General features: G+C 46.2%; 51 non-coding genes and 1 pseudogene across 51 annotated transcripts; all 52 read right to left on the reverse strand.

The window, feature by feature from the left end:
• Window positions 1–376: 376 nt before the first annotated feature.
• LOC130302567 (U2 spliceosomal RNA) lies at window positions 377–567 on the reverse strand. The gene has a single exon (XR_008852765.1). It is a non-coding gene; the product is annotated as a U2 spliceosomal RNA (small nuclear RNA).
• A 2,081-nt stretch (window positions 568–2,648) lies between these two features.
• On the reverse strand, window positions 2,649–2,839 carry LOC130302523 (U2 spliceosomal RNA). The gene has a single exon (XR_008852720.1). It is a non-coding gene; the product is annotated as a U2 spliceosomal RNA (small nuclear RNA).
• A 2,086-nt stretch (window positions 2,840–4,925) lies between these two features.
• On the reverse strand, window positions 4,926–5,116 carry LOC130302520 (U2 spliceosomal RNA). The gene has a single exon (XR_008852718.1). It is a non-coding gene; the product is annotated as a U2 spliceosomal RNA (small nuclear RNA).
• A 2,081-nt stretch (window positions 5,117–7,197) lies between these two features.
• LOC130302524 (U2 spliceosomal RNA) lies at window positions 7,198–7,388 on the reverse strand. The gene has a single exon (XR_008852721.1). It is a non-coding gene; the product is annotated as a U2 spliceosomal RNA (small nuclear RNA).
• Window positions 7,389–9,467: 2,079 nt separating this feature from the next.
• Window positions 9,468–9,658, reverse strand: LOC130302525 (U2 spliceosomal RNA). The gene has a single exon (XR_008852722.1). It is a non-coding gene; the product is annotated as a U2 spliceosomal RNA (small nuclear RNA).
• A 2,090-nt stretch (window positions 9,659–11,748) lies between these two features.
• Window positions 11,749–11,939, reverse strand: LOC130302534 (U2 spliceosomal RNA). The gene has a single exon (XR_008852731.1). It is a non-coding gene; the product is annotated as a U2 spliceosomal RNA (small nuclear RNA).
• Window positions 11,940–14,012: 2,073 nt separating this feature from the next.
• Window positions 14,013–14,203, reverse strand: LOC130302526 (U2 spliceosomal RNA). Its single transcript, XR_008852723.1, has one exon. It is a non-coding gene; the product is annotated as a U2 spliceosomal RNA (small nuclear RNA).
• Window positions 14,204–16,290: 2,087 nt separating this feature from the next.
• Window positions 16,291–16,484, reverse strand: LOC130302572 (U2 spliceosomal RNA). Its single transcript, XR_008852770.1, has one exon. It is a non-coding gene; the product is annotated as a U2 spliceosomal RNA (small nuclear RNA).
• Window positions 16,485–17,178: 694 nt separating this feature from the next.
• Window positions 17,179–17,366, reverse strand: LOC130302522 (U2 spliceosomal RNA). Its single transcript, XR_008852719.1, has one exon. It is a non-coding gene; the product is annotated as a U2 spliceosomal RNA (small nuclear RNA).
• A 2,083-nt stretch (window positions 17,367–19,449) lies between these two features.
• On the reverse strand, window positions 19,450–19,640 carry LOC130302527 (U2 spliceosomal RNA). The gene has a single exon (XR_008852725.1). It is a non-coding gene; the product is annotated as a U2 spliceosomal RNA (small nuclear RNA).
• A 2,077-nt stretch (window positions 19,641–21,717) lies between these two features.
• LOC130302528 (U2 spliceosomal RNA) lies at window positions 21,718–21,908 on the reverse strand. The gene has a single exon (XR_008852726.1). It is a non-coding gene; the product is annotated as a U2 spliceosomal RNA (small nuclear RNA).
• A 2,085-nt stretch (window positions 21,909–23,993) lies between these two features.
• Window positions 23,994–24,184, reverse strand: LOC130302529 (U2 spliceosomal RNA). Its single transcript, XR_008852727.1, has one exon. It is a non-coding gene; the product is annotated as a U2 spliceosomal RNA (small nuclear RNA).
• Window positions 24,185–26,264: 2,080 nt separating this feature from the next.
• Window positions 26,265–26,455, reverse strand: LOC130302545 (U2 spliceosomal RNA). Its single transcript, XR_008852742.1, has one exon. It is a non-coding gene; the product is annotated as a U2 spliceosomal RNA (small nuclear RNA).
• Window positions 26,456–28,539: 2,084 nt separating this feature from the next.
• On the reverse strand, window positions 28,540–28,730 carry LOC130302530 (U2 spliceosomal RNA). The gene has a single exon (XR_008852728.1). It is a non-coding gene; the product is annotated as a U2 spliceosomal RNA (small nuclear RNA).
• Window positions 28,731–30,810: 2,080 nt separating this feature from the next.
• LOC130302531 (U2 spliceosomal RNA) lies at window positions 30,811–31,001 on the reverse strand. Its single transcript, XR_008852729.1, has one exon. It is a non-coding gene; the product is annotated as a U2 spliceosomal RNA (small nuclear RNA).
• A 2,086-nt stretch (window positions 31,002–33,087) lies between these two features.
• On the reverse strand, window positions 33,088–33,278 carry LOC130302533 (U2 spliceosomal RNA). The gene has a single exon (XR_008852730.1). It is a non-coding gene; the product is annotated as a U2 spliceosomal RNA (small nuclear RNA).
• Window positions 33,279–35,367: 2,089 nt separating this feature from the next.
• LOC130302535 (U2 spliceosomal RNA) lies at window positions 35,368–35,558 on the reverse strand. Its single transcript, XR_008852732.1, has one exon. It is a non-coding gene; the product is annotated as a U2 spliceosomal RNA (small nuclear RNA).
• A 2,075-nt stretch (window positions 35,559–37,633) lies between these two features.
• LOC130302556 (U2 spliceosomal RNA) lies at window positions 37,634–37,824 on the reverse strand. The gene has a single exon (XR_008852754.1). It is a non-coding gene; the product is annotated as a U2 spliceosomal RNA (small nuclear RNA).
• A 2,081-nt stretch (window positions 37,825–39,905) lies between these two features.
• On the reverse strand, window positions 39,906–40,096 carry LOC130302536 (U2 spliceosomal RNA). The gene has a single exon (XR_008852733.1). It is a non-coding gene; the product is annotated as a U2 spliceosomal RNA (small nuclear RNA).
• Window positions 40,097–42,181: 2,085 nt separating this feature from the next.
• On the reverse strand, window positions 42,182–42,372 carry LOC130302537 (U2 spliceosomal RNA). Its single transcript, XR_008852734.1, has one exon. It is a non-coding gene; the product is annotated as a U2 spliceosomal RNA (small nuclear RNA).
• Window positions 42,373–44,457: 2,085 nt separating this feature from the next.
• On the reverse strand, window positions 44,458–44,648 carry LOC130302538 (U2 spliceosomal RNA). Its single transcript, XR_008852735.1, has one exon. It is a non-coding gene; the product is annotated as a U2 spliceosomal RNA (small nuclear RNA).
• Window positions 44,649–46,745: 2,097 nt separating this feature from the next.
• LOC130302539 (U2 spliceosomal RNA) lies at window positions 46,746–46,936 on the reverse strand. Its single transcript, XR_008852736.1, has one exon. It is a non-coding gene; the product is annotated as a U2 spliceosomal RNA (small nuclear RNA).
• A 2,085-nt stretch (window positions 46,937–49,021) lies between these two features.
• On the reverse strand, window positions 49,022–49,212 carry LOC130302540 (U2 spliceosomal RNA). The gene has a single exon (XR_008852737.1). It is a non-coding gene; the product is annotated as a U2 spliceosomal RNA (small nuclear RNA).
• A 2,073-nt stretch (window positions 49,213–51,285) lies between these two features.
• Window positions 51,286–51,476, reverse strand: LOC130302541 (U2 spliceosomal RNA). The gene has a single exon (XR_008852738.1). It is a non-coding gene; the product is annotated as a U2 spliceosomal RNA (small nuclear RNA).
• Window positions 51,477–53,556: 2,080 nt separating this feature from the next.
• LOC130302542 (U2 spliceosomal RNA) lies at window positions 53,557–53,747 on the reverse strand. Its single transcript, XR_008852739.1, has one exon. It is a non-coding gene; the product is annotated as a U2 spliceosomal RNA (small nuclear RNA).
• Window positions 53,748–55,830: 2,083 nt separating this feature from the next.
• LOC130302543 (U2 spliceosomal RNA) lies at window positions 55,831–56,021 on the reverse strand. The gene has a single exon (XR_008852740.1). It is a non-coding gene; the product is annotated as a U2 spliceosomal RNA (small nuclear RNA).
• A 2,086-nt stretch (window positions 56,022–58,107) lies between these two features.
• Window positions 58,108–58,298, reverse strand: LOC130302544 (U2 spliceosomal RNA). The gene has a single exon (XR_008852741.1). It is a non-coding gene; the product is annotated as a U2 spliceosomal RNA (small nuclear RNA).
• Window positions 58,299–60,376: 2,078 nt separating this feature from the next.
• Window positions 60,377–60,567, reverse strand: LOC130302546 (U2 spliceosomal RNA). Its single transcript, XR_008852743.1, has one exon. It is a non-coding gene; the product is annotated as a U2 spliceosomal RNA (small nuclear RNA).
• Window positions 60,568–62,653: 2,086 nt separating this feature from the next.
• Window positions 62,654–62,844, reverse strand: LOC130302547 (U2 spliceosomal RNA). Its single transcript, XR_008852744.1, has one exon. It is a non-coding gene; the product is annotated as a U2 spliceosomal RNA (small nuclear RNA).
• A 2,087-nt stretch (window positions 62,845–64,931) lies between these two features.
• On the reverse strand, window positions 64,932–65,122 carry LOC130302548 (U2 spliceosomal RNA). The gene has a single exon (XR_008852745.1). It is a non-coding gene; the product is annotated as a U2 spliceosomal RNA (small nuclear RNA).
• A 2,085-nt stretch (window positions 65,123–67,207) lies between these two features.
• Window positions 67,208–67,398, reverse strand: LOC130302549 (U2 spliceosomal RNA). The gene has a single exon (XR_008852746.1). It is a non-coding gene; the product is annotated as a U2 spliceosomal RNA (small nuclear RNA).
• Window positions 67,399–69,486: 2,088 nt separating this feature from the next.
• Window positions 69,487–69,677, reverse strand: LOC130302550 (U2 spliceosomal RNA). Its single transcript, XR_008852747.1, has one exon. It is a non-coding gene; the product is annotated as a U2 spliceosomal RNA (small nuclear RNA).
• A 2,085-nt stretch (window positions 69,678–71,762) lies between these two features.
• Window positions 71,763–71,953, reverse strand: LOC130302551 (U2 spliceosomal RNA). The gene has a single exon (XR_008852748.1). It is a non-coding gene; the product is annotated as a U2 spliceosomal RNA (small nuclear RNA).
• A 2,090-nt stretch (window positions 71,954–74,043) lies between these two features.
• Window positions 74,044–74,234, reverse strand: LOC130302552 (U2 spliceosomal RNA). The gene has a single exon (XR_008852749.1). It is a non-coding gene; the product is annotated as a U2 spliceosomal RNA (small nuclear RNA).
• Window positions 74,235–76,321: 2,087 nt separating this feature from the next.
• On the reverse strand, window positions 76,322–76,512 carry LOC130302553 (U2 spliceosomal RNA). The gene has a single exon (XR_008852751.1). It is a non-coding gene; the product is annotated as a U2 spliceosomal RNA (small nuclear RNA).
• Window positions 76,513–78,597: 2,085 nt separating this feature from the next.
• On the reverse strand, window positions 78,598–78,788 carry LOC130302554 (U2 spliceosomal RNA). The gene has a single exon (XR_008852752.1). It is a non-coding gene; the product is annotated as a U2 spliceosomal RNA (small nuclear RNA).
• A 2,087-nt stretch (window positions 78,789–80,875) lies between these two features.
• Window positions 80,876–81,066, reverse strand: LOC130302555 (U2 spliceosomal RNA). Its single transcript, XR_008852753.1, has one exon. It is a non-coding gene; the product is annotated as a U2 spliceosomal RNA (small nuclear RNA).
• Window positions 81,067–83,150: 2,084 nt separating this feature from the next.
• LOC130302569 (U2 spliceosomal RNA) lies at window positions 83,151–83,337 on the reverse strand. Its single transcript, XR_008852767.1, has one exon. It is a non-coding gene; the product is annotated as a U2 spliceosomal RNA (small nuclear RNA).
• Window positions 83,338–85,416: 2,079 nt separating this feature from the next.
• LOC130302557 (U2 spliceosomal RNA) lies at window positions 85,417–85,607 on the reverse strand. The gene has a single exon (XR_008852755.1). It is a non-coding gene; the product is annotated as a U2 spliceosomal RNA (small nuclear RNA).
• Window positions 85,608–87,697: 2,090 nt separating this feature from the next.
• LOC130302558 (U2 spliceosomal RNA) lies at window positions 87,698–87,888 on the reverse strand. Its single transcript, XR_008852756.1, has one exon. It is a non-coding gene; the product is annotated as a U2 spliceosomal RNA (small nuclear RNA).
• A 2,081-nt stretch (window positions 87,889–89,969) lies between these two features.
• Window positions 89,970–90,160, reverse strand: LOC130302559 (U2 spliceosomal RNA). The gene has a single exon (XR_008852757.1). It is a non-coding gene; the product is annotated as a U2 spliceosomal RNA (small nuclear RNA).
• A 2,085-nt stretch (window positions 90,161–92,245) lies between these two features.
• Window positions 92,246–92,436, reverse strand: LOC130302568 (U2 spliceosomal RNA). The gene has a single exon (XR_008852766.1). It is a non-coding gene; the product is annotated as a U2 spliceosomal RNA (small nuclear RNA).
• Window positions 92,437–94,523: 2,087 nt separating this feature from the next.
• LOC130302560 (U2 spliceosomal RNA) lies at window positions 94,524–94,714 on the reverse strand. Its single transcript, XR_008852758.1, has one exon. It is a non-coding gene; the product is annotated as a U2 spliceosomal RNA (small nuclear RNA).
• A 2,085-nt stretch (window positions 94,715–96,799) lies between these two features.
• On the reverse strand, window positions 96,800–96,990 carry LOC130302561 (U2 spliceosomal RNA). Its single transcript, XR_008852759.1, has one exon. It is a non-coding gene; the product is annotated as a U2 spliceosomal RNA (small nuclear RNA).
• A 2,074-nt stretch (window positions 96,991–99,064) lies between these two features.
• LOC130302562 (U2 spliceosomal RNA) lies at window positions 99,065–99,255 on the reverse strand. The gene has a single exon (XR_008852760.1). It is a non-coding gene; the product is annotated as a U2 spliceosomal RNA (small nuclear RNA).
• Window positions 99,256–101,346: 2,091 nt separating this feature from the next.
• Window positions 101,347–101,537, reverse strand: LOC130302563 (U2 spliceosomal RNA). Its single transcript, XR_008852761.1, has one exon. It is a non-coding gene; the product is annotated as a U2 spliceosomal RNA (small nuclear RNA).
• Window positions 101,538–103,702: 2,165 nt separating this feature from the next.
• LOC130302564 (U2 spliceosomal RNA) lies at window positions 103,703–103,893 on the reverse strand. The gene has a single exon (XR_008852762.1). It is a non-coding gene; the product is annotated as a U2 spliceosomal RNA (small nuclear RNA).
• Window positions 103,894–105,986: 2,093 nt separating this feature from the next.
• Window positions 105,987–106,177, reverse strand: LOC130302565 (U2 spliceosomal RNA). The gene has a single exon (XR_008852763.1). It is a non-coding gene; the product is annotated as a U2 spliceosomal RNA (small nuclear RNA).
• Window positions 106,178–108,270: 2,093 nt separating this feature from the next.
• Window positions 108,271–108,462, reverse strand: LOC130302566 (U2 spliceosomal RNA). Its single transcript, XR_008852764.1, has one exon. It is a non-coding gene; the product is annotated as a U2 spliceosomal RNA (small nuclear RNA).
• A 2,112-nt stretch (window positions 108,463–110,574) lies between these two features.
• Window positions 110,575–110,766, reverse strand: LOC130302570 (U2 spliceosomal RNA). Its single transcript, XR_008852768.1, has one exon. It is a non-coding gene; the product is annotated as a U2 spliceosomal RNA (small nuclear RNA).
• Window positions 110,767–112,858: 2,092 nt separating this feature from the next.
• On the reverse strand, window positions 112,859–113,040 carry LOC130302571 (U2 spliceosomal RNA). Its single transcript, XR_008852769.1, has one exon. It is a non-coding gene; the product is annotated as a U2 spliceosomal RNA (small nuclear RNA).
• Window positions 113,041–113,730: 690 nt separating this feature from the next.
• Window positions 113,731–113,892, reverse strand: LOC130302521 (U2 spliceosomal RNA; annotated as a pseudogene).
• Between the last annotated feature and the right edge of the window lie 1,746 nt (window positions 113,893–115,638).

Raw genomic sequence — 115,638 nt, forward strand, 5'->3', positions numbered from 1 at the left:
GGTGTGGCGCGATATTGGGGAAGGGATGAGATTTTATATTTCTTCATAAGCATTAATCTTATTTTGTCAATTAGGAACATTCAGCACCCACCCGCTATCAAGGCAGCTGCCTATCATGTCATGCCCTACCTGCACAGGTGTGCTGGCTACTCAAATGATCCAATTAAGGAGGCCATTTAGTCAGCAGCAGCAGAAGTCCTGTGCCTGGACGCTCCAACAGCGGCCAGACACAAGCAGAAGCAGAAGCAGCAGCAGCACCACCTTTTGTTTTTTGGCTGCAGCAGCAGCAGCAGCAAGGCCCACAGGGCTGGCTAGCTGGCTAGCCAGCAAGCAGGTAGCAATGAAAGTAGGAATCTTTCTTTTTAACCCTGTAAGGGGGTGGTGCACTGTACCCGAAGATACTGCCATATCGGGTCAATGCATAGGGCGACGGAAGCAAGCTTCGAAATCGGCCCCCGTTCTCAAAAATCCATTTAATATATGGTCCCCAGATAGGGGACGTATCAGATATTAAACTGATAAGAACAGATACTACACTTGATCTTAGCCAAAAGGCCGAGAAGCGATAACCGTGAAAGGGGCGGGCCCAACAAGGTCCCCTTCATGGGCACTATCACTGCTTGCTGTCAGGGAGGCTGCCAGACAATTTTCCATGCACACTCTGGGCTGGGGGGCAGTCAACCACCAGTACACACAGCAGAACCTAAACCCATACCATTATTGCTAAGCAGCAAGACAGGGGCCCATTGCACTCCCACGGGGCCTTTTTAAATGCAATCCATAACCCGGATTTGCCAGGAACCCTTCTTACTCCTCCTACTTGCATGTGACACTGGGCTTAGGATCTGCATAGGAAACACACACACAAGCACACACCTACCTTTGTTGCCTGCAGATGCCTCCTTGGCTGTCCCCAAACGGTATCAAACCAACACCCACGGGAAGCTGTAAGCATAGAGGACATGCCTGCACCCCATTGGACTTACCTGTGTGGGTTAAACCCGGGTTATTTGACAACCTATGGCGGTGATGGTTCTGCTCAGGCAGAGCAGTGCTGATGCTCCTCATAAAGCTGTCGCTGCTGTGAAGGTTCTAGGTGACATCACAAATCCCTATGGTTACATACACAACAAAGCTGGGTTGTTGTTGTTTACACTCTGCAAGGCCTGTGGAAGTGAGTGACATCATAGCACTGTAGTTCTGAGGGTTCTAGATGGATGCAACAATCTCCTGTTGCTTCTATGAAGGCCATAATAGACGACATCACCAAACAGCTCCATAGTCACATACACAGCAAAGGAGAGATGTTGTTTACACCTAGTGATGTCAGTGGTATTGAGTGACATCACAGCACAGTGCTAAGGCTCCTGGGCCTGGACACAGCAGCGGCTGCAATATCTCAACGGAGAATACGTTTATATATATGTGTGTGTGTGCGCGTATATATATATATATATATATATATATATATATATATATATACTCCGCCGAAATCACTTTTAAACCCATTTCCACCTTTTTTTCCCTTCTCTTCCTCTTACTTTTTTTTCACGTTTTTTTACGTTTTTCTCCTTTTCGCCTCTTTTCTGGGCGTATTATTCTTCTTTTTCTTCTTTTTTTTCGTCTAATGCATACCCCATCAGTGCAGCAATGCTTATTCAATACCGCCAGCAGATGGAGACACTGGGGGATAATTTTCTAAGGATTTATACTGATTTTTCCTGTCTGAATTTGTCGCACAGAAAGTTGCAGGCCAAATATGTGTGACATTTCTGCGACTTTAGCTTCTAGAGCATTTTTACAACATTATACATAGGTGCTGAATACATAAAAAGCGACTGTTCAGCGACAGACAAGTCGCATCGGCTGAAAGTAGGCCAGAATGTCAGTCCATGTTGGAGCAGGTTTAGATACAGTCTAAAGCATAGATCTCAAAGTCTGTGCACAGAATTTAGCAAGGGCCTCGCACCTTCTGATGCATCAGGTAGGTGCACAATAGCATAGCCTAACCCTCTGTACTTTGGTCTATATTGATGCGGGACATAGACAGCCAGCTGATGACCAATCCATTAGTGCAATGGATGGCTGGAAGCATTTGTCTTTGCCTTTGCAATACCACAGAAGCAATGCATGGTCAATGTACAGCAATGACACACCTGTGTGAACAGCCAGGAGACCCCCCCCCCCCATGTTATGTTACATAGTTACATAGTTAGTACGGTCGAAAAAAGACATATGTCCATCAAGTTCAACCAGGGAATTAAGGGGTAGGGGTGTGGCGCGATATTGGGGAAGGGATGAGATTTTATATTTCTTCATAAGCATTAATCTTATTTTGTCAATTAGGAACATTCAGCACCCACCCGCTATCAAGGCAGCTGCCTATCATGTCATGCCCTACCTGCACAGGTGTGCTGGCTACTCAAATGATCCAATTAAGGAGGCCATTTAGTCAGCAGCAGCAGAAGTCCTGTGCCTGGACGCTCCAACAGCGGCCAGACACAAGCAGAAGCAGAAGCAGCAGCAGCACCACCTTTTGTTTTTTGGCTGCAGCAGCAGCAGCAGCAAGGCCCACAGGGCTGGCTAGCTGGCTAGCCAGCAAGCAGGTAGCAATGAAAGTAGGAATCTTTCTTTTTAACCCTGTAAGGGGGTGGTGCACTGTACCCGAAGATACTGCCATATCGGGTCAATGCATAGGGCGACGGAAGCAAGCTTCGAAATCGGCCCCCGTTCTCAAAAATCCATTTAATATATGGTCCCCAGATAGGGGACGTATCAGATATTAAACTGATAAGAACAGATACTACACTTGATCTTAGCCAAAAGGCCGAGAAGCGATAACCGTGAAAGGGGCGGGCCCAACAAGGTCCCCTTCATGGGCACTATCACTGCTTGCTGTCAGGGAGGCTGCCAGACAATTTTCCATGCACACTCTGGGCTGGGGGGCAGTCAACCACCAGTACACACAGCAGAACCTAAACCCATACCATTATTGCTAAGCAGCAAGACAGGGGCCCATTGCACTCCCACGGGGCCTTTTTAAATGCAATCCATAACCCGGATTTGCCAGGAACCCTTCTTACTCCTCCTACTTGCATGTGACACTGGGCTTAGGATCTGCATAGGAAACACACACACAAGCACACACCTACCTTTGTTGCCTGCAGATGCCTCCTTGGCTGTCCCCAAACGGTATCAAACCAACACCCACGGGAAGCTGTAAGCATAGAGGACATGCCTGCACCCCATTGGACTTACCTGTGTGGGTTAAACCCGGGTTATTTGACAACCTATGGCGGTGATGGTTCTGCTCAGGCAGAGCAGTGCTGATGCTCCTCATAAAGCTGTCGCTGCTGTGAAGGTTCTAGGTGACATCACAAATCCCTATGGTTACATACACAACAAAGCTGGGTTGTTGTTGTTTACACTCTGCAAGGCCTGTGGAAGTGAGTGACATCATAGCACTGTAGTTCTGAGGGTTCTAGATGGATGCAACAATCTCCTGTTGCTTCTATGAAGGCCATAATAGACGACATCACCAAACAGCTCCATAGTCACATACACAGCAAAGGAGAGATGTTGTTTACACCTAGTGATGTCAGTGGTATTGAGTGACATCACAGCACAGTGCTAAGGCTCCTGGGCCTGGACACAGCAGCGGCTGCAATATCTCAACGGAGAATACGTTTATATATATGTGTGTGTGTGCGCGTATATATATATATATATATATATATATATATATATATATATATATTTCTCCGCCGAAATCACTTTTAAACCCATTTCCACCTTTTTTTCCCTTCTCTTCCTCTTACTTTTTTTTCACGTTTTTTTACGTTTTTCTCCTTTTCGCCTCTTTTCTGGGCGTATTATTCTTCTTTTTCTTCTTTTTTTTCGTCTAATGCATACCCCATCAGTGCAGCAATGCTTATTCAATACCGCCAGCAGATGGAGACACTGGGGGATAATTTTCTAAGGATTTATACTGATTTTTCCTGTCTGAATTTGTCGCACAGAAAGTTGCAGGCCAAATATGTGTGACATTTCTGCGACTTTAGCTTCTAGAGCATTTTTACAACATTATACATAGGTGCTGAATACATAAAAAGCGACTGTTCAGCGACAGACAAGTCGCATCGGCTGAAAGTAGGCCAGAATGTCAGTCCATGTTGGAGCAGGTTTAGATACAGTCTAAAGCATAGATCTCAAAGTCTGTGCACAGAATTTAGCAAGGGCCTCGCACCTTCTGATGCATCAGGTAGGTGCACAATAGCATAGCCTAACCCTCTGTACTTTGGTCTATATTGATGCGGGACATAGACAGCCAGCTGATGACCAATCCATTAGTGCAATGGATGGCTGGAAGCATTTGTCTTTGCCTTTGCAATACCACAGAAGCAATGCATGGTCAATGTACAGCAATGACACACCTGTGTGAACAGCCAGGAGACCCCCCCCCCCCATGTTATGTTACATAGTTACATAGTTAGTACGGTCGAAAAAAGACATATGTCCATCAAGTTCAACCAGGGAATTAAGGGGTAGGGGTGTGGCGCGATATTGGGGAAGGGATGAGATTTTATATTTCTTCATAAGCATTAATCTTATTTTGTCAATTAGGAACATTCAGCACCCACCCGCTATCAAGGCAGCTGCCTATCATGTCATGCCCTACCTGCACAGGTGTGCTGGCTACTCAAATGATCCAATTAAGGAGGCCATTTAGTCAGCAGCAGCAGAAGTCCTGTGCCTGGACGCTCCAACAGCGGCCAGACACAAGCAGAAGCAGAAGCAGCAGCAGCAGCACCTTTTGTTTTTTGGCTGCAGCAGCAGCAGCAGCAAGGCCCACAGGGCTGGCTAGCTGGCTAGCCAGCAAGCAGGTAGCAATGAAAGTAGGAATCTTTCTTTTTAACCCTGTAAGGGGGTGGTGCACTGTACCCGAAGATACTGCCATATCGGGTCAATGCATAGGGCGACGGAAGCAAGCTTCGAAATCGGCCCCCGTTCTCAAAAATCCATTTAATATATGGTCCCCAGATAGGGGACATATCAGATATTAAACTGATAAGAACAGATACTACACTTGATCTTAGCCAAAAGGCCGAGAAGCGATAACCGTGAAAGGGGCGGGCCCAACAAGGTCCCCTTCATGGGCACTATCACTGCTTGCTGTCAGGGAGGCTGCCAGACAATTTTCCATGCACACTCTGGGCTGGGGGGCAGTCAACCACCAGTACACACAGCAGAACCTAAACCCATACCATTATTGCTAAGCAGCAAGACAGGGGCCCATTGCACTCCCACGGGGCCTTTTTAAATGCAATCCATAACCCGGATTTGCCAGGAACCCTTCTTACTCCTCCTACTTGCATGTGACACTGGGCTTAGGATCTGCATAGGAAACACACACACAAGCACACACCTACCTTTGTTGCCTGCAGATGCCTCCTTGGCTGTCCCCAAACGGTATCAAACCAACACCCACGGGAAGCTGTAAGCATAGAGGACATGCCTGCACCCCATTGGACTTACCTGTGTGGGTTAAACCCGGGTTATTTGACAACCTATGGCGGTGATGGTTCTGCTCAGGCAGAGCAGTGCTGATGCTCCTCATAAAGCTGTCGCTGCTGTGAAGGTTCTAGGTGACATCACAAATCCCTATGGTTACATACACAACAAAGCTGGGTTGTTGTTGTTTACACTCTGCAAGGCCTGTGGAAGTGAGTGACATCATAGCACTGTAGTTCTGAGGGTTCTAGATGGATGCAACAATCTCCTGTTGCTTCTATGAAGGCCATAATAGACGACATCACCAAACAGCTCCATAGTCACATACACAGCAAAGGAGAGATGTTGTTTACACCTAGTGATGTCAGTGGTATTGAGTGACATCACAGCACAGTGCTAAGGCTCCTGGGCCTGGACACAGCAGCGGCTGCAATATCTCAACGGAGAATACGTTTATATATATGTGTGTGTGTGCGCGTATATATATATATATATATATATATATATATATATATATATTTCTCCGCCGAAATCACTTTTAAACCCATTTCCACCTTTTTTTTCCTTCTCTTCCTCTTACTTTTTTTTCACGTTTTTTTACGTTTTTCTCCTTTTCGCCTCTTTTCTGGGCGTATTATTCTTCTTTTTCTTCTTTTTTTTCGTCTAATGCATACCCCATCAGTGCAGCAATGCTTATTCAATACCGCCAGCAGATGGAGACACTGGGGGATAATTTTCTAAGGATTTATACTGATTTTTCCTGTCTGAATTTGTCGCACAGAAAGTTGCAGGCCAAATATGTGTGACATTTCTGCGACTTTAGCTTCTAGAGCATTTTTACAACATTATACATAGGTGCTGAATACATAAAAAGCGACTGTTCAGCGACAGACAAGTCGCATCGGCTGAAAGTAGGCCAGAATGTCAGTCCATGTTGGAGCAGGTTTAGATACAGTCTAAAGCATAGATCTCAAAGTCTGTGCACAGAATTTAGCAAGGGCCTCGCACCTTCTGATGCATCAGGTAGGTGCACAATAGCATAGCCTAACCCTCTGTACTTTGGTCTATATTGATGCGGGACATAGACAGCCAGCTGATGACCAATCCATTAGTGCAATGGATGGCTGGAAGCATTTGTCTTTGCCTTTGCAATACCACAGAAGCAATGCATGGTCAATGTACAGCAATGACACACCTGTGTGAACAGCCAGGAGACCCCCCCCCCCATGTTATGTTACATAGTTACATAGTTAGTACGGTCGAAAAAAGACATATGTCCATCAAGTTCAACCAGGGAATTAAGGGGTAGGGGTGTGGCGCGATATTGGGGAAGGGATGAGATTTTATATTTCTTCATAAGCATTAATCTTATTTTGTCAATTAGGAACATTCAGCACCCACCCGCTATCAAGGCAGCTGCCTATCATGTCATGCCCTACCTGCACAGGTGTGCTGGCTACTCAAATGATCCAATTAAGGAGGCCATTTAGTCAGCAGCAGCAGAAGTCCTGTGCCTGGACGCTCCAACAGCGGCCAGACACAAGCAGAAGCAGAAGCAGCAGCAGCACCACCTTTTGTTTTTTGGCTGCAGCAGCAGCAGCAGCAAGGCCCACAGGGCTGGCTAGCTGGCTAGCCAGCAAGCAGGTAGCAATGAAAGTAGGAATCTTTCTTTTTAACCCTGTAAGGGGGTGGTGCACTGTACCCGAAGATACTGCCATATCGGGTCAATGCATAGGGCGACGGAAGCAAGCTTCGAAATCGGCCCCCGTTCTCAAAAATCCATTTAATATATGGTCCCCAGATAGGGGACGTATCAGATATTAAACTGATAAGAACAGATACTACACTTGATCTTAGCCAAAAGGCCGAGAAGCGATAACCGTGAAAGGGGCGGGCCCAACAAGGTCCCCTTCATGGGCACTATCACTGCTTGCTGTCAGGGAGGCTGCCAGACAATTTTCCATGCACACTCTGGGCTGGGGGGCAGTCAACCACCAGTACACACAGCAGAACCTAAACCCATACCATTATTGCTAAGCAGCAAGACAGGGGCCCATTGCACTCCCACGGGGCCTTTTTAAATGCAATCCATAACCCGGATTTGCCAGGAACCCTTCTTACTCCTCCTACTTGCATGTGACACTGGGCTTAGGATCTGCATAGGAAACACACACACAAGCACACACCTACCTTTGTTGCCTGCAGATGCCTCCTTGGCTGTCCCCAAACGGTATCAAACCAACACCCACGGGAAGCTGTAAGCATAGAGGACATGCCTGCACCCCATTGGACTTACCTGTGTGGGTTAAACCCGGGTTATTTGACAACCTATGGCGGTGATGGTTCTGCTCAGGCAGAGCAGTGCTGATGCTCCTCATAAAGCTGTCGCTGCTGTGAAGGTTCTAGGTGACATCACAAATCCCTATGGTTACATACACAACAAAGCTGGGTTGTTGTTGTTTACACTCTGCAAGGCCTGTGGAAGTGAGTGACATCATAGCACTGTAGTTCTGAGGGTTCTAGATGGATGCAACAATCTCCTGTTGCTTCTATGAAGGCCATAATAGACGACATCACCAAACAGCTCCATAGTCACATACACAGCAAAGGAGAGATGTTGTTTACACCTAGTGATGTCAGTGGTATTGAGTGACATCACAGCACAGTGCTAAGGCTCCTGGGCCTGGACACAGCAGCGGCTGCAATATCTCAACGGAGAATACGTTTATATATATGTGTGTGTGTGCGCGTATATATATATATATATATATATATATATATATATATATATTTCTCCGCCGAAATCACTTTTAAACCCATTTCCACCTTTTTTTCCCTTCTCTTCCTCTTACTTTTTTTTCACGTTTTTTACGTTTTTCTCCTTTTCGCCTCTTTTCTGGGCGTATTATTCTTCTTTTTCTTCTTTTTTTTCGTCTAATGCATACCCCATCAGTGCAGCAATGCTTATTCAATACCGCCAGCAGATGGAGACACTGGGGGATAATTTTCTAAGGATTTATACTGATTTTTCCTGTCTGAATTTGTCGCACAGAAAGTTGCAGGCCAAATATGTGTGACATTTCTGCGACTTTAGCTTCTAGAGCATTTTTACAACATTATACATAGGTGCTGAATACATAAAAAGCGACTGTTCAGCGACAGACAAGTCGCATCGGCTGAAAGTAGGCCAGAATGTCAGTCCATGTTGGAGCAGGTTTAGATACAGTCTAAAGCATAGATCTCAAAGTCTGTGCACAGAATTTAGCAAGGGCCTCGCACCTTCTGATGCATCAGGTAGGTGCACAATAGCATAGCCTAACCCTCTGTACTTTGGTCTATATTGATGCGGGACATAGACAGCCAGCTGATGACCAATCCATTAGTGCAATGGATGGCTGGAAGCATTTGTCTTTGCCTTTGCAATACCACAGAAGCAATGCATGGTCAATGTACAGCAATGACACACCTGTGTGAACAGCCAGGAGACCCCCCCCCCATGTTATGTTACATAGTTACATAGTTAGTACGGTCGAAAAAAGACATATGTCCATCAAGTTCAACCAGGGAATTAAGGGGTAGGGGTGTGGCGCGATATTGGGGAAGGGATGAGATTTTATATTTCTTCATAAGCATTAATCTTATTTTGTCAATTAGGAACATTCAGCACCCACCCGCTATCAAGGCAGCTGCCTATCATGTCATGCCCTACCTGCACAGGTGTGCTGGCTACTCAAATGATCCAATTAAGGAGGCCATTTAGTCAGCAGCAGCAGAAGTCCTGTGCCTGGACGCTCCAACAGCGGCCAGACACAAGCAGAAGCAGAAGCAGCAGCAGCACCACCTTTTGTTTTTTGGCTGCAGCAGCAGCAGCAGCAAGGCCCACAGGGCTGGCTAGCTGGCTAGCCAGCAAGCAGGTAGCAATGAAAGTAGGAATCTTTCTTTTTAACCCTGTAAGGGGGTGGTGCACTGTACCCGAAGATACTGCCATATCGGGTCAATGCATAGGGCGACGGAAGCAAGCTTCGAAATCGGCCCCCGTTCTCAAAAATCCATTTAATATATGGTCCCCAGATAGGGGACGTATCAGATATTAAACTGATAAGAACAGATACTACACTTGATCTTAGCCAAAAGGCCGAGAAGCGATAACCGTGAAAGGGGCGGGCCCAACAAGGTCCCCTTCATGGGCACTATCACTGCTTGCTGTCAGGGAGGCTGCCAGACAATTTTCCATGCACACTCTGGGCTGGGGGGCAGTCAACCACCAGTACACACAGCAGAACCTAAACCCATACCATTATTGCTAAGCAGCAAGACAGGGGCCCATTGCACTCCCACGGGGCCTTTTTAAATGCAATCCATAACCCGGATTTGCCAGGAACCCTTCTTACTCCTCCTACTTGCATGTAACACTGGGCTTAGGATCTGCATAGGAAACACACACACAAGCACACACCTACCTTTGTTGCCTGCAGATGCCTCCTTGGCTGTCCCCAAACGGTATCAAACCAACACCCACGGGAAGCTGTAAGCATAGAGGACATGCCTGCACCCCATTGGACTTACCTGTGTGGGTTAAACCCGGGTTATTTGACAACCTATGGCGGTGATGGTTCTGCTCAGGCAGAGCAGTGCTGATGCTCCTCATAAAGCTGTCGCTGCTGTGAAGGTTCTAGGTGACATCACAAATCCCTATGGTTACATACACAACAAAGCTGGGTTGTTGTTGTTTACACTCTGCAAGGCCTGTGGAAGTGAGTGACATCATAGCACTGTAGTTCTGAGGGTTCTAGATGGATGCAACAATCTCCTGTTGCTTCTATGAAGGCCATAATAGACGACATCACCAAACAGCTCCATAGTCACATACACAGCAAAGGAGAGATGTTGTTTACACCTAGTGATGTCAGTGGTATTGAGTGACATCACAGCACAGTGCTAAGGCTCCTGGGCCTGGACACAGCAGCGGCTGCAATATCTCAACGGAGAATACGTTTATATATATGTGTGTGTGTGCGCGTATATATATATATATATATATATATATATATATATATATATATATATATATTCTCCGCCGAAATCACTTTTAAACCCATTTCCACCTTTTTTTCCCTTCTCTTCCTCTTACTTTTTTTTCACGTTTTTTTAAGTTTTTCTCCTTTTCGCCTCTTTTCTGGGCGTATTATTCTTCTTTTTCTTCTTTTTTTTCGTCTAATGCATACCCCATCAGTGCAGCAATGCTTATTCAATACCGCCAGCAGATGGAGACACTGGGGGATAATTTTCTAAGGATTTATACTGATTTTTCCTGTCTGAATTTGTCGCACAGAAAGTTGCAGGCCAAATATGTGTGACATTTCTGCGACTTTAGCTTCTAGAGCATTTTTACAACATTATACATAGGTGCTGAATACATAAAAAGCGACTGTTCAGCGACAGACAAGTCGCATCGGCTGAAAGTAGGCCAGAATGTCAGTCCATGTTGGAGCAGGTTTAGATACAGTCTAAAGCATAGATCTCAAAGTCTGTGCACAGAATTTAGCAAGGGCCTCGCACCTTCTGATGCATCAGGTAGGTGCACAATAGCATAGCCTAACCCTCTGTACTTTGGTCTATATTGATGCGGGACATAGACAGCCAGCTGATGACCAATCCATTAGTGCAATGGATGGCTGGAAGCATTTGTCTTTGCCTTTGCAATACCACAGAAGCAATGCATGGTCAATGTACAGCAATGACACACCTGTGTGAACAGCCAGGAGACCCCCCCCCCCATGTTATGTTACATAGTTACATAGTTAGTACGGTCGAAAAAAGACATATGTCCATCAAGTTCAACCAGGGAATTAAGGGGTAGGGGTGTGGCGCGATATTGGGGAAGGGATGAGATTTTATATTTCTTCATAAGCATTAATCTTATTTTGTCAATTAGGAACATTCAGCACCCACCCGCTATCAAGGCAGCTGCCTATCATGTCATGCCCTACCTGCACAGGTGTGCTGGCTACTCAAATGATCCAATTAAGGAGGCCATTTAGTCAGCAGCAGCAGAAGTCCTGTGCCTGGACGCTCCAACAGCGGCCAGACACAAGCAGAAGCAGAAGCAGCAGCAGCAGCACCTTTTGTTTTTTGGCTGCAGCAGCAGCAGCAGCAAGGCCCACAGGGCTGGCTAGCTGGCTAGCCAGCAAGCAGGTAGCAATGAAAGTAGGAATCTTTCTTTTTAACCCTGTAAGGGGGTGGTGCACTGTACCCGAAGATACTGCCATATCGGGTCAATGCATAGGGCGACGGAAGCAAGCTTCGAAATCGGCCCCCGTTCTCAAAAATCCATTTAATATATGGTCCCCAGATAGGGGACATATCAGATATTAAACTGATAAGAACAGATACTACACTTGATCTTAGCCAAAAGGCCGAGAAGCGATAACCGTGAAAGGGGCGGGCCCAACAAGGTCCCCTTCATGGGCACTATCACTGCTTGCTGTCAGGGAGGCTGCCAGACAATTTTCCATGCACACTCTGGGCTGGGGGGCAGTCAACCACCAGTACACACAGCAGAACCTAAACCCATACCATTATTGCTAAGCAGCAAGACAGGGGCCCATTGCACTCCCACGGGGCCTTTTTAAATGCAATCCATAACCCGGATTTGCCAGGAACCCTTCTTACTCCTCCTACTTGCATGTGACACTGGGCTTAGGATCTGCATAGGAAACACACACACAAGCACACACCTACCTTTGTTGCCTGCAGATGCCTCCTTGGCTGTCCCCAAACGGTATCAAACCAACACCCACGGGAAGCTGTAAGCATAGAGGACATGCCTGCACCCCATTGGACTTACCTGTGTGGGTTAAACCCGGGTTATTTGACAACCTATGGCGGTGATGGTTCTGCTCAGGCAGAGCAGTGCTGATGCTCCTCATAAAGCTGTCGCTGCTGTGAAGGTTCTAGGTGACATCACAAATCCCTATGGTTACATACACAACAAAGCTGGGTTGTTGTTGTTTACACTCTGCAAGGCCTGTGGAAGTGAGTGACATCATAGCACTGTAGTTCTGAGGGTTCTAGATGGATGCAACAATCTCCTGTTGCTTCTATGAAGGCCATAATAGACGACATCACCAAACAGCTCCATAGTCACATACACAGCAAAGGAGAGATGTTGTTTACACCTAGTGATGTCAGTGGTATTGAGTGACATCACAGCACAGTGCTAAGGCTCCTGGGCCTGGACACAGCAGCGGCTGCAATATCTCAACGGAGAATACGTTTATATATATGTGTGTGTGTGCGCGTATATATATATATATATATATATATATATATATTTCTCCGCCGAAATCACTTTTAAACCCATTTCCACCTTTTTTTTCCTTCTCTTCCTCTTACTTTTTTTTCACGTTTTTTTACGTTTTTCTCCTTTTCGCCTCTTTTCTGGGCGTATTATTCTTCTTTTTCTTCTTTTTTTTCGTCTAATGCATACCCCATCAGTGCAGCAATGCTTATTCAATACCGCCAGCAGATGGAGACACTGGGGGATAATTTTCTAAGGATTTATACTGATTTTTCCTGTCTGAATTTGTCGCACAGAAAGTTGCAGGCCAAATATGTGTGACATTTCTGCGACTTTAGCTTCTAGAGCATTTTTACAACATTATACATAGGTGCTGAATACATAAAAAGCGACTGTTCAGCGACAGACAAGTCGCATCGGCTGAAAGTAGGCCAGAATGTCAGTCCATGTTGGAGCAGGTTTAGATACAGTCTAAAGCATAGATCTCAAAGTCTGTGCACAGAATTTAGCAAGGGCCTCGCACCTTCTGATGCATCAGGTAGGTGCACAATAGCATAGCCTAACCCTCTGTACTTTGGTCTATATTGATGCGGGACATAGACAGCCAGCTGATGACCAATCCATTAGTGCAATGGATGGCTGGAAGCATTTGTCTTTGCCTTTGCAATACCACAGAAGCAATGCATGGTCAATGTACAGCAATGACACACCTGTGTGAACAGCCAGGAGACCCCCCCCCCCATGTTATGTTACATAGTTACATAGTTAGTACGGTCGAAAAAAGACATATGTCCATCAAGTTCAACCAGGGAATTAAGGGGTAGGGGTGTGGCGCGATATTGGGGAAGGGATGAGATTTTATATTTCTTCATAAGCATTAATCTTATTTTGTCAATTAGGAACATTCAGCACCCACCCGCTATCAAGGCAGCTGCCTATCATGTCATGCCCTACCTGCACAGGTGTGCTGGCTACTCAAATGATCCAATTAAGGAGGCCATTTAGTCAGCAGCAGCAGAAGTCCTGTGCCTGGACGCTCCAACAGCGGCCAGACACAAGCAGAAGCAGAAGCAGCAGCAGCACCACCTTTTGTTTTTTGGCTGCAGCAGCAGCAGCAGCAAGGCCCACAGGGCTGGCTAGCTGGCTAGCCAGCAAGCAGGTAGCAATGAAAGTAGGAATCTTTCTTTTTAACCCTGTAAGGGGGTGGTGCACTGTACCCGAAGATACTGCCATATCGGGTCAATGCATAGGGCGACGGAAGCAAGCTTCGAAATCGGCCCCCGTTCTCAAAAATCCATTTAATATATGGTCCCCAGATAGGGGACGTATCAGATATTAAACTGATAAGAACAGATACTACACTTGATCTTAGCCAAAAGGCCGAGAAGCGATAACCGTGAAAGGGGCGGGCCCAACAAGGTCCCCTTCATGGGCACTATCACTGCTTGCTGTCAGGGAGGCTGCCAGACAATTTTCCATGCACACTCTGGGCTGGGGGGCAGTCAACCACCAGTACACACAGCAGAACCTAAACCCATACCATTATTGCTAAGCAGCAAGACAGGGGCCCATTGCACTCCCACGGGGCCTTTTTAAATGCAATCCATAACCCGGATTTGCCAGGAACCCTTCTTACTCCTCCTACTTGCATGTGACACTGGGCTTAGGATCTGCATAGGAAACACACACACAAGCACACACCTACCTTTGTTGCCTGCAGATGCCTCCTTGGCTGTCCCCAAACGGTATCAAACCAACACCCACGGGAAGCTGTAAGCATAGAGGACATGCCTTCACCCCATTGGACTTACCTGTGTGGGTTAAACCCGGGTTATTTGACAACCTATGGCGGTGATGGTTCTGCTCAGGCAGAGCAGTGCTGATGCTCCTCATAAAGCTGTCGCTGCTGTGAAAGTTCTAGGTGACATCACAAATCCCTATGGTTACATACACAACAAAGCTGGGTTGTTGTTGTTTACACTCTGCAAGGCCTGTGGAAGTGAGTGACATCATAGCACTGTAGTTCTGAGGGTTCTAGATGGATGCAACAATCTCCTGTTGCTTCTATGAAGGCCATAATAGACGACATCACCAAACAGCTCCATAGTCACATACACAGCAAAGGAGAGATGTTGTTTACACCTAGTGATGTCAGTGGTATTGAGTGACATCACAGCACAGTGCTAAGGCTCCTGGGCCTGGACACAGCAGCGGCTGCAATATCTCAACGGAGAATACGTTTATATATATGTGTGTGTGTGCGCGTATATATATATATATATATATATATATATATATATATATATATATTTCTCCGCCGAAATCACTTTTAAACCCATTTCCACCTTTTTTTCCCTTCTCTTCCTCTTACTTTTTTTTCACGTTTTTTTACGTTTTTCTCCTTTTCGCCTCTTTTCTGGGCGTATTATTCTTCTTTTTCTTCTTTTTTTTCGTCTAATGCATACCCCATCAGTGCAGCAATGCTTATTCAATACCGCCAGCAGATGGAGACACTGGGGGATAATTTTCTAAGGATTTATACTGATTTTTCCTGTCTGAATTTGTCGCACAGAAAGTTGCAGGCCAAATATGTGTGACATTTCTGCGACTTTAGCTTCTAGAGCATTTTTACAACATTATACATAGGTGCTGAATACATAAAAAGCGACTGTTCAGCGACAGACAAGTCGCATCGGCTGAAAGTAGGCCAGAATGTCAGTCCATGTTGGAGCAGGTTTAGATACAGTCTAAAGCATAGATCTCAAAGTCTGTGCACAGAATTTAGCAAGGGCCTCGCACCTTCTGATGCATCAGGTAGGTGCACAATAGCATAGCCTAACCCTCTGTACTTTGGTCTATATTGATGCGGGACATAGACAGCCAGCTGATGACCAATCCATTAGTGCAATGGATGGCTGGAAGCATTTGTCTTTGCCTTTGCAATACCACAGAAGCAATGCATGGTCAATGTACAGCAATGACACACCTGTGTGAACAGCCAGGAGACCCCCCCCCCCCCATGTTATGTTACATAGTTACATAGTTAGTACGGTCGAAAAAAGACATATGTCCATCAAGTTCAACCAGGGAATTAAGGGGTAGGGGTGTGGCGCGATATTGGGGAAGGGATGAGATTTTATATTTCTTCATAAGCATTAATCTTATTTTGTCAATTAGGAACATTCAGCACCCACCCGCTATCAAGGCAGCTGCCTATCATGTCATGCCCTACCTGCACAGGTGTGCTGGCTACTCAAATGATCCAATTAAGGAGGCCATTTAGTCAGCAGCAGCAGAAGTCCTGTGCCTGGACGCTCCAACAGCGGCCAGACACAAGCAGAAGCAGAAGCAGCAGCAGCACCACCTTTTGTTTTTTGGCTGCAGCAGCAGCAGCAGCAAGGCCCACAGGGCTGGCTAGCTGGCTAGCCAGCAAGCAGGTAGCAATGAAAGTAGGAATCTTTCTTTTTAACCCTGTAAGGGGGTGGTGCACTGTACCCGAAGATACTGCCATATCGGGTCAATGCATAGGGCGACGGAAGCAAGCTTCGAAATCGGCCCCCGTTCTCAAAAATCCATTTAATATATGGTCCCCAGATAGGGGACGTATCAGATATTAAACTGATAAGAACAGATTTTTTTTTTTTTTTTTTTTTTTTTTTTTTTTAAAGCCGAGGAACGTGCTTTCGATTCACCCAAAGTGCAAGAAAAAGTGCAAACGTGTTACACTAAAAAAAACGTGCACAAAGGATGCGGTCTATCGCAAGCCCTTCTCCGATAGGAGAGAGGCCCCCCAACAAACCTTACCCTTCGCCTCCGGACCAAAAGGTACCTGCGAGGTTCCAGGTTCGATGTCCCTTTTCGCCGAAGCTACTAGGGGACCACAAATGCTCCCGGCATCCCCCTTGGCGTTAGCCAAGGTATCTGCCCGCAGAGCCGATTACGGTAGGTACCCTGCCAAAGCAGGAGTACCCGGGGTGTTTGCAGGGAGGTGCGGAACCTAATGGCCACACACACCTCCCCTAGACCGCCAGGAGGGACACCCAGAAGGGCTACCGCATCCTGACCAATCCTGTGAACACACAACACGCAAAAAGTGACACAGTGAGACAAAAAAGAAATAAATAAGTGAATGTGTGCAGATATACTGCCCGGACATCCGGCCGGATCTATAAAAATTTCTCTGATCCTAGCCAGAAGGCCGGGAATCAAGAGGTGAGTGCCACAAGGTGAAGAGATTATGGTGCCCGTGCTTCAACTCAGTGAGCCTATCCTCCCAGTGAGTTTCGGCACCTCGGGGTCACCACTCCCCGAGGCACAAAAGTACCTCGGCTCTAGACCCTCTCAGCCTCATGGCGAGACCCGGAGGGAACAGGTCACATCGGGGCAGCCGTCGAGCTGATTCCTCAGAACCAGCCCCGGGAAGCCCTGGTACACCTGCATCCTCCATGCAGCACCCATCCCCACCAGCCCCATACCGGCATTACTGTCCACCGGCATGAAAAACTGATAAGAACAGATACTACACTTGATCTTAGCCAAAAGGCCGAGAAGCGATAACCGTGAAAGGGGCGGGCCCAACAAGGTCCCCTTCATGGGCACTATCACTGCTTGCTGTCAGGGAGGCTGCCAGACAATTTTCCATGCACACTCTGGGCTGGGGGGCAGTCAACCACCAGTACACACAGCAGAACCTAAACCCATACCATTATTGCTAAGCAGCAAGACAGGGGCCCATTGCACTCCCACGGGGCCTTTTTAAATGCAATCCATAACCCGGATTTGCCAGGAACCCTTCTTACTCCTCCTACTTGCATGTGACACTGGGCTTAGGATCTGCATAGGAAACACACACACAAGCACACACCTACCTTTGTTGCCTGCAGATGCCTCCTTGGCTGTCCCCAAACGGTATCAAACCAACACCCACGGGAAGCTGTAAGCATAGAGGACATGCCTGCACCCCATTGGACTTACCTGTGTGGGTTAAACCCGGGTTATTTGACAACCTATGGCGGTGATGGTTCTGCTCAGGCAGAGCAGTGCTGATGCTCCTCATAAAGCTGTCGCTGCTGTGAAGGTTCTAGGTGACATCACAAATCCCTATGGTTACATACACAACAAAGCTGGGTTGTTGTTGTTTACACTCTGCAAGGCCTGTGGAAGTGAGTGACATCATAGCACTGTAGTTCTGAGGGTTCTAGATGGATGCAACAATCTCCTGTTGCTTCTATGAAGGCCATAATAGACGACATCACCAAACAGCTCCATAGTCACATACACAGCAAAGGAGAGATGTTGTTTACACCTAGTGATGTCAGTGGTATTGAGTGACATCACAGCACAGTGCTAAGGCTCCTGGGCCTGGACACAGCAGCGGCTGCAATATCTCAACGGAGAATACGTTTATATATATGTGTGTGTGTGCGCGTATATATATATATATATATATATATATATATATATATATATATTTCTCCGCCGAAATCACTTTTAAACCCATTTCCACCTTTTTTTCCCTTCTCTTCCTCTTACTTTTTTTTCACGTTTTTTTACGTTTTTCTCCTTTTCGCCTCTTTTCTGGGCGTATTATTCTTCTTTTTCTTCTTTTTTTTCGTCTAATGCATACCCCATCAGTGCAGCAATGCTTATTCAATACCGCCAGCAGATGGAGACACTGGGGGATAATTTTCTAAGGATTTATACTGATTTTTCCTGTCTGAATTTGTCGCACAGAAAGTTGCAGGCCAAATATGTGTGACATTTCTGCGACTTTAGCTTCTAGAGCATTTTTACAACATTATACATAGGTGCTGAATACATAAAAAGCGACTGTTCAGCGACAGACAAGTCGCATCGGCTGAAAGTAGGCCAGAATGTCAGTCCATGTTGGAGCAGGTTTAGATACAGTCTAAAGCATAGATCTCAAAGTCTGTGCACAGAATTTAGCAAGGGCCTCGCACCTTCTGATGCATCAGGTAGGTGCACAATAGCATAGCCTAACCCTCTGTACTTTGGTCTATATTGATGCGGGACATAGACAGCCAGCTGATGACCAATCCATTAGTGCAATGGATGGCTGGAAGCATTTGTCTTTGCCTTTGCAATACCACAGAAGCAATGCATGGTCAATGTACAGCAATGACACACCTGTGTGAACAGCCAGGAGACCCCCCCCCCCATGTTATGTTACATAGTTACATAGTTAGTACGGTCGAAAAAAGACATATGTCCATCAAGTTCAACCAGGGAATTAAGGGGTAGGGGTGTGGCGCGATATTGGGGAAGGGATGAGATTTTATATTTCTTCATAAGCATTAATCTTATTTTGTCAATTAGGAACATTCAGCACCCACCCGCTATCAAGGCAGCTGCCTATCATGTCATGCCCTACCTGCACAGGTGTGCTGGCTACTCAAATGATCCAATTAAGGAGGCCATTTAGTCAGCAGCAGCAGAAGTCCTGTGCCTGGACGCTCCAACAGCGGCCAGACACAAGCAGAAGCAGAAGCAGCAGCAGCACCACCTTTTGTTTTTTGGCTGCAGCAGCAGCAGCAGCAAGGCCCACAGGGCTGGCTAGCTGGCTAGCCAGCAAGCAGGTAGCAATGAAAGTAGGAATCTTTCTTTTTAACCCTGTAAGGGGGTGGTGCACTGTACCCGAAGATACTGCCATATCGGGTCAATGCATAGGGCGACGGAAGCAAGCTTCGAAATCGGCCCCCGTTCTCAAAAATCCATTTAATATATGGTCCCCAGATAGGGGACGTATCAGATATTAAACTGATAAGAACAGATACTACACTTGATCTTAGCCAAAAGGCCGAGAAGCGATAACCGTGAAAGGGGCGGGCCCAACAAGGTCCCCTTCATGGGCACTATCACTGCTTGCTGTCAGGGAGGCTGCCAGACAATTTTCCATGCACACTCTGGGCTGGGGGGCAGTCAACCACCAGTACACACAGCAGAACCTAAACCCATACCATTATTGCTAAGCAGCAAGACAGGGGCCCATTGCACTCCCACGGGGCCTTTTTAAATGCAATCCATAACCCGGATTTGCCAGGAACCCTTCTTACTCCTCCTACTTGCATGTGACACTGGGCTTAGGATCTGCATAGGAAACACACACACAAGCACACACCTACCTTTGTTGCCTGCAGATGCCTCCTTGGCTGTCCCCAAACGGTATCAAACCAACACCCACGGGAAGCTGTAAGCATAGAGGACATGCCTGCACCCCATTGGACTTACCTGTGTGGGTTAAACCCGGGTTATTTGACAACCTATGGCGGTGATGGTTCTGCTCAGGCAGAGCAGTGCTGATGCTCCTCATAAAGCTGTCGCTGCTGTGAAGGTTCTAGGTGACATCACAAATCCCTATGGTTACATACACAACAAAGCTGGGTTGTTGTTGTTTACACTCTGCAAGGCCTGTGGAAGTGAGTGACATCATAGCACTGTAGTTCTGAGGGTTCTAGATGGATGCAACAATCTCCTGTTGCTTCTATGAAGGCCATAATAGACGACATCACCAAACAGCTCCATAGTCACATACACAGCAAAGGAGAGATGTTGTTTACACCTAGTGATGTCAGTGGTATTGAGTGACATCACAGCACAGTGCTAAGGCTCCTGGGCCTGGACACAGCAGCGGCTGCAATATCTCAACGGAGAATACGTTTATATATATGTGTGTGTGTGCGCGTATATATATATATATATATATATATATATATATATATTTCTCCGCCGAAATCACTTTTAAACCCATTTCCACCTTTTTTTCCCTTCTCTTCCTCTTACTTTTTTTTCACGTTTTTTTACGTTTTTCTCCTTTTCGCCTCTTTTCTGGGCGTATTATTCTTCTTTTTCTTCTTTTTTTTCGTCTAATGCATACCCCATCAGTGCAGCAATGCTTATTCAATACCGCCAGCAGATGGAGACACTGGGGGATAATTTTCTAAGGATTTATACTGATTTTTCCTGTCTGAATTTGTCGCACAGAAAGTTGCAGGCCAAATATGTGTGACATTTCTGCGACTTTAGCTTCTAGAGCATTTTTACAACATTATACATAGGTGCTGAATACATAAAAAGCGACTGTTCAGCGACAGACAAGTCGCATCGGCTGAAAGTAGGCCAGAATGTCAGTCCATGTTGGAGCAGGTTTAGATACAGTCTAAAGCATAGATCTCAAAGTCTGTGCACAGAATTTAGCAAGGGCCTCGCACCTTCTGATGCATCAGGTAGGTGCACAATAGCATAGCCTAACCCTCTGTACTTTGGTCTATATTGATGCGGGACATAGACAGCCAGCTGATGACCAATCCATTAGTGCAATGGATGGCTGGAAGCATTTGTCTTTGCCTTTGCAATACCACAGAAGCAATGCATGGTCAATGTACAGCAATGACACACCTGTGTGAACAGCCAGGAGACCCCCCCCCCCATGTTATGTTACATAGTTACATAGTTAGTACGGTCGAAAAAAGACATATGTCCATCAAGTTCAACCAGGGAATTAAGGGGTAGGGGTGTGGCGCGATATTGGGGAAGGGATGAGATTTTATATTTCTTCATAAGCATTAATCTTATTTTGTCAATTAGGAACATTCAGCACCCACCCGCTATCAAGGCAGCTGCCTATCATGTCATGCCCTACCTGCACAGGTGTGCTGGCTACTCAAATGATCCAATTAAGGAGGCCATTTAGTCAGCAGCAGCAGAAGTCCTGTGCCTGGACGCTCCAACAGCGGCCAGACACAAGCAGAAGCAGAAGCAGCAGCAGCACCACCTTTTGTTTTTTGGCTGCAGCAGCAGCAGCAGCAAGGCCCACAGGGCTGGCTAGCTGGCTAGCCAGCAAGCAGGTAGCAATGAAAGTAGGAATCTTTCTTTTTAACCCTGTAAGGGGGTGGTGCACTGTACCCGAAGATACTGCCATATCGGGTCAATGCATAGGGCGACGGAAGCAAGCTTCGAAATCGGCCCCCGTTCTCAAAAATCCATTTAATATATGGTCCCCAGATAGGGGACGTATCAGATATTAAACTGATAAGAACAGATACTACACTTGATCTTAGCCAAAAGGCCGAGAAGCGATAACCGTGAAAGGGGCGGGCCCAACAAGGTCCCCTTCATGGGCACTATCACTGCTTGCTGTCAGGGAGGCTGCCAGACAATTTTCCATGCACACTCTGGGCTGGGGGGCAGTCAACCACCAGTACACACAGCAGAACCTAAACCCATACCATTATTGCTAAGCAGCAAGACAGGGGCCCATTGCACTCCCACGGGGCCTTTTTAAATGCAATCCATAACCCGGATTTGCCAGGAACCCTTCTTACTCCTCCTACTTGCATGTGACACTGGGCTTAGGATCTGCATAGGAAACACACACACAAGCACACACCTACCTTTGTTGCCTGCAGATGCCTCCTTGGCTGTCCCCAAACGGTATCAAACCAACACCCACGGGAAGCTGTAAGCATAGAGGACATGCCTGCACCCCATTGGACTTACCTGTGTGGGTTAAACCCGGGTTATTTGACAACCTATGGCGGTGATGGTTCTGCTCAGGCAGAGCAGTGCTGATGCTCCTCATAAAGCTGTCGCTGCTGTGAAGGTTCTAGGTGACATCACAAATCCCTATGGTTACATACACAACAAAGCTGGGTTGTTGTTGTTTACACTCTGCAAGGCCTGTGGAAGTGAGTGACATCATAGCACTGTAGTTCTGAGGGTTCTAGATGGATGCAACAATCTCCTGTTGCTTCTATGAAGGCCATAATAGACGACATCACCAAACAGCTCCATAGTCACATACACAGCAAAGGAGAGATGTTGTTTACACCTAGTGATGTCAGTGGTATTGAGTGACATCACAGCACAGTGCTAAGGCTCCTGGGCCTGGACACAGCAGCGGCTGCAATATCTCAACGGAGAATACGTTTATATATATGTGTGTGTGTGCGCGTATATATATATATATATATATATATATATATATATATATATATATTTCTCCGCCGAAATCACTTTTAAACCCATTTCCACCTTTTTTTCCCTTCTCTTCCTCTTACTTTTTTTTCACGTTTTTTTACGTTTTTCTCCTTTTCGCCTCTTTTCTGGGCGTATTCTTCTTCTTTTTCTTCTTTTTTTTCGTCTAATGCATACCCCATCAGTGCAGCAATGCTTATTCAATACCGCCAGCAGATGGAGACACTGGGGGATAATTTTCTAAGGATTTATACTGATTTTTCCTGTCTGAATTTGTCGCACAGAAAGTTGCAGGCCAAATATGTGTGACATTTCTGCGACTTTAGCTTCTAGAGCATTTTTACAACATTATACATAGGTGCTGAATACATAAAAAGCGACTGTTCAGCGACAGACAAGTCGCATCGGCTGAAAGTAGGCCAGAATGTCAGTCCATGTTGGAGCAGGTTTAGATACAGTCTAAAGCATAGATCTCAAAGTCTGTGCACAGAATTTAGCAAGGGCCTCGCACCTTCTGATGCATCAGGTAGGTGCACAATAGCATAGCCTAACCCTCTGTACTTTGGTCTATATTGATGCGGGACATAGACAGCCAGCTGATGACCAATCCATTAGTGCAATGGATGGCTGGAAGCATTTGTCTTTGCCTTTGCAATACCACAGAAGCAATGCATGGTCAATGTACAGCAATGACACACCTGTGTGAACAGCCAGGAGACCCCCCCCCCCATGTTATGTTACATAGTTACATAGTTAGTACGGTCGAAAAAAGACATATGTCCATCAAGTTCAACCAGGGAATTAAGGGGTAGGGGTGTGGCGCGATATTGGGGAAGGGATGAGATTTTATATTTCTTCATAAGCATTAATCTTATTTTGTCAATTAGGAACATTCAGCACCCACCCGCTATCAAGGCAGCTGCCTATCATGTCATGCCCTACCTGCACAGGTGTGCTGGCTACTCAAATGATCCAATTAAGGAGGCCATTTAGTCAGCAGCAGCAGAAGTCCTGTGCCTGGACGCTCCAACAGCGGCCAGACACAAGCAGAAGCAGAAGCAGCAGCAGCACCACCTTTTGTTTTTTGGCTGCAGCAGCAGCAGCAGCAAGGCCCACAGGGCTGGCTAGCTGGCTAGCCAGCAAGCAGGTAGCAATGAAAGTAGGAATCTTTCTTTTTAACCCTGTAAGGGGGTGGTGCACTGTACCCGAAGATACTGCCATATCGGGTCAATGCATAGGGCGACGGAAGCAAGCTTCGAAATCGGCCCCCGTTCTCAAAAATCCATTTAATATATGGTCCCCAGATAGGGGACGTATCAGATATTAAACTGATAAGAACAGATACTACACTTGATCTTAGCCAAAAGGCCGAGAAGCGATAACCGTGAAAGGGGCGGGCCCAACAAGGTCCCCTTCATGGGCACTATCACTGCTTGCTGTCAGGGAGGCTGCCAGACAATTTTCCATGCACACTCTGGGCTGGGGGGCAGTCAACCACCAGTACACACAGCAGAACCTAAACCCATACCATTATTGCTAAGCAGCAAGACAGGGGCCCATTGCACTCCCACGGGGCCTTTTTAAATGCAATCCATAACCCGGATTTGCCAGGAACCCTTCTTACTCCTCCTACTTGCATGTGACACTGGGCTTAGGATCTGCATAGGAAACACACACACAAGCACACACCTACCTTTGTTGCCTGCAGATGCCTCCTTGGCTGTCCCCAAACGGTATCAAACCAACACCCACGGGAAGCTGTAAGCATAGAGGACATGCCTGCACCCCATTGGACTTACCTGTGTGGGTTAAACCCGGGTTATTTGACAACCTATGGCGGTGATGGTTCTGCTCAGGCAGAGCAGTGCTGATGCTCCTCATAAAGCTGTCGCTGCTGTGAAGGTTCTAGGTGACATCACAAATCCCTATGGTTACATACACAACAAAGCTGGGTTGTTGTTGTTTACACTCTGCAAGGCCTGTGGAAGTGAGTGACATCATAGCACTGTAGTTCTGAGGGTTCTAGATGGATGCAACAATCTCCTGTTGCTTCTATGAAGGCCATAATAGACGACATCACCAAACAGCTCCATAGTCACATACACAGCAAAGGAGAGATGTTGTTTACACCTAGTGATGTCAGTGGTATTGAGTGACATCACAGCACAGTGCTAAGGCTCCTGGGCCTGGACACAGCAGCGGCTGCAATATCTCAACGGAGAATACGTTTATATATATGTGTGTGTGTGCGCGTATATATATATATATATATATATATATATATATATATATATTTCTCCGCCGAAATCACTTTTAAACCCATTTCCACCTTTTTTTCCCTTCTCTTCCTCTTACTTTTTTTTCACGTTTTTTTACGTTTTTCTCCTTTTCGCCTCTTTTCTGGGCGTATTATTCTTCTTTTTCTTCTTTTTTTTCGTCTAATGCATACCCCATCAGTGCAGCAATGCTTATTCAATACCGCCAGCAGATGGAGACACTGGGGGATAATTTTTTCTAAGGATTTATACTGATTTTTCCTGTCTGAATTTGTCGCACAGAAAGTTGCAGGCCAAATATGTGTGACATTTCTGCGACTTTAGCTTCTAGAGCATTTTTACAACATTATACATAGGTGCTGAATACATAAAAAGCGACTGTTCAGCGACAGACAAGTCGCATCGGCTGAAAGTAGGCCAGAATGTCAGTCCATGTTGGAGCAGGTTTAGATACAGTCTAAAGCATAGATCTCAAAGTCTGTGCACAGAATTTAGCAAGGGCCTCGCACCTTCTGATGCATCAGGTAGGTGCACAATAGCATAGCCTAACCCTCTGTACTTTGGTCTATATTGATGCGGGACATAGACAGCCAGCTGATGACCAATCCATTAGTGCAATGGATGGCTGGAAGCATTTGTCTTTGCCTTTGCAATACCACAGAAGCAATGCATGGTCAATGTACAGCAATGACACACCTGTGTGAACAGCCAGGAGACCCCCCCCCCCCATGTTATGTTACATAGTTACATAGTACGGTCGAAAAAAGACATATGTCCATCAAGTTCAACCAGGGAATTAAGGGGTAGGGGTGTGGCGCGATATTGGGGAAGGGATGAGATTTTATATTTCTTCATAAGCATTAATCTTATTTTGTCAATTAGGAACATTCAGCACCCACCCGCTATCAAGGCAGCTGCCTATCATGTCATGCCCTACCTGCACAGGTGTGCTGGCTACTCAAATGATCCAATTAAGGAGGCCATTTAGTCAGCAGCAGCAGAAGTCCTGTGCCTGGACGCTCCAACAGCGGCCAGACACAAGCAGAAGCAGAAGCAGCAGCAGCAGCACCTTTTGTTTTTTGGCTGCAGCAGCAGCAGCAGCAAGGCCCACAGGGCTGGCTAGCTGGCTAGCCAGCAAGCAGGTAGCAATGAAAGTAGGAATCTTTCTTTTTAACCCTGTAAGGGGGTGGTGCACTGTACCCGAAGATACTGCCATATCGGGTCAATGCATAGGGCGACGGAAGCAAGCTTCGAAATCGGCCCCCGTTCTCAAAAATCCATTTAATATATGGTCCCCAGATAGGGGACATATCAGATATTAAACTGATAAGAACAGATACTACACTTGATCTTAGCCAAAAGGCCGAGAAGCGATAACCGTGAAAGGGGCGGGCCCAACAAGGTCCCCTTCATGGGCACTATCACTGCTTGCTGTCAGGGAGGCTGCCAGACAATTTTCCATGCACACTCTGGGCTGGGGGGCAGTCAACCACCAGTACACACAGCAGAACCTAAACCCATACCATTATTGCTAAGCAGCAAGACAGGGGCCCATTGCACTCCCACGGGGCCTTTTTAAATGCAATCCATAACCCGGATTTGCCAGGAACCCTTCTTACTCCTCCTACTTGCATGTGACACTGGGCTTAGGATCTGCATAGGAAACACACACACAAGCACACACCTACCTTTGTTGCCTGCAGATGCCTCCTTGGCTGTCCCCAAACGGTATCAAACCAACACCCACGGGAAGCTGTAAGCATAGAGGACATGCCTGCACCCCATTGGACTTACCTGTGTGGGTTAAACCCGGGTTATTTGACAACCTATGGCGGTGATGGTTCTGCTCAGGCAGAGCAGTGCTGATGCTCCTCATAAAGCTGTCGCTGCTGTGAAGGTTCTAGGTGACATCACAAATCCCTATGGTTACATACACAACAAAGCTGGGTTGTTGTTGTTTACACTCTGCAAGGCCTGTGGAAGTGAGTGACATCATAGCACTGTAGTTCTGAGGGTTCTAGATGGATGCAACAATCTCCTGTTGCTTCTATGAAGGCCATAATAGACGACATCACCAAACAGCTCCATAGTCACATACACAGCAAAGGAGAGATGTTGTTTACACCTAGTGATGTCAGTGGTATTGAGTGACATCACAGCACAGTGCTAAGGCTCCTGGGCCTGGACACAGCAGCGGCTGCAATATCTCAACGGAGAATACGTTTATATATATGTGTGTGTGTGCGCGTATATATATATATATATATATATATATATATATATATATATATATTTCTCCGCCGAAATCACTTTTAAACCCATTTCCACCTTTTTTTCCCTTCTCTTCCTCTTACTTTTTTTTCACGTTTTTTTACGTTTTTCTCCTTTTCGCCTCTTTTCTGGGCGTATTCTTCTTCTTTTTCTTCTTTTTTTTCGTCTAATGCATACCCCATCAGTGCAGCAATGCTTATTCAATACCGCCAGCAGATGGAGACACTGGGGGATAATTTTCTAAGGATTTATACTGATTTTTCCTGTCTGAATTTGTCGCACAGAAAGTTGCAGGCCAAATATGTGTGACATTTCTGCGACTTTAGCTTCTAGAGCATTTTTACAACATTATACATAGGTGCTGAATACATAAAAAGCGACTGTTCAGCGACAGACAAGTCGCATCGGCTGAAAGTAGGCCAGAATGTCAGTCCATGTTGGAGCAGGTTTAGATACAGTCTAAAGCATAGATCTCAAAGTCTGTGCACAGAATTTAGCAAGGGCCTCGCACCTTCTGATGCATCAGGTAGGTGCACAATAGCATAGCCTAACCCTCTGTACTTTGGTCTATATTGATGCGGGACATAGACAGCCAGCTGATGACCAATCCATTAGTGCAATGGATGGCTGGAAGCATTTGTCTTTGCCTTTGCAATACCACAGAAGCAATGCATGGTCAATGTACAGCAATGACACACCTGTGTGAACAGCCAGGAGACCCCCCCCCCATGTTATGTTACATAGTTACATAGTTAGTACGGTCGAAAAAAGACATATGTCCATCAAGTTCAACCAGGGAATTAAGGGGTAGGGGTGTGGCGCGATATTGGGGAAGGGATGAGATTTTATATTTCTTCATAAGCATTAATCTTATTTTGTCAATTAGGAACATTCAGCACCCACCCGCTATCAAGGCAGCTGCCTATCATGTCATGCCCTACCTGCACAGGTGTGCTGGCTACTCAAATGATCCAATTAAGGAGGCCATTTAGTCAGCAGCAGCAGAAGTCCTGTGCCTGGACGCTCCAACAGCGGCCAGACACAAGCAGAAGCAGAAGCAGCAGCAGCACCACCTTTTGTTTTTTGGCTGCAGCAGCAGCAGCAGCAAGGCCCACAGGGCTGGCTAGCTGGCTAGCCAGCAAGCAGGTAGCAATGAAAGTAGGAATCTTTCTTTTTAACCCTGTAAGGGGGTGGTGCACTGTACCCGAAGATACTGCCATATCGGGTCAATGCATAGGGCGACGGAAGCAAGCTTCGAAATCGGCCCCCGTTCTCAAAAATCCATTTAATATATGGTCCCCAGATAGGGGACGTATCAGATATTAAACTGATAAGAACAGATACTACACTTGATCTTAGCCAAAAGGCCGAGAAGCGATAACCGTGAAAGGGGCGGGCCCAACAAGGTCCCCTTCATGGGCACTATCACTGCTTGCTGTCAGGGAGGCTGCCAGACAATTTTCCATGCACACTCTGGGCTGGGGGGCAGTCAACCACCAGTACACACAGCAGAACCTAAACCCATACCATTATTGCTAAGCAGCAAGACAGGGGCCCATTGCACTCCCACGGGGCCTTTTTAAATGCAATCCATAACCCGGATTTGCCAGGAACCCTTCTTACTCCTCCTACTTGCATGTGACACTGGGCTTAGGATCTGCATAGGAAACACACACACAAGCACACACCTACCTTTGTTGCCTGCAGATGCCTCCTTGGCTGTCCCCAAACGGTATCAAACCAACACCCACGGGAAGCTGTAAGCATAGAGGACATGCCTGCACCCCATTGGACTTACCTGTGTGGGTTAAACCCGGGTTATTTGACAACCTATGGCGGTGATGGTTCTGCTCAGGCAGAGCAGTGCTGATGCTCCTCATAAAGCTGTCGCTGCTGTGAAGGTTCTAGGTGACATCACAAATCCCTATGGTTACATACACAACAAAGCTGGGTTGTTGTTGTTTACACTCTGCAAGGCCTGTGGAAGTGAGTGACATCATAGCACTGTAGTTCTGAGGGTTCTAGATGGATGCAACAATCTCCTGTTGCTTCTATGAAGGCCATAATAGACGACATCACCAAACAGCTCCATAGTCACATACACAGCAAAGGAGAGATGTTGTTTACACCTAGTGATGTCAGTGGTATTGAGTGACATCACAGCACAGTGCTAAGGCTCCTGGGCCTGGACACAGCAGCGGCTGCAATATCTCAACGGAGAATACGTTTATATATATGTGTGTGTGTGCGCGTATATATATATATATATATATATATATATATATATATATATATATATTCTCCGCCGAAATCACTTTTAAACCCATTTCCACCTTTTTTTCCCTTCTCTTCCTCTTACTTTTTTTTCACGTTTTTTTACGTTTTTCTCCTTTTCGCCTCTTTTCTGGGCGTATTATTCTTCTTTTTCTTCTTTTTTTTCGTCTAATGCATACCCCATCAGTGCAGCAATGCTTATTCAATACCGCCAGCAGATGGAGACACTGGGGGATAATTTTCTAAGGATTTATACTGATTTTTCCTGTCTGAATTTGTCGCACAGAAAGTTGCAGGCCAAATATGTGTGACATTTCTGCGACTTTAGCTTCTAGAGCATTTTTACAACATTATACATAGGTGCTGAATACATAAAAAGCGACTGTTCAGCGACAGACAAGTCGCATCGGCTGAAAGTAGGCCAGAATGTCAGTCCATGTTGGAGCAGGTTTAGATACAGTCTAAAGCATAGATCTCAAAGTCTGTGCACAGAATTTAGCAAGGGCCTCGCACCTTCTGATGCATCAGGTAGGTGCACAATAGCATAGCCTAACCCTCTGTACTTTGGTCTATATTGATGCGGGACATAGACAGCCAGCTGATGACCAATCCATTAGTGCAATGGATGGCTGGAAGCATTTGTCTTTGCCTTTGCAATACCACAGAAGCAATGCATGGTCAATGTACAGCAATGACACACCTGTGTGAACAGCCAGGAGACCCCCCCCCCCATGTTATGTTACATAGTTACATAGTTAGTACGGTCGAAAAAAGACATATGTCCATCAAGTTCAACCAGGGAATTAAGGGGTAGGGGTGTGGCGCGATATTGGGGAAGGGATGAGATTTTATATTTCTTCATAAGCATTAATCTTATTTTGTCAATTAGGAACATTCAGCACCCACCCGCTATCAAGGCAGCTGCCTATCATGTCATGCCCTACCTGCACAGGTGTGCTGGCTACTCAAATGATCCAATTAAGGAGGCCATTTAGTCAGCAGCAGCAGAAGTCCTGTGCCTGGACGCTCCAACAGCGGCCAGACACAAGCAGAAGCAGCAGCAGCACCACCTTTTGTTTTTTGGCTGCAGCAGCAGCAGCAGCAAGGCCCACAGGGCTGGCTAGCTGGCTAGCCAGCAAGCAGGTAGCAATGAAAGTAGGAATCTTTCTTTTTAACCCTGTAAGGGGGTGGTGCACTGTACCCGAAGATACTGCCATATCGGGTCAATGCATAGGGCGACGGAAGCAAGCTTCGAAATCGGCCCCCGTTCTCAAAAATCCATTTAATATATGGTCCCCAGATAGGGGACGTATCAGATATTAAACTGATAAGAACAGATACTACACTTGATCTTAGCCAAAAGGCCGAGAAGCGATAACCGTGAAAGGGGCGGGCCCAACAAGGTCCCCTTCATGGGCACTATCACTGCTTGCTGTCAGGGAGGCTGCCAGACAATTTTCCATGCACACTCTGGGCTGGGGGGCAGTCAACCACCAGTACACACAGCAGAACCTAAACCCATACCATTATTGCTAAGCAGCAAGACAGGGGCCCATTGCACTCCCACGGGGCCTTTTTAAATGCAATCCATAACCCGGATTTGCCAGGAACCCTTCTTACTCCTCCTACTTGCATGTGACACTGGGCTTAGGATCTGCATAGGAAACACACACACAAGCACACACCTACCTTTGTTGCCTGCAGATGCCTCCTTGGCTGTCCCCAAACGGTATCAAACCAACACCCACGGGAAGCTGTAAGCATAGAGGACATGCCTGCACCCCATTGGACTTACCTGTGTGGGTTAAACCCGGGTTATTTGACAACCTATGGCGGTGATGGTTCTGCTCAGGCAGAGCAGTGCTGATGCTCCTCATAAAGCTGTCGCTGCTGTGAAGGTTCTAGGTGACATCACAAATCCCTATGGTTACATACACAACAAAGCTGGGTTGTTGTTGTTTACACTCTGCAAGGCCTGTGGAAGTGAGTGACATCATAGCACTGTAGTTCTGAGGGTTCTAGATGGATGCAACAATCTCCTGTTGCTTCTATGAAGGCCATAATAGACGACATCACCAAACAGCTCCATAGTCACATACACAGCAAAGGAGAGATGTTGTTTACACCTAGTGATGTCAGTGGTATTGAGTGACATCACAGCACAGTGCTAAGGCTCCTGGGCCTGGACACAGCAGCGGCTGCAATATCTCAACGGAGAATACGTTTATATATATGTGTGTGTGTGCGCGTATATATATATATATATATATATATATATATATATATATATATATATTCTCCGCCGAAATCACTTTTAAACCCATTTCCACCTTTTTTTCCCTTCTCTTCCTCTTACTTTTTTTTCACGTTTTTTTACGTTTTTCTCCTTTTCGCCTCTTTTCTGGGCGTATTATTCTTCTTTTTCTTCTTTTTTTTCGTCTAATGCATACCCCATCAGTGCAGCAATGCTTATTCAATACCGCCAGCAGATGGAGACACTGGGGGATAATTTTCTAAGGATTTATACTGATTTTTCCTGTCTGAATTTGTCGCACAGAAAGTTGCAGGCCAAATATGTGTGACATTTCTGCGACTTTAGCTTCTAGAGCATTTTTACAACATTATACATAGGTGCTGAATACATAAAAAGCGACTGTTCAGCGACAGACAAGTCGCATCGGCTGAAAGTAGGCCAGAATGTCAGTCCATGTTGGAGCAGGTTTAGATACAGTCTAAAGCATAGATCTCAAAGTCTGTGCACAGAATTTAGCAAGGGCCTCGCACCTTCTGATGCATCAGGTAGGTGCACAATAGCATAGCCTAACCCTCTGTACTTTGGTCTATATTGATGCGGGACATAGACAGCCAGCTGATGACCAATCCATTAGTGCAATGGATGGCTGGAAGCATTTGTCTTTGCCTTTGCAATACCACAGAAGCAATGCATGGTCAATGTACAGCAATGACACACCTGTGTGAACAGCCAGGAGACCCCCCCCCCCATGTTATGTTACATAGTTACATAGTTAGTACGGTCGAAAAAAGACATATGTCCATCAAGTTCAACCAGGGAATTAAGGGGTAGGGGTGTGGCGCGATATTGGGGAAGGGATGAGATTTTATATTTCTTCATAAGCATTAATCTTATTTTGTCAATTAGGAACATTCAGCACCCACCCGCTATCAAGGCAGCTGCCTATCATGTCATGCCCTACCTGCACAGGTGTGCTGGCTACTCAAATGATCCAATTAAGGAGGCCATTTAGTCAGCAGCAGCAGAAGTCCTGTGCCTGGACGCTCCAACAGCGGCCAGACACAAGCAGAAGCAGAAGCAGCAGCAGCACCACCTTTTGTTTTTTGGCTGCAGCAGCAGCAGCAGCAAGGCCCACAGGGCTGGCTAGCTGGCTAGCCAGCAAGCAGGTAGCAATGAAAGTAGGAATCTTTCTTTTTAACCCTGTAAGGGGGTGGTGCACTGTACCCGAAGATACTGCCATATCGGGTCAATGCATAGGGCGACGGAAGCAAGCTTCGAAATCGGCCCCCGTTCTCAAAAATCCATTTAATATATGGTCCCCAGATAGGGGACGTATCAGATATTAAACTGATAAGAACAGATACTACACTTGATCTTAGCCAAAAGGCCGAGAAGCGATAACCGTGAAAGGGGCGGGCCCAACAAGGTCCCCTTCATGGGCACTATCACTGCTTGCTGTCAGGGAGGCTGCCAGACAATTTTCCATGCACACTCTGGGCTGGGGGGCAGTCAACCACCAGTACACACAGCAGAACCTAAACCCATACCATTATTGCTAAGCAGCAAGACAGGGGCCCATTGCACTCCCACGGGGCCTTTTTAAATGCAATCCATAACCCGGATTTGCCAGGAACCCTTCTTACTCCTCCTACTTGCATGTGACACTGGGCTTAGGATCTGCATAGGAAACACACACACAAGCACACACCTACCTTTGTTGCCTGCAGATGCCTCCTTGGCTGTCCCCAAACGGTATCAAACCAACACCCACGGGAAGCTGTAAGCATAGAGGACATGCCTGCACCCCATTGGACTTACCTGTGTGGGTTAAACCCGGGTTATTTGACAACCTATGGCGGTGATGGTTCTGCTCAGGCAGAGCAGTGCTGATGCTCCTCATAAAGCTGTCGCTGCTGTGAAGGTTCTAGGTGACATCACAAATCCCTATGGTTACATACACAACAAAGCTGGGTTGTTGTTGTTTACACTCTGCAAGGCCTGTGGAAGTGAGTGACATCATAGCACTGTAGTTCTGAGGGTTCTAGATGGATGCAACAATCTCCTGTTGCTTCTATGAAGGCCATAATAGACGACATCACCAAACAGCTCCATAGTCACATACACAGCAAAGGAGAGATGTTGTTTACACCTAGTGATGTCAGTGGTATTGAGTGACATCACAGCACAGTGCTAAGGCTCCTGGGCCTGGACACAGCAGCGGCTGCAATATCTCAACGGAGAATACGTTTATATATATGTGTGTGTGTGCGCGTATATATATATATATATATATATATATATATATATATATATATATATATTTCTCCGCCGAAATCACTTTTAAACCCATTTCCACCTTTTTTTCCCTTCTCTTCCTCTTACTTTTTTTTCACGTTTTTTTACGTTTTTCTCCTTTTCGCCTCTTTTCTGGGCGTATTATTCTTCTTTTTCTTCTTTTTTTTCGTCTAATGCATACCCCATCAGTGCAGCAATGCTTATTCAATACCGCCAGCAGATGGAGACACTGGGGGATAATTTTCTAAGGATTTATACTGATTTTTCCTGTCTGAATTTGTCGCACAGAAAGTTGCAGGCCAAATATGTGTGACATTTCTGCGACTTTAGCTTCTAGAGCATTTTTACAACATTATACATAGGTGCTGAATACATAAAAAGCGACTGTTCAGCGACAGACAAGTCGCATCGGCTGAAAGTAGGCCAGAATGTCAGTCCATGTTGGAGCAGGTTTAGATACAGTCTAAAGCATAGATCTCAAAGTCTGTGCACAGAATTTAGCAAGGGCCTCGCACCTTCTGATGCATCAGGTAGGTGCACAATAGCATAGCCTAACCCTCTGTACTTTGGTCTATATTGATGCGGGACATAGACAGCCAGCTGATGACCAATCCATTAGTGCAATGGATGGCTGGAAGCATTTGTCTTTGCCTTTGCAATACCACAGAAGCAATGCATGGTCAATGTACAGCAATGACACACCTGTGTGAACAGCCAGGAGACCCCCCCCCCCATGTTATGTTACATAGTTACATAGTTAGTACGGTCGAAAAAAGACATATGTCCATCAAGTTCAACCAGGGAATTAAGGGGTAGGGGTGTGGCGCGATATTGGGGAAGGGATGAGATTTTATATTTCTTCATAAGCATTAATCTTATTTTGTCAATTAGGAACATTCAGCACCCACCCGCTATCAAGGCAGCTGCCTATCATGTCATGCCCTACCTGCACAGGTGTGCTGGCTACTCAAATGATCCAATTAAGGAGGCCATTTAGTCAGCAGCAGCAGAAGTCCTGTGCCTGGACGCTCCAACAGCGGCCAGACACAAGCAGAAGCAGAAGCAGCAGCAGCACCACCTTTTGTTTTTTGGCTGCAGCAGCAGCAGCAGCAAGGCCCACAGGGCTGGCTAGCTGGCTAGCCAGCAAGCAGGTAGCAATGAAAGTAGGAATCTTTCTTTTTAACCCTGTAAGGGGGTGGTGCACTGTACCCGAAGATACTGCCATATCGGGTCAATGCATAGGGCGACGGAAGCAAGCTTCGAAATCGGCCCCCGTTCTCAAAAATCCATTTAATATATGGTCCCCAGATAGGGGACGTATCAGATATTAAACTGATAAGAACAGATACTACACTTGATCTTAGCCAAAAGGCCGAGAAGCGATAACCGTGAAAGGGGCGGGCCCAACAAGGTCCCCTTCATGGGCACTATCACTGCTTGCTGTCAGGGAGGCTGCCAGACAATTTTCCATGCACACTCTGGGCTGGGGGGCAGTCAACCACCAGTACACACAGCAGAACCTAAACCCATACCATTATTGCTAAGCAGCAAGACAGGGGCCCATTGCACTCCCACGGGGCCTTTTTAAATGCAATCCATAACCCGGATTTGCCAGGAACCCTTCTTACTCCTCCTACTTGCATGTGACACTGGGCTTAGGATCTGCATAGGAAACACACACACAAGCACACACCTACCTTTGTTGCCTGCAGATGCCTCCTTGGCTGTCCCCAAACGGTATCAAACCAACACCCACGGGAAGCTGTAAGCATAGAGGACATGCCTGCACCCCATTGGACTTACCTGTGTGGGTTAAACCCGGGTTATTTGACAACCTATGGCGGTGATGGTTCTGCTCAGGCAGAGCAGTGCTGATGCTCCTCATAAAGCTGTCGCTGCTGTGAAGGTTCTAGGTGACATCACAAATCCCTATGGTTACATACACAACAAAGCTGGGTTGTTGTTGTTTACACTCTGCAAGGCCTGTGGAAGTGAGTGACATCATAGCACTGTAGTTCTGAGGGTTCTAGATGGATGCAACAATCTCCTGTTGCTTCTATGAAGGCCATAATAGACGACATCACCAAACAGCTCCATAGTCACATACACAGCAAAGGAGAGATGTTGTTTACACCTAGTGATGTCAGTGGTATTGAGTGACATCACAGCACAGTGCTAAGGCTCCTGGGCCTGGACACAGCAGCGGCTGCAATATCTCAACGGAGAATACGTTTATATATATGTGTGTGTGTGCGCGTATATATATATATATATATATATATATATATATATATATATTTCTCCGCTGAAATCACTTTTAAACCCATTTCCACCTTTTTTTCCCTTCTCTTCCTCTTACTTTTTTTTCACGTTTTTTTACGTTTTTCTCCTTTTCGCCTCTTTTCTGGGCGTATTATTCTTCTTTTTCTTCTTTTTTTTCGTCTAATGCATACCCCATCAGTGCAGCAATGCTTATTCAATACCGCCAGCAGATGGAGACACTGGGGGATAATTTTCTAAGGATTTATACTGATTTTTCCTGTCTGAATTTGTCGCACAGAAAGTTGCAGGCCAAATATGTGTGACATTTCTGCGACTTTAGCTTCTAGAGCATTTTTACAACATTATACATAGGTGCTGAATACATAAAAAGCGACTGTTCAGCGACAGACAAGTCGCATCGGCTGAAAGTAGGCCAGAATGTCAGTCCATGTTGGAGCAGGTTTAGATACAGTCTAAAGCATAGATCTCAAAGTCTGTGCACAGAATTTAGCAAGGGCCTCGCACCTTCTGATGCATCAGGTAGGTGCACAATAGCATAGCCTAACCCTCTGTACTTTGGTCTATATTGATGCGGGACATAGACAGCCAGCTGATGACCAATCCATTAGTGCAATGGATGGCTGGAAGCATTTGTCTTTGCCTTTGCAATACCACAGAAGCAATGCATGGTCAATGTACAGCAATGACACACCTGTGTGAACAGCCAGGAGACCCCCCCCCCCATGTTATGTTACATAGTTACATAGTTAGTACGGTCGAAAAAAGACATATGTCCATCAAGTTCAACCAGGGAATTAAGGGGTAGGGGTGTGGCGCGATATTGGGGAAGGGATGAGATTTTATATTTCTTCATAAGCATTAATCTTATTTTGTCAATTAGGAACATTCAGCACCCACCCGCTATCAAGGCAGCTGCCTATCATGTCATGCCCTACCTGCACAGGTGTGCTGGCTACTCAAATGATCCAATTAAGGAGGCCATTTAGTCAGCAGCAGCAGAAGTCCTGTGCCTGGACGCTCCAACAGCGGCCAGACACAAGCAGAAGCAGAAGCAGCAGCAGCACCACCTTTTGTTTTTTGGCTGCAGCAGCAGCAAGGCCCACAGGGCTGGCTAGCTGGCTAGCCAGCAAGCAGGTAGCAATGAAAGTAGGAATCTTTCTTTTTAACCCTGTAAGGGGGTGGTGCACTGTACCCGAAGATACTGCCATATCGGGTCAATGCATAGGGCGACGGAAGCAAGCTTCGAAATCGGCCCCCGTTCTCAAAAATCCATTTAATATATGGTCCCCAGATAGGGGACATATCAGATATTAAACTGATAAGAACAGATACTACACTTGATCTTAGCCAAAAGGCCGAGAAGCGATAACCGTGAAAGGGGCGGGCCCAACAAGGTCCCCTTCATGGGCACTATCACTGCTTGCTGTCAGGGAGGCTGCCAGACAATTTTCCATGCACACTCTGGGCTGGGGGGCAGTCAACCACCAGTACACACAGCAGAACCTAAACCCATACCATTATTGCTAAGCAGCAAGACAGGGGCCCATTGCACTCCCACGGGGCCTTTTTAAATGCAATCCATAACCCGGATTTGCCAGGAACCCTTCTTACTCCTCCTACTTGCATGTGACACTGGGCTTAGGATCTGCATAGGAAACACACACACAAGCACACACCTACCTTTGTTGCCTGCAGATGCCTCCTTGGCTGTCCCCAAACGGTATCAAACCAACACCCACGGGAAGCTGTAAGCATAGAGGACATGCCTGCACCCCATTGGACTTACCTGTGTGGGTTAAACCCGGGTTATTTGACAACCTATGGCGGTGATGGTTCTGCTCAGGCAGAGCAGTGCTGATGCTCCTCATAAAGCTGTCGCTGCTGTGAAGGTTCTAGGTGACATCACAAATCCCTATGGTTACATACACAACAAAGCTGGGTTGTTGTTGTTTACACTCTGCAAGGCCTGTGGAAGTGAGTGACATCATAGCACTGTAGTTCTGAGGGTTCTAGATGGATGCAACAATCTCCTGTTGCTTCTATGAAGGCCATAATAGACGACATCACCAAACAGCTCCATAGTCACATACACAGCAAAGGAGAGATGTTGTTTACACCTAGTGATGTCAGTGGTATTGAGTGACATCACAGCACAGTGCTAAGGCTCCTGGGCCTGGACACAGCAGCGGCTGCAATATCTCAACGGAGAATACGTTTATATATATGTGTGTGTGTGCGCGTATATATATATATATATATATATATATATATATATATATATTCTCCGCCGAAATCACTTTTAAACCCATTTCCACCTTTTTTTCCCTTCTCTTCCTCTTACTTTTTTTTCACGTTTTTTACGTTTTTCTCCTTTTCGCCTCTTTTCTGGGCGTATTATTCTTCTTTTTCTTCTTTTTTTTCGTCTAATGCATACCCCATCAGTGCAGCAATGCTTATTCAATACCGCCAGCAGATGGAGACACTGGGGGATAATTTTCTAAGGATTTATACTGATTTTTCCTGTCTGAATTTGTCGCACAGAAAGTTGCAGGCCAAATATGTGTGACATTTCTGCGACTTTAGCTTCTAGAGCATTTTTACAACATTATACATAGGTGCTGAATACATAAAAAGCGACTGTTCAGCGACAGACAAGTCGCATCGGCTGAAAGTAGGCCAGAATGTCAGTCCATGTTGGAGCAGGTTTAGATACAGTCTAAAGCATAGATCTCAAAGTCTGTGCACAGAATTTAGCAAGGGCCTCGCACCTTCTGATGCATCAGGTAGGTGCACAATAGCATAGCCTAACCCTCTGTACTTTGGTCTATATTGATGCGGGACATAGACAGCCAGCTGATGACCAATCCATTAGTGCAATGGATGGCTGGAAGCATTTGTCTTTGCCTTTGCAATACCACAGAAGCAATGCATGGTCAATGTACAGCAATGACACACCTGTGTGAACAGCCAGGAGACCCCCCCCCCCCCATGTTATGTTACATAGTTACATAGTTAGTACGGTCGAAAAAAGACATATGTCCATCAAGTTCAACCAGGGAATTAAGGGGTAGGGGTGTGGCGCGATATTGGGGAAGGGATGAGATTTTATATTTCTTCATAAGCATTAATCTTATTTTGTCAATTAGGAACATTCAGCACCCACCCGCTATCAAGGCAGCTGCCTATCATGTCATGCCCTACCTGCACAGGTGTGCTGGCTACTCAAATGATCCAATTAAGGAGGCCATTTAGTCAGCAGCAGCAGAAGTCCTGTGCCTGGACGCTCCAACAGCGGCCAGACACAAGCAGAAGCAGAAGCAGCAGCAGCACCACCTTTTGTTTTTTGGCTGCAGCAGCAGCAGCAGCAAGGCCCACAGGGCTGGCTAGCTGGCTAGCCAGCAAGCAGGTAGCAATGAAAGTAGGAATCTTTCTTTTTAACCCTGTAAGGGGGTGGTGCACTGTACCCGAAGATACTGCCATATCGGGTCAATGCATAGGGCGACGGAAGCAAGCTTCGAAATCGGCCCCCGTTCTCAAAAATCCATTTAATATATGGTCCCCAGATAGGGGACGTATCAGATATTAAACTGATAAGAACAGATACTACACTTGATCTTAGCCAAAAGGCCGAGAAGCGATAACCGTGAAAGGGGCGGGCCCAACAAGGTCCCCTTCATGGGCACTATCACTGCTTGCTGTCAGGGAGGCTGCCAGACAATTTTCCATGCACACTCTGGGCTGGGGGGCAGTCAACCACCAGTACACACAGCAGAACCTAAACCCATACCATTATTGCTAAGCAGCAAGACAGGGGCCCATTGCACTCCCACGGGGCCTTTTTAAATGCAATCCATAACCCGGATTTGCCAGGAACCCTTCTTACTCCTCCTACTTGCATGTGACACTGGGCTTAGGATCTGCATAGGAAACACACACACAAGCACACACCTACCTTTGTTGCCTGCAGATGCCTCCTTGGCTGTCCCCAAACGGTATCAAACCAACACCCACGGGAAGCTGTAAGCATAGAGGACATGCCTGCACCCCATTGGACTTACCTGTGTGGGTTAAACCCGGGTTATTTGACAACCTATGGCGGTGATGGTTCTGCTCAGGCAGAGCAGTGCTGATGCTCCTCATAAAGCTGTCGCTGCTGTGAAGGTTCTAGGTAACATCACAAATCCCTATGGTTACATACACAACAAAGCTGGGTTGTTGTTGTTTACACTCTGCAAGGCCTGTGGAAGTGAGTGACATCATAGCACTGTAGTTCTGAGGGTTCTAGATGGATGCAACAATCTCCTGTTGCTTCTATGAAGGCCATAATAGACGACATCACCAAACAGCTCCATAGTCACATACACAGCAAAGGAGAGATGTTGTTTACACCTAGTGATGTCAGTGGTATTGAGTGACATCACAGCACAGTGCTAAGGCTCCTGGGCCTGGACACAGCAGCGGCTGCAATATCTCAACGGAGAATACGTTTATATATATGTGTGTGTGTGCGCGTATATATATATATATATATATATATATATATATATATATATATATTTCTCCGCCGAAATCACTTTTAAACCCATTTCCACCTTTTTTTTCCTTCTCTTCCTCTTACTTTTTTTTCACGTTTTTTTACGTTTTTCTCCTTTTCGCCTCTTTTCTGGGCGTATTATTCTTCTTTTTCTTCTTTTTTTTCGTCTAATGCATACCCCATCAGTGCAGCAATGCTTATTCAATACCGCCAGCAGATGGAGACACTGGGGGATAATTTTCTAAGGATTTATACTGATTTTTCCTGTCTGAATTTGTCGCACAGAAAGTTGCAGGCCAAATATGTGTGACATTTCTGCGACTTTAGCTTCTAGAGCATTTTTACAACATTATACATAGGTGCTGAATACATAAAAAGCGACTGTTCAGCGACAGACAAGTCGCATCGGCTGAAAGTAGGCCAGAATGTCAGTCCATGTTGGAGCAGGTTTAGATACAGTCTAAAGCATAGATCTCAAAGTCTGTGCACAGAATTTAGCAAGGGCCTCGCACCTTCTGATGCATCAGGTAGGTGCACAATAGCATAGCCTAACCCTCTGTACTTTGGTCTATATTGATGCGGGACATAGACAGCCAGCTGATGACCAATCCATTAGTGCAATGGATGGCTGGAAGCATTTGTCTTTGCCTTTGCAATACCACAGAAGCAATGCATGGTCAATGTACAGCAATGACACACCTGTGTGAACAGCCAGGAGACCCCCCCCCCCATGTTATGTTACATAGTTACATAGTTAGTACGGTCGAAAAAAGACATATGTCCATCAAGTTCAACCAGGGAATTAAGGGGTAGGGGTGTGGCGCGATATTGGGGAAGGGATGAGATTTTATATTTCTTCATAAGCATTAATCTTATTTTGTCAATTAGGAACATTCAGCACCCACCCGCTATCAAGGCAGCTGCCTATCATGTCATGCCCTACCTGCACAGGTGTGCTGGCTACTCAAATGATCCAATTAAGGAGGCCATTTAGTCAGCAGCAGCAGAAGTCCTGTGCCTGGACGCTCCAACAGCGGCCAGACACAAGCAGAAGCAGAAGCAGCAGCAGCACCACCTTTTGTTTTTTGGCTGCAGCAGCAGCAGCAGCAAGGCCCACAGGGCTGGCTAGCTGGCTAGCCAGCAAGCAGGTAGCAATGAAAGTAGGAATCTTTCTTTTTAACCCTGTAAGGGGGTGGTGCACTGTACCCGAAGATACTGCCATATCGGGTCAATGCATAGGGCGACGGAAGCAAGCTTCGAAATCGGCCCCCGTTCTCAAAAATCCATTTAATATATGGTCCCCAGATAGGGGACGTATCAGATATTAAACTGATAAGAACAGATACTACACTTGATCTTAGCCAAAAGGCCGAGAAGCGATAACCGTGAAAGGGGCGGGCCCAACAAGGTCCCCTTCATGGGCACTATCACTGCTTGCTGTCAGGGAGGCTGCCAGACAATTTTCCATGCACACTCTGGGCTGGGGGGCAGTCAACCACCAGTACACACAGCAGAACCTAAACCCATACCATTATTGCTAAGCAGCAAGACAGGGGCCCATTGCACTCCCACGGGGCCTTTTTAAATGCAATCCATAACCCGGATTTGCCAGGAACCCTTCTTACTCCTCCTACTTGCATGTGACACTGGGCTTAGGATCTGCATAGGAAACACACACACAAGCACACACCTACCTTTGTTGCCTGCAGATGCCTCCTTGGCTGTCTCCAAACGGTATCAAACCAACACCCACGGGAAGCTGTAAGCATAGAGGACATGCCTGCACCCCATTGGACTTACCTGTGTGGGTTAAACCCGGGTTATTTGACAACCTATGGCGGTGATGGTTCTGCTCAGGCAGAGCAGTGCTGATGCTCCTCATAAAGCTGTCGCTGCTGTGAAGGTTCTAGGTGACATCACAAATCCCTATGGTTACATACACAACAAAGCTGGGTTGTTGTTGTTTACACTCTGCAAGGCCTGTGGAAGTGAGTGACATCATAGCACTGTAGTTCTGAGGGTTCTAGATGGATGCAACAATCTCCTGTTGCTTCTATGAAGGCCATAATAGACGACATCACCAAACAGCTCCATAGTCACATACACAGCAAAGGAGAGATGTTGTTTACACCTAGTGATGTCAGTGGTATTGAGTGACATCACAGCACAGTGCTAAGGCTCCTGGGCCTGGACACAGCAGCGGCTGCAATATCTCAACGGAGAATACGTTTATATATATGTGTGTGTGTGCGCGTATATATATATATATATATATATATATATATATATATATATATATTTCTCCGCCGAAATCACTTTTAAACCCATTTCCACCTTTTTTTCCCTTCTCTTCCTCTTACTTTTTTTTCACGTTTTTTTACGTTTTTCTCCTTTTCGCCTCTTTTCTGGGCGTATTATTCTTCTTTTTCTTCTTTTTTTTCGTCTAATGCATACCCCATCAGTGCAGCAATGCTTATTCAATACCGCCAGCAGATGGAGACACTGGGGGATAATTTTCTAAGGATTTATACTGATTTTTCCTGTCTGAATTTGTCGCACAGAAAGTTGCAGGCCAAATATGTGTGACATTTCTGCGACTTTAGCTTCTAGAGCATTTTTACAACATTATACATAGGTGCTGAATACATAAAAAGCGACTGTTCAGCGACAGACAAGTCGCATCGGCTGAAAGTAGGCCAGAATGTCAGTCCATGTTGGAGCAGGTTTAGATACAGTCTAAAGCATAGATCTCAAAGTCTGTGCACAGAATTTAGCAAGGGCCTCGCACCTTCTGATGCATCAGGTAGGTGCACAATAGCATAGCCTAACCCTCTGTACTTTGGTCTATATTGATGCGGGACATAGACAGCCAGCTGATGACCAATCCATTAGTGCAATGGATGGCTGGAAGCATTTGTCTTTGCCTTTGCAATACCACAGAAGCAATGCATGGTCAATGTACAGCAATGACACACCTGTGTGAACAGCCAGGAGACCCCCCCCCCCATGTTATGTTACATAGTTACATAGTTAGTACGGTCGAAAAAAGACATATGTCCATCAAGTTCAACCAGGGAATTAAGGGGTAGGGGTGTGGCGCGATATTGGGGAAGGGATGAGATTTTATATTTCTTCATAAGCATTAATCTTATTTTGTCAATTAGGAACATTCAGCACCCACCCGCTATCAAGGCAGCTGCCTATCATGTCATGCCCTACCTGCACAGGTGTGCTGGCTACTCAAATGATCCAATTAAGGAGGCCATTTAGTCAGCAGCAGCAGAAGTCCTGTGCCTGGACGCTCCAACAGCGGCCAGACACAAGCAGAAGCAGAAGCAGCAGCAGCACCACCTTTTGTTTTTTGGCTGCAGCAGCAGCAGCAGCAAGGCCCACAGGGCTGGCTAGCTGGCTAGCCAGCAAGCAGGTAGCAATGAAAGTAGGAATCTTTCTTTTTAACCCTGTAAGGGGGTGGTGCACTGTACCCGAAGATACTGCCATATCGGGTCAATGCATAGGGCGACGGAAGCAAGCTTCGAAATCGGCCCCCGTTCTCAAAAATCCATTTAATATATGGTCCCCAGATAGGGGACGTATCAGATATTAAACTGATAAGAACAGATACTACACTTGATCTTAGCCAAAAGGCCGAGAAGCGATAACCGTGAAAGGGGCGGGCCCAACAAGGTCCCCTTCATGGGCACTATCACTGCTTGCTGTCAGGGAGGCTGCCAGACAATTTTCCATGCACACTCTGGGCTGGGGGGCAGTCAACCACCAGTACACACAGCAGAACCTAAACCCATACCATTATTGCTAAGCAGCAAGACAGGGGCCCATTGCACTCCCACGGGGCCTTTTTAAATGCAATCCATAACCCGGATTTGCCAGGAACCCTTCTTACTCCTCCTACTTGCATGTGACACTGGGCTTAGGATCTGCATAGGAAACACACACACAAGCACACACCTACCTTTGTTGCCTGCAGATGCCTCCTTGGCTGTCCCCAAACGGTATCAAACCAACACCCACGGGAAGCTGTAAGCATAGAGGACATGCCTGCACCCCATTGGACTTACCTGTGTGGGTTAAACCCGGGTTATTTGACAACCTATGGCGGTGATGGTTCTGCTCAGGCAGAGCAGTGCTGATGCTCCTCATAAAGCTGTCGCTGCTGTGAAGGTTCTAGGTGACATCACAAATCCCTATGGTTACATACACAACAAAGCTGGGTTGTTGTTGTTTACACTCTGCAAGGCCTGTGGAAGTGAGTGACATCATAGCACTGTAGTTCTGAGGGTTCTAGATGGATGCAACAATCTCCTGTTGCTTCTATGAAGGCCATAATAGACGACATCACCAAACAGCTCCATAGTCACATACACAGCAAAGGAGAGATGTTGTTTACACCTAGTGATGTCAGTGGTATTGAGTGACATCACAGCACAGTGCTAAGGCTCCTGGGCCTGGACACAGCAGCGGCTGCAATATCTCAACGGAGAATACGTTTATATATATGTGTGTGTGTGCGCGTATATATATATATATATATATATATATATATATATATATATATATATATATATATATTTCTCCGCCGAAATCACTTTTAAACCCATTTCCACCTTTTTTTCCCTTCTCTTCCTCTTACTTTTTTTTCACGTTTTTTACGTTTTTCTCCTTTTCGCCTCTTTTCTGGGCGTATTATTCTTCTTTTTCTTCTTTTTTTTCGTCTAATGCATACCCCATCAGTGCAGCAATGCTTATTCAATACCGCCAGCAGATGGAGACACTGGGGGATAATTTTCTAAGGATTTATACTGATTTTTCCTGTCTGAATTTGTCGCACAGAAAGTTGCAGGCCAAATATGTGTGACATTTCTGCGACTTTAGCTTCTAGAGCATTTTTACAACATTATACATAGGTGCTGAATACATAAAAAGCGACTGTTCAGCGACAGACAAGTCGCATCGGCTGAAAGTAGGCCAGAATGTCAGTCCATGTTGGAGCAGGTTTAGATACAGTCTAAAGCATAGATCTCAAAGTCTGTGCACAGAATTTAGCAAGGGCCTCGCACCTTCTGATGCATCAGGTAGGTGCACAATAGCATAGCCTAACCCTCTGTACTTTGGTCTATATTGATGCGGGACATAGACAGCCAGCTGATGACCAATCCATTAGTGCAATGGATGGCTGGAAGCATTTGTCTTTGCCTTTGCAATACCACAGAAGCAATGCATGGTCAATGTACAGCAATGACACACCTGTGTGAACAGCCAGGAGACCCCCCCCCCCCATGTTATGTTACATAGTTACATAGTTAGTACGGTCGAAAAAAGACATATGTCCATCAAGTTCAACCAGGGAATTAAGGGGTAGGGGTGTGGCGCGATATTGGGGAAGGGATGAGATTTTATATTTCTTCATAAGCATTAATCTTATTTTGTCAATTAGGAACATTCAGCACCCACCCGCTATCAAGGCAGCTGCCTATCATGTCATGCCCTACCTGCACAGGTGTGCTGGCTACTCAAATGATCCAATTAAGGAGGCCATTTAGTCAGCAGCAGCAGAAGTCCTGTGCCTGGACGCTCCAACAGCGGCCAGACACAAGCAGAAGCAGAAGCAGCAGCAGCACCACCTTTTGTTTTTTGGCTGCAGCAGCAGCAGCAGCAAGGCCCACAGGGCTGGCTAGCTGGCTAGCCAGCAAGCAGGTAGCAATGAAAGTAGGAATCTTTCTTTTTAACCCTGTAAGGGGGTGGTGCACTGTACCCGAAGATACTGCCATATCGGGTCAATGCATAGGGCGACGGAAGCAAGCTTCGAAATCGGCCCCCGTTCTCAAAAATCCATTTAATATATGGTCCCCAGATAGGGGACGTATCAGATATTAAACTGATAAGAACAGATACTACACTTGATCTTAGCCAAAAGGCCGAGAAGCGATAACCGTGAAAGGGGCGGGCCCAACAAGGTCCCCTTCATGGGCACTATCACTGCTTGCTGTCAGGGAGGCTGCCAGACAATTTTCCATGCACACTCTGGGCTGGGGGGCAGTCAACCACCAGTACACACAGCAGAACCTAAACCCATACCATTATTGCTAAGCAGCAAGACAGGGGCCCATTGCACTCCCACGGGGCCTTTTTAAATGCAATCCATAACCCGGATTTGCCAGGAACCCTTCTTACTCCTCCTACTTGCATGTGACACTGGGCTTAGGATCTGCATAGGAAACACACACACAAGCACACACCTACCTTTGTTGCCTGCAGATGCCTCCTTGGCTGTCCCCAAACGGTATCAAACCAACACCCACGGGAAGCTGTAAGCATAGAGGACATGCCTGCACCCCATTGGACTTACCTGTGTGGGTTAAACCCGGGTTATTTGACAACCTATGGCGGTGATGGTTCTGCTCAGGCAGAGCAGTGCTGATGCTCCTCATAAAGCTGTCGCTGCTGTGAAGGTTCTAGGTGACATCACAAATCCCTATGGTTACATACACAACAAAGCTGGGTTGTTGTTGTTTACACTCTGCAAGGCCTGTGGAAGTGAGTGACATCATAGCACTGTAGTTCTGAGGGTTCTAGATGGATGCAACAATCTCCTGTTGCTTCTATGAAGGCCATAATAGACGACATCACCAAACAGCTCCATAGTCACATACACAGCAAAGGAGAGATGTTGTTTACACCTAGTGATGTCAGTGGTATTGAGTGACATCACAGCACAGTGCTAAGGCTCCTGGGCCTGGACACAGCAGCGGCTGCAATATCTCAACGGAGAATACGTTTATATATATGTGTGTGTGTGCGCGTATATATATATATATATATATATATATATATATATATATATATATTTCTCCGCCGAAATCACTTTTAAACCCATTTCCACCTTTTTTTCCCTTCTCTTCCTCTTACTTTTTTTTCACGTTTTTTTACGTTTTTCTCCTTTTCGCCTCTTTTCTGGGCGTATTATTCTTCTTTTTCTTCTTTTTTTTCGTCTAATGCATACCCCATCAGTGCAGCAATGCTTATTCAATACCGCCAGCAGATGGAGACACTGGGGGATAATTTTCTAAGGATTTATACTGATTTTTCCTGTCTGAATTTGTCGCACAGAAAGTTGCAGGCCAAATATGTGTGACATTTCTGCGACTTTAGCTTCTAGAGCATTTTTACAACATTATACATAGGTGCTGAATACATAAAAAGCGACTGTTCAGCGACAGACAAGTCGCATCGGCTGAAAGTAGGCCAGAATGTCAGTCCATGTTGGAGCAGGTTTAGATACAGTCTAAAGCATAGATCTCAAAGTCTGTGCACAGAATTTAGCAAGGGCCTCGCACCTTCTGATGCATCAGGTAGGTGCACAATAGCATAGCCTAACCCTCTGTACTTTGGTCTATATTGATGCGGGACATAGACAGCCAGCTGATGACCAATCCATTAGTGCAATGGATGGCTGGAAGCATTTGTCTTTGCCTTTGCAATACCACAGAAGCAATGCATGGTCAATGTACAGCAATGACACACCTGTGTGAACAGCCAGGAGACCCCCCCCCCCATGTTATGTTACATAGTTACATAGTTAGTACGGTCGAAAAAAGACATATGTCCATCAAGTTCAACCAGGGAATTAAGGGGTAGGGGTGTGGCGCGATATTGGGGAAGGGATGAGATTTTATATTTCTTCATAAGCATTAATCTTATTTTGTCAATTAGGAACATTCAGCACCCACCCGCTATCAAGGCAGCTGCCTATCATGTCATGCCCTACCTGCACAGGTGTGCTGGCTACTCAAATGATCCAATTAAGGAGGCCATTTAGTCAGCAGCAGCAGAAGTCCTGTGCCTGGACGCTCCAACAGCGGCCAGACACAAGCAGAAGCAGAAGCAGCAGCAGCACCACCTTTTGTTTTTTGGCTGCAGCAGCAGCAGCAGCAAGGCCCACAGGGCTGGCTAGCTGGCTAGCCAGCAAGCAGGTAGCAATGAAAGTAGGAATCTTTCTTTTTAACCCTGTAAGGGGGTGGTGCACTGTACCCGAAGATACTGCCATATCGGGTCAATGCATAGGGCGACGGAAGCAAGCTTCGAAATCGGCCCCCGTTCTCAAAAATCCATTTAATATATGGTCCCCAGATAGGGGACGTATCAGATATTAAACTGATAAGAACAGATACTACACTTGATCTTAGCCAAAAGGCCGAGAAGCGATAACCGTGAAAGGGGCGGGCCCAACAAGGTCCCCTTCATGGGCACTATCACTGCTTGCTGTCAGGGAGGACAATTTTCCATGCACACTCTGGGCTGGGGGGCAGTCAACCACCAGTACACACAGCAGAACCTAAACCCATACCATTATTGCTAAGCAGCAAGACAGGGGCCCATTGCACTCCCACGGGGCCTTTTTAAATGCAATCCATAACCCGGATTTGCCAGGAACCCTTCTTACTCCTCCTACTTGCATGTGACACTGGGCTTAGGATCTGCATAGGAAACACACACACAAGCACACACCTACCTTTGTTGCCTGCAGATGCCTCCTTGGCTGTCCCCAAACGGTATCAAACCAACACCCACGGGAAGCTGTAAGCATAGAGGACATGCCTGCACCCCATTGGACTTACCTGTGTGGGTTAAACCCGGGTTATTTGACAACCTATGGCGGTGATGGTTCTGCTCAGGCAGAGCAGTGCTGATGCTCCTCATAAAGCTGTCGCTGCTGTGAAGGTTCTAGGTGACATCACAAATCCCTATGGTTACATACACAACAAAGCTGGGTTGTTGTTGTTTACACTCTGCAAGGCCTGTGGAAGTGAGTGACATCATAGCACTGTAGTTCTGAGGGTTCTAGATGGATGCAACAATCTCCTGTTGCTTCTATGAAGGCCATAATAGACGACATCACCAAACAGCTCCATAGTCACATACACAGCAAAGGAGAGATGTTGTTTACACCTAGTGATGTCAGTGGTATTGAGTGACATCACAGCACAGTGCTAAGGCTCCTGGGCCTGGACACAGCAGCGGCTGCAATATCTCAACGGAGAATACGTTTATATATATGTGTGTGTGTGCGCGTATATATATATATATATATATATATATATATATATATATTTCTCCGCCGAAATCACTTTTAAACCCATTTCCACCTTTTTTTCCCTTCTCTTCCTCTTACTTTTTTTTCACGTTTTTTTACGTTTTTCTCCTTTTCGCCTCTTTTCTGGGCGTATTCTTCTTCTTTTTCTTCTTTTTTTTCGTCTAATGCATACCCCATCAGTGCAGCAATGCTTATTCAATACCGCCAGCAGATGGAGACACTGGGGGATAATTTTCTAAGGATTTATACTGATTTTTCCTGTCTGAATTTGTCGCACAGAAAGTTGCAGGCCAAATATGTGTGACATTTCTGCGACTTTAGCTTCTAGAGCATTTTTACAACATTATACATAGGTGCTGAATACATAAAAAGCGACTGTTCAGCGACAGACAAGTCGCATCGGCTGAAAGTAGGCCAGAATGTCAGTCCATGTTGGAGCAGGTTTAGATACAGTCTAAAGCATAGATCTCAAAGTCTGTGCACAGAATTTAGCAAGGGCCTCGCACCTTCTGATGCATCAGGTAGGTGCACAATAGCATAGCCTAACCCTCTGTACTTTGGTCTATATTGATGCGGGACATAGACAGCCAGCTGATGACCAATCCATTAGTGCAATGGATGGCTGGAAGCATTTGTCTTTGCCTTTGCAATACCACAGAAGCAATGCATGGTCAATGTACAGCAATGACACACCTGTGTGAACAGCCAGGAGACCCCCCCCCCCCATGTTATGTTACATAGTTACATAGTTAGTACGGTCGAAAAAAGACATATGTCCATCAAGTTCAACCAGGGAATTAAGGGGTAGGGGTGTGGCGCGATATTGGGGAAGGGATGAGATTTTATATTTCTTCATAAGCATTAATCTTATTTTGTCAATTAGGAACATTCAGCACCCACCCGCTATCAAGGCAGCTGCCTATCATGTCATGCCCTACCTGCACAGGTGTGCTGGCTACTCAAATGATCCAATTAAGGAGGCCATTTAGTCAGCAGCAGCAGAAGTCCTGTGCCTGGACGCTCCAACAGCGGCCAGACACAAGCAGAAGCAGAAGCAGCAGCAGCACCACCTTTTGTTTTTTGGCTGCAGCAGCAGCAGCAGCAAGGCCCACAGGGCTGGCTAGCTGGCTAGCCAGCAAGCAGGTAGCAATGAAAGTAGGAATCTTTCTTTTTAACCCTGTAAGGGGGTGGTGCACTGTACCCGAAGATACTGCCATATCGGGTCAATGCATAGGGCGACGGAAGCAAGCTTCGAAATCGGCCCCCGTTCTCAAAAATCCATTTAATATATGGTCCCCAGATAGGGGACGTATCAGATATTAAACTGATAAGAACAGATACTACACTTGATCTTAGCCAAAAGGCCGAGAAGCGATAACCGTGAAAGGGGCGGGCCCAACAAGGTCCCCTTCATGGGCACTATCACTGCTTGCTGTCAGGGAGGCTGCCAGACAATTTTCCATGCACACTCTGGGCTGGGGGGCAGTCAACCACCAGTACACACAGCAGAACCTAAACCCATACCATTATTGCTAAGCAGCAAGACAGGGGCCCATTGCACTCCCACGGGGCCTTTTTAAATGCAATCCATAACCCGGATTTGCCAGGAACCCTTCTTACTCCTCCTACTTGCATGTGACACTGGGCTTAGGATCTGCATAGGAAACACACACACAAGCACACACCTACCTTTGTTGCCTGCAGATGCCTCCTTGGCTGTCCCCAAACGGTATCAAACCAACACCCACGGGAAGCTGTAAGCATAGAGGACATGCCTGCACCCCATTGGACTTACCTGTGTGGGTTAAACCCGGGTTATTTGACAACCTATGGCGGTGATGGTTCTGCTCAGGCAGAGCAGTGCTGATGCTCCTCATAAAGCTGTCGCTGCTGTGAAGGTTCTAGGTGACATCACAAATCCCTATGGTTACATACACAACAAAGCTGGGTTGTTGTTGTTTACACTCTGCAAGGCCTGTGGAAGTGAGTGACATCATAGCACTGTAGTTCTGAGGGTTCTAGATGGATGCAACAATCTCCTGTTGCTTCTATGAAGGCCATAATAGACGACATCACCAAACAGCTCCATAGTCACATACACAGCAAAGGAGAGATGTTGTTTACACCTAGTGATGTCAGTGGTATTGAGTGACATCACAGCACAGTGCTAAGGCTCCTGGGCCTGGACACAGCAGCGGCTGCAATATCTCAACGGAGAATACGTTTATATATATGTGTGTGTGTGCGCGTATATATATATATATATATATATATATATATATATATATTTCTCCGCCGAAATCACTTTTAAACCCATTTCCACCTTTTTTTCCCTTCTCTTCCTCTTACTTTTTTTTCACGTTTTTTTACGTTTTTCTCCTTTTCGCCTCTTTTCTGGGCGTATTATTCTTCTTTTTCTTCTTTTTTTTCGTCTAATGCATACCCCATCAGTGCAGCAATGCTTATTCAATACCGCCAGCAGATGGAGACACTGGGGGATAATTTTCTAAGGATTTATACTGATTTTTCCTGTCTGAATTTGTCGCACAGAAAGTTGCAGGCCAAATATGTGTGACATTTCTGCGACTTTAGCTTCTAGAGCATTTTTACAACATTATACATAGGTGCTGAATACATAAAAAGCGACTGTTCAGCGACAGACAAGTCGCATCGGCTGAAAGTAGGCCAGAATGTCAGTCCATGTTGGAGCAGGTTTAGATACAGTCTAAAGCATAGATCTCAAAGTCTGTGCACAGAATTTAGCAAGGGCCTCGCACCTTCTGATGCATCAGGTAGGTGCACAATAGCATAGCCTAACCCTCTGTACTTTGGTCTATATTGATGCGGGACATAGACAGCCAGCTGATGACCAATCCATTAGTGCAATGGATGGCTGGAAGCATTTGTCTTTGCCTTTGCAATACCACAGAAGCAATGCATGGTCAATGTACAGCAATGACACACCTGTGTGAACAGCCAGGAGACCCCCCCCCCCCATGTTATGTTACATAGTTACATAGTTAGTACGGTCGAAAAAAGACATATGTCCATCAAGTTCAACCAGGGAATTAAGGGGTAGGGGTGTGGCGCGATATTGGGGAAGGGATGAGATTTTATATTTCTTCATAAGCATTAATCTTATTTTGTCAATTAGGAACATTCAGCACCCACCCGCTATCAAGGCAGCTGCCTATCATGTCATGCCCTACCTGCACAGGTGTGCTGGCTACTCAAATGATCCAATTAAGGAGGCCATTTAGTCAGCAGCAGCAGAAGTCCTGTGCCTGGACGCTCCAACAGCGGCCAGACACAAGCAGAAGCAGAAGCAGCAGCAGCACCACCTTTTGTTTTTTGGCTGCAGCAGCAGCAGCAGCAAGGCCCACAGGGCTGGCTAGCTGGCTAGCCAGCAAGCAGGTAGCAATGAAAGTAGGAATCTTTCTTTTTAACCCTGTAAGGGGGTGGTGCACTGTACCCGAAGATACTGCCATATCGGGTCAATGCATAGGGCGACGGAAGCAAGCTTCGAAATCGGCCCCCGTTCTCAAAAATCCATTTAATATATGGTCCCCAGATAGGGGACGTATCAGATATTAAACTGATAAGAACAGATACTACACTTGATCTTAGCCAAAAGGCCGAGAAGCGATAACCGTGAAAGGGGCGGGCCCAACAAGGTCCCCTTCATGGGCACTATCACTGCTTGCTGTCAGGGAGGCTGCCAGACAATTTTCCATGCACACTCTGGGCTGGGGGGCAGTCAACCACCAGTACACACAGCAGAACCTAAACCCATACCATTATTGCTAAGCAGCAAGACAGGGGCCCATTGCACTCCCACGGGGCCTTTTTAAATGCAATCCATAACCCGGATTTGCCAGGAACCCTTCTTACTCCTCCTACTTGCATGTGACACTGGGCTTAGGATCTGCATAGGAAACACACACACAAGCACACACCTACCTTTGTTGCCTGCAGATGCCTCCTTGGCTGTCCCCAAACGGTATCAAACCAACACCCACGGGAAGCTGTAAGCATAGAGGACATGCCTGCACCCCATTGGACTTACCTGTGTGGGTTAAACCCGGGTTATTTGACAACCTATGGCGGTGATGGTTCTGCTCAGGCAGAGCAGTGCTGATGCTCCTCATAAAGCTGTCGCTGCTGTGAAGGTTCTAGGTGACATCACAAATCCCTATGGTTACATACACAACAAAGCTGGGTTGTTGTTGTTTACACTCTGCAAGGCCTGTGGAAGTGAGTGACATCATAGCACTGTAGTTCTGAGGGTTCTAGATGGATGCAACAATCTCCTGTTGCTTCTATGAAGGCCATAATAGACGACATCACCAAACAGCTCCATAGTCACATACACAGCAAAGGAGAGATGTTGTTTACACCTAGTGATGTCAGTGGTATTGAGTGACATCACAGCACAGTGCTAAGGCTCCTGGGCCTGGACACAGCAGCGGCTGCAATATCTCAACGGAGAATACGTTTATATATATGTGTGTGTGTGCGCGATATATATATATATATATATATATATATATATATATATATATTTCTCCGCCGAAATCACTTTTAAACCCATTTCCACCTTTTTTTCCCTTCTCTTCCTCTTACTTTTTTTTCACGTTTTTTTACGTTTTTCTCCTTTTCGCCTCTTTTCTGGGCGTATTATTCTTCTTTTTCTTCTTTTTTTTCGTCTAATGCATACCCCATCAGTGCAGCAATGCTTATTCAATACCGCCAGCAGATGGAGACACTGGGGGATAATTTTCTAAGGATTTATACTGATTTTTCCTGTCTGAATTTGTCGCACAGAAAGTTGCAGGCCAAATATGTGTGACATTTCTGCGACTTTAGCTTCTAGAGCATTTTTACAACATTATACATAGGTGCTGAATACATAAAAAGCGACTGTTCAGCGACAGACAAGTCGCATCGGCTGAAAGTAGGCCAGAATGTCAGTCCATGTTGGAGCAGGTTTAGATACAGTCTAAAGCATAGATCTCAAAGTCTGTGCACAGAATTTAGCAAGGGCCTCGCACCTTCTGATGCATCAGGTAGGTGCACAATAGCATAGCCTAACCCTCTGTACTTTGGTCTATATTGATGCGGGACATAGACAGCCAGCTGATGACCAATCCATTAGTGCAATGGATGGCTGGAAGCATTTGTCTTTGCCTTTGCAATACCACAGAAGCAATGCATGGTCAATGTACAGCAATGACACACCTGTGTGAACAGCCAGGAGACCCCCCCCCCCCATGTTATGTTACATAGTTACATAGTTAGTACGGTCGAAAAAAGACATATGTCCATCAAGTTCAACCAGGGAATTAAGGGGTAGGGGTGTGGCGCGATATTGGGGAAGGGATGAGATTTTATATTTCTTCATAAGCATTAATCTTATTTTGTCAATTAGGAACATTCAGCACCCACCCGCTATCAAGGCAGCTGCCTATCATGTCATGCCCTACCTGCACAGGTGTGCTGGCTACTCAAATGATCCAATTAAGGAGGCCATTTAGTCAGCAGCAGCAGAAGTCCTGTGCCTGGACGCTCCAACAGCGGCCAGACACAAGCAGAAGCAGAAGCAGCAGCAGCACCACCTTTTGTTTTTTGGCTGCAGCAGCAGCAGCAGCAAGGCCCACAGGGCTGGCTAGCTGGCTAGCCAGCAAGCAGGTAGCAATGAAAGTAGGAATCTTTCTTTTTAACCCTGTAAGGGGGTGGTGCACTGTACCCGAAGATACTGCCATATCGGGTCAATGCATAGGGCGACGGAAGCAAGCTTCGAAATCGGCCCCCGTTCTCAAAAATCCATTTAATATATGGTCCCCAGATAGGGGACGTATCAGATATTAAACTGATAAGAACAGATACTACACTTGATCTTAGCCAAAAGGCCGAGAAGCGATAACCGTGAAAGGGGCGGGCCCAACAAGGTCCCCTTCATGGGCACTATCACTGCTTGCTGTCAGGGAGGCTGCCAGACAATTTTCCATGCACACTCTGGGCTGGGGGGCAGTCAACCACCAGTACACACAGCAGAACCTAAACCCATACCATTATTGCTAAGCAGCAAGACAGGGGCCCATTGCACTCCCACGGGGCCTTTTTAAATGCAATCCATAACCCGGATTTGCCAGGAACCCTTCTTACTCCTCCTACTTGCATGTGACACTGGGCTTAGGATCTGCATAGGAAACACACACACAAGCACACACCTACCTTTGTTGCCTGCAGATGCCTCCTTGGCTGTCCCCAAACGGTATCAAACCAACACCCACGGGAAGCTGTAAGCATAGAGGACATGCCTGCACCCCATTGGACTTACCTGTGTGGGTTAAACCCGGGTTATTTGACAACCTATGGCGGTGATGGTTCTGCTCAGGCAGAGCAGTGCTGATGCTCCTCATAAAGCTGTCGCTGCTGTGAAGGTTCTAGGTGACATCACAAATCCCTATGGTTACATACACAACAAAGCTGGGTTGTTGTTGTTTACACTCTGCAAGGCCTGTGGAAGTGAGTGACATCATAGCACTGTAGTTCTGAGGGTTCTAGATGGATGCAACAATCTCCTGTTGCTTCTATGAAGGCCATAATAGACGACATCACCAGACAGCTCCATAGTCACATACACAGCAAAGGAGAGATGTTGTTTACACCTAGTGATGTCAGTGGTATTGAGTGACATCACAGCACAGTGCTAAGGCTCCTGGGCCTGGACACAGCAGCGGCTGCAATATCTCAACGGAGAATACGTTTATATATATGTGTGTGTGTGCGCGTATATATATATATATATATATATATATATATATATATATATATATTCTCCGCCGAAATCACTTTTAAACCCATTTCCACCTTTTTTTCCCTTCTCTTCCTCTTACTTTTTTTTCACGTTTTTTTACGTTTTTCTCCTTTTCGCCTCTTTTCTGGGCGTATTATTCTTCTTTTTCTTCTTTTTTTTCGTCTAATGCATACCCCATCAGTGCAGCAATGCTTATTCAATACCGCCAGCAGATGGAGACACTGGGGGATAATTTTCTAAGGATTTATACTGATTTTTCCTGTCTGAATTTGTCGCACAGAAAGTTGCAGGCCAAATATGTGTGACATTTCTGCGACTTTAGCTTCTAGAGCATTTTTACAACATTATACATAGGTGCTGAATACATAAAAAGCGACTGTTCAGCGACAGACAAGTCGCATCGGCTGAAAGTAGGCCAGAATGTCAGTCCATGTTGGAGCAGGTTTAGATACAGTCTAAAGCATAGATCTCAAAGTCTGTGCACAGAATTTAGCAAGGGCCTCGCACCTTCTGATGCATCAGGTAGGTGCACAATAGCATAGCCTAACCCTCTGTACTTTGGTCTATATTGATGCGGGACATAGACAGCCAGCTGATGACCAATCCATTAGTGCAATGGATGGCTGGAAGCATTTGTCTTTGCCTTTGCAATACCACAGAAGCAATGCATGGTCAATGTACAGCAATGACACACCTGTGTGAACAGCCAGGAGACCCCCCCCCCCCCATGTTATGTTACATAGTTACATAGTTAGTACGGTCGAAAAAAGACATATGTCCATCAAGTTCAACCAGGGAATTAAGGGGTAGGGGTGTGGCGCGATATTGGGGAAGGGATGAGATTTTATATTTCTTCATAAGCATTAATCTTATTTTGTCAATTAGGAACATTCAGCACCCACCCGCTATCAAGGCAGCTGCCTATCATGTCATGCCCTACCTGCACAGGTGTGCTGGCTACTCAAATGATCCAATTAAGGAGGCCATTTAGTCAGCAGCAGCAGAAGTCCTGTGCCTGGACGCTCCAACAGCGGCCAGACACAAGCAGAAGCAGAAGCAGCAGCAGCACCACCTTTTGTTTTTTGGCTGCAGCAGCAGCAGCAGCAAGGCCCACAGGGCTGGCTAGCTGGCTAGCCAGCAAGCAGGTAGCAATGAAAGTAGGAATCTTTCTTTTTAACCCTGTAAGGGGGTGGTGCACTGTACCCGAAGATACTGCCATATCGGGTCAATGCATAGGGCGACGGAAGCAAGCTTCGAAATCGGCCCCCGTTCTCAAAAATCCATTTAATATATGGTCCCCAGATAGGGGACGTATCAGATATTAAACTGATAAGAACAGATACTACACTTGATCTTAGCCAAAAGGCCGAGAAGCGATAACCGTGAAAGGGGCGGGCCCAACAAGGTCCCCTTCATGGGCACTATCACTGCTTGCTGTCAGGGAGGCTGCCAGACAATTTTCCATGCACACTCTGGGCTGGGGGGCAGTCAACCACCAGTACACACAGCAGAACCTAAACCCATACCATTATTGCTAAGCAGCAAGACAGGGGCCCATTGCACTCCCACGGGGCCTTTTTAAATGCAATCCATAACCCGGATTTGCCAGGAACCCTTCTTACTCCTCCTACTTGCATGTGACACTGGGCTTAGGATCTGCATAGGAAACACACACACAAGCACACACCTACCTTTGTTGCCTGCAGATGCCTCCTTGGCTGTCCCCAAACGGTATCAAACCAACACCCACGGGAAGCTGTAAGCATAGAGGACATGCCTGCACCCCATTGGACTTACCTGTGTGGGTTAAACCCGGGTTATTTGACAACCTATGGCGGTGATGGTTCTGCTCAGGCAGAGCAGTGCTGATGCTCCTCATAAAGCTGTCGCTGCTGTGAAGGTTCTAGGTGACATCACAAATCCCTATGGTTACATACACAACAAAGCTGGGTTGTTGTTGTTTACACTCTGCAAGGCCTGTGGAAGTGAGTGACATCATAGCACTGTAGTTCTGAGGGTTCTAGATGGATGCAACAATCTCCTGTTGCTTCTATGAAGGCCATAATAGACGACATCACCAAACAGCTCCATAGTCACATACACAGCAAAGGAGAGATGTTGTTTACACCTAGTGATGTCAGTGGTATTGAGTGACATCACAGCACAGTGCTAAGGCTCCTGGGCCTGGACACAGCAGCGGCTGCAATATCTCAACGGAGAATACGTTTATATATATGTGTGTGTGTGCGCGTATATATATATATATATATATATATATATATATATATTTCTCCGCCGAAATCACTTTTAAACCCATTTCCACCTTTTTTTCCCTTCTCTTCCTCTTACTTTTTTTTCACGTTTTTTTACGTTTTTCTCCTTTTCGCCTCTTTTCTGGGCGTATTATTCTTCTTTTTCTTCTTTTTTTTCGTCTAATGCATACCCCATCAGTGCAGCAATGCTTATTCAATACCGCCAGCAGATGGAGACACTGGGGGATAATTTTCTAAGGATTTATACTGATTTTTCCTGTCTGAATTTGTCGCACAGAAAGTTGCAGGCCAAATATGTGTGACATTTCTGCGACTTTAGCTTCTAGAGCATTTTTACAACATTATACATAGGTGCTGAATACATAAAAAGCGACTGTTCAGCGACAGACAAGTCGCATCGGCTGAAAGTAGGCCAGAATGTCAGTCCATGTTGGAGCAGGTTTAGATACAGTCTAAAGCATAGATCTCAAAGTCTGTGCACAGAATTTAGCAAGGGCCTCGCACCTTCTGATGCATCAGGTAGGTGCACAATAGCATAGCCTAACCCTCTGTACTTTGGTCTATATTGATGCGGGACATAGACAGCCAGCTGATGACCAATCCATTAGTGCAATGGATGGCTGGAAGCATTTGTCTTTGCCTTTGCAATACCACAGAAGCAATGCATGGTCAATGTACAGCAATGACACACCTGTGTGAACAGCCAGGAGACCCCCCCCCCCCATGTTATGTTACATAGTTACATAGTTAGTACGGTCGAAAAAAGACATATGTCCATCAAGTTCAACCAGGGAATTAAGGGGTAGGGGTGTGGCGCGATATTGGGGAAGGGATGAGATTTTATATTTCTTCATAAGCATTAATCTTATTTTGTCAATTAGGAACATTCAGCACCCACCCGCTATCAAGGCAGCTGCCTATCATGTCATGCCCTACCTGCACAGGTGTGCTGGCTACTCAAATGATCCAATTAAGGAGGCCATTTAGTCAGCAGCAGCAGAAGTCCTGTGCCTGGACGCTCCAACAGCGGCCAGACACAAGCAGAAGCAGAAGCAGCAGCAGCACCACCTTTTGTTTTTTGGCTGCAGCAGCAGCAGCAGCAAGGCCCACAGGGCTGGCTAGCTGGCTAGCCAGCAAGCAGGTAGCAATGAAAGTAGGAATCTTTCTTTTTAACCCTGTAAGGGGGTGGTGCACTGTACCCGAAGATACTGCCATATCGGGTCAATGCATAGGGCGACGGAAGCAAGCTTCGAAATCGGCCCCCGTTCTCAAAAATCCATTTAATATATGGTCCCCAGATAGGGGACGTATCAGATATTAAACTGATAAGAACAGATACTACACTTGATCTTAGCCAAAAGGCCGAGAAGCGATAACCGTGAAAGGGGCGGGCCCAACAAGGTCCCCTTCATGGGCACTATCACTGCTTGCTGTCAGGGAGGCTGCCAGACAATTTTCCATGCACACTCTGGGCTGGGGGGCAGTCAACCACCAGTACACACAGCAGAACCTAAACCCATACCATTATTGCTAAGCAGCAAGACAGGGGCCCATTGCACTCCCACGGGGCCTTTTTAAATGCAATCCATAACCCGGATTTGCCAGGAACCCTTCTTACTCCTCCTACTTGCATGTGACACTGGGCTTAGGATCTGCATAGGAAACACACACACAAGCACACACCTACCTTTGTTGCCTGCAGATGCCTCCTTGGCTGTCCCCAAACGGTATCAAACCAACACCCACGGGAAGCTGTAAGCATAGAGGACATGCCTGCACCCCATTGGACTTACCTGTGTGGGTTAAACCCGGGTTATTTGACAACCTATGGCGGTGATGGTTCTGCTCAGGCAGAGCAGTGCTGATGCTCCTCATAAAGCTGTCGCTGCTGTGAAGGTTCTAGGTGACATCACAAATCCCTATGGTTACATACACAACAAAGCTGGGTTGTTGTTGTTTATACACTCTGCAAGGCCTGTGGAAGTGAGTGACATCATAGCACTGTAGTTCTGAGGGTTCTAGATGGATGCAACAATCTCCTGTTGCTTCTATGAAGGCCATAATAGACGACATCACCAAACAGCTCCATAGTCACATACACAGCAAAGGAGAGATGTTGTTTACACCTAGTGATGTCAGTGGTATTGAGTGACATCACAGCACAGTGCTAAGGCTCCTGGGCCTGGACACAGCAGCGGCTGCAATATCTCAACGGAGAATACGTTTATATATATGTGTGTGTGTGCGCGTATATATATATATATATATATATATATATATATATATATATATTTCTCCGCCGAAATCACTTTTAAACCCATTTCCACCTTTTTTTCCCTTCTCTTCCTCTTACTTTTTTTTCACGTTTTTTTACGTTTTTCTCCTTTTCGCCTCTTTTCTGGGCGTATTATTCTTCTTTTTCTTCTTTTTTTTCGTCTAATGCATACCCCATCAGTGCAGCAATGCTTATTCAATACCGCCAGCAGATGGAGACACTGGGGGATAATTTTCTAAGGATTTATACTGATTTTTCCTGTCTGAATTTGTCGCACAGAAAGTTGCAGGCCAAATATGTGTGACATTTCTGCGACTTTAGCTTCTAGAGCATTTTTACAACATTATACATAGGTGCTGAATACATAAAAAGCGACTGTTCAGCGACAGACAAGTCGCATCGGCTGAAAGTAGGCCAGAATGTCAGTCCATGTTGGAGCAGGTTTAGATACAGTCTAAAGCATAGATCTCAAAGTCTGTGCACAGAATTTAGCAAGGGCCTCGCACCTTCTGATGCATCAGGTAGGTGCACAATAGCATAGCCTAACCCTCTGTACTTTGGTCTATATTGATGCGGGACATAGACAGCCAGCTGATGACCAATCCATTAGTGCAATGGATGGCTGGAAGCATTTGTCTTTGCCTTTGCAATACCACAGAAGCAATGCATGGTCAATGTACAGCAATGACACACCTGTGTGAACAGCCAGGAGACCCCCCCCCCCCATGTTATGTTACATAGTTACATAGTTAGTACGGTCGAAAAAAGACATATGTCCATCAAGTTCAACCAGGGAATTAAGGGGTAGGGGTGTGGCGCGATATTGGGGAAGGGATGAGATTTTATATTTCTTCATAAGCATTAATCTTATTTTGTCAATTAGGAACATTCAGCACCCACCCGCTATCAAGGCAGCTGCCTATCATGTCATGCCCTACCTGCACAGGTGTGCTGGCTACTCAAATGATCCAATTAAGGAGGCCATTTAGTCAGCAGCAGCAGAAGTCCTGTGCCTGGACGCTCCAACAGCGGCCAGACACAAGCAGAAGCAGAAGCAGCAGCAGCACCACCTTTTGTTTTTTGGCTGCAGCAGCAGCAGCAGCAAGGCCCACAGGGCTGGCTAGCTGGCTAGCCAGCAAGCAGGTAGCAATGAAAGTAGGAATCTTTCTTTTTAACCCTGTAAGGGGGTGGTGCACTGTACCCGAAGATACTGCCATATCGGGTCAATGCATAGGGCGACGGAAGCAAGCTTCGAAATCGGCCCCCGTTCTCAAAAATCCATTTAATATATGGTCCCCAGATAGGGGACGTATCAGATATTAAACTGATAAGAACAGATACTACACTTGATCTTAGCCAAAAGGCCGAGAAGCGATAACCGTGAAAGGGGCGGGCCCAACAAGGTCCCCTTCATGGGCACTATCACTGCTTGCTGTCAGGGAGGCTGCCAGACAATTTTCCATGCACACTCTGGGCTGGGGGGCAGTCAACCACCAGTACACACAGCAGAACCTAAACCCATACCATTATTGCTAAGCAGCAAGACAGGGGCCCATTGCACTCCCACGGGGCCTTTTTAAATGCAATCCATAACCCGGATTTGCCAGGAACCCTTCTTACTCCTCCTACTTGCATGTGACACTGGGCTTAGGATCTGCATAGGAAACACACACACAAGCACACACCTACCTTTGTTGCCTGCAGATGCCTCCTTGGCTGTCCCCAAACGGTATCAAACCAACACCCACGGGAAGCTGTAAGCATAGAGGACATGCCTGCACCCCATTGGACTTACCTGTGTGGGTTAAACCCGGGTTATTTGACAACCTATGGCGGTGATGGTTCTGCTCAGGCAGAGCAGTGCTGATGCTCCTCATAAAGCTGTCGCTGCTGTGAAGGTTCTAGGTGACATCACAAATCCCTATGGTTACATACACAACAAAGCTGGGTTGTTGTTGTTTACACTCTGCAAGGCCTGTGGAAGTGAGTGACATCATAGCACTGTAGTTCTGAGGGTTCTAGATGGATGCAACAATCTCCTGTTGCTTCTATGAAGGCCATAATAGACGACATCACCAAACAGCTCCATAGTCACATACACAGCAAAGGAGAGATGTTGTTTACACCTAGTGATGTCAGTGGTATTGAGTGACATCACAGCACAGTGCTAAGGCTCCTGGGCCTGGACACAGCAGCGGCTGCAATATCTCAACGGAGAATACGTTTATATATATGTGTGTGTGTGCGCGTATATATATATATATATATATATATATATATATATATATATATATATTCTCCGCCGAAATCACTTTTAAACCCATTTCCACCTTTTTTTCCCTTCTCTTCCTCTTACTTTTTTTTCACGTTTTTTTACGTTTTTCTCCTTTTCGCCTCTTTTCTGGGCGTATTATTCTTCTTTTTCTTCTTTTTTTTCGTCTAATGCATACCCCATCAGTGCAGCAATGCTTATTCAATACCGCCAGCAGATGGAGACACTGGGGGATAATTTTCTAAGGATTTATACTGATTTTTCCTGTCTGAATTTGTCGCACAGAAAGTTGCAGGCCAAATATGTGTGACATTTCTGCGACTTTAGCTTCTAGAGCATTTTTACAACATTATACATAGGTGCTGAATACATAAAAAGCGACTGTTCAGCGACAGACAAGTCGCATCGGCTGAAAGTAGGCCAGAATGTCAGTCCATGTTGGAGCAGGTTTAGATACAGTCTAAAGCATAGATCTCAAAGTCTGTGCACAGAATTTAGCAAGGGCCTCGCACCTTCTGATGCATCAGGTAGGTGCACAATAGCATAGCCTAACCCTCTGTACTTTGGTCTATATTGATGCGGGACATAGACAGCCAGCTGATGACCAATCCATTAGTGCAATGGATGGCTGGAAGCATTTGTCTTTGCCTTTGCAATACCACAGAAGCAATGCATGGTCAATGTACAGCAATGACACACCTGTGTGAACAGCCAGGAGACCCCCCCCCCCCATGTTATGTTACATAGTTACATAGTTAGTACGGTCGAAAAAAGACATATGTCCATCAAGTTCAACCAGGGAATTAAGGGGTAGGGGTGTGGCGCGATATTGGGGAAGGGATGAGATTTTATATTTCTTCATAAGCATTAATCTTATTTTGTCAATTAGGAACATTCAGCACCCACCCGCTATCAAGGCAGCTGCCTATCATGTCATGCCCTACCTGCACAGGTGTGCTGGCTACTCAAATGATCCAATTAAGGAGGCCATTTAGTCAGCAGCAGCAGAAGTCCTGTGCCTGGACGCTCCAACAGCGGCCAGACACAAGCAGAAGCAGAAGCAGCAGCAGCACCACCTTTTGTTTTTTGGCTGCAGCAGCAGCAGCAGCAAGGCCCACAGGGCTGGCTAGCTGGCTAGCCAGCAAGCAGGTAGCAATGAAAGTAGGAATCTTTCTTTTTAACCCTGTAAGGGGGTGGTGCACTGTACCCGAAGATACTGCCATATCGGGTCAATGCATAGGGCGACGGAAGCAAGCTTCGAAATCGGCCCCCGTTCTCAAAAATCCATTTAATATATGGTCCCCAGATAGGGGACGTATCAGATATTAAACTGATAAGAACAGATACTACACTTGATCTTAGCCAAAAGGCCGAGAAGCGATAACCGTGAAAGGGGCGGGCCCAACAAGGTCCCCTTCATGGGCACTATCACTGCTTGCTGTCAGGGAGGCTGCCAGACAATTTTCCATGCACACTCTGGGCTGGGGGGCAGTCAACCACCAGTACACACAGCAGAACCTAAACCCATACCATTATTGCTAAGCAGCAAGACAGGGGCCCATTGCACTCCCACGGGGCCTTTTTAAATGCAATCCATAACCCGGATTTGCCAGGAACCCTTCTTACTCCTCCTACTTGCATGTGACACTGGGCTTAGGATCTGCATAGGAAACACACACACAAGCACACACCTACCTTTGTTGCCTGCAGATGCCTCCTTGGCTGTCCCCAAACGGTATCAAACCAACACCCACGGGAAGCTGTAAGCATAGAGGACATGCCTGCACCCCATTGGACTTACCTGTGTGGGTTAAACCCGGGTTATTTGACAACCTATGGCGGTGATGGTTCTGCTCAGGCAGAGCAGTGCTGATGCTCCTCATAAAGCTGTCGCTGCTGTGAAGGTTCTAGGTGACATCACAAATCCCTATGGTTACATACACAACAAAGCTGGGTTGTTGTTGTTTACACTCTGCAAGGCCTGTGGAAGTGAGTGACATCATAGCACTGTAGTTCTGAGGGTTCTAGATGGATGCAACAATCTCCTGTTGCTTCTATGAAGGCCATAATAGACGACATCACCAAACAGCTCCATAGTCACATACACAGCAAAGGAGAGATGTTGTTTACACCTAGTGATGTCAGTGGTATTGAGTGACATCACAGCACAGTGCTAAGGCTCCTGGGCCTGGACACAGCAGCGGCTGCAATATCTCAACGGAGAATACGTTTATATATATGTGTGTGTGTGCGCGTATATATATATATATATATATATATATATATATATATATATATATCTCCGCCGAAATCACTTTTAAACCCATTTCCACCTTTTTTTCCCTTCTCTTCCTCTTACTTTTTTTTCACGTTTTTTTACGTTTTTCTCCTTTTCGCCTCTTTTCTGGGCGTATTATTCTTCTTTTTCTTCTTTTTTTTCGTCTAATGCATACCCCATCAGTGCAGCAATGCTTATTCAATACCGCCAGCAGATGGAGACACTGGGGGATAATTTTCTAAGGATTTATACTGATTTTTCCTGTCTGAATTTGTCGCACAGAAAGTTGCAGGCCAAATATGTGTGACATTTCTGCGACTTTAGCTTCTAGAGCATTTTTACAACATTATACATAGGTGCTGAATACATAAAAAGCGACTGTTCAGCGACAGACAAGTCGCATCGGCTGAAAGTAGGCCAGAATGTCAGTCCATGTTGGAGCAGGTTTAGATACAGTCTAAAGCATAGATCTCAAAGTCTGTGCACAGAATTTAGCAAGGGCCTCGCACCTTCTGATGCATCAGGTAGGTGCACAATAGCATAGCCTAACCCTCTGTACTTTGGTCTATATTGATGCGGGACATAGACAGCCAGCTGATGACCAATCCATTAGTGCAATGGATGGCTGGAAGCATTTGTCTTTGCCTTTGCAATACCACAGAAGCAATGCATGGTCAATGTACAGCAATGACACACCTGTGTGAACAGCCAGGAGACCCCCCCCCCCCCATGTTATGTTACATAGTTACATAGTTAGTACGGTCGAAAAAAGACATATGTCCATCAAGTTCAACCAGGGAATTAAGGGGTAGGGGTGTGGCGCGATATTGGGGAAGGGATGAGATTTTATATTTCTTCATAAGCATTAATCTTATTTTGTCAATTAGGAACATTCAGCACCCACCCGCTATCAAGGCAGCTGCCTATCATGTCATGCCCTACCTGCACAGGTGTGCTGGCTACTCAAATGATCCAATTAAGGAGGCCATTTAGTCAGCAGCAGCAGAAGTCCTGTGCCTGGACGCTCCAACAGCGGCCAGACACAAGCAGAAGCAGAAGCAGCAGCAGCACCACCTTTTGTTTTTTGGCTGCAGCAGCAGCAGCAGCAAGGCCCACAGGGCTGGCTAGCTGGCTAGCCAGCAAGCAGGTAGCAATGAAAGTAGGAATCTTTCTTTTTAACCCTGTAAGGGGGTGGTGCACTGTACCCGAAGATACTGCCATATCGGGTCAATGCATAGGGCGACGGAAGCAAGCTTCGAAATCGGCCCCCGTTCTCAAAAATCCATTTAATATATGGTCCCCAGATAGGGGACGTATCAGATATTAAACTGATAAGAACAGATACTACACTTGATCTTAGCCAAAAGGCCGAGAAGCGATAACCGTGAAAGGGGCGGGCCCAACAAGGTCCCCTTCATGGGCACTATCACTGCTTGCTGTCAGGGAGGCTGCCAGACAATTTTCCATGCACACTCTGGGCTGGGGGGCAGTCAACCACCAGTACACACAGCAGAACCTAAACCCATACCATTATTGCTAAGCAGCAAGACAGGGGCCCATTGCACTCCCACGGGGCCTTTTTAAATGCAATCCATAACCCGGATTTGCCAGGAACCCTTCTTACTCCTCCTACTTGCATGTGACACTGGGCTTAGGATCTGCATAGGAAACACACACACAAGCACACACCTACCTTTGTTGCCTGCAGATGCCTCCTTGGCTGTCCCCAAACGGTATCAAACCAACACCCACGGGAAGCTGTAAGCATAGAGGACATGCCTGCACCCCATTGGACTTACCTGTGTGGGTTAAACCCGGGTTATTTGACAACCTATGGCGGTGATGGTTCTGCTCAGGCAGAGCAGTGCTGATGCTCCTCATAAAGCTGTCGCTGCTGTGAAGGTTCTAGGTGACATCACAAATCCCTATGGTTACATACACAACAAAGCTGGGTTGTTGTTGTTTACACTCTGCAAGGCCTGTGGAAGTGAGTGACATCATAGCACTGTAGTTCTGAGGGTTCTAGATGGATGCAACAATCTCCTGTTGCTTCTATGAAGGCCATAATAGACGACATCACCAAACAGCTCCATAGTCACATACACAGCAAAGGAGAGATGTTGTTTACACCTAGTGATGTCAGTGGTATTGAGTGACATCACAGCACAGTGCTAAGGCTCCTGGGCCTGGACACAGCAGCGGCTGCAATATCTCAACGGAGAATACGTTTATATATATGTGTGTGTGTGCGCGTATATATATATATATATATATATATATATATATATATATATATATATTCTCCGCCGAAATCACTTTTAAACCCATTTCCACCTTTTTTTCCCTTCTCTTCCTCTTACTTTTTTTTCACGTTTTTTTACGTTTTTCTCCTTTTCGCCTCTTTTCTGGGCGTATTATTCTTCTTTTTCTTCTTTTTTTTCGTCTAATGCATACCCCATCAGTGCAGCAATGCTTATTCAATACCGCCAGCAGATGGAGACACTGGGGGATAATTTTCTAAGGATTTATACTGATTTTTCCTGTCTGAATTTGTCGCACAGAAAGTTGCAGGCCAAATATGTGTGACATTTCTGCGACTTTAGCTTCTAGAGCATTTTTACAACATTATACATAGGTGCTGAATACATAAAAAGCGACTGTTCAGCGACAGACAAGTCGCATCGGCTGAAAGTAGGCCAGAATGTCAGTCCATGTTGGAGCAGGTTTAGATACAGTCTAAAGCATAGATCTCAAAGTCTGTGCACAGAATTTAGCAAGGGCCTCGCACCTTCTGATGCATCAGGTAGGTGCACAATAGCATAGCCTAACCCTCTGTACTTTGGTCTATATTGATGCGGGACATAGACAGCCAGCTGATGACCAATCCATTAGTGCAATGGATGGCTGGAAGCATTTGTCTTTGCCTTTGCAATACCACAGAAGCAATGCATGGTCAATGTACAGCAATGACACACCTGTGTGAACAGCCAGGAGACCCCCCCCCCCCATGTTATGTTACATAGTTACATAGTTAGTACGGTCGAAAAAAGACATATGTCCATCAAGTTCAACCAGGGAATTAAGGGGTAGGGGTGTGGCGCGATATTGGGGAAGGGATGAGATTTTATATTTCTTCATAAGCATTAATCTTATTTTGTCAATTAGGAACATTCAGCACCCACCCGCTATCAAGGCAGCTGCCTATCATGTCATGCCCTACCTGCACAGGTGTGCTGGCTACTCAAATGATCCAATTAAGGAGGCCATTTAGTCAGCAGCAGCAGAAGTCCTGTGCCTGGACGCTCCAACAGCGGCCAGACACAAGCAGAAAGCAGAAGCAGCAGCAGCACCACCTTTTGTTTTTTGGCTGCAGCAGCAGCAGCAGCAAGGCCCACAGGGCTGGCTAGCTGGCTAGCCAGCAAGCAGGTAGCAATGAAAGTAGGAATCTTTCTTTTTAACCCTGTAAGGGGGTGGTGCACTGTACCCGAAGATACTGCCATATCGGGTCAATGCATAGGGCGACGGAAGCAAGCTTCGAAATCGGCCCCCGTTCTCAAAAATCCATTTAATATATGGTCCCCAGATAGGGGACGTATCAGATATTAAACTGATAAGAACAGATACTACACTTGATCTTAGCCAAAAGGCCGAGAAGCGATAACCGTGAAAGGGGCGGGCCCAACAAGGTCCCCTTCATGGGCACTATCACTGCTTGCTGTCAGGGAGGCTGCCAGACAATTTTCCATGCACACTCTGGGCTGGGGGGCAGTCAACCACCAGTACACACAGCAGAACCTAAACCCATACCATTATTGCTAAGCAGCAAGACAGGGGCCCATTGCACTCCCACGGGGCCTTTTTAAATGCAATCCATAACCCGGATTTGCCAGGAACCCTTCTTACTCCTCCTACTTGCATGTGACACTGGGCTTAGGATCTGCATAGGAAACACACACACAAGCACACACCTACCTTTGTTGCCTGCAGATGCCTCCTTGGCTGTCCCCAAACGGTATCAAACCAACACCCACGGGAAGCTGTAAGCATAGAGGACATGCCTGCACCCCATTGGACTTACCTGTGTGGGTTAAACCCGGGTTATTTGACAACCTATGGCGGTGATGGTTCTGCTCAGGCAGAGCAGTGCTGATGCTCCTCATAAAGCTGTCGCTGCTGTGAAGGTTCTAGGTGACATCACAAATCCCTATGGTTACATACACAACAAAGCTGGGTTGTTGTTGTTTACACTCTGCAAGGCCTGTGGAAGTGAGTGACATCATAGCACTGTAGTTCTGAGGGTTCTAGATGGATGCAACAATCTCCTGTTGCTTCTATGAAGGCCATAATAGACGACATCACCAAACAGCTCCATAGTCACATACACAGCAAAGGAGAGATGTTGTTTACACCTAGTGATGTCAGTGGTATTGAGTGACATCACAGCACAGTGCTAAGGCTCCTGGGCCTGGACACAGCAGCGGCTGCAATATCTCAACGGAGAATACGTTTATATATATGTGTGTGTGTGCGCGTATATATATATATATATATATATATATATATATATATATATATTTCTCCGCCGAAATCACTTTTAAACCCATTTCCACCTTTTTTTCCCTTCTCTTCCTCTTACTTTTTTTTCACGTTTTTTTACGTTTTTCTCCTTTTCGCCTCTTTTCTGGGCGTATTATTCTTCTTTTTCTTCTTTTTTTTCGTCTAATGCATACCCCATCAGTGCAGCAATGCTTATTCAATACCGCCAGCAGATGGAGACACTGGGGGATAATTTTCTAAGGATTTATACTGATTTTTCCTGTCTGAATTTGTCGCACAGAAAGTTGCAGGCCAAATATGTGTGACATTTCTGCGACTTTAGCTTCTAGAGCATTTTTACAACATTATACATAGGTGCTGAATACATAAAAAGCGACTGTTCAGCGACAGACAAGTCGCATCGGCTGAAAGTAGGCCAGAATGTCAGTCCATGTTGGAGCAGGTTTAGATACAGTCTAAAGCATAGATCTCAAAGTCTGTGCACAGAATTTAGCAAGGGCCTCGCACCTTCTGATGCATCAGGTAGGTGCACAATAGCATAGCCTAACCCTCTGTACTTTGGTCTATATTGATGCGGGACATAGACAGCCAGCTGATGACCAATCCATTAGTGCAATGGATGGCTGGAAGCATTTGTCTTTGCCTTTGCAATACCACAGAAGCAATGCATGGTCAATGTACAGCAATGACACACCTGTGTGAACAGCCAGGAGACCCCCCCCCCCCCATGTTATGTTACATAGTTACATAGTTAGTACGGTCGAAAAAAGACATATGTCCATCAAGTTCAACCAGGGAATTAAGGGGTAGGGGTGTGGCGCGATATTGGGGAAGGGATGAGATTTTATATTTCTTCATAAGCATTAATCTTATTTTGTCAATTAGGAACATTCAGCACCCACCCGCTATCAAGGCAGCTGCCTATCATGTCATGCCCTACCTGCACAGGTGTGCTGGCTACTCAAATGATCCAATTAAGGAGGCCATTTAGTCAGCAGCAGCAGAAGTCCTGTGCCTGGACGCTCCAACAGCGGCCAGACACAAGCAGAAGCAGAAGCAGCAGCAGCACCACCTTTTGTTTTTTGGCTGCAGCAGCAGCAGCAGCAAGGCCCACAGGGCTGGCTAGCTGGCTAGCCAGCAAGCAGGTAGCAATGAAAGTAGGAATCTTTCTTTTTAACCCTGTAAGGGGGTGGTGCACTGTACCCGAAGATACTGCCATATCGGGTCAATGCATAGGGCGACGGAAGCAAGCTTCGAAATCGGCCCCCGTTCTCAAAAATCCATTTAATATATGGTCCCCAGATAGGGGACGTATCAGATATTAAACTGATAAGAACAGATACTACACTTGATCTTAGCCAAAAGGCCGAGAAGCGATAACCGTGAAAGGGGCGGGCCCAACAAGGTCCCCTTCATGGGCACTATCACTGCTTGCTGTCAGGGAGGCTGCCAGACAATTTTCCATGCACACTCTGGGCTGGGGGGCAGTCAACCACCAGTACACACAGCAGAACCTAAACCCATACCATTATTGCTAAGCAGCAAGACAGGGGCCCATTGCACTCCCACGGGGCCTTTTTAAATGCAATCCATAACCCGGATTTGCCAGGAACCCTTCTTACTCCTCCTACTTGCATGTGACACTGGGCTTAGGATCTGCATAGGAAACACACACACAAGCACACACCTACCTTTGTTGCCTGCAGATGCCTCCTTGGCTGTCCCCAAACGGTATCAAACCAACACCCACGGGAAGCTGTAAGCATAGAGGACATGCCTGCACCCCATTGGACTTACCTGTGTGGGTTAAACCCGGGTTATTTGACAACCTATGGCGGTGATGGTTCTGCTCAGGCAGAGCAGTGCTGATGCTCCTCATAAAGCTGTCGCTGCTGTGAAGGTTCTAGGTGACATCACAAATCCCTATGGTTACATACACAACAAAGCTGGGTTGTTGTTGTTTACACTCTGCAAGGCCTGTGGAAGTGAGTGACATCATAGCACTGTAGTTCTGAGGGTTCTAGATGGATGCAACAATCTCCTGTTGCTTCTATGAAGGCCATAATAGACGACATCACCAAACAGCTCCATAGTCACATACACAGCAAAGGAGAGATGTTGTTTACACCTAGTGATGTCAGTGGTATTGAGTGACATCACAGCACAGTGCTAAGGCTCCTGGGCCTGGACACAGCAGCGGCTGCAATATCTCAACGGAGAATACGTTTATATATATGTGTGTGTGTGCGCGTATATATATATATATATATATATATATATATATATATATATATTTCTCCGCCGAAATCACTTTTAAACCCATTTCCACCTTTTTTTCCCTTCTCTTCCTCTTACTTTTTTTTCACGTTTTTTTACGTTTTTCTCCTTTTCGCCTCTTTTCTGGGCGTATTATTCTTCTTTTTCTTCTTTTTTTTCGTCTAATGCATACCCCATCAGTGCAGCAATGCTTATTCAATACCGCCAGCAGATGGAGACACTGGGGGATAATTTTCTAAGGATTTATACTGATTTTTCCTGTCTGAATTTGTCGCACAGAAAGTTGCAGGCCAAATATGTGTGACATTTCTGCGACTTTAGCTTCTAGAGCATTTTTACAACATTATACATAGGTGCTGAATACATAAAAAGCGACTGTTCAGCGACAGACAAGTCGCATCGGCTGAAAGTAGGCCAGAATGTCAGTCCATGTTGGAGCAGGTTTAGATACAGTCTAAAGCATAGATCTCAAAGTCTGTGCACAGAATTTAGCAAGGGCCTCGCACCTTCTGATGCATCAGGTAGGTGCACAATAGCATAGCCTAACCCTCTGTACTTTGGTCTATATTGATGCGGGACATAGACAGCCAGCTGATGACCAATCCATTAGTGCAATGGATGGCTGGAAGCATTTGTCTTTGCCTTTGCAATACCACAGAAGCAATGCATGGTCAATGTACAGCAATGACACACCTGTGTGAACAGCCAGGAGACCCCCCCCCCCCATGTTATGTTACATAGTTACATAGTTAGTACGGTCGAAAAAAGACATATGTCCATCAAGTTCAACCAGGGAATTAAGGGGTAGGGGTGTGGCGCGATATTGGGGAAGGGATGAGATTTTATATTTCTTCATAAGCATTAATCTTATTTTGTCAATTAGGAACATTCAGCACCCACCCGCTATCAAGGCAGCTGCCTATCATGTCATGCCCTACCTGCACAGGTGTGCTGGCTACTCAAATGATCCAATTAAGGAGGCCATTTAGTCAGCAGCAGCAGAAGTCCTGTGCCTGGACGCTCCAACAGCGGCCAGACACAAGCAGAAGCAGAAGCAGAAGCAGCAGCAGCACCACCTTTTGTTTTTTGGCTGCAGCAGCAGCAGCAGCAAGGCCCACAGGGCTGGCTAGCTGGCTAGCCAGCAAGCAGGTAGCAATGAAAGTAGGAATCTTTCTTTTTAACCCTGTAAGGGGGTGGTGCACTGTACCCGAAGATACTGCCATATCGGGTCAATGCATAGGGCGACGGAAGCAAGCTTCGAAATCGGCCCCCGTTCTCAAAAATCCATTTAATATATGGTCCCCAGATAGGGGACGTATCAGATATTAAACTGATAAGAACAGATACTACACTTGATCTTAGCCAAAAGGCCGAGAAGCGATAACCGTGAAAGGGGCGGGCCCAACAAGGTCCCCTTCATGGGCACTATCACTGCTTGCTGTCAGGGAGGCTGCCAGACAATTTTCCATGCACACTCTGGGCTGGGGGGCAGTCAACCACCAGTACACACAGCAGAACCTAAACCCATACCATTATTGCTAAGCAGCAAGACAGGGGCCCATTGCACTCCCACGGGGCCTTTTTAAATGCAATCCATAACCCGGATTTGCCAGGAACCCTTCTTACTCCTCCTACTTGCATGTGACACTGGGCTTAGGATCTGCATAGGAAACACACACACAAGCACACACCTACCTTTGTTGCCTGCAGATGCCTCCTTGGCTGTCCCCAAACGGTATCAAACCAACACCCACGGGAAGCTGTAAGCATAGAGGACATGCCTGCACCCCATTGGACTTACCTGTGTGGGTTAAACCCGGGTTATTTGACAACCTATGGCGGTGATGGTTCTGCTCAGGCAGAGCAGTGCTGATGCTCCTCATAAAGCTGTCGCTGCTGTGAAGGTTCTAGGTGACATCACAAATCCCTATGGTTACATACACAACAAAGCTGGGTTGTTGTTGTTTACACTCTGCAAGGCCTGTGGAAGTGAGTGACATCATAGCACTGTAGTTCTGAGGGTTCTAGATGGATGCAACAATCTCCTGTTGCTTCTATGAAGGCCATAATAGACGACATCACCAAACAGCTCCATAGTCACATACACAGCAAAGGAGAGATGTTGTTTACACCTAGTGATGTCAGTGGTATTGAGTGACATCACAGCACAGTGCTAAGGCTCCTGGGCCTGGACACAGCAGCGGCTGCAATATCTCAACGGAGAATACGTTTATATATATGTGTGTGTGTGCGCGTATATATATATATATATATATATATATATATATATATATATATATTTCTCCGCCGAAATCACTTTTAAACCCATTTCCACCTTTTTTTCCCTTCTCTTCCTCTTACTTTTTTTTCACGTTTTTTTACGTTTTTCTCCTTTTCGCCTCTTTTCTGGGCGTATTATTCTTCTTTTTCTTCTTTTTTTTCGTCTAATGCATACCCCATCAGTGCAGCAATGCTTATTCAATACCGCCAGCAGATGGAGACACTGGGGGATAATTTTCTAAGGATTTATACTGATTTTTCCTGTCTGAATTTGTCGCACAGAAAGTTGCAGGCCAAATATGTGTGACATTTCTGCGACTTTAGCTTCTAGAGCATTTTTACAACATTATACATAGGTGCTGAATACATAAAAAGCGACTGTTCAGCGACAGACAAGTCGCATCGGCTGAAAGTAGGCCAGAATGTCAGTCCATGTTGGAGCAGGTTTAGATACAGTCTAAAGCATAGATCTCAAAGTCTGTGCACAGAATTTAGCAAGGGCCTCGCACCTTCTGATGCATCAGGTAGGTGCACAATAGCATAGCCTAACCCTCTGTACTTTGGTCTATATTGATGCGGGACATAGACAGCCAGCTGATGACCAATCCATTAGTGCAATGGATGGCTGGAAGCATTTGTCTTTGCCTTTGCAATACCACAGAAGCAATGCATGGTCAATGTACAGCAATGACACACCTGTGTGAACAGCCAGGAGACCCCCCCCCCCCCATGTTATGTTACATAGTTACATAGTTAGTACGGTCGAAAAAAGACATATGTCCATCAAGTTCAACCAGGGAATTAAGGGGTAGGGGTGTGGCGCGATATTGGGGAAGGGATGAGATTTTATATTTCTTCATAAGCATTAATCTTATTTTGTCAATTAGGAACATTCAGCACCCACCCGCTATCAAGGCAGCTGCCTATCATGTCATGCCCTACCTGCACAGGTGTGCTGGCTACTCAAATGATCCAATTAAGGAGGCCATTTAGTCAGCAGCAGCAGAAGTCCTGTGCCTGGACGCTCCAACAGCGGCCAGACACAAGCAGAAGCAGAAGCAGCAGCAGCACCACCTTTTGTTTTTTGGCTGCAGCAGCAGCAGCAGCAAGGCCCACAGGGCTGGCTAGCTGGCTAGCCAGCAAGCAGGTAGCAATGAAAGTAGGAATCTTTCTTTTTAACCCTGTAAGGGGGTGGTGCACTGTACCCGAAGATACTGCCATATCGGGTCAATGCATAGGGCGACGGAAGCAAGCTTCGAAATCGGCCCCCGTTCTCAAAAATCCATTTAATATATGGTCCCCAGATAGGGGACGTATCAGATATTAAACTGATAAGAACAGATACTACACTTGATCTTAGCCAAAAGGCCGAGAAGCGATAACCGTGAAAGGGGCGGGCCCAACAAGGTCCCCTTCATGGGCACTATCACTGCTTGCTGTCAGGGAGGCTGCCAGACAATTTTCCATGCACACTCTGGGCTGGGGGGCAGTCAACCACCAGTACACACAGCAGAACCTAAACCCATACCATTATTGCTAAGCAGCAAGACAGGGGCCCATTGCACTCCCACGGGGCCTTTTTAAATGCAATCCATAACCCGGATTTGCCAGGAACCCTTCTTACTCCTCCTACTTGCATGTGACACTGGGCTTAGGATCTGCATAGGAAACACACACACAAGCACACACCTACCTTTGTTGCCTGCAGATGCCTCCTTGGCTGTCCCCAAACGGTATCAAACCAACACCCACGGGAAGCTGTAAGCATAGAGGACATGCCTGCACCCCATTGGACTTACCTGTGTGGGTTAAACCCGGGTTATTTGACAACCTATGGCGGTGATGGTTCTGCTCAGGCAGAGCAGTGCTGATGCTCCTCATAAAGCTGTCGCTGCTGTGAAGGTTCTAGGTGACATCACAAATCCCTATGGTTACATACACAACAAAGCTGGGTTGTTGTTGTTTACACTCTGCAAGGCCTGTGGAAGTGAGTGACATCATAGCACTGTAGTTCTGAGGGTTCTAGATGGATGCAACAATCTCCTGTTGCTTCTATGAAGGCCATAATAGACGACATCACCAAACAGCTCCATAGTCACATACACAGCAAAGGAGAGATGTTGTTTACACCTAGTGATGTCAGTGGTATTGAGTGACATCACAGCACAGTGCTAAGGCTCCTGGGCCTGGACACAGCAGCGGCTGCAATATCTCAACGGAGAATACGTTTATATATATGTGTGTGTGTGCGCGTATATATATATATATATATATATATATATATATATATATATATATTCTCCGCCGAAATCACTTTTAAACCCATTTCCACCTTTTTTTCCCTTCTCTTCCTCTTACTTTTTTTTCACGTTTTTTTACGTTTTTCTCCTTTTCGCCTCTTTTCTGGGCGTATTATTCTTCTTTTTCTTCTTTTTTTTCGTCTAATGCATACCCCATCAGTGCAGCAATGCTTATTCAATACCGCCAGCAGATGGAGACACTGGGGGATAATTTTCTAAGGATTTATACTGATTTTTCCTGTCTGAATTTGTCGCACAGAAAGTTGCAGGCCAAATATGTGTGACATTTCTGCGACTTTAGCTTCTAGAGCATTTTTACAACATTATACATAGGTGCTGAATACATAAAAAGCGACTGTTCAGCGACAGACAAGTCGCATCGGCTGAAAGTAGGCCAGAATGTCAGTCCATGTTGGAGCAGGTTTAGATACAGTCTAAAGCATAGATCTCAAAGTCTGTGCACAGAATTTAGCAAGGGCCTCGCACCTTCTGATGCATCAGGTAGGTGCACAATAGCATAGCCTAACCCTCTGTACTTTGGTCTATATTGATGCGGGACATAGACAGCCAGCTGATGACCAATCCATTAGTGCAATGGATGGCTGGAAGCATTTGTCTTTGCCTTTGCAATACCACAGAAGCAATGCATGGTCAATGTACAGCAATGACACACCTGTGTGAACAGCCAGGAGACCCCCCCCCCCCATGTTATGTTACATAGTTACATAGTTAGTACGGTCGAAAAAAGACATATGTCCATCAAGTTCAACCAGGGAATTAAGGGGTAGGGGTGTGGCGCGATATTGGGGAAGGGATGAGATTTTATATTTCTTCATAAGCATTAATCTTATTTTGTCAATTAGGAACATTCAGCACCCACCCGCTATCAAGGCAGCTGCCTATCATGTCATGCCCTACCTGCACAGGTGTGCTGGCTACTCAAATGATCCAATTAAGGAGGCCATTTAGTCAGCAGCAGCAGAAGTCCTGTGCCTGGACGCTCCAACAGCGGCCAGACACAAGCAGAAGCAGAAGCAGCAGCAGCACCACCTTTTGTTTTTTGGCTGCAGCAGCAGCAGCAGCAAGGCCCACAGGGCTGGCTAGCTGGCTAGCCAGCAAGCAGGTAGCAATGAAAGTAGGAATCTTTCTTTTTAACCCTGTAAGGGGGTGGTGCACTGTACCCGAAGATACTGCCATATCGGGTCAATGCATAGGGCGACGGAAGCAAGCTTCGAAATCGGCCCCCGTTCTCAAAAATCCATTTAATATATGGTCCCCAGATAGGGGACGTATCAGATATTAAACTGATAAGAACAGATACTACACTTGATCTTAGCCAAAAGGCCGAGAAGCGATAACCGTGAAAGGGGCGGGCCCAACAAGGTCCCCTTCATGGGCACTATCACTGCTTGCTGTCAGGGAGGCTGCCAGACAATTTTCCATGCACACTCTGGGCTGGGGGGCAGTCAACCACCAGTACACACAGCAGAACCTAAACCCATACCATTATTGCTAAGCAGCAAGACAGGGGCCCATTGCACTCCCACGGGGCCTTTTTAAATGCAATCCATAACCCGGATTTGCCAGGAACCCTTCTTACTCCTCCTACTTGCATGTGACACTGGGCTTAGGATCTGCATAGGAAACACACACACAAGCACACACCTACCTTTGTTGCCTGCAGATGCCTCCTTGGCTGTCCCCAAACGGTATCAAACCAACACCCACGGGAAGCTGTAAGCATAGAGGACATGCCTGCACCCCATTGGACTTACCTGTGTGGGTTAAACCCGGGTTATTTGACAACCTATGGCGGTGATGGTTCTGCTCAGGCAGAGCAGTGCTGATGCTCCTCATAAAGCTGTCGCTGCTGTGAAGGTTCTAGGTGACATCACAAATCCCTATGGTTACATACACAACAAAGCTGGGTTGTTGTTGTTTACACTCTGCAAGGCCTGTGGAAGTGAGTGACATCATAGCACTGTAGTTCTGAGGGTTCTAGATGGATGCAACAATCTCCTGTTGCTTCTATGAAGGCCATAATAGACGACATCACCAAACAGCTCCATAGTCACATACACAGCAAAGGAGAGATGTTGTTTACACCTAGTGATGTCAGTGGTATTGAGTGACATCACAGCACAGTGCTAAGGCTCCTGGGCCTGGACACAGCAGCGGCTGCAATATCTCAACGGAGAATACGTTTATATATATGTGTGTGTGTGCGCGTATATATATATATATATATATATATATATATATATATATATATATTTCTCCGCCGAAATCACTTTTAAACCCATTTCCACCTTTTTTTCCCTTCTCTTCCTCTTACTTTTTTTTCACGTTTTTTTACGTTTTTCTCCTTTTCGCCTCTTTTCTGGGCGTATTATTCTTCTTTTTCTTCTTTTTTTTCGTCTAATGCATACCCCATCAGTGCAGCAATGCTTATTCAATACCGCCAGCAGATGGAGACACTGGGGGATAATTTTCTAAGGATTTATACTGATTTTTCCTGTCTGAATTTGTCGCACAGAAAGTTGCAGGCCAAATATGTGTGACATTTCTGCGACTTTAGCTTCTAGAGCATTTTTACAACATTATACATAGGTGCTGAATACATAAAAAGCGACTGTTCAGCGACAGACAAGTCGCATCGGCTGAAAGTAGGCCAGAATGTCAGTCCATGTTGGAGCAGGTTTAGATACAGTCTAAAGCATAGATCTCAAAGTCTGTGCACAGAATTTAGCAAGGGCCTCGCACCTTCTGATGCATCAGGTAGGTGCACAATAGCATAGCCTAACCCTCTGTACTTTGGTCTATATTGATGCGGGACATAGACAGCCAGCTGATGACCAATCCATTAGTGCAATGGATGGCTGGAAGCATTTGTCTTTGCCTTTGCAATACCACAGAAGCAATGCATGGTCAATGTACAGCAATGACACACCTGTGTGAACAGCCAGGAGACCCCCCCCCCCCCATGTTATGTTACATAGTTACATAGTTAGTACGGTCGAAAAAAGACATATGTCCATCAAGTTCAACCAGGGAATTAAGGGGTAGGGGTGTGGCGCGATATTGGGGAAGGGATGAGATTTTATATTTCTTCATAAGCATTAATCTTATTTTGTCAATTAGGAACATTCAGCACCCACCCGCTATCAAGGCAGCTGCCTATCATGTCATGCCCTACCTGCACAGGTGTGCTGGCTACTCAAATGATCCAATTAAGGAGGCCATTTAGTCAGCAGCAGCAGAAGTCCTGTGCCTGGACGCTCCAACAGCGGCCAGACACAAGCAGAAGCAGAAGCAGCAGCAGCACCACCTTTTGTTTTTTGGCTGCAGCAGCAGCAGCAGCAAGGCCCACAGGGCTGGCTAGCTGGCTAGCCAGCAAGCAGGTAGCAATGAAAGTAGGAATCTTTCTTTTTAACCCTGTAAGGGGGTGGTGCACTGTACCCGAAGATACTGCCATATCGGGTCAATGCATAGGGCGACGGAAGCAAGCTTCGAAATCGGCCCCCGTTCTCAAAAATCCATTTAATATATGGTCCCCAGATAGGGGACGTATCAGATATTAAACTGATAAGAACAGATACTACACTTGATCTTAGCCAAAAGGCCGAGAAGCGATAACCGTGAAAGGGGCGGGCCCAACAAGGTCCCCTTCATGGGCACTATCACTGCTTGCTGTCAGGGAGGCTGCCAGACAATTTTCCATGCACACTCTGGGCTGGGGGGCAGTCAACCACCAGTACACACAGCAGAACCTAAACCCATACCATTATTGCTAAGCAGCAAGACAGGGGCCCATTGCACTCCCACGGGGCCTTTTTAAATGCAATCCATAACCCGGATTTGCCAGGAACCCTTCTTACTCCTCCTACTTGCATGTGACACTGGGCTTAGGATCTGCATAGGAAACACACACACAAGCACACCTACCTTTGTTGCCTGCAGATGCCTCCTTGGCTGTCCCCAAACGGTATCAAACCAACACCCACGGGAAGCTGTAAGCATAGAGGACATGCCTGCACCCCATTGGACTTACCTGTGTGGGTTAAACCCGGGTTATTTGACAACCTATGGCGGTGATGGTTCTGCTCAGGCAGAGCAGTGCTGATGCTCCTCATAAAGCTGTCGCTGCTGTGAAGGTTCTAGGTGACATCACAAATCCCTATGGTTACATACACAACAAAGCTGGGTTGTTGTTGTTTACACTCTGCAAGGCCTGTGGAAGTGAGTGACATCATAGCACTGTAGTTCTGAGGGTTCTAGATGGATGCAACAATCTCCTGTTGCTTCTATGAAGGCCATAATAGACGACATCACCAAACAGCTCCATAGTCACATACACAGCAAAGGAGAGATGTTGTTTACACCTAGTGATGTCAGTGGTATTGAGTGACATCACAGCACAGTGCTAAGGCTCCTGGGCCTGGACACAGCAGCGGCTGCAATATCTCAACGGAGAATACGTTTATATATATGTGTGTGTGTGCGCGTATATATATATATATATATATATATATATATATATATATATATATTTCTCCGCCGAAATCACTTTTAAACCCATTTCCACCTTTTTTTCCCTTCTCTTCCTCTTACTTTTTTTTCACGTTTTTTTACGTTTTTCTCCTTTTCGCCTCTTTTCTGGGCGTATTATTCTTCTTTTTCTTCTTTTTTTTCGTCTAATGCATACCCCATCAGTGCAGCAATGCTTATTCAATACCGCCAGCAGATGGAGACACTGGGGGATAATTTTCTAAGGATTTATACTGATTTTTCCTGTCTGAATTTGTCGCACAGAAAGTTGCAGGCCAAATATGTGTGACATTTCTGCGACTTTAGCTTCTAGAGCATTTTTACAACATTATACATAGGTGCTGAATACATAAAAAGCGACTGTTCAGCGACAGACAAGTCGCATCGGCTGAAAGTAGGCCAGAATGTCAGTCCATGTTGGAGCAGGTTTAGATACAGTCTAAAGCATAGATCTCAAAGTCTGTGCACAGAATTTAGCAAGGGCCTCGCACCTTCTGATGCATCAGGTAGGTGCACAATAGCATAGCCTAACCCTCTGTACTTTGGTCTATATTGATGCGGGACATAGACAGCCAGCTGATGACCAATCCATTAGTGCAATGGATGGCTGGAAGCATTTGTCTTTGCCTTTGCAATACCACAGAAGCAATGCATGGTCAATGTACAGCAATGACACACCTGTGTGAACAGCCAGGAGACCCCCCCCCCCCATGTTATGTTACATAGTTACATAGTTAGTACGGTCGAAAAAAGACATATGTCCATCAAGTTCAACCAGGGAATTAAGGGGTAGGGGTGTGGCGCGATATTGGGGAAGGGATGAGATTTTATATTTCTTCATAAGCATTAATCTTATTTTGTCAATTAGGAACATTCAGCACCCACCCGCTATCAAGGCAGCTGCCTATCATGTCATGCCCTACCTGCACAGGTGTGCTGGCTACTCAAATGATCCAATTAAGGAGGCCATTTAGTCAGCAGCAGCAGAAGTCCTGTGCCTGGACGCTCCAACAGCGGCCAGACACAAGCAGAAGCAGAAGCAGCAGCAGCACCACCTTTTGTTTTTTGGCTGCAGCAGCAGCAGCAGCAAGGCCCACAGGGCTGGCTAGCTGGCTAGCCAGCAAGCAGGTAGCAATGAAAGTAGGAATCTTTCTTTTTAACCCTGTAAGGGGGTGGTGCACTGTACCCGAACTGCCATATCGGGTCAATGCATAGGGCGACGGAAGCAAGCTTCGAAATCGGCCCCCGTTCTCAAAAATCCATTTAATATATGGTCCCCAGATAGGGGACGTATCAGATATTAAACTGATAAGAACAGATACTACACTTGATCTTAGCCAAAAGGCCGAGAAGCGATAACCGTGAAAGGGGCGGGCCCAACAAGGTCCCCTTCATGGGCACTATCACTGCTTGCTGTCAGGGAGGCTGCCAGACAATTTTCCATGCACACTCTGGGCTGGGGGGCAGTCAACCACCAGTACACACAGCAGAACCTAAACCCATACCATTATTGCTAAGCAGCAAGACAGGGGCCCATTGCACTCCCACGGGGCCTTTTTAAATGCAATCCATAACCCGGATTTGCCAGGAACCCTTCTTACTCCTCCTACTTGCATGTCACACTGGGCTTAGGATCTGCATAGGAAACACACACACAAGCACACACCTACCTTTGTTGCCTGCAGATGCCTCCTTGGCTGTCCCCAAACGGTATCAAACCAACACCCACGGGAAGCTGTAAGCATAGAGGACATGCCTGCACCCCATTGGACTTACCTGTGTGGGTTAAACCCGGGTTATTTGACAACCTATGGCGGTGATGGTTCTGCTCAGGCAGAGCAGTGCTGATGCTCCTCATAAAGCTGTCGCTGCTGTGAAGGTTCTAGGTGACATCACAAATCCCTATGGTTACATACACAACAAAGCTGGGTTGTTGTTGTTTACACTCTGCAAGGCCTGTGGAAGTGAGTGACATCATAGCACTGTAGTTCTGAGGGTTCTAGATGGATGCAACAATCTCCTGTTGCTTCTATGAAGGCCATAATAGACGACATCACCAAACAGCTCCATAGTCACATACACAGCAAAGGAGAGATGTTGTTTACACCTAGTGATGTCAGTGGTATTGAGTGACATCACAGCACAGTGCTAAGGCTCCTGGGCCTGGACACAGCAGCGGCTGCAATATCTCAACGGAGAATACGTTTATATATATGTGTGTGTGTGCGCGTATATATATATATATATATATATATATATATATATATATTCTCCGCCGAAATCACTTTTAAACCCATTTCCACCTTTTTTTCCCTTCTCTTCCTCTTACTTTTTTTTCACGTTTTTTTACGTTTTTCTCCTTTTCGCCTCTTTTCTGGGCGTATTATTCTTCTTTTTCTTCTTTTTTTTCGTCTAATGCATACCCCATCAGTGCAGCAATGCTTATTCAATACCGCCAGCAGATGGAGACACTGGGGGATAATTTTCTAAGGATTTATACTGATTTTTCCTGTCTGAATTTGTCGCACAGAAAGTTGCAGGCCAAATATGTGTGACATTTCTGCGACTTTAGCTTCTAGAGCATTTTTACAACATTATACATAGGTGCTGAATACATAAAAAGCGACTGTTCAGCGACAGACAAGTCGCATCGGCTGAAAGTAGGCCAGAATGTCAGTCCATGTTGGAGCAGGTTTAGATACAGTCTAAAGCATAGATCTCAAAGTCTGTGCACAGAATTTAGCAAGGGCCTCGCACCTTCTGATGCATCAGGTAGGTGCACAATAGCATAGCCTAACCCTCTGTACTTTGGTCTATATTGATGCGGGACATAGACAGCCAGCTGATGACCAATCCATTAGTGCAATGGATGGCTGGAAGCATTTGTCTTTGCCTTTGCAATACCACAGAAGCAATGCATGGTCAATGTACAGCAATGACACACCTGTGTGAACAGCCAGGAGACCCCCCCCCCCCATGTTATGTTACATAGTTACATAGTTAGTACGGTCGAAAAAAGACATATGTCCATCAAGTTCAACCAGGGAATTAAGGGGTAGGGGTGTGGCGCGATATTGGGGAAGGGATGAGATTTTATATTTCTTCATAAGCATTAATCTTATTTTGTCAATTAGGAACATTCAGCACCCACCCGCTATCAAGGCAGCTGCCTATCATGTCATGCCCTACCTGCACAGGTGTGCTGGCTACTCAAATGATCCAATTAAGGAGGCCATTTAGTCAGCAGCAGCAGAAGTCCTGTGCCTGGACGCTCCAACAGCGGCCAGACACAAGCAGAAGCAGAAGCAGCAGCAGCACCACCTTTTGTTTTTTGGCTGCAGCAGCAGCAGCAGCAAGGCCCACAGGGCTGGCTAGCTGGCTAGCCAGCAAGCAGGTAGCAATGAAAGTAGGAATCTTTCTTTTTAACCCTGTAAGGGGGTGGTGCACTGTACCCGAAGATACTGCCATATCGGGTCAATGCATAGGGCGACGGAAGCAAGCTTCGAAATCGGCCCCCGTTCTCAAAAATCCATTTAATATATGGTCCCCAGATAGGGGACGTATCAGATATTAAACTGATAAGAACAGATACTACACTTGATCTTAGCCAAAAGGCCGAGAAGCGATAACCGTGAAAGGGGCGGGCCCAACAAGGTCCCCTTCATGGGCACTATCACTGCTTGCTGTCAGGGAGGCTGCCAGACAATTTTCCATGCACACTCTGGGCTGGGGGCAGTCAACCACCAGTACACACAGCAGAACCTAAACCCATACCATTATTGCTAAGCAGCAAGACAGGGGCCCATTGCACTCCCACGGGGCCTTTTTAAATGCAATCCATAACCCGGATTTGCCAGGAACCCTTCTTACTCCTCCTACTTGCATGTGACACTGGGCTTAGGATCTGCATAGGAAACACACACACAAGCACACACCTACCTTTGTTGCCTGCAGATGCCTCCTTGGCTGTCCCCAAACGGTATCAAACCAACACCCACGGGAAGCTGTAAGCATAGAGGACATGCCTGCACCCCATTGGACTTACCTGTGTGGGTTAAACCCGGGTTATTTGACAACCTATGGCGGTGATGGTTCTGCTCAGGCAGAGCAGTGCTGATGCTCCTCATAAAGCTGTCGCTGCTGTGAAGGTTCTAGGTGACATCACAAATCCCTATGGTTACATACACAACAAAGCTGGGTTGTTGTTGTTTACACTCTGCAAGGCCTGTGGAAGTGAGTGACATCATAGCACTGTAGTTCTGAGGGTTCTAGATGGATGCAACAATCTCCTGTTGCTTCTATGAAGGCCATAATAGACGACATCACCAAACAGCTCCATAGTCACATACACAGCAAAGGAGAGATGTTGTTTACACCTAGTGATGTCAGTGGTATTGAGTGACATCACAGCACAGTGCTAAGGCTCCTGGGCCTGGACACAGCAGCGGCTGCAATATCTCAACGGAGAATACGTTTATATATATGTGTGTGTGTGCGCGTATATATATATATATATATATATATATATATATATATATATATATTTCTCCGCCGAAATCACTTTTAAACCCATTTCCACCTTTTTTCCCTTCTCTTCCTCTTACTTTTTTTTCACGTTTTTTTACGTTTTTCTCCTTTTCGCCTCTTTTCTGGGCGTATTATTCTTCTTTTTCTTCTTTTTTTTCGTCTAATGCATACCCCATCAGTGCAGCAATGCTTATTCAATACCGCCAGCAGATGGAGACACTGGGGGATAATTTTCTAAGGATTTATACTGATTTTTCCTGTCTGAATTTGTCGCACAGAAAGTTGCAGGCCAAATATGTGTGACATTTCTGCGACTTTAGCTTCTAGAGCATTTTTACAACATTATACATAGGTGCTGAATACATAAAAAGCGACTGTTCAGCGACAGACAAGTCGCATCGGCTGAAAGTAGGCCAGAATGTCAGTCCATGTTGGAGCAGGTTTAGATACAGTCTAAAGCATAGATCTCAAAGTCTGTGCACAGAATTTAGCAAGGGCCTCGCACCTTCTGATGCATCAGGTAGGTGCACAATAGCATAGCCTAACCCTCTGTACTTTGGTCTATATTGATGCGGGACATAGACAGCCAGCTGATGACCAATCCATTAGTGCAATGGATGGCTGGAAGCATTTGTCTTTGCCTTTGCAATACCACAGAAGCAATGCATGGTCAATGTACAGCAATGACACACCTGTGTGAACAGCCAGGAGACCCCCCCCCCCCATGTTATGTTACATAGTTACATAGTTAGTACGGTCGAAAAAAGACATATGTCCATCAAGTTCAACCAGGGAATTAAGGGGTAGGGGTGTGGCGCGATATTGGGGAAGGGATGAGATTTTATATTTCTTCATAAGCATTAATCTTATTTTGTCAATTAGGAACATTCAGCACCCACCCGCTATCAAGGCAGCTGCCTATCATGTCATGCCCTACCTGCACAGGTGTGCTGGCTACTCAAATGATCCAATTAAGGAGGCCATTTAGTCAGCAGCAGCAGAAGTCCTGTGCCTGGACGCTCCAACAGCGGCCAGACACAAGCAGAAGCAGAAGCAGAAGCAGCAGCAGCACCACCTTTTGTTTTTTGGCTGCAGCAGCAGCAGCAGCAAGGCCCACAGGGCTGGCTAGCTGGCTAGCCAGCAAGCAGGTAGCAATGAAAGTAGGAATCTTTCTTTTTAACCCTGTAAGGGGGTGGTGCACTGTACCCGAAGATACTGCCATATCGGGTCAATGCATAGGGCGACGGAAGCAAGCTTCGAAATCGGCCCCCGTTCTCAAAAATCCATTTAATATATGGTCCCCAGATAGGGGACGTATCAGATATTAAACTGATAAGAACAGATACTACACTTGATCTTAGCCAAAAGGCCGAGAAGCGATAACCGTGAAAGGGGCGGGCCCAACAAGGTCCCCTTCATGGGCACTATCACTGCTTGCTGTCAGGGAGGCTGCCAGACAATTTTCCATGCACACTCTGGGCTGGGGGGCAGTCAACCACCAGTACACACAGCAGAACCTAAACCCATACCATTATTGCTAAGCAGCAAGACAGGGGCCCATTGCACTCCCACGGGGCCTTTTTAAATGCAATCCATAACCCGGATTTGCCAGGAACCCTTCTTACTCCTCCTACTTGCATGTGACACTGGGCTTAGGATCTGCATAGGAAACACACACACAAGCACACACCTACCTTTGTTGCCTGCAGATGCCTCCTTGGCTGTCCCCAAACGGTATCAAACCAACACCCACGGGAAGCTGTAAGCATAGAGGACATGCCTGCACCCCATTGGACTTACCTGTGTGGGTTAAACCCGGGTTATTTGACAACCTATGGCGGTGATGGTTCTGCTCAGGCAGAGCAGTGCTGATGCTCCTCATAAAGCTGTCGCTGCTGTGAAGGTTCTAGGTGACATCACAAATCCCTATGGTTACATACACAACAAAGCTGGGTTGTTGTTGTTTACACTCTGCAAGGCCTGTGGAAGTGAGTGACATCATAGCACTGTAGTTCTGAGGGTTCTAGATGGATGCAACAATCTCCTGTTGCTTCTATGAAGGCCATAATAGACGACATCACCAAACAGCTCCATAGTCACATACACAGCAAAGGAGAGATGTTGTTTACACCTAGTGATGTCAGTGGTATTGAGTGACATCACAGCACAGTGCTAAGGCTCCTGGGCCTGGACACAGCAGCGGCTGCAATATCTCAACGGAGAATACGTTTATATATATGTGTGTGTGTGCGCGTATATATATATATATATATATATATATATATATATATATATATATCTCCGCCGAAATCACTTTTAAACCCATTTCCATCCCTTCTCTTCCTCTTACTTTTTTTTCACGTTTTTTTACGTTTTTCTCCTTTTCGCCTCTTTTCTGGGCGTATTATTCTTCTTTTTCTTCTTTTTTTTCGTCTAATGCATACCCCATCAGTGCAGCAATGCTTATTCAATACCGCCAGCAGATGGAGACACTGGGGGATAATTTTCTAAGGATTTATACTGATTTTTCCTGTCTGAATTTGTCGCACAGAAAGTTGCAGGCCAAATATGTGTGACATTTCTGCGACTTTAGCTTCTAGAGCATTTTTACAACATTATACATAGGTGCTGAATACATAAAAAGCGACTGTTCAGCGACAGACAAGTCGCATCGGCTGAAAGTAGGCCAGAATGTCAGTCCATGTTGGAGCAGGTTTAGATACAGTCTAAAGCATAGATCTCAAAGTCTGTGCACAGAATTTAGCAAGGGCCTCGCACCTTCTGATGCATCAGGTAGGTGCACAATAGCATAGCCTAACCCTCTGTACTTTGGTCTATATTGATGCGGGACATAGACAGCCAGCTGATGACCAATCCATTAGTGCAATGGATGGCTGGAAGCATTTGTCTTTGCCTTTGCAATACCACAGAAGCAATGCATGGTCAATGTACAGCAATGACACACCTGTGTGAACAGCCAGGAGACCCCCCCCCCCATGTTATGTTACATAGTTACATAGTTAGTACGGTCGAAAAAAGACATATGTCCATCAAGTTCAACCAGGGAATTAAGGGGTAGGGGTGTGGCGCGATATTGGGGAAGGGATGAGATTTTATATTTCTTCATAAGCATTAATCTTATTTTGTCAATTAGGAACATTCAGCACCCACCCGCTATCAAGGCAGCTGCCTATCATGTCATGCCCTACCTGCACAGGTGTGCTGGCTACTCAAATGATCCAATTAAGGAGGCCATTTAGTCAGCAGCAGCAGAAGTCCTGTGCCTGGACGCTCCAACAGCGGCCAGACACAAGCAGAAGCAGAAGCAGAAGCAGCAGCAGCACCACCTTTTGTTTTTTGGCTGCAGCAGCAGCAGCAGCAAGGCCCACAGGGCTGGCTAGCTGGCTAGCCAGCAAGCAGGTAGCAATGAAAGTAGGAATCTTTCTTTTTAACCCTGTAAGGGGGTGGTGCACTGTACCCGAAGATACTGCCATATCGGGTCAATGCATAGGGCGACGGAAGCAAGCTTCGAAATCGGCCCCCGTTCTCAAAAATCCATTTAATATATGGTCCCCAGATAGGGGACGTATCAGATATTAAACTGATAAGAACAGATACTACACTTGATCTTAGCCAAAAGGCCGAGAAGCGATAACCGTGAAAGGGGCGGGCCCAACAAGGTCCCCTTCATGGGCACTATCACTGCTTGCTGTCAGGGAGGCTGCCAGACAATTTTCCATGCACACTCTGGGCTGGGGGGCAGTCAACCACCAGTACACACAGCAGAACCTAAACCCATACCATTATTGCTAAGCAGCAAGACAGGGGCCCATTGCACTCCCACGGGGCCTTTTTAAATGCAATCCATAACCCGGATTTGCCAGGAACCCTTCTTACTCCTCCTACTTGCATGTGACACTGGGCTTAGGATCTGCATAGGAAACACACACACAAGCACACACCTACCTTTGTTGCCTGCAGATGCCTCCTTGGCTGTCCCCAAACGGTATCAAACCAACACCCACGGGAAGCTGTAAGCATAGAGGACATGCCTGCACCCCATTGGACTTACCTGTGTGGGTTAAACCCGGGTTATTTGACAACCTATGGCGGTGATGGTTCTGCTCAGGCAGAGCAGTGCTGATGCTCCTCATAAAGCTGTCGCTGCTGTGAAGGTTCTAGGTGACATCACAAATCCCTATGGTTACATACACAACAAAGCTGGGTTGTTGTTGTTTACACTCTGCAAGGCCTGTGGAAGTGAGTGACATCATAGCACTGTAGTTCTGAGGGTTCTAGATGGATGCAACAATCTCCTGTTGCTTCTATGAAGGCCATAATAGACGACATCACCAAACAGCTCCATAGTCACATACACAGCAAAGGAGAGATGTTGTTTACACCTAGTGATGTCAGTGGTATTGAGTGACATCACAGCACAGTGCTAAGGCTCCTGGGCCTGGACACAGCAGCGGCTGCAATATCTCAACGGAGAATACGTTTATATATATGTGTGTGTGTGCGCGTATATATATATATATATATATATATATATATATATATATATTTCTCCGCCGAAATCACTTTTAAACCCATTTCCACCTTTTTTTCCCTTCTCTTCCTCTTACTTTTTTTTCACGTTTTTTTACGTTTTTCTCCTTTTCGCCTCTTTTCTGGGCGTATTATTCTTCTTTTTCTTCTTTTTTTTCGTCTAATGCATACCCCATCAGTGCAGCAATGCTTATTCAATACCGCCAGCAGATGGAGACACTGGGGGATAATTTTCTAAGGATTTATACTGATTTTTCCTGTCTGAATTTGTCGCACAGAAAGTTGCAGGCCAAATATGTGTGACATTTCTGCGACTTTAGCTTCTAGAGCATTTTTACAACATTATACATAGGTGCTGAATACATAAAAAGCGACTGTTCAGCGACAGACAAGTCGCATCGGCTGAAAGTAGGCCAGAATGTCAGTCCATGTTGGAGCAGGTTTAGATACAGTCTAAAGCATAGATCTCAAAGTCTGTGCACAGAATTTAGCAAGGGCCTCGCACCTTCTGATGCATCAGGTAGGTGCACAATAGCATAGCCTAACCCTCTGTACTTTGGTCTATATTGATGCGGGACATAGACAGCCAGCTGATGACCAATCCATTAGTGCAATGGATGGCTGGAAGCATTTGTCTTTGCCTTTGCAATACCACAGAAGCAATGCATGGTCAATGTACAGCAATGACACACCTGTGTGAACAGCCAGGAGACCCCCCCCCCCCATGTTATGTTACATAGTTACATAGTTAGTACGGTCGAAAAAAGACATATGTCCATCAAGTTCAACCAGGGAATTAAGGGGTAGGGGTGTGGCGCGATATTGGGGAAGGGATGAGATTTTATATTTCTTCATAAGCATTAATCTTATTTTGTCAATTAGGAACATTCAGCACCCACCCGCTATCAAGGCAGCTGCCTATCATGTCATGCCCTACCTGCACAGGTGTGCTGGCTACTCAAATGATCCAATTAAGGAGGCCATTTAGTCAGCAGCAGCAGAAGTCCTGTGCCTGGACGCTCCAACAGCGGCCAGACACAAGCAGAAGCAGAAGCAGCAGCAGCACCACCTTTTGTTTTTTGGCTGCAGCAGCAGCAGCAGCAGCAAGGCCCACAGGGCTGGCTAGCTGGCTAGCCAGCAAGCAGGTAGCAATGAAAGTAGGAATCTTTCTTTTTAACCCTGTAAGGGGGTGGTGCACTGTACCCGAAGATACTGCCATATTGGGTCAATGCATAGGGCGACGGAAGCAAGCTTCGAAATCGGCCCCCGTTCTCAAAAATCCATTTAATATATGGTCCCCAGATAGGGGACGTATCAGATATTAAACTGATAAGAACAGATACTACACTTGATCTTAGCCAAAAGGCCGAGAAGCGATAACCGTGAAAGGGGCGGGCCCAACAAGGTCCCCTTCATGGGCACTATCACTGCTTGCTGTCAGGGAGGCTGCCAGACAATTTTCCATGCACACTCTGGGCTGGGGGGCAGTCAACCACCAGTACACACAGCAGAACCTAAACCCATACCATTATTGCTAAGCAGCAAGACAGGGGCCCATTGCACTCCCACGGGGCCTTTTTAAATGCAATCCATAACCCGGATTTGCCAGGAACCCTTCTTACTCCTCCTACTTGCATGTGACACTGGGCTTAGGATCTGCATAGGAAACACACACACAAGCACACACCTACCTTTGTTGCCTGCAGATGCCTCCTTGGCTGTCCCCAAACGGTATCAAACCAACACCCACGGGAAGCTGTAAGCATAGAGGACATGCCTGCACCCCATTGGACTTACCTGTGTGGGTTAAACCCGGGTTATTTGACAACCTATGGCGGTGATGGTTCTGCTCAGGCAGAGCAGTGCTGATGCTCCTCATAAAGCTGTCGCTGCTGTGAAGGTTCTAGGTGACATCACAAATCCCTATGGTTACATACACAACAAAGCTGGGTTGTTGTTGTTTACACTCTGCAAGGCCTGTGGAAGTGAGTGACATCATAGCACTGTAGTTCTGAGGGTTCTAGATGGATGCAACAATCTCCTGTTGCTTCTATGAAGGCCATAATAGACGACATCACCAAACAGCTCCATAGTCACATACACAGCAAAGGAGAGATGTTGTTTACACCTAGTGATGTCAGTGGTATTGAGTGACATCACAGCACAGTGCTAAGGCTCCTGGGCCTGGACACAGCAGCGGCTGCAATATCTCAACGGAGAATACGTTTATATATATGTGTGTGTGTGCGCGTATATATATATATATATATATATATATATATATATATATATTTCTCCGCCGAAATCACTTTTAAACCCATTTCCACCTTTTTTTCCCTTCTCTTCCTCTTACTTTTTTTTCACGTTTTTTTACGTTTTTCTCCTTTTCGCCTCTTTTCTGGGCGTATTATTCTTCTTTTTCTTCTTTTTTTTCGTCTAATGCATACCCCATCAGTGCAGCAATGCTTATTCAATACCGCCAGCAGATGGAGACACTGGGGGATAATTTTCTAAGGATTTATACTGATTTTTCCTGTCTGAATTTGTCGCACAGAAAGTTGCAGGCCAAATATGTGTGACATTTCTGCGACTTTAGCTTCTAGAGCATTTTTACAACATTATACATAGGTGCTGAATACATAAAAAGCGACTGTTCAGCGACAGACAAGTCGCATCGGCTGAAAGTAGGCCAGAATGTCAGTCCATGTTGGAGCAGGTTTAGATACAGTCTAAAGCATAGATCTCAAAGTCTGTGCACAGAATTTAGCAAGGGCCTCGCACCTTCTGATGCATCAGGTAGGTGCACAATAGCATAGCCTAACCCTCTGTACTTTGGTCTATATTGATGCGGGACATAGACAGCCAGCTGATGACCAATCCATTAGTGCAATGGATGGCTGGAAGCATTTGTCTTTGCCTTTGCAATACCACAGAAGCAATGCATGGTCAATGTACAGCAATGACACACCTGTGTGAACAGCCAGGAGACCCCCCCCCCCATGTTATGTTACATAGTTACATAGTTAGTACGGTCGAAAAAAGACATATGTCCATCAAGTTCAACCAGGGAATTAAGGGGTAGGGGTGTGGCGCGATATTGGGGAAGGGATGAGATTTTATATTTCTTCATAAGCATTAATCTTATTTTGTCAATTAGGAACATTCAGCACCCACCCGCTATCAAGGCAGCTGCCTATCATGTCATGCCCTACCTGCACAGGTGTGCTGGCTACTCAAATGATCCAATTAAGGAGGCCATTTAGTCAGCAGCAGCAGAAGTCCTGTGCCTGGACGCTCCAACAGCGGCCAGACACAAGCAGAAGCAGAAGCAGCAGCAGCAGCAGCACCACCTTTTGTTTTTTGGCTGCAGCAGCAGCAGCAGCAAGGCCCACAGGGCTGGCTAGCTGGCTAGCCAGCAAGCAGGTAGCAATGAAAGTAGGAATCTTTCTTTTTAACCCTGTAAGGGGGTGGTGCACTGTACCCGAAGATACTGCCATATCGGGTCAATGCATAGGGCGACGGAAGCAAGCTTCGAAATCGGCCCCCGTTCTCAAAAATCCATTTAATATATGGTCCCCAGATAGGGGACGTATCAGATATTAAACTGATAAGAACAGATACTACACTTGATCTTAGCCAAAAGGCCGAGAAGCGATAACCGTGAAAGGGGCGGGCCCAACAAGGTCCCCTTCATGGGCACTATCACTGCTTGCTGTCAGGGAGGCTGCCAGACAATTTTCCATGCACACTCTGGGCTGGGGGGCAGTCAACCACCAGTACACACAGCAGAACCTAAACCCATACCATTATTGCTAAGCAGCAAGACAGGGGCCCATTGCACTCCCACGGGGCCTTTTTAAATGCAATCCATAACCCGGATTTGCCAGGAACCCTTCTTACTCCTCCTACTTGCATGTGACACTGGGCTTAGGATCTGCATAGGAAACACACACACAAGCACACACCTACCTTTGTTGCCTGCAGATGCCTCCTTGGCTGTCCCCAAACGGTATCAAACCAACACCCACGGGAAGCTGTAAACATAGAGGACATGCCTGCACCCCATTGGACTTACCTGTGTGGGTTAAACCCGGGTTATTTGACAACCTATGGCGGTGATGGTTCTGCTCAGGCAGAGCAGTGCTGATGCTCCTCATAAAGCTGTCGCTGCTGTGAAGGTTCTAGGTGACATCACAAATCCCTATGGTTACATACACAACAAAGCTGGGTTGTTGTTGTTTACACTCTGCAAGGCCTGTGGAAGTGAGTGACATCATAGCACTGTAGTTCTGAGGGTTCTAGATGGATGCAACAATCTCCTGTTGCTTCTATGAAGGCCATAATAGACGACATCACCAAACAGCTCCATAGTCACATACACAGCAAAGGAGAGATGTTGTTTACACCTAGTGATGTCAGTGGTATTGAGTGACATCACAGCACAGTGCTAAGGCTCCTGGGCCTGGACACAGCAGCGGCTGCAATATCTCAACGGAGAATACGTTTATATATATGTGTGTGTGTGCGCGTATATATATATATATATATATATATATATATATATATATATATTTCTCCGCCGAAATCACTTTTAAACCCATTTCCACCTTTTTTTCCCTTCTCTTCCTCTTACTTTTTTTTCACGTTTTTTTACGTTTTTCTCCTTTTCGCCTCTTTTCTGGGCGTATTATTCTTCTTTTTCTTCTTTTTTTTCGTCTAATGCATACCCCATCAGTGCAGCAATGCTTATTCAATACCGCCAGCAGATGGAGACACTGGGGGATAATTTTCTAAGGATTTATACTGATTTTTCCTGTCTGAATTTGTCGCACAGAAAGTTGCAGGCCAAATATGTGTGACATTTCTGCGACTTTAGCTTCTAGAGCATTTTTACAACATTATACATAGGTGCTGAATACATAAAAAGCGACTGTTCAGCGACAGACAAGTCGCATCGGCTGAAAGTAGGCCAGAATGTCAGTCCATGTTGGAGCAGGTTTAGATACAGTCTAAAGCATAGATCTCAAAGTCTGTGCACAGAATTTAGCAAGGGCCTCGCACCTTCTGATGCATCAGGTAGGTGCACAATAGCATAGCCTAACCCTCTGTACTTTGGTCTATATTGATGCGGGACATAGACAGCCAGCTGATGACCAATCCATTAGTGCAATGGATGGCTGGAAGCATTTGTCTTTGCCTTTGCAATACCACAGAAGCAATGCATGGTCAATGTACAGCAATGACACACCTGTGTGAACAGCCAGGAGACCCCCCCCCCCCCATGTTATGTTACATAGTTACATAGTTAGTACGGTCGAAAAAAGACATATGTCCATCAAGTTCAACCAGGGAATTAAGGGGTAGGGGTGTGGCGCGATATTGGGGAAGGGATGAGATTTTATATTTCTTCATAAGCATTAATCTTATTTTGTCAATTAGGAACATTCAGCACCCACCCGCTATCAAGGCAGCTGCCTATCATGTCATGCCCTACCTGCACAGGTGTGCTGGCTACTCAAATGATCCAATTAAGGAGGCCATTTAGTCAGCAGCAGCAGAAGTCCTGTGCCTGGACGCTCCAACAGCGGCCAGACACAAGCAGAAGCAGAAGCAGCAGCAGCACCACCTTTTGTTTTTTGGCTGCAGCAGCAGCAGCAGCAAGGCCCACAGGGCTGGCTAGCTGGCTAGCCAGCAAGCAGGTAGCAATGAAAGTAGGAATCTTTCTTTTTAACCCTGTAAGGGGGTGGTGCACTGTACCCGAAGATACTGCCATATCGGGTCAATGCATAGGGCGACGGAAGCAAGCTTCGAAATCGGCCCCCGTTCTCAAAAATCCATTTAATATATGGTCCCCAGATAGGGGACGTATCAGATATTAAACTGATAAGAACAGATACTACACTTGATCTTAGCCAAAAGGCCGAGAAGCGATAACCGTGAAAGGGGCGGGCCCAACAAGGTCCCCTTCATGGGCACTATCACTGCTTGCTGTCAGGGAGGCTGCCAGACAATTTTCCATGCACACTCTGGGCTGGGGGGCAGTCAACCACCAGTACACACAGCAGAACCTAAACCCATACCATTATTGCTAAGCAGCAAGACAGGGGCCCATTGCACTCCCACGGGGCCTTTTTAAATGCAATCCATAACCCGGATTTGCCAGGAACCCTTCTTACTCCTCCTACTTGCATGTGACACTGGGCTTAGGATCTGCATAGGAAACACACACACAAGCACACACCTACCTTTGTTGCCTGCAGATGCCTCCTTGGCTGTCCCCAAACGGTATCAAACCAACACCCACGGGAAGCTGTAAGCATAGAGGACATGCCTGCACCCCATTGGACTTACCTGTGTGGGTTAAACCCGGGTTATTTGACAACCTATGGCGGTGATGGTTCTGCTCAGGCAGAGCAGTGCTGATGCTCCTCATAAAGCTGTCGCTGCTGTGAAGGTTCTAGGTGACATCACAAATCCCTATGGTTACATACACAACAAAGCTGGGTTGTTGTTGTTTACACTCTGCAAGGCCTGTGGAAGTGAGTGACATCATAGCACTGTAGTTCTGAGGGTTCTAGATGGATGCAACAATCTCCTGTTGCTTCTATGAAGGCCATAATAGACGACATCACCAAACAGCTCCATAGTCACATACACAGCAAAGGAGAGATGTTGTTTACACCTAGTGATGTCAGTGGTATTGAGTGACATCACAGCACAGTGCTAAGGCTCCTGGGCCTGGACACAGCAGCGGCTGCAATATCTCAACGGAGAATACGTTTATATATATGTGTGTGTGTGCGCGTATATATATATATATATATATATATATATATATATTTCTCCGCCGAAATCACTTTTAAACCCATTTCCACCTTTTTTTCCCTTCTCTTCCTCTTACTTTTTTTTCACGTTTTTTTACGTTTTTCTCCTTTTCGCCTCTTTTCTGGGCGTATTATTCTTCTTTTTCTTCTTTTTTTTCGTCTAATGCATACCCCATCAGTGCAGCAATGCTTATTCAATACCGCCAGCAGATGGAGACACTGGGGGATAATTTTCTAAGGATTTATACTGATTTTTCCTGTCTGAATTTGTCGCACAGAAAGTTGCAGGCCAAATATGTGTGACATTTCTGCGACTTTAGCTTCTAGAGCATTTTTACAACATTATACATAGGTGCTGAATACATAAAAAGCGACTGTTCAGCGACAGACAAGTCGCATCGGCTGAAAGTAGGCCAGAATGTCAGTCCATGTTGGAGCAGGTTTAGATACAGTCTAAAGCATAGATCTCAAAGTCTGTGCACAGAATTTAGCAAGGGCCTCGCACCTTCTGATGCATCAGGTAGGTGCACAATAGCATAGCCTAACCCTCTGTACTTTGGTCTATATTGATGCGGGACATAGACAGCCAGCTGATGACCAATCCATTAGTGCAATGGATGGCTGGAAGCATTTGTCTTTGCCTTTGCAATACCACAGAAGCAATGCATGGTCAATGTACAGCAATGACACACCTGTGTGAACAGCCAGGAGACCCCCCCCCCATGTTATGTTACATAGTTACATAGTTAGTACGGTCGAAAAAAGACATATGTCCATCAAGTTCAACCAGGGAATTAAGGGGTAGGGGTGTGGCGCAATATTGGGGAAGGGATGAGATTTTATATTTCTTCATAAGCATTAATCTTATTTTGTCAATTAGGAACATTCAGCACCCACCCGCTATCAAGGCAGCTGCCTATCATGTCATGCCCTACCTGCACAGGTGTGCTGGCTACTCAAATGATCCAATTAAGGAGGCCATTTAGTCAGCAGCAGCAGAAGTCCTGTGCCTGGACGCTCCAACAGCGGCCAGACACAAGCAGAAGCAGAAGCAGCAGCAGCACCACCTTTTGTTTTTTGGCTGCAGCAGCAGCAGCAGCAAGGCCCACAGGGCTGGCTAGCTGGCTAGCCAGCAAGCAGGTAGCAATGAAAGTAGGAATCTTTCTTTTTAACCCTGTAAGGGGGTGGTGCACTGTACCCGAAGATACTGCCATATCGGGTCAATGCATAGGGCGACGGAAGCAAGCTTCGAAATCGGCCCCCGTTCTCAAAAATCCATTTAATATATGGTCCCCAGATAGGGGACGTATCAGATATTAAACTGATAAGAACAGATACTACACTTGATCTTAGCCAAAAGGCCGAGAAGCGATAACCGTGAAAGGGGCGGGCCCAACAAGGTCCCCTTCATGGGCACTATCACTGCTTGCTGTCAGGGAGGCTGCCAGACAATTTTCCATGCACACTCTGGGCTGGGGGGCAGTCAACCACCAGTACACACAGCAGAACCTAAACCCATACCATTATTGCTAAGCAGCAAGACAGGGGCCCATTGCACTCCCACGGGGCCTTTTTAAATGCAATCCATAACCCGGATTTGCCAGGAACCCTTCTTACTCCTCCTACTTGCATGTGACACTGGGCTTAGGATCTGCATAGGAAACACACACACAAGCACACACCTACCTTTGTTGCCTGCAGATGCCTCCTTGGCTGTCCCCAAACGGTATCAAACCAACACCCACGGGAAGCTGTAAGCATAGAGGACATGCCTGCACCCCATTGGACTTACCTGTGTGGGTTAAACCCGGGTTATTTGACAACCTATGGCGGTGATGGTTCTGCTCAGGCAGAGCAGTGCTGATGCTCCTCATAAAGCTGTCGCTGCTGTGAAGGTTCTAGGTGACATCACAAATCCCTATGGTTACATACACAACAAAGCTGGGTTGTTGTTGTTTACACTCTGCAAGGCCTGTGGAAGTGAGTGACATCATAGCACTGTAGTTCTGAGGGTTCTAGATGGATGCAACAATCTCCTGTTGCTTCTATGAAGGCCATAATAGACGACATCACCAAACAGCTCCATAGTCACATACACAGCAAAGGAGAGATGTTGTTTACACCTAGTGATGTCAGTGGTATTGAGTGACATCACAGCACAGTGCTAAGGCTCCTGGGCCTGGACACAGCAGCGGCTGCAATATCTCAACGGAGAATACGTTTATATATATGTGTGTGTGTGCGCGTATATATATATATATATATATATATATATATATATATATATATATATATATTTCTCCGCCGAAATCACTTTTAAACCCATTTCCACCTTTTTTTCCCTTCTCTTCCTCTTACTTTTTTTTCACGTTTTTTTACGTTTTTCTCCTTTTCGCCTCTTTTCTGGGCGTATTATTCTTCTTTTTCTTCTTTTTTTTCGTCTAATGCATACCCCATCAGTGCAGCAATGCTTATTCAATACCGCCAGCAGATGGAGACACTGGGGGATAATTTTCTAAGGATTTATACTGATTTTTCCTGTCTGAATTTGTCGCACAGAAAGTTGCAGGCCAAATATGTGTGACATTTCTGCGACTTTAGCTTCTAGAGCATTTTTACAACATTATACATAGGTGCTGAATACATAAAAAGCGACTGTTCAGCGACAGACAAGTCGCATCGGCTGAAAGTAGGCCAGAATGTCAGTCCATGTTGGAGCAGGTTTAGATACAGTCTAAAGCATAGATCTCAAAGTCTGTGCACAGAATTTAGCAAGGGCCTCGCACCTTCTGATGCATCAGGTAGGTGCACAATAGCATAGCCTAACCCTCTGTACTTTGGTCTATATTGATGCGGGACATAGACAGCCAGCTGATGACCAATCCATTAGTGCAATGGATGGCTGGAAGCATTTGTCTTTGCCTTTGCAATACCACAGAAGCAATGCATGGTCAATGTACAGCAATGACACACCTGTGTGAACAGCCAGGAGACCCCCCCCCCCATGTTATGTTACATAGTTACATAGTTAGTACGGTCGAAAAAAGACATATGTCCATCAAGTTCAACCAGGGAATTAAGGGGTAGGGGTGTGGCGCGATATTGGGGAAGGGATGAGATTTTATATTTCTTCATAAGCATTAATCTTATTTTGTCAATTAGGAACATTCAGCACCCACCCGCTATCAAGGCAGCTGCCTATCATGTCATGCCCTACCTGCACAGGTGTGCTGGCTACTCAAATGATCCAATTAAGGAGGCCATTTAGTCAGCAGCAGCAGAAGTCCTGTGCCTGGACGCTCCAACAGCGGCCAGACACAAGCAGAAGCAGAAGCAGCAGCAGCACCACCTTTTGTTTTTTGGCTGCAGCAGCAGCAGCAGCAAGGCCCACAGGGCTGGCTAGCTGGCTAGCCAGCAAGCAGGTAGCAATGAAAGTAGGAATCTTTCTTTTTAACCCTGTAAGGGGGTGGTGCACTGTACCCGAAGATACTGCCATATCGGGTCAATGCATAGGGCGACGGAAGCAAGCTTCGAAATCGGCCCCCGTTCTCAAAAATCCATTTAATATATGGTCCCCAGATAGGGGACGTATCAGATATTAAACTGATAAGAACAGATACTACACTTGATCTTAGCCAAAAGGCCGAGAAGCGATAACCGTGAAAGGGGCGGGCCCAACAAGGTCCCCTTCATGGGCACTATCACTGCTTGCTGTCAGGGAGGCTGCCAGACAATTTTCCATGCACACTCTGGGCTGGGGGGCAGTCAACCACCAGTACACACAGCAGAACCTAAACCCATACCATTATTGCTAAGCAGCAAGACAGGGGCCCATTGCACTCCCACGGGGCCTTTTTAAATGCAATCCATAACCCGGATTTGCCAGGAACCCTTCTTACTCCTCCTACTTGCATGTGACACTGGGCTTAGGATCTGCATAGGAAACACACACACAAGCACACACCTACCTTTGTTGCCTGCAGCTGCCTCCTTGGCTGTCCCCAAACGGTATCAAACCAACACCCACGGGAAGCTGTAAGCATAGAGGACATGCCTGCACCCCATTGGACTTACCTGTGTGGGTTAAACCCGGGTTATTTGACAACCTATGGCGGTGATGGTTCTGCTCAGGCAGAGCAGTGCTGATGCTCCTCATAAAGCTGTCGCTGCTGTGAAGGTTCTAGGTGACATCACAAATCCCTATGGTTACATACACAATTCCCTGGTTGAACTTGATGGACATATGTCTTTTTTCGACCGTACTAACTATGTAACTATGTAACTATGTAACTATGTAACAAAGCTGGGTTGTTGTTGTTTACACTCTGCAAGGCCTGTGGAAGTGAGTGACATCATAGCACTGTAGTTCTGAGGGTTCTAGATGGATGCAACAATCTCCTGTTGCTTCTATGAAGGCCATAATAGACGACATCACCAAACAGCTCCATAGTCACATACACAGCAAAGGAGAGATGTTGTTTACACCTAGTGATGTCAGTGGTATTGAGTGACATCACAGCACAGTGCTAAGGCTCCTGGGCCTGGACACAGCAGCGGCTGCAATATCTCAACGGAGAATACGTTTATATATATGTGTGTGTGTGCGCGTATATATATATATATATATATATATATATATATATATATATATATTTCTCCGCCGAAATCACTTTTAAACCCATTTCCACCTTTTTTTCCCTTCTCTTCCTCTTACTTTTTTTTCACGTTTTTTTACGTTTTTCTCCTTTTCGCCTCTTTTCTGGGCGTATTATTCTTCTTTTTCTTCTTTTTTTTCGTCTAATGCATACCCCATCAGTGCAGCAATGCTTATTCAATACCGCCAGCAGATGGAGACACTGGGGGATAATTTTCTAAGGATTTATACTGATTTTTCCTGTCTGAATTTGTCGCACAGAAAGTTGCAGGCCAAATATGTGTGACATTTCTGCGACTTTAGCTTCTAGAGCATTTTTACAACATTATACATAGGTGCTGAATACATAAAAAGCGACTGTTCAGCGACAGACAAGTCGCATCGGCTGAAAGTAGGCCAGAATGTCAGTCCATGTTGGAGCAGGTTTAGATACAGTCTAAAGCATAGATCTCAAAGTCTGTGCACAGAATTTAGCAAGGGCCTCGCACCTTCTGATGCATCAGGTAGGTGCACAATAGCATAGCCTAACCCTCTGTACTTTGGTCTATATTGATGCGGGACATAGACAGCCAGCTGATGACCAATCCATTAGTGCAATGGATGGCTGGAAGCATTTGTCTTTGCCTTTGCAATACCACAGAAGCAATGCATGGTCAATGTACAGCAATGACACACCTGTGTGAACAGCCAGGAGACCCCCCCCCCCATGTTATGTTACATAGTTACATAGTTAGTACGGTCGAAAAAAGACATATGTCCATCAAGTTCAACCAGGGAATTAAGGGGTAGGGGTGTGGCGCGATATTGGGGAAGGGATGAGATTTTATATTTCTTCATAAGCATTAATCTTATTTTGTCAATTAGGAACATTCAGCACCCACCCGCTATCAAGGCAGCTGCCTATCATGTCATGCCCTACCTGCACAGGTGTGCTGGCTACTCAAATGATCCAATTAAGGAGGCCATTTAGTCAGCAGCAGCAGAAGTCCTGTGCCTGGACGCTCCAACAGCGGCCAGACACAAGCAGAAGCAGAAGCAGCAGCAGCACCACCTTTTGTTTTTTGGCTGCAGCAGCAGCAGCAGCAAGGCCCACAGGGCTGGCTAGCTGGCTAGCCAGCAAGCAGGTAGCAATGAAAGTAGGAATCTTTCTTTTTAACCCTGTAAGGGGGTGGTGCACTGTACCCGAAGATACTGCCATATCGGGTCAATGCATAGGGCGACGGAAGCAAGCTTCGAAATCGGCCCCCGTTCTCAAAAATCCATTTAATATATGGTCCCCAGATAGGGGACGTATCAGATATTAAACTGATAAGAACAGATACTACACTTGATCTTAGCCAAAAGGCCGAGAAGCGATAACCGTGAAAGGGGCGGGCCCAACAAGGTCCCCTTCATGGGCACTATCACTGCTTGCTGTCAGGGAGGCTGCCAGACAATTTTCCATGCACACTCTGGGCTGGGGGGCAGTCAACCACCAGTACACACAGCAGAACCTAAACCCATACCATTATTGCTAAGCAGCAAGACAGGGGCCCATTGCACTCCCACGGGGCCTTTTTAAATGCAATCCATAACCCGGATTTGCCAGGAACCCTTCTTACTCCTCCTACTTGCATGTGACACTGGGCTTAGGATCTGCATAGGAAACACACACACAAGCACACACCTACCTTTGTTGCCTGCAGATGCCTCCTTGGCTGTCCCCAAACGGTATCAAACCAACACCCACGGGAAGCTGTAAGCATAGAGGACATGCCTGCACCCCATTGGACTTACCTGTGTGGGTTAAACCCGGGTTATTTGACAACCTATGGCGGTGATGGTTCTGCTCAGGCAGAGCAGTGCTGATGCTCCTCATAAAGCTGTCGCTGCTGTGAAGGTTCTAGGTGACATCACAAATCCCTATGGTTACATACACAACAAAGCTGGGTTGTTGTTGTTTACACTCTGCAAGGCCTGTGGAAGTGAGTGACATCATAGCACTGTAGTTCTGAGGGTTCTAGATGGATGCAACAATCTCCTGTTGCTTCTATGAAGGCCATAATAGACGACATCACCAAACAGCTCCATAGTCACATACACAGCAAAGGAGAGATGTTGTTTACACCTAGTGATGTCAGTGGTATTGAGTGACATCACAGCACAGTGCTAAGGCTCCTGGGCCTGGACACAGCAGCGGCTGCAATATCTCAACGGAGAATACGTTTATATATATGTGTGTGTGTGCGCGTATATATATATATATATATATATATATATATATATATATATATATATTTCTCCGCCGAAATCACTTTTAAACCCATTTCCACCTTTTTTTCCCTTCTCTTCCTCTTACTTTTTTTTCACGTTTTTTTACGTTTTTCTCCTTTTCGCCTCTTTTCTGGGCGTATTATTCTTCTTTTTCTTCTTTTTTTTCGTCTAATGCATACCCCATCAGTGCAGCAATGCTTATTCAATACCGCCAGCAGATGGAGACACTGGGGGATAATTTTCTAAGGATTTATACTGATTTTTCCTGTCTGAATTTGTCGCACAGAAAGTTGCAGGCCAAATATGTGTGACATTTCTGCGACTTTAGCTTCTAGAGCATTTTTACAACATTATACATAGGTGCTGAATACATAAAAAGCGACTGTTCAGCGACAGACAAGTCGCATCGGCTGAAAGTAGGCCAGAATGTCAGTCCATGTTGGAGCAGGTTTAGATACAGTCTAAAGCATAGATCTCAAAGTCTGTGCACAGAATTTAGCAAGGGCCTCGCACCTTCTGATGCATCAGGTAGGTGCACAATAGCATAGCCTAACCCTCTGTACTTTGGTCTATATTGATGCGGGACATAGACAGCCAGCTGATGACCAATCCATTAGTGCAATGGATGGCTGGAAGCATTTGTCTTTGCCTTTGCAATACCACAGAAGCAATGCATGGTCAATGTACAGCAATGACACACCTGTGTGAACAGCCAGGAGACCCCCCCCCCCCCATGTTATGTTACATAGTTACATAGTTAGTACGGTCGAAAAAAGACATATGTCCATCAAGTTCAACCAGGGAATTAAGGGGTAGGGGTGTGGCGCGATATTGGGGAAGGGATGAGATTTTATATTTCTTCATAAGCATTAATCTTATTTTGTCAATTAGGAACATTCAGCACCCACCCGCTATCAAGGCAGCTGCCTATCATGTCATGCCCTACCTGCACAGGTGTGCTGGCTACTCAAATGATCCAATTAAGGAGGCCATTTAGTCAGCAGCAGCAGAAGTCCTGTGCCTGGACGCTCCAACAGCGGCCAGACACAAGCAGAAGCAGAAGCAGCAGCAGCACCACCTTTTGTTTTTTGGCTGCAGCAGCAGCAGCAGCAGCAGCAAGGCCACAGGGCTGGCTAGCTGGCTAGCCAGCAAGCAGGTAGCAATGAAAGTAGGAATCTTTCTTTTAACCCTGTAAGGGGGTGGTGCACTGTACCCGAAGATACTGCCATATCGGGTCAATGCATAGGGCGACGGAAGCAAGCTTCGAAATCGGCCCCCGTTCTCAAAAATCCATTTAATATATGGTCCCCAGATAGGGGACGTATCAGATATTAAACTGATAAGAACAGATACTACACTTGATCTTAGCCAAAAGGCCGAGAAGCGATAACCGTGAAAGGGGGCGGGCCCAACAAGGTCCCCTTCATGGGCACTATCACTGCTTGCTGTCAGGGAGGCTGCCAGACAATTTTCCATGCACACTCTGGGCTGGGGGGCAGTCAACCACCAGTACACACAGCAGAACCTAAACCCATACCATTATTGCTAAGCAGCAAGACAGGGGCCCATTGCACTCCCACGGGGCCTTTTTAAATGCAATCCATAACCCGGATTTGCCAGGAACCCTTCTTACTCCTCCTACTTGCATGTGACACTGGGCTTAGGATCTGCATAGGAAACACACACACAAGCACACACCTACCTTTGTTGCCTGCAGATGCCTCCTTGGCTGTCCCCAAACGGTATCAACACCAAACACCCACGGGAAGCTGTAAGCATAGAGGACATGCCTGCACCCCATTGGACTTACCTGTGTGGGTTAAACCCGGGTTATTTGACAACCTATGGCGGTGATGGTTCTGCTCAGGCAGAGCAGTGCTGATGCTCCTCATAAAGCTGTCGCTGCTGTGAAGGTTCTAGGTGACATCACAAATCCCTATGGTTACATACACAACAAAGCTGGGTTGTTGTTGTTTACACTCTGCAAGGCCTGTGGAAGTGAGTGACATCATAGCACTGTAGTTCTGAGGGTTCTAGATGGATGCAACAATCTCCTGTTGCTTCTATGAAGGCCATAATAGACGACATCACCAAAACAGCTCCATAGTCACATACACAGCAAAGGAGAGATGTTGTTTACACCTAGTGATGTCAGTGGTATTGAGTGACATCACAGCACAGTGCTAAGGCTCCTGGGCCTGGACACAGCAGCGGCTGCAATATCTCAACGGAGAATACGTTTATATATATGTGTGTGTGTGCGCGTATATATATATATATATATATATATATATAGTATATATATATATATTTCTCCGCCGAAATCACTTTTAAACCCATTTCCACCTTTTTTTCCCTTCTCTTCCTCTTACTTTTTTTCACGTTTTTTTTACGTTTTTCTCCTTTTCGCCTCTTTTCTGGGCGTATTATTCTTCTTTTTCTTCTTTTTTTCGTCTAATGCATACCCCATCAGTGCAGCAATGCTTATTCAATACCGCCAGCAGATGGAGACACTGGGGGATAATTTTCTAAGGATTTATACTGATTTTCCTGTCTGAATTTGTCGCACAGAAAGTTGCAGGCCAAATATGTGTGACATTTCTGCGACTTTAGCTTCTAGAGCATTTTTACAACATTATACATAGGTGCTGAATACATAAAAAGCGACTGTTCAGCGACAGACAAGTCGCATCGGCTGAAAGTAGGCCAGAATGTCAGTCCATGTTGGAGCAGGTTTAGATACAGTCTAAAGCATAGATCTCAAAGTCTGTGCACAGAATTTAGCAAGGGCCTCGCACCTTCTGATGCATCAGGTAGGTGCACAATAGCATAGCCTAACCCTCTGTACTTTGGTCTATATTGATGCGGGACATAGACAGCCAGCTGATGACCAATCCATTAGTGCAATGGATGGGCTGGAAGCATTTGTCTTTGCCTTTGCAATACCACAGAAGCAATGCATGGTCAATGTACAGCAATGACACACCTGTGTGAACAGCCAGGAGACCCCCCCCCCCCATGTTATGTTACATAGTTACATAAGTTAGTACGGTCGAAAAAAGACATATGTCCATCAAGTTCAACCAGGGAATTAAGGGGTAGGGGTGTGGCGCGATATTGGGGGAAGGGATGAGATTTTATATTTCTTCATAAGCATTAATCTTATTTTGTCAATTAGGAACATTCAGCACCCACCCCGCTATCAAGGCAGCTGCCTATCATGTCATGCCCTACCTGCACAGGTGTGCTGGCTACTCAAATGATCCAATTAAGGAGGCCATTTAGTCAGCAGCAGCAGAAGTCCTGTGCCTGGACGCTCCAACAGCGGCCAGACACAAGCAGAAGCAGAAGCAGCAGCAGCACCACCTTTTGTTTTTTGGCTGCAGCAGCAGCAGCAGCAAGGCCCACAGGGCTGGCTAGCTGGCTAGCCAGCAAGCAGGTAGCAATGAAAGTAGGAATCTTTCTTTTTAACCCTGTAAGGGGGTGGTGCACTGTACCCGAAGATACTGCCATATCGGGTCAATGCATAGGGCGACGGAAGCAAGCTTCGAAATCGGCCCCCGTTCTCAAAAAATCCATTTAATATATGGTCCCCAGATAGGGGACGTATCAGATATTAAACTGATAAGAACAGATACTACACTTGATCTTAGCCAAAAGGCCGAGAAGCGATAACCGTGAAAGGGCGGGCCCAACAAGGTCCCCTTCATGGGCACTATCACTGCTTGCTGTCAGGGAGGCTGCCAGACAATTTTCCATGCACACTCTGGGCTGGGGGGCAGTCAACCACCAGTACACACAGCAGAACCTAAACCCATACCATTATTGCTAAGCAGCAAGACAGGGGCCCATTGCACTCCCACGGGGCCTTTTTAAATGCAATCCATAACCCGGATTTGCCAGGAACCCTTCTTACTCCTCCTACTTGCATGTGACACTGGGCTTAGGATCTGCATAGGAAACGACACACACAAGCACACACCTACCTTTGTTGCCTGCAGATGCCTCCTTGGCTGTCCCCAAACGGTATCAAACCAACACCCACGGGAAGCTGTAAGCATAGAGGACATGCCTGCACCCCATTGGACTTACCTGTGTGGGTTAAACCCGGGTTATTTGACAACCTATGGCGGTGATGGTTCTGCTCAGGCAGAGCAGTGCTGATGCTCCTCATAAAGCTGTCGCTGCTGTGAAGGTTCTAGGTGACATCACAAATCCCTATGGTTACATACACAACAAAGCTGGGTTGTTGTTGTTTACACTCTGCAAGGCCTGTGGAAGTGAGTGACATCATAGCACTGTAGTTCTGAGGGTTCTAGATGGATGCAACAATCTCCTGTTGCTTCTATGAAGGCCATAATAGACGACATCACCAAACAGCTCCATAGTCACATACACAGCAAAGGAGAGATGTTGTTTACACCTAGTGATGTCAGTGGTATTGAGTGACATCACAGCACAGTGCTAAGGCTCCTGGGCCTGGACACAGCAGCGGCTGCAATATCTCAACGGAGAATACGTTTATATATATGTGTGTGTGTGCGCGTATATATATATATATGTATATATATATATATATATATATATAATATATATAATATATATATATATTTCTCCGCCGAAATCACTTTTAAACCCATTTCCACCTTTTTTTTCCCTTCTCTTCCTCTTACTTTTTTTTCACGTTTTTTTACGTTTTTCTCCTTTTCGCCTCTTTTCTGGGCGTATTATTCTTCTTTTTCTTCTTTTTTTTCGTCTAATGCATACCCCATCAGTGCAGCAATGCTTATTCAATACCGCCAGCAGATGGAGACACTGGGGGATAATTTTCTAAGGATTTATACTGATTTTTCCTGTCTGAATTTGTCGCACAGAAAGTTGCAGGCCAAATATGTGTGACATTTCTGCGACTTTAGCTTCTAGAGCATTTTTACAACATTATACATAGGTGCTGAATACATAAAAAAGCGACTGTTCAGCGACAGACAAGTCGCATCGGCTGAAAGTAGGCCAGAATGTCAGTCCATGTTGGAGCAGGTTTAGATACAGTCTAAAGCATAGATCTCAAAGTCTGTGCACAGAATTTAGCAAGGGCCTCGCACCTTCTGATGCATCAGGTAGGTGCACAATAGCATAGCCTAACCCTCTGTACTTTGGTCTATATTGATGCGGGACATAGACAGCCAGCTGATGACCAATCCATTAGTGCAATGGATGGCTGGAAGCATTTGTCTTTGCCTTTGCAATACCACAGAAGCAATGCATGGTCAATGTACAGCAATGACACACCTGTGTGAACAGCCAGGAGACCCCCCCCCCCCCATGTTATGTTACATAGTTACATAGTTAGTACGGTCGAAAAAAGACATATGTCCATCAAGTTCAACCAGGGAATTAAGGGGTAGGGGTGTGGCGCGATATTGGGGAAGGGATGAGATTTTATATTTCTTCATAAGCATTAATCTTATTTTGTCAATTAGGAACATTCAGCACCCACCCGCTATCAAGGCAGCTGCCTATCATGTCATGCCCTACCTGCACAGGTGTGCTGGCTACTCAAATGATCCAATTAAGGAGGCCATTTAGTCAGCAGCAGCAGAAGTCCTGTGCCTGGACGCTCCAACAGCGGCCAGACACAAGCAGAAGCAGAAGCAGCAGCAGCACCACCTTTTGTTTTTTGGCTGCAGCAGCAGCAGCAGCAGCAAGGCCCACAGGGCTGGCTAGCTGGCTAGCCAGCAAGCAGGTAGCAATGAAAGTAGGAATCTTTCTTTTTAACCCTGTAAGGGGGTGGTGCACTGTACCCGAAGATACTGCCATATCGGGTCAATGCATAGGGCGACGGAAGCAAGCTTCGAAATCGGCCCCCGTTCTCAAAAAATCCATTTAATATATGGTCCCCAGATAGGGGACGTATCAGATATTAAACTGATAAGACAGATACTACACTTGATCTTAGCCAAAAGGCCCGAGAAGCGATAACCGTGAAAGGGGCGGGCCCAACAAGGTCCCCTTCATGGGCACTATCACTGCTTGCTGTCAGGGAGGCTGCCAGACAATTTTCCATGCACACTCTGGGCTGGGGGGCAGTCAACCACCAGTACACACAGCAGAACCTAAACCCATACCATTATTGCTAAGCAGCAAGACAGGGGCCCATTGCACTCCCACGGGGCCTTTTTAAATGCAATCCATAACCCGGATTTGCCAGGAACCCTTCTTACTCCTCCTACTTGCATGTGACACTGGGCTTAGGATCTGCATAGGAAACACACACACAAGCACACACCTACCTTTGTTGCCTGCAGATGCCTCCTTGGCTGTCCCCAAACGGTATCAAACCAACACCCACGGAAGCTGTAAGCATAGAGGACATGCCTGCACCCCATTGGACTTACCTGTGTGGGTTAAACCCGGGTTATTTGACAACCTATGGCGGTGATGGTTCTGCTCAGGCAGAGCAGTGCTGATGCTCCTCATAAAGCTGTCGCTGCTGTGAAGGTTCTAGGTGACATCACAAATCCCTATGGTTACATACACAACAAAGCTGGGTTGTTGTTGTTTACACTCTGCAAGGCCTGTGGAAGTGAGTGACATCATAGCACTGTAGTTCTGAGGGTTCTAGATGGATGCAACAATCTCCTGTTGCTTCTATGAAGGCCATAATAGACGACATCACCAAACAGCTCCATAGTCACATACACAGCAAAGGAGAGATGTTGTTTTACACCTAGTGATGTCAGTGGTATTGAGTGACATCACAGCACAGTGCTAAGGCTCCTGGGCCTGGACACAGCAGCGGCTGCAATATCTCAACGGAGAATACGTTTATATATATGTGTGTGTGTGCGCGTATATATATATATATATATATATATATAATATATATATATATATATATTTCTCCGCCGAAATCACTTTTAAACCCATTTCCACCTTTTTTTCCCTTCTCTTCCTCTTACTTTTTTTTCACGTTTTTTTACGTTTTTCTCCTTTTCGCCTCTTTTCTGGGCGTATTATTCTTCTTTTTCTTCTTTTTTTTCGTCTAATGCATACCCCATCAGTGCAGCAATGCTTATTCAATACCGCCAGCAGATGGAGACACTGGGGGATAATTTTCTAAGGATTTATACTGATTTTTCCTGTCTGAATTTGTCGCACAGAAAGTTGCAGGCCAAATATGTGTGACATTTCTGCGACTTTAGCTTCTAGAGCATTTTTACAACATTATACATAGGTGCTGAATACATAAAAAGCGACTGTTCAGCGACAGACAAGTCGCATCGGCTGAAAGTAGGCCAGAATGTCAGTCCATGTTGGAGCAGGTTTAGATACAGTCTAAAGCATAGATCTCAAAGTCTGTGCACAGAATTTAGCAAGGGCCTCGCACCTTCTGATGCATCAGGTAGGTGCACAATAGCATAGCCTAACCCTCTGTACTTTGGTCTATATTGATGCGGGACATAGACAGCCAGCTGATGACCAATCCATTAGTGCAATGGATGGCTGGAAGCATTTGTCTTTGCCTTTGCAATACCACAGAAGCAATGCATGGTCAATGTACAGCAATGACACACCTGTGTGAACAGCCAGGAGACCCCCCCCCCCCATGTTATGTTACATAGTTACATAGTTAGTACGGTCGAAAAAAGACATATGTCCATCAAGTTCAACCAGGGAATTAAGGGGTAGGGGTGTGGCGCGATATTGGGGAAGGGATGAGATTTTATATTTCTTCATAAGCATTAATCTTATTTTGTCAATTAGGAACATTCAGCACCCACCCGCTATCAAGGCAGCTGCCTATCATGTCATGCCCTACCTGCACAGGTGTGCTGGCTACTCAAATGATCCAATTAAGGAGGCCATTTAGTCAGCAGCAGCAGAAGTCCTGTGCCTGGACGCTCCAACAGCGGCCAGACACAAGCAGAAGCAGAAGCAGCAGCAGCACCACCTTTTGTTTTTTGGCTGCAGCAGCAGCAGCAGCAGCAAGGCCCACAGGGCTGGCTAGCTGGCTAGCCAGCAAGCAGGTAGCAATGAAAGTAGGAATCTTTCTTTTTAACCCTGTAAGGGGGTGGTGCACTGTACCCGAAGATACTGCCATATCGGGTCAATGCATAGGGCGACGGAAGCAAGCTTCGAAATCGGCCCCCGTTCTCAAAAATCCATTTAATATATGGTCCCCAGATAGGGGACGTATCAGATATTAAACTGATAAGAACAGATTTTTTTTTTTTTTTTATCTAAAGCCGAGGAACGTGCTTTCGATTCACCCAAAGTGCAAGAAAAAAGTGCAAACGTGTTACACTAAAAAAACGTGCACAAAGGATGCGGTCTATCGCAAGCCCTTCTCCGATAGGAGAGAGGCCCCCCAACAAACCTTACCCTTCGCCTCCGGACCAAAAGGTACCTGCGAGGTTCCAGGTTCGATGTCCCTTTTCGCCGAAGCTACTAGGAGACCACAAATGCTCCCGGCATCCCCCTTGGCGTTAGCCAAGGTATCTGCCCGCAGAGCCGATTACGGTAGGTACCCTGCGAAGCAGGAGTACCCGGGGTGTTTGCAGGAGGTGCGGAACCTAATGGCCACACACACCTCCCCTAGACCGCCAGGAGGGACACCCAGAAGGGCTACCGCATCCTGACAAATCCTGTGAACACACAACACGCAAAAAGTGACACAGTGAGACAAAAAATAAATAAATAAGTGAATGTGTGCAGATATACTGCCCGGACATCCGGCCGGATCTATAAAAATTTCTCTGATCCTAGCCAGAAGGCCGGGAATCAAGAGGTGAGTGCCACAAGGTGAAGAGATTATGGTGCCCGTGCTTCAACTCAGTGAGCCTATTCTCCAGTGAGTTTCGGCACCTCGGGGTCACCACTCCCCGAGGCACAAAAGTACCTCGGCTCTAGACCCTCTCAGCCTCATGCGAGACCCGGAGGGAACAGGTCACATCGGGGCAGCCGGTCGAGCTGATTCCTCAGAACCAGCCCCGGAAAGCCCTGGTACACCTGCATCCTCCATGCAGCACCCATCCCCCACCAGCATGAAAACTGATAAGAACAGATACTACACTTGATCTTAGCCAAAAGGCCGAGAAGCGATAACCGTGAAAGGGGCGGGCCCAACAAGGTCCCCTTCATGGGCACTATCACTGCTTGCTGTCAGGGAGGCTGCCAGACAATTTTCCATGCACACTCTGGGCTGGGGGGCAGTCAACCACCAGTACACACAGCAGAACCTAAACCCATACCATTATTGCTAAGCAGCAAGACAGGGGCCCATTGCACTCCCACGGGGCCTTTTTAAATGCAATCCATAACCCGGATTTGCCAGGAACCCTTCTTACTCCTCCTACTTGCATGTGACACTGGGCTTAGGATCTGCATAGGAAAACACACACACAAGCACACACCTACCTTTGTTGCCTGCAGATGCCTCCTTGGCTGTCCCCAAACGGTATCAAACCAACACCCACGGGAAGCTGTAAGCATAGAGGACATGCCTGCACCCCATTGGACTTACCTGTGTGGGTTAAACCCGGGTTATTTGACAACCTATGGCGGTGATGGTTCTGCTCAGGCAGAGCAGTGCTGATGCTCCTCATAAAGCTGTCGCTGCTGTGAAGGTTCTAGGTGACATCACAAATCCCTATGGTTACATACACAACAAGCTGGGTTGTTGTTGTTTACACTCTGCAAGGCCTGTGGAAGTGAGTGACATCATAGCACTGTAGTTCTGAGGGTTCTAGATGGATGCAACAATCTCCTGTTGCTTCTATGAAGGCCATAATAGACGACATCACCAAACAGCTCCATAGTCACATACACAGCAAAGGAGAGATGTTGTTTACACCTAGTGATGTCAGTGGTATTGAGTGACATCACAGCACAGTGCTAAGGCTCCTGGGCCTGGACACAGCAGCGGCTGCAATATCTCAACGGAGAATACGTTTATATATATGTGTGTGTGTGCGCGTATATATATATATATATATATATATATATATATATATATATATTTCTCCGCCGAAATCACTTTTAAACCCATTTCCACCTTTTTTTCCCTTCTCTTCCTCTTACTTTTTTTTCACGTTTTTTTACGTTTTTCTCCTTTTCGCCTCTTTTCTGGGCGTATTATTCTTCTTTTTCTTCTTTTTTTTCGTCTAATGCATACCCCATCAGTGCAGCAATGCTTATTCAATACCGCCAGCAGATGGAGACACTGGGGGATAATTTTCTAAGGATTTATACTGATTTTTCCTGTCTGAATTTGTCGCACAGAAAGTTGCAGGCCAAATATGTGTGACATTTCTGCGACTTTAGCTTCTAGAGCATTTTTACAACATTATACATAGGTGCTGAATACATAAAAAGCGACTGTTCAGCGACAGACAAGTCGCATCGGCTGAAAGTAGGCCAGAATGTCAGTCCATGTTGGAGCAGGTTTAGATACAGTCTAAAGCATAGATCTCAAAGTCTGTGCACAGAATTTAGCAAGGGCCTCGCACCTTCTGATGCATCAGGTAGGTGCACAATAGCATAGCCTAACCCTCTGTACTTTGGTCTAATTGATGCGGGACATAGACAGCCAGCTGATGACCAATCCATTAGTGCAATGGATGGCTGGAAGCATTTGTCTTTGCCTTTGCAATACCACAGAAGCAATGCATGGTCAATGTACAGCAATGACACACCTGTGTGAACAGCCAGGAGACCCCCCCCCCATGTTATGTTACATAGTTACATAGTTAGTACGGTCGAAAAAAGACATATGTCCATCAAGTTCAACCAGGGAATTAAGGGGTAGGGGTGTGGCGCGATATTGGGGAAGGGATGAGATTTTATATTT

The sequence above is a fragment of the Hyla sarda genome, unplaced genomic scaffold (assembly GCF_029499605.1).
Source record: "Hyla sarda isolate aHylSar1 unplaced genomic scaffold, aHylSar1.hap1 scaffold_1169, whole genome shotgun sequence".
In the NCBI taxonomy this organism is placed as follows: Eukaryota; Metazoa; Chordata; class Amphibia; order Anura; family Hylidae; genus Hyla; species Hyla sarda.